This window comes from Phymastichus coffea, unplaced genomic scaffold (genome assembly GCF_024137745.1).
Source record: "Phymastichus coffea isolate CEN01 unplaced genomic scaffold, Cenicafe_Pcof_1.1 PCOF00061, whole genome shotgun sequence".
Classification (NCBI taxonomy): domain Eukaryota; kingdom Metazoa; phylum Arthropoda; class Insecta; order Hymenoptera; family Eulophidae; genus Phymastichus; species Phymastichus coffea.
This window is the reverse complement of record NW_026706872.1, coordinates 617,346-737,362: the sequence shown is the minus strand read 5'-3', so window position 1 is coordinate 737,362 and position 120,017 is coordinate 617,346. Positions and strand designations below refer to the sequence as shown.

The following is a 120,017-nucleotide window of genomic DNA, read 5'->3' as shown; positions in this document are numbered from 1 at the left end:
ATGGCGACGGAATCCTCGCGCTGCTCTCTGCCTCGCAATTAGCCGAGTCGTGTGTCATGTTCGAGAGTCACGAGGACAAGTATCTGCGAGCGTGTGTACGGGTATGCGGCTAAGAGCAGAGCAGAGCAGAATGTGTAACCTTTAATAGTCAACCTGCTTCGTAGCCGCGCAGAGTTGCGTGAAATTTGGTCTGACGAGCAAGCAACTTCACTCGCTGTGCAGCTGCAGATGAGAGAGCCGTGTATCCATACGGACTGTATTGTTTCTCGCGATTTTATTACTTAGCAAAGTCTGAGCTTGCCTATCTTTGATGGCACTAGCTTTGGGAAACAATGTCTTCAGATTAGTCATCGGACATCATTGATACTTTTTATTGCTAATTAAACAACAGTCTGAATACATTCGAATCTAGTCATGATCTGAATCCTAATACATGATCTAGTCAAAATAATGTTATAAAATCGTTCAATAAACCCTACACTAGTACAGGCGGAAAAACTTGATTGGAAAAATTACTGTGACAGACGGTAATGCAGAGACATGGTGACCAGCAGTTAATCTTTATTACATTTAAAACTTACCTCAATTTGACGACGATGAATCCGTAATATTTAGAGCACTGAAAATTTACAAAAAAAACTTGTAAACATTCTGGAGATCCGTTGTCATTTTTATTATACCATCACCGTAAATTTCACCGTAACCTCACTTTTCGCTGTCGAAAAAAATCTTAAAAAACTAGCATGATGTCGAGTTCCAGCTAGGTGAAAAAATTTGATATCAGGGGTCCTTCTCGACTTGCATTCTCCATGTCTACCTGCAATGTCGATTTTGTTAGCAAAGAAGTGATTTTTATAAAAATTAGTTCATAATAGCACAGTCCGACATTCAAAAAAAATCCAAAAACGCGATAGTATATTTCTGAAGGTACTCGATAAGCTAAATCCGAATTTGGCTTCAAAATTGATCCTTCACCTAAGGTTCTCAAGATATCCTAACCGAAAAGTACAAAAATCACGATTATTTGCTGTTTGAGATTATATAACACTGAATAATTTTTTTTTAATACCAGTAAAACCATTACAAAGTAGAACTCTTGCCTTTTAAACCTCATTTTTGTATTAGAGATATCTTTCTTTTATATCGAGATATCATTGCTGAAATGATAAGTATTTCAACAGTTTCGCAACGACATTAAAATCGCAGGTTACAGATGTCGGACGTTAAGGCAATTATGGGGTTCAAAAACTAAAGTACTTAACTTAAATGAAAAAAAAAGTCACTCTAATTCGAAAAATGGATTTTAATAGGCACGAGTGTTGCTTTGTCATGACTCTACTTGTTTTTAGAAAAAAAATTCATTCACGGTGGTTTAGGTTAGAATATCTCGAGAATCTTAGGTGACGGATCAATTCGGAAGCCAGATTCCGATTCAGCGCTTTGAAAATTTACAGATATATACTATCGCGTTTTTGGGTGTTTTTCATTTTGAAATTTTGCCTTTCTGAGTAGTCGTAAGTATTTGGAATCTTCCGAAATATATTCCGAAGTTGGATTTCTTTTTAGAGAATGTTTTGAACATGTTATACTTTTTATTATAATTGTAATACATTAATTTATTTGCCAGATTTGAATCTCAAGTATCGTAAAAGTTTTTACTGAAGAGATTCAAATTTGAAACATATTTCGGAAGATTTCAAATACTTACGACTATGATTAATTATTTCGATTACTTATGCAGAACTAAAAAAATCCCTTCTTTGCCGACAAAATCGACATTGCAGATGAGCAAGAAAAATGTAAGTCGAGAAGGACCCGCGATGTCAAATTTTTGTACCATTTATGCACTTAGCCGGAACTCGACGCCGTGACAATTTTTAAAAAGATTCTACAATATCCAACTTACGTGTACCTAAACTTTGACAGACTCATCACCGTAATTTTTACTATGGCCATCTCTGCAATATTTACGGGATAATATTCTCCGTGTACTTCTTCTACTGTAAAAATAAAAATGATGACTAAAGCGATCTTTAAAAAACTAAAATATCCGGTCCACTTACTCAATAGAAAATCGGAAAATCGGTCTAATGAAGCTTTCAAGCTGATCCAAATTTTTTCCAGCCCCGTAAATCATAAAACGTGGAAACGAAGATAAAAAACAAAGAGAGCAAGATAGTGACGTCGATGTCGATTTTTAAAGTTACCGTGGTGGCCGTTAGGTCGGAACGTGCGGCAACGGTCACAACGCTGCCCCCCGCCCCTCTCCCTTGCACATACTCTGTTTCACTGCAGCAAGAGAATGAGAAGCTTTACCTGCTTGCCAGAAGGTGGGATTTCCACTGCGATCGATCTCAACGTTGCAAGCCATATAGCTGACCCTCTCTCTCTTCTCAGCGAACGAGAGCCGAATGGGATTATATTGATGACGAGCAATAAAAGCTGAAACGTCTTTTATTTATTTACTATTTCATTTTTTTAATATTTGACGTTTTACTTGATAAGAACGCTAATTATTTTTTTAATTGTTCGTTTCAACGAGTGATTTGGGTAAGCATGTATTAAAATATAACGCCGCAGCAATTATGGCTAATTTGCTTTATCTAAATGTACCAAATAGTAATGCGTAACAGACATTATTACTATTTCATATAAAAGCCACAATTTTAATCAAACTTTCGCTAGTAGTTAACTGTATAACGATTCTGCTTATCCTAGCATAATTGCCTGAAGCATTTAATTTTCGTAGCTCAAGCTCATCACAAAGTCAGATAGCAACGCTTCAGCACGATAAACGAGTGATGCAAACAAACCATAAAGCGCAGCCTCGTTGAAACAAGGAGGCTGCTTTTGCAACAAACAGGCACACACCATAGTCGGCCAATAACCCACAAGCAGGCAGGTATGACAGGCGTGCACATTAACGTGTATATTGTCTACACACATGACGCCATGCATAATACACTCGCGAGACGGCCGTGGGCGTCTAAAAAAAACTTTGGACGCGCGTGAAATTAGTTTGCTGGTTGCAAATCTCGTGCGGCCAAAAACTTTGTTTCGCGATATCAGTACCATACAGACGGATCTGCTCTTTGTCGCCGCGCCTTCGCTTCACCTTTTAGCTCGCGTGTGACCCGACGGTGCGGAACTAGGCAAGAGAGAGAGAGAGAGAGAGAGAGAGAGAGAGAGAAGCTTTGAAAACGGTACGTGACGGTTTTTCCGAGCGACCCAACTGAGCGCCAACCTTATTGCTCGCTCAATTTTTTGTCTCTTGATGACCACTGTGCTACGACAATCTTGGGGGTTTTGATTTAACTTCAGAGCGCCTTGCTTTGCTTTATCAAAGATTAGTCTTGAAGCGTTCAAAGTAAGCAAAGAGAGAAAGAAGAGGTGAAAAAATAAACTACCGGTGGTCATTAGCATAAACCAACAAAAAGAAAAGTCTACAAAAATTAAGTAGCTGTCTCGTACATTTTTTAGTAGGACCAGTCAGCATGGAAAACTGTTCTCGCTCGTGGCATGCCGCGTTCGTAGGTGACGAGTTTGCCGCGTGCGCAATTATGTGCAACGAAGAAGACTCGCTAATGATTCGCTAACGAGGTGTGCCCGCATATAAAGCTCGTGAAAGCTTAACGTTTGCTCGATGGACTTGAAAAGCGAAACGGGTCACGTTTCTCTCCACCGTATGAATCATTTAAACAAATTAATGGCGCGAGACGATGAGAAAAGAAAAAAGTCTGCCTTATTTTCGCGTTCTCTCGGGGAAAAAATCAGTACGGCTTCTCGTGAAAATCCCGAGCACGCAAACTATCCATTCTCTTGATTGCCATTTTAGCGGCTGTAAGAGGAGTGCGAGTTGTGCCTCCGAGCCGCGTTGATAAAAGGGAACAATGCCGTGCTTAATTGGCTTTTGCGACGATGATGAAGACTGGCTATATGAACGAAGCGTCGTTTTTCTCTAAAGTACAAATAGCACAGATAAGTCACGGAATAGATTAGCTTAGAGAGTTTGTTCGTATCAGTATTGGGCACTGATGTCGTTAAGATTTACTCGGTACGTAAAACGTTATTTCATTCTTCCAATTTTTTGGAATCACCCAACAGTCAAGTTTCAACAATAATTGAGCATGGTTGAAATTTAGCGCACACATTGAGTCGCAATATCTTTCACTTGAATTCGCTTAATATTCAGCTGCATGAGCGTCTAGTTCGCCGAAACTCATTTCTCCACCAGCTAGTTATGTAGATTCCGCGTGCGTTCTCGAGTGTTTGATGTCTAATCAGTGAACTAACGATACTCTGCTTTGCGTGAAAATTATAAGTAATTTCTGTGCCGTTTGAATATGCTTTGTCTCGTTCATCGAAGTCATAATTACATAGCCAAGTTTTACGGCAATACTTTAGTTCCACAGTTAAATCGAATTGCTGAATAAAAGAAAAAACTTGAAAAAAGATTTTACGAGAGGAACATCATTATTAGATTATTTTCAAAACTTTATAAATGGTCATCATTGGTAATTTATCATTATTACAGAAAAGAAATTGCTAAAAACACGTTTGGACGAACAAAATTAGATGGAGAAAAGTCATGACAAATGTTATAAGCGGAATAACATTCAGGCACTGTTTTGTGAGCTTAATTTTAAACGCAACCCTAAGTCCAGGCTGATCGTTCGGTTCAGCGCGAGAACCAGTGCAATGCTTTTCATTTGCCCAGCTGACAGGCGTTAAAAAAGGCGCTCGTCAAACAAAGGTGATCCATCAATTTGAACAATGCCTCGGCGCGGGTCGCCCTATTAGGCTCGGCAGCGAGTCGTTTTCGCACTTGCGCGGTCAACTTTTCAACAAAATAAAAAGCACAGATAGCCGCAGCCTGAGATATCGCGCGCAGCTTAGAAAGCTGGACAGCGAGCGTTGCACGACGAGGGCAAGAATTTGCTAGTGGACAAGAGGGCGTTCATCCTGCTTCGCACACGCGCAACGTTCTCGGTAAAACAGTCCAGCGCTGGTCGGTTTACAAACGGACAAAAGCGCCCCGGCCGCGAAGCGGCGTCGGCGCTGACGCCCGGCTCCGCGCCCTCGAGGCACCTTGAATATTTCATCGGCATCGGCTTGCGCGCGCAAACCGCGCACTTGACTCCCATTCCTCCAGTCGCAGGCGCCTGGTCGCGACGAGTGTTACTTGCCACTGCGCCTAGCCCAGGCGTAGACGGGAAAACGCCAGCGGGGCCAAGAGCAGACGATATATGGATCGTTTCACCTCGGATATGCTGCATGAATTATTCCATGCCAGTACACTTTTCTCTTTGCTCGTGGTTTATTTGCACTCCTCCCCACGATTGACTTTCCAATTTTCGCAAGCCATTTGAGTCGCTGCAGTTCCTCAGCTCATCGTCCTTCTTCGTTCAATCGAGACAGAGTGGGCTATTTGGTTTTGGCTTTCGGCACAACCTCCGCGTTCCTTGCTTTGCTCAGATAAGTCATTGCGAGCCGAAGCTGCAATCGCACAGGATTTCATAAAAAAACTTTGCTCGAGAGTTTAACGCAAAACAACGAGCAAACTTTTTTCGACCACATGATCGAAAAAAGAGCGAAGCAACGTTGCGTAGCATCAATAGCCTTAAGTCTACTTAAACGTTTTCAGAACAGAGGCAGAGAGAGAGAGAGAGAGAGAGAGAGAGAGAGCGAAGCACCCCCCCCCCCTCCTCCTCCATACGTCCGTGCAGTACGCTGTTAGAGAATTTGCAATTTCCAGTCGGTATAAACGGTCCGAGTCCTGACTGCACCGACGCCCACCGAATTTATCAAATATTCATCAAATGTCACACGCGCGAACGCGTGCTCGCGTACGGCGTCGCGAAGAGGGCGCAGCATAAATTTTACGCCAATATATTGCACAGTCGTCGTTTACAAAGAGAAGAGTTGCGAACTTGCAGTCAGCCAAGATCATTTTAATGAGATTCAGCCGCAAAAGGAGAGCTTCTAACGAGGAGCAATAAGAAGGGGAGATAAGTCGAATAAGTCAAATAAGACGAGGTATTAGGCTTTTCTCTTCGCGACGACGACATGACGACGAGCGAATTCACGATAACGAGGGTTCAACTTTACCGGTGACGTTCTCCGCGAGGGTGAGAGGGCGAAAAGTTCGAAAAAAATTACGAGCTGAAACAAAATAGAAAAAAACCGAAAAAGTCGGCTTTGCTGATATGCGGCCATTCCGAAAGCAGGTTAACGACTGCTATACGTATACGCATCGGACCGCAACGATATATAGCAAACATTTGTGCACGTGTTGTGTGAGGATGTATGCGCGCACGGGATATTAACGACTTCTCAAAGACACTTCGTGATGTATGGACTGGAATTCTCATCTCCGCGATGACCTTAATAATAACCTACTACTCGTTCTTCTCTCTTTCTTTTTATCCCACCCGGTTGGATTTCTTGACAAAATGTACGCTACGTTCGTCGACAACGCTCTGTACTTATTCATTTTCGTTGGAAGTATTTCGTTACTTCGTTGGAGGTAATCACTATTGATGTATTTTCATCAATTTTTGACGATTTTTGAAGGCTTCGTAGGCTAATTATGAAAACATTTAATAAATATTATCAATAAATTGACAATTCTCACTGAGCTTTGTAGTTTATCAGTGCGAGGCTATGTAAACGCATCCATATTATAACAGTTTAATTTGAATAAAAAACTTGCATTTAAAAAATTGTTTAAATCCTAAAGCAATTGTGTAGAATTGCCATACAGTTTTCTTCTTTTTTCGCCCAATATTTGATCACATTTAAGCTTGAGTTATCTACTTGTCCGTTCCATTTATTGTATTTGAAATGTTCATAATTTAAAAATGTAAAAAAATGAAAGCGAGCAAGATCGTATTTGAAAGCAATCTTCTTGGATTCAACCCAAGTAACTCATGGTAATATTAAAATGTCATTGTCGTTTACGGATATTCCTTGTTTATCGTGCAAGCTGCAATACGAACTCGTTAGGTTTTCACCAAATTTTCGCTGTTTTCGTTGATTTGGTGCAGTATTGCGCGTAAGAGGCATAATTTTTGCATCGCTCTCTAGAGCAAAGAGGCAAGCATGCACAGGAGGCCAGGAGACGAGAAGAGAAGTCCAAGTCCACGAGCTCTGGTCTGTCTTGTGAAGAATTCATGGCGAGGCCGCGATATTGCTATCCTCACGGGCGATATCTAATGCGGGCATAGCTTGGCAATGGTAAACTCGAGAGCGCGCGCAAGGATATGAAAAATTAAGGAGAAAGCAGGCGGCGGGAAAAGGGCGTTAACTGACAACTGCACACGCAGCCGACGCTGCTGCGTAAATTATTCAAAGCGCCGCTATGATCTATGGCAGTCGGCCTTATATATACCATATAGCCAGCTGCAAGGGCAATCCATCCCTCGGAGCTAACATTCAGTCCCTCGGGAAGCGTCTTTTTTCTCGATCTGAATGCTCGAGGCTTCTTTCTCCTTTCTTTTAGAAAAAGGGAGCTGTGTCGCGCGCTCCTCAGTTTGCTAATGGCCCGCAATAAAATATCCTTAAAACGAGCCCTTTTTTATGGGCCAGTCGTTTTGCCATGATCCGCGCGTGCCACAGTGCTTACTTTTCTCGCCGACGCGCCGGCTTTTCTCGGGGCTTTTATTTTTGAATAAAGCGGCGAAATATCGCACGCATCATTTCCCAATGCAATGATACTTTCGGTCAACCCGCGTTGTTGCCAATCTCGCGGTTCCGGCTCTTTAAAATCGTCTCATTGTTAACGGCAACAGTTTTTGTTTCCCATACTTGGATGTCAATATCTATGGATGCACAGGAATTTCTTAGTCAGTTATTTGCAATTCCAGCCGAGTTTGGCATTGACTTCTTTTTGGAATTCCGCACGAGTACTAACAGGGAGTTGAATATTTGACAACGTGCATGTAACGTCGTCACCAGAGGGCGTCTCATCTCGGGTGAATTTAGCCCCCCACCGTTTTTAAGGTATCAAGTGAGTGTGAGCGCTCTCATCGTCTAAAACGATTAGATAATTGTGTCATTCGCCTGTCATCGTCAAGAAAATAAAATAAACTCGACACTGTAATAGTGTTGTGCATCACTTTAACCTAACACCAGTTTACTCCACCAGATCGCCGATTAAATTTTCACTGCGGAAAACATCCGAGATAGCTACTTTGTGAATACTCGCCAAATTGTCATTATGCAGCTGGCGAGCGCCGGATTATTTGTCGAGAACGAGCTTTGCGTGTCTTACATAGCAATTTGCTGGCTCGAACACTCATACTTGTCCTAGCTCTTACTGAACCGAAGAGCAATCAAAATAACAAATGGCAAACGGATTCGTTACTTGATAAACCTGAGAAAGCCCCTCTTCGAATTTCTTAAAGAAAAAATGAGCAGCCACAAGAATCGTCAAATTAGCAGTAACAGGAGTCCAGATTGGTAACAGCAACGAGGCCGGGCGCACTACCGCAGGCTAAAGTATCCGATGGGTGATAAAGTGCAAGCTCCCTCTCGCTAGACTCGGAACTAATGAACAAAAACAGGCATTAGCCGAAACTAGTTAGGTGCAACAATGCTGCCTGTACAGAGTCGAGCAACAATGACATTCCACTTTGGCTTTTGAGTCGCTTCGATATATCGCCTATCCACGCCAATTACAGATTACTCTGTGCTTTTTATCTCTCACGCGTGTTCACCTTCATCCACTTCGATTGTAAGTATATAGATTCCTTCGTGCGCAGACTAACTTATGAGATACATGCTTCCATGCTGACGTGCGCGAGCGATAGTCGCGTTATATACGTGCATTCAACTTCTTCCGTGTGGAGTTATTTCTTCTGATAAATAATAGCTGTCGGAGTACTTCGTATCATTATCTACAGTTTCCTTCTTAGATTTATCCGCAAGCGTTATTTTTTTCTTTTCGGTGAGCGAACGCGCCGATTATTTTCAATTCATCATCCCATCTTCAATATGCGGATGTGTTCATCTACCTAATCAAGACCTATTTGAATTACTCTCCAAAAGTGTAAAAGGCATTCTTAAACTAGTGCGCTTCGACGTAGCTCTACCAACCCTATCATATCGTGTTGTTGTAAAAAGGAAAAAATCTGAGTTATAACAAGTTCTCGCAAATTGTTCAATGAGACCGCAGTTCAAACTTTTCCATCCTCTCGCAGTCGTATCGCGAAGAAAGCCCACGCGCAATGAAACTTGAAAAAAGAGAATCACCAACCCTCGAGACTCGTAAAAAAAGCAGTGGCGTTAGGTTGGGTTGGGCTGCTCTTATCTAAATGCGGAAACTTGGTGGTGAGCGCTGTTGAACACCTGTAAATTAACATTTTCCGAAAAGAAAAAGAGGCACCAGCTTTTCGTTCGAAATTTCGCATTTTCATTTGCATTTTATACGGCTTCATTAAACTTTTCGAATGCGCGCGTTCCAATTTCTGCGGGGTATAAATTCTTTATCGCGTGCTTTACGGTTGCACTCCAATTTTACGATAGATCTACCCCCGAAACTTTTTCATAATTGTATCGGCCAAGTTTCTGAACAACCCATTACAGGGAATTAGCTTTTATGCTAAACACAAGAGCCTCGCGATCAAAATTCGTCGTATTATCAAAGTTTTTCCGGGTAAAGCGAACCTTTCAAATAATCTTCTACTTTTATGGCTACAGAGGTACATTTGTCCATGTGCTCACTAATAACGCTACCTAAACATTTCTTTCGTTAAAAGAAATTTTTTAATGATACATTACAAAAATATAGTATACAACAAGGAATCGAAGTTCATAAAAGAATATTCGTTAAAAAAAAAGTGAAAAATAGCTTATAAAATAGATACCAGAAGAGAGGAGTATATATTTTCATATGAAAAATATATTTGGACGAGGATAACAATTTATGAATTGGGAGATCAATTTTTAAAGGAAATAGATTCTCCGCAATAAAAAATCACATCTCAAAAGGCAGAAATAAACACTTTGGACAAAATGTAAGACGAATTACTTGAAAATAATCTAACCAATGCCCAACGGGGCTTCAAACAATTAACAGAGAAAATTGCGATTGAAAAATGTTCTAATTCAAGGATAGCAATGTTTTAAAAAATTCACATACTTTGAAATAATAGATGAAAAAAAATGGAAGTACTTAGATTATTTATGGATAAGGTGTGTGCAGAGCGGCACCGTACAATCTTATAAAATAGTGATATAGATATCACGTTGAAGTATTTTATTCGTGATCTGATTGATTGAGATTGAATTGAGATTTTAATAATCAAAATTCAATTTATCATAATTGATACAAGTCATTTTAAAAACAATGAAAGTAAATAAATAAGACTCATTTTATGAAATTAGCTACAAATTAAAGTAAATCGTTTCATAAAAACAATATTTCGTAAAAACGATTGTTCTAATTATTTTTTATTACTAATACTCTGATTTGATAAGCTGATTGTTACATTAATGTATAAGATTGAAGTACATTTTGTAATATTGCCATTTTCATTCGAATATATAAGCGTGTAATAATAATGATTTGACTCGCATAGTTAAAAAGAATTAAATGATTTTTTATTGCAGTTTTCGATGTGATAAATTAGAAATTAGAAAACGTGAAACTGTTTTTACTAATACGCATTTTTTCAGTATTATTGTATTTTATAAGATAAATATATATTTTATAAAATAAAGTGAAAAATTCATCTTTGAAAATAATAATTTAACAATTATATGCGTAATAATGGCATTAAACGTATCCACTTTAGAATTTTCTAACTTTGTTGCTTGCTTTGATGACAATTTTATTCATAATCAGTGCAGATCTTAACCAATGTAAATTTAGTCCTTAGAAGCTTTCATAAGTATTTTACTGGTTTTTACATTTTCTTTTGAATAAATATCATTTAGTTGTATTAGAAATAAATGTATCTAGACTAGTACATGAGAGTTGACAATAACTTTAGAATTTCACAGCTTTGTTGCTCATTCCCTTGACAGCTTTTTTTCATAATGCTGCAAGTCAACACTGTCTTCGAAGCTAATTCCTTAATTGTCTAATTATTGTCTAAAAATTGATAATTCTTAGACAATAAGTAAAAATAAAATGTTAACCGCGTGATAGTAGTTACGTCAGCTAGCATGTACGCTATTATGAGTCGTTCTTTAGGGTTGCTGGGTCTTGAGTGAAGCTTGTTTTGCATTTAATCGCCAACTGTAGACTTTATAAAACTACCCGATTGATTTGTTAGCTATGGGTAGGAAAATGATACAACAAGAAAATACCAATCCTAACGATATTGGCTGGTTAAAATTATGTTAGGGGTGGTTTTCAGGATTCCAATATGTATATTTCCTTTATTTCATCATATATTGTAACAAATGGCTGCTCAGATAGAAAAAATTCAGTTATTTTGATGAAATAAAAATGTCAATGTAATCGTTCATTTTAAACGATTCGAATTTGTACGTCATAAGAACTGGCAGTAACTATAATTGTCGTAATTAAAATATTCGTCTGCATATCCGAATGAATAACATTCGGAAAGAGCGTGCAATCTCTACTGATGCGCGTACCTCGTAGAACGTGAAAATGGATATGTAATTCGTAAAGAAAGATGCATGAAAGCGCCTGCACGAATGGCAAGCGTGACTGCGCTCTCACCACATAAGAGAGCCTCCTCGGTCAGGTGGGAGAGTCGGTCTGCCGAGCAACCAGCGGAACAACGCCCGAGAGTGACGTTGATGTAGTTGCGACTATAGCATATACGCGCGATCAGTCGTTGTTCGCCAGCAACGAAGATGCCGGACTCGCGACGTGCTTCCATTCTAATCCTCGCGGTACTTACCGCCCTCGTCACAGGTCTGATCCATTCAAATAATCTTGTTTATCGCTTCTTTGTCGACCGACTGTGTTTGCTTTTGTCATGATTACCTGTGCGCATCAAGTCGCGTGTGGTGTAGGTGTACCGCCATGTTGGATACGCGCGCGGAAGAACGAGAATACTAAGTGTTTTCAGTTGGAAAACATTGTTTAATTTGGTGAAACCGTGCGAGCGTCCTCGTTCGGCTGATTGCCGATGAGCGCTCGATTACGATATCGATGCAAATTAAACATGCGAGTGAAAGCTAATATGCAGATGAAAGACGATAATAGAAAGTTGTTGTTGTTGCTTTTCAGGCGGTTCCGCGATAAAATGCTACCAGTGCAGCAGTGATACTGATCCTGAGGGTCAAGATGTTTGCGGTGCTTACACGTCGTTCGATAAGGAGAGAAACATTCCTGTCGAGTGCAACAGCGATGAGTCAAAAATGCCTGGCACCTTCTGCGTCAAGCTTACTCAGCAGAGCCCACGCGGATTTATTTGTGAGTGCGCTTTGACTTTTCGTTTGGTTACTTGTTATAAGTACCATACCCGTCTGTCTTGTAACGAGCATGAGAACTTATGTTTATTTTTAAAAAATCGCTTTCGGACTTCTCAATATAACCTTACTGTCGAGCATAGCATCAACCCCCGTTAACTCGTTTGTCCAAAATGATCGACAGTAAGACACTTTCGTTCGAATTGAAGCGATAATTTTCCTCTGAACAATGACAATCGTATTAACTGCGAGCGAAATTGTCGTCACTTCACTGAGACCACTAACCACGCTGGCCACGCCTAATTCTTCAATGGAAGCGTATACGAGTTCACTTTTGTTGAATCGCTACTAAACCTAACCAATAAAAATAAACAAACCAACAAATACAAAGTGTTATTAAACAAATGTGAAATCTGTTTAGGGGACGGCAGGTGGAGGCAGGTGATACGAAGGTGCGCCTCAGTGGCGAGCACAGGTGTGACAGGCGTCTGCAATTGGGGCGTCTACGAAAATGGTGTGTACTGGCAGGAATGCTCGTGTTCCGAGGATGCCTGCAATTCGTCAAACAACGTTCACGTCAACATTGTCGCAATGCTTACCAGCTTGACTGCCATCCTATTGCCTTTCTGCACTAGTATTTTACATTAAGCTTCGTAGATTTTTTTGAGTGTCTTTCCAAAGAGGATGACGTACACTACTTTGGGAGGTGCTTAAAAACAGAGATTACCACTCATCGTTCACAGGTATCGTCGGCAGGGCGTTATCTCAACGTAGATGTACGCACCACGTTTACGGACTTACAAGGAAGCCACAGATCTGTAAATAATTCTCTAATTTATACATATATACACTATGTTGATCTCGAGTATATCGTTTAGTGTTTACGAGCGACGAAGTATGTTTGTTTTTATACTTATATTACAAATAAAAAAAAAGAGGAAAATAACGACAAAAAAGAATAGCAAGAAATTTCACCCTCTATCTCTCACCCTCTTTCTCTTTCTTCAATTTCTAGTCAAAGAAGAGAATCCATTAGACACGTTATTCCGCATTTTCACGATCAACGACAATCGTGAGACAACGACAACAGTGCTTAAAAAAGCTTCTGCTGCTGCCACGCCGTCTTTATCTTCGGTCTTCGGAAGTAAAGGGCTACGAGCGTCCTCTTCTCTCTCTCTCTCTCTCTCTCTCTCTCTTTCTCTCTCGACTTTTCCGCTATTTTACCAAGAGGACTATTTCTGATTACAAATTAGGATAAAAACTATATTTTTCTCTTCGTTTGAAGGCTGTGCAGTGAAGAAAGTCTAGAACATTTTGACCTACTTTCGCTGAACAACGCATTTAACAGAGAGTATTTTCAAGTGAACGAATATAAAGATAATCTGGAGCTAGCGTTAATCGTTTGATTGTCAGAGTAAGCGTAAAGCACTGGGAATTCCATGAAAGCGTTCCAACACTTGATCGCATACTGCATCAAATCGCTAAAGTGTGTTTTGACAATTTTTTAAACTAGCCAATGCATTTGCTTCCGCACGCAATGCAGTTGTCATGTGCGTGCAGTAGATTGCTGAAAAATATTTCTACAAAATCGTACGATGCAGTGTTGGTGTGATCGAATATTCAGAACCAAACGATACATTGTCCAACACCTACAATTGCAAATCAGCTATTTGAAGGTTGTAAGTAGTGTGGCGTTGGGGGCGGGGGGGGGGGGGGGGGGGGGGTCACACGCTCTCGACGCTTCCAGCGCAAAGCACGTTGAAGCGTTGAAGCATGCAAGGCGTAAGTTTTTATTGCGCTCTCACTTTGCGGAGCGTCATGTTAATTCAACAGCCACAGGTTAATTACGTCAAGCGAGAGCTGGTGCTGCTGCGGCTCTACGACGACTAATGCTTTACTCTAAAAGCGCCAGACTAAAGAGACAATGCAGCGCCAAGAGTGCAAGATTATTCGGTGTCGTAGCCTGGTGAGCCTTGCTACAGCAGCCAAAGCCCTCCGAGTATAATTAAGACAAGAAACGCCACATGCCACGCGCCATTTGCACCGAGCAGAGGCTCGGACAGCTTCTTGCATAGACCTTGCGGCTCTGCTTCGCTTGCACACTCTCTTTCGCACGTCGAGCAACTTTGTTCGGCGGAACAAGACTTTCAGAGCTAGAGTCGAGGGCTCGCGCGCTTTTGTGTCTCGAATACGAGGGACGATAAGATGCGTTAGCGCCGCCAACGAGAAGCCAATATGCGAGGAGGACAGGAATCGCGAAGCCAGCCATTACTGGCTGGCGCCAAGGACCGTCCCTTTCGGCAAGCTTCATTTCTCTTCTCGGATAAGAGTATTTAGTCGTTGTAAGCTCCCGCGCGTGTTTCGGCTGCTGCTCGTTATTACTTGGCCATCGCGAGCGAGCTTAATTAACCAGCAGCGCGGAAATTTGAAAAAGCCCGCAAGCCCGCAAGCCCGCAAGCCCGGGTCCGACCATTATCGCCAATTACACTCCTTTGCCCACGAGACGCCGTCCTACATTCTCGCTCAACGCGCTAATTCTCCATTTTGTCGTCGTGCATTACCTCCCTCGATCCCCCCGAGCATGTATGACAATACCGCGCGATCTACGCGCCTTATCGCTCCAGTTTTTCTTTATTTCTTGTTTGCGGCTTTTCACATTCACGCGTACAGCTTTCCCATCTTACGTCAGTTAGGTATCGGTCGACTTTACATATTCCTGTGAAAATCAACTTCGAAACGAGCAAACAAACAAACCGATTCTTACGATAAAGGAAAGGCTCATTAGCCGTCTCCAGGAAAGAAAATCCGACGGCGTCCATCGCAACGTAAAAAGAAGGAAAGAGAGCAGAATTTTCACCAGCAGCAATATCCGTGGAAGGCGTCTCCTCTCATAAATATTTAGCGCCTTGCACGGTCGTCCGTCTAGGATTAAATAAAGCAACGCCTTTTCGTGACGCTGAGGCAAGGCTTCCTTAATATGATATTACTCTCCATTATGCGCCATTACTTTTTATGAATACAAAAGCAGAGGGAGTGTGTGTGTGTGTGTTGAAGCGGAGGACGAGACGAAACCTGTAAGCTAAACAAAAGTCAAAAAAGAGAAGCGCAACGATGAAAGGAAAATGACGGGTCAATTAATGCTGCGAAATAAGGAGCTTGCGAGCGCGACCTGATTTCCTCTCTGACTAGATTCAGAGATGTTGTAAAAGCACGCTTGCAAACGAGCAATAGTAATATTACGCTTGAAGCAAGTGCTGGCAGATGTCTCAGATTGCGATGAATAAATAATGGATGGAACGCTGCGAAAGGTTGCCGCGAATTCGTTCGTGCAGTTGACAGTTCTGAACAAAACTCATCGTTCCTAAAGCACTCTGCTTACAACTTGCCAGCCACGCGAACGACAACGGCGTTCGAATCAACGGGACGATCCGTTGATCAAAGCGACGTAATCAAGTTGGCAAATCTCAGCCGAAAACGATGCTTTGCAATAAACGCGCAAAGACAGCTTGATTTCCGCGCTGAAATTCAGATGCCAAAGCCTGCTTACAGACTTCCGTTTTCCATAGCAAGTTTCATTATAGAAACGATTTCCTTGCAGCTCGACTTTCTCTCGTTGCCACTCTCAAATACAAGCGACTCGGCTAAGAACATTCCTCACCGCGCGTTAAAATACTTTAATACCACTTTACCCATCTTTTTAACTTTCGGATAGAGTCTCCACCTCAAAGTAATTCTTTGCTCGCGAAAAGAAGAAAAGAAAGAGAGGAAACTGGCGAACAGAATGAAAAAAGCTCTCAAGCTCCTTATTACTGAAACAACGTGCAAAGAAAAAGCAAAAAGCAATGGCCATTCCATAATAGGATTTTTATGCAGATCATCTTATTAGGTGAGTGCGGGGAGCAGGAGAGTTGCTAGTTTTCGAGCGACTAGAAGCAACGGGAAGACAAGGAAAAGTGCGTGCACCACGGCAAACATTGCTAGCGGTGCTCCGAAGTGAAATTTTTCGAGCACCCAAAAGAGATGCGTTTTTCGCTCTCTTTCAACATAACAGCCACTTTGTTGAGAGAGAGAGAGAGAGAGAGAGAGAGAGAGAGAGAGAGAGAGAGAGAGAGAGAGAGAGAGAGAGAGAGAGAGAGAGAGAGAGAGAGCTTTTTTTCAGAGTTTTTTTCCTTTTTGAATAGAGGATTAAGTACTCTCGCCGTTTTTTCTTAAGGCAATGTATCATGCTTCGCGAGTCGGAGTGCATATCTTGCGGAAAGAAGCTTGTGCGAACGTTCAAGTTTTCATGCTCAAGAGACAACAGAGTTGTTTTTGTGTCTTCTCGACATCTGCTCAGATCACCAATTCTATTACAGGCTTCTTTACACTCATCTTTTTTATCATTTTTGCTTGCGATAGTTTCAACGAATACGCAATCGATATTTGGCGCAAGCTGAACAATATCGAAAAACCGCGATTGGTGCACGTAAATTCACGTTGTAAATCTTGGAGCAGCTGACGGAAATCGAAGCAAAAACTCCGTAAGTCTTTGATTTATTTGCGCTAAGTGTTAAGCGCAGCGCCAAACGACAAGAATTTCGAATTTATTCGAAACTTTATTCGTTATCAAAGTCCGATCTAGCCGTAACAAATAGTTTCAACTTTCCAATAAGCGCGCAAGTCGTGACCTAATTTTTTTCTTGTTGCACGAAATTAGTGGATAAATTACTTTTGCGTCCAACACATGCCAGTATTCTTGTTTCCAGAAGGAAATATATAACTCCTAACTTTACTTTCCGTATTTGCAGGCTTGCTAACAAACAAAAGATTTTCAAAATTGTAGCTAAATTTCGTTTGAATTTTGCTTTTTCTGTAAGCTTTTAACAGCTCCATTCAGTTTGTAACTTTTTATGATGAATATGCTGAAAAATGAGGCATTTTTTGCTATTAAGAGAATAGTTACTTAACGTGTCGCTCTGTATATCTCTACAGATATTATCGCAATGACAGAGGTGAGCGGGAGAGATCGACTTATGTTTATGCTATTGAGCGTGTTCAATAAAGCCTAGTAAATGTAAAGCAAAGTATCAATCGTTAAGTTGGGGATAATCGAAACCATGCCTAATTCATCCCCATTCGGTAAAATGTAAAGATCCCGAACATTTATCCAGCGTTCCTTGAGAAATTCCTCGATTTTTTTGTTGACAGATGCAAATACCTCAATTAAAATTTTTATTAGTTTTTAACGCCAACTCTTATTATCTATATCACTTATTTGTATAAAAGTAATCACAAATATAGACAAATTTTGACAACCTTTCAAACATTAAAAATATTATTTTAGCGAATAAAATTTCCTGTATTGACCTGTTGAAATCTAGCCAACGCGACCGTTAGTTATTTTGCACAATGGCTCACAGTCCATTGGAAACGCGTGTAAATCACGAAAGTCAATTACACTATCGGATTCAAATTAAGTTCCACATAATTAACCACAGACTCTTAACACTCAATTTTATTAACCTTTCAAAATATTCTTTCTACACATAACGACCATCAACACATTTATATAAGTTTGTACTCGTCTATCTCATCTCGCGCTACGATTTGTCAACAGCCGACAATGTGAAACTCGCTACGAATTTTAAAAGATGAAAAAACTATCGATATATCTCGTTTGCGCAGACGCAACTCATTTCATCACATTTGTTTTGTCTTCCTTTCTGGTTTCTACAGTAGCCCCAGAAGACACACTAACACCATCGAACAAAGTGACGCGTCCGAGGCCGAGCCTTAAATATACATATATATCTATCGTGGATTCAAGTGCGTGGTGCTTTCAACGCCGAATGCAGCAGCAGAGAACGAAAAGAAGGAGACGAGGAAGAAGATTGTGTATCAGCAGCATCTCTCGATTCACGATGATGTGCAGTTAATTAGTTGTGGCAAGCACACGTTAGTAAGTGATTGTTAAAGCAACAACCATCAATTGGCGTACTCGTAAAAGAGAAAACAGTCGCCAGGATGAACGTGGCCGATGGGCCGGGGTTTACGCGCTACGAGGTGCTCATGCTTCTCGCAAGATTGTCCTTCGTGACGGCGATCGGATTTTTCAGTATGCGATGGATCATGAATCAACTTGATCCTAATAACAAGCAGAAGAGGAAGGCTAAGAAGAAGGTAAACCTAAATCACGTTTTGTACTATTGCGTCAGTCCCTTCTTCCGGTCGTTCGCGGCTCGCTCTTGTACATAACCTATTTTTTTTTTTTTTTGTTATCGTTCACGCAAACTTCCAACCTGATTTTTCCGATGACTGACTGGTCATTATTCCAGGCAGAAGAACAGTTGCGAAAACTAGCGACTACGGATGTGGTCAGTTTGACGAGATCCATTGACCTCGAGCAACTGACTGATTATGAAATGATGATTGCTAGTCATCTCGTTGACCCCAAGGATATCAAAGTCTCGTGGAATAACATCGCCGGCTTGGAACACGTTATTCAGGAACTCCAGGAGACCGTCATCTTACCTATCCAGAGGAAAGAGTTATTTGAGGACTCGCAGTTAACTCAAGCACCTAAAGTATGTTTGAAAATGACCCTTTCATTCGAGTTCTCAACATTTTGCTAACCTGTGTTATATCAATACATTTTTTAAATACTAGGGTGTCCTTCTACATGGACCACCAGGTTGTGGAAAGACCATGATTGCCAAAGCTACGGCCAAAGAAGCTAAAACTTGTTTTATAAATTTAGATCTCAGTATATTAACTGATAAGTGGTATGGAGAAAGTCAAAAGCTTACTGCTGCAGTATTTTCTTTAGCAGTCAAACTCCAACCATGTATTATATTCATTGATGAAATTGGTAAGCTCACATCAATCATTTTAATCTAATATAATTTGTTGATCAGTCTATAGCACTTGATAAAATTTTTCAAATTATTTGAAAATAGACTCATTTTTGAGAGTGCGTAACTCTCAAGATCACGAAGCTACAGCAATGATGAAAGCGCAATTTATGTCTTTGTGGGATGGTTTGATCACTGATCCATCTTGTACCGTTATTGTTATGGGAGCGACTAATAGGCCTCATGATTTGGACAGAGCGATTCTCAGAAGAATGCCGGCAACTTTCCATGTGGGCCTACCTGTAAGTTTTTCAATTGTTAATGAATATTTTATGGAGGAAAATGATCCAAGTAACATTTTTTTAACTTGAATATTTTAGAATGAAATGCAAAGAACACAAATTCTCAATCTGATATTAGAAAATGAGCCGATTTCAGATGACATCAGTATTTTTCATCTGTCAAGAATGACTGATGGCTTCTCTGGGTCAGACTTGCAAGAACTTTGTAGAAATGCATCTGTGTATCGTGTTCGAGACTATATCAGAAATTCTCAGTAAGTATTATTTTCAAATCATATTAATTTTTATTTAAATGATCAATTATGTAACTTGAAATGGAATTTTTTATTATCATTAGTGCGACGCGTGGAAATGATGATGAAGTGTTTCACGATGCTGTGCGACCCATAACAATGAACGATTTGGTGACTTCTTTAAAGAAAATGAAAACTTCAAAAGTGCAAACAGGTAGCTTAGGTATGGCTAAACTGGATTTGGACTAAAGAAATTACAAATCGGAACTGTAAAAAAAGTGTGATTTTATAGTTTTTCGCCTTACCTATATATGCCGATAGTTAAAGTCGAGGAAACATCCTTTTCTTGACTGATATCTTCTATATGCGTCTCTCGTAAAATCAAATGGGTTTCATTTTTCAATAGAAGGACTTTTATAAGAAATAGATCTTTTTAATTTTATCTATTGCATTATTTTTGATCAATATGTTAATTCACGAGTGCTTAAATTATGTTTATATCGATCGAGAACATAATTTTCTATTTTAGCTATACAATAGGCATTAACTTTTATTATTACCTTTTCAAATATTTTCATAATATTTAATCAGTTGAAACGCAAAGAAAGAAACTTTGCAGTTAAATTTATTTGAATAAATATTTTTTGTTTATAACTCAAAGTACATCATTGACTTGAACGAAAAGTTTGAATATGATGTGCAATATACTTGATAACAGAGTATAATAGTGTACAAATAATTATCTCCGACTTTCATGGAGAAGAAAAATAAATTAGCTATAACATAATCATGTTTTTGTTTAATAAACACTGTACATGAGATACAATTGAAAAATTAATTTTGAACTTGTAAATATCTTTACGATTGCGACATAGTCATAAATGTACTGTCAATTTGGTTTTTCCAATCGTGTATATTTCTAAATGGTTACATCCCTGTGAGATTTCGAACAAAGAAAACTCACTGGCAAATAAAATAGCGACTGAAAATAACAGGCAAGTGTTTATAATTTATAACTTGCATTAGGGAATTATTTTTAAGCAACTTATGCATTTTTTTATTCACGGATAAATATAAAGTTCCCTGCGGTTTAACCGACACAAAAAAGAGCCTCGATCGTCAACAAAGAACGAAAAAGTTGATGTAATTTCGATTGAATGTAGTGGTATGATATAACTTGAGATGCCGCTCTGTTGGTATGAATGCTCTTTTACCAGTACCGTAGCAAGAAAATAAGATATGATATATTATACAGGATGAACAAAAAGTCATGTGAATAAAATACGCTAGACGGAAAATGATTTTGAAAGAAAAAAAACTTTGTGAATCCTTCACAACTCTTGTGAACTAATTGCCGAACAATATGTCAAGTTTACGCTAATATACTTATGTATGATACGTTAAAGATGAAGATTTGAAGCTCAAGATTACGAACAAATTTCGGTGATATTGAGTGATCTAAAAATTATTTTTTCGTTTTACTAATTATGTCTTACGTACTGTATAAATGAAGTAAAGGGTAAAATGCTACAATTTAATGAAATTTCAAAATGTATCTAGCGATGTTTGATGTTTTTTTCCTAGGAAAACAGAAATATAAAATAAAGTGTTGTAACTTACAGATATACAAATATCATATAGTTTGTATGACTACATAACAAATATAGCGTTTCTTTGCATTATACCATCATAATTTTCAATCTTCGTTCGTGCGAAAATTCTCTATACTTTATATACATTTCAAAAGACTTGCTTATTGGGCAGTTATTTCGTACGTTTTCTAAGTATATTGTAATATAAATGGACACAGTTACGTAAAAATTGATTTATTGGTAAAAATATGTTGTAAAAATGTTTTTTCTTGATTGGTGTTACGTTAATTTAATATAGTGATATAAGTAAACTTGAAGTTCTTTTTTTTATAAGTCACCTACTTTAGGTCTAAGTGACCTACTGTAATTTTGACAATGTAGTCTTGTTTTTCTATAATAAACTGTTGTTACTTTAATAATATTGTTATTCGTTTTCAAACTGTGCAGGGTATGAAAATAAAAATTGTATAAATACAGATATAATTTCGAAATAGCCTTAGCGAGTTTTTTAGAAAACAAAAGATGATTTATAGATTACTTAATCGTACTAACGTATAATTTTCTTGACATTTGCGGTTTGTTTGATAAGTAATAATTTTATCTTGAAACGTAATTTAAAATATTACTGCTTGATTAAAGCGTTTAATACCGCGATTCCTAGATCGAAGCTTAAAAAGGAATTGGAAAAACTTCTCATTGTCTCGCGTGACGAGTCGTCAAATATTTGAAAAGCAATTTTTTTAAATAATTGAAGAAGCTTCAGAGGAGCACGTAGTATTACGTTAGAAATTAATCGCAAAAATACCACCAAAAACAGCTGAAAGGGGGTACCAGTGGGCGAATGTCCGTACCTGCGCACTCCATCGCTAAGTGCAACGCGCGGACGCGCGCGCACACACACGCACCTATACAATCGTGCTACCATCGGATGTGTGTAGGTATACAGCGAATTCGCGCATGTAAGCGCGAGTGTGCAGCAAAGAGAGCGGATTGGAGCGGAGCAGCAGTAGCAGGCAGGCAGACAGGCAGGTCGCTCCGAAGCGGTGGCGGCGACGAACAGCAACGCAGCCATAGCCCGAACAGAGCTTCGCTAAACTCGAGTCGAGAAGTGAGTACACGGTCGCAAGAAAGGGAGAAAAGCGTCGACGGCAGTGTATACGTGCTGTAAGTTTGAGAGTGCTGCAATTGTGTGAAATTCGCCGCCTCGGACAGTAGAACTTCGACAGAAGAGCTTCTGCCGCTGGACGGCGGACACAAAGAAGAGAGAAAGACCTAGAGAGCGAACCCGAATCGAAGATAATGCCTCATGGTTAATGCTGAACGGTGGGTATACTGTCAATTGCTGAGTAAAACAAGCAAACGATCAAGAGACTGCGTTGAAATTGGTGCCGGCAACACCTGCAGCCACGGTGCCGCTTACCCCGGTGCATCGCTGCATTCTCTCGTCGAGCGAACGAGCGAGCGGTGAACTCGCCGAACGATCTGCGCGTGCGCCTCTCTCTCTCTCTCTTTCGCTCTCTTCTCTTATCTAGCTATCTCTTTCGCGCCGCCGTCGCCGCCGCCACAGCTTTATCGCGAAAAAAGAGAGCTGCACGCGACCAGTCCGCGAGAAAGAGGTTGACCCTTTTACGCTCTCGCCCTACGAACGATTTGACGCTTTTTTTGAGCTCTAAGTTCCATTCGTTTTCGGAGTTCCGGAACCTATTTTTTCTTAATTTCGGGAAGAGGTCGAGGGTGGGTCTCGGCAAATTCCACAACAAAACCCCATGTCAGAGTACTTCATCTTTTTATATATAAGTGATTGTTATTCGGGATTACAAGTTAACTGGTCAAAATTAATCGAAATTGGTGTTTTCAATTACAATTGTTTATTTTAATTGTCCGCCTACAACGAATTCGACTTCTATACATTATTAAACGTTACAAAAATTATTGAATAAAGATCGCGTAATTCTTATTTTGTCTATGTAATTTTGAGGAAATCAATTTCGAACAGTAATACGATTAATAAAACTGATGCAAAAACTCGTTTTCATTGCATCTGATAGCTACACATATACGCGAAGAAACCGTTTCAAACTTCAAATCAGTCTTAAAAAAAAATCCGCTTGACAATTATTTGTTCAAATAAAAACAGCCTAGATATGTCAATCCGCTGGAGAGCCGGCGGCGCAGACTGCACTAAGAGAAGTATGACATCAGCCAAATATAAAAATTGATATAGGTCACTTAACTCGAGTTTGTATTTGAAAGTGATCGATCACGTCTCGATCATCATCATTATCTTCAAGATCATCATCTTCATAACTTCATAACCGTGGATATATATATACTCCTTCCTCGCGATACCGATTCGGCCTTAAACACGTGCGATTGCGGCCATGAGAGAGAGAGAGAGTGTTAGTGCTACATGGTATTTGCACACTGGCTCTCTATACATATATCGTATCGCGCGCGCGACAAAAGAACAAAGCGGAACGGCCCCGACGAATTGTGTGTGCGTGCATGTGGACGAGACACCTGCGGGAGGCGGACCAGTGCTCTTATAGGAGTGCCCGAGATTTTTTTTCTAATCGAGTCCGGACTCTGGAGTTGATTGTCCAGTGTTTATGTGTGTGTGTGTGTGCGCGCGCGCGCATGCGTATGTGCATGTGTGTGTGAGTGTGGAGGATCGATGGCTACGGGAATCGCGAACGACCAGAGATGTACTTAACCTAGAACGAGAAATCGTAGCTCGATAGCCTCGAAAAATCAATAATGCTTCGGTAAGAATTGGGACTCTCTATAGCTTTCTAGGCGCGTTTCGGGACTGCATTTATCTGCTACTATCATCCCTAGTCATTAAACATTTTAATATACTTTATACATTCTCAAATTGATATGTAACCCCACGATATATCTTCAATTATTTGCATTTGTTGTCTTGAGTATCTTTGCTCTCTTTATAATACTTATCACTAACTTTAACTCAACTAAATCTTTTTTCTTTTTTCTCTACTTAGGATTGCAGTATGTATGCGCCGTGGTGCGTGTAAATGTTGACCCAAGACATACACAATACTCCAGTCTGATGCATGGATTTAACGTAATAGGCTAGGTATTTAAATGAACTGTAATATTCAAGTGCGCTTGCCAATGGATGTGACAAGCGTGTGATATTTAGATTTTTAAAGATTAAAAAAGAAGAAATGCTCATTCGCAAAGCGATTGTTGTGTTGACTGAATTAATAGTGCGCTCTACTTCTGGTATTACAATGTCTGTGATCCTTGCTACACTGAAATTTGATTATATCGCAGACAAATTCCACCATGATAAGATTGTTTGCCTCAAATAAGATATAACAAATCTGATAGAGAAAATCCAAGACAATTGTGCTACGAATGGGAGTAAGATATATATAGCTATATGCACATCATCATTGCATTACTGTGCTTCCACAAAAAGTTAAATCATGCAGTCACCATGAACCTTCTTTTAACTTGAACTTTTGCTGTGCTGTGCAATGTGCTTGTGTTGATTATTTGTGTACATGGGAGTCTGTTGCACAAATCTATTGAAGGACAATTTTAGATACAAAGTGGTAGTTTGACATTCAATAAAATGGGGTGTGCTTGAGAGGCTGTAAGCCTGTCCAATATATTTTAGATTACATAGGATGGACAAAAGAGAGAACCTATGTTCTGCGAATTGATGGGTATATGCTTTTCCTGTAGGAGATCCACTAGTAACCGAATAAACAACAAGATCTCTGAGCATATTTCAGCATCTGTAACTCCTCTCCATGTTCGTCTTGAAGAACCAAGAAGACCAGAGTTGGGCTTGTGCGATACCACAGCTCTTAGATTACAGGTAATAATTGACTATGACAGATTTTATTATAAACTGATATAATTGTATAATTGTACTTTATGTAAAATAGAGTGAAGGTGCATACAGTAGCAGGGGAATTGGTGAAGAGCCTGGTGAGGAGGAGATTGGAACTGAGCTGCTGTCTGGAACAAGTGAGCTGAAACAGAATCCAGCAGGAATGGCCAATACCATAAGTAACATGAAAATGACAAACCCTATTAAGGGCTTGGTCAGTAAACGCCGAAAGCGGTTTACCAAGGATGGGTTTGATCTAGATCTTACATGTATCCTTTATCTATTTTATAATTATTTATCCTTATATTGCCATTTATTTCGAAATCAGCATGAGAATGTTTCCTTAATAGATAATTATAGATATAACCAGGAAATTAATAGCAATGGGTTTCCCAGCAGAAAAGCTGGAAGGGGTGTACAGAAATCATATTGACGACGTGGTAAAATTGTTAGAATCTAAACACAAAGACCACTACAAAATATACAATCTGTAAGTATTAACTGATTTTTAAATTTACCAAATATATACGAGTAATCGATTTTTTACTCACGCTTGCAGCTGTTCGGAAAGATCTTACGATTGCAACAAATTCAAACAGAGGGTGGCAATTTATGCATTTGACGATCATAATCCACCCAAAATGGAATTGATCAAACCTTTCTGCGAAGACGTACACTCGTGGCTTACAGAAAATGAGAACAACGTCGCAGCAGTTCACTGCAAGGCTGGAAAAGGACGGACAGGTGTCATGGTATGCTGCTACCTTCTCCATAGTAGACAGTGCGAAACGGGCACAGAAGCCCTTAATCTTTACGGAGAAAAAAGAACGACTGATAGGTAATGTCATGCAAAAAACTGTTAACAATCACTTTATTAGATTTTCGAACTAAATGTTGCGTATTTTATAGGAAAGGAGTAACGATACCGTCTCAGAGGAGGTATGTTAATTACTACGCTACGCTTGTCCAAGAAAATCTTAACTATCAACCCGTAACTTTAACATTGCGGGAAATCAAACTGGATCCGGTACCTGTTCTCAACGGATGCCAGAGTTGTGGGTATCTTAAAATATTTCGGCACATCTTAAAAAACAATGTTAATAATTGCAATCTATTGTTTACTTTTAGACCATTTTGTGATATCTGAAGCTAATAACAAAATATTTAGTTCAGAAACCTATGAAGTGCGCAAAGGCATCTCCTCACTTTCTATCCCCCTTCAACAGAACGTTCAAATTAAGGGAGACATAAGGGTAGATTTTTATCATGTACCCAAAGTAAAACGAAAAGTAAGTTTATCGTCAACCTCTAAAACCTGACTTTGGTAGGTTTCATTATTTAAAAATTGTAATAATTGTTAGCAGGAAAAGTTGTTTCACTTTTGGTTCAACACATTTTTTGTACGCGAGTATGTAAATTCTGAAAGCGACAACGGAGGACCAATTGAAAGGACGACTCGAGCGTTAAGCTGTGACGGAACTGCTATGGAGTTACCGATGGTTCACACAAAACCGAGAACAGGGTCGCTTGCAAGTTTAGGTCCTATGCCTCCAACACTTCTATTGGTCATTGACAAGTTGGGTTTGGATGGAGCTCACAAAGACAAAAACCACAAAATCTACCATGCGGACTTCAAGGTAGTCTATTTAATCGGGCTTTGATTATTCATGATGAAGGATTTAAATCGTAATAGATTAGTGGACTCCAATCCGAAAATAAAAAAATTGATATACAGGTCAGTTTGTATATGCAACGAGCGGGCAGCAGCATAGCGCTACCAGCGGTCTCACCACCACCCGTTGGACGACCCGGCGAGGGCATACAATTGGGTATAGGTGGCCAAGAGACGCCGAGCGAGTCGAGCGAGGCCGATAGCAGTGAGTGCGATACCACGGGCGACGAGGACGGTTGGGAATCGGGTGAGTCCTCATCTGCATCTCTGGTGGTTAAACGCCAATCCTTTTCATACACCACATCATACGACTGTCCAATGAACGCACATAACAAAAGTGGTGTTGCCACCACTAATCGCGACGGGAATAACAGCAGCAAAGCTCATTCCCCCGGTGGCATTGAACGTTACTCCGGTTTCTTCAGGCCTTTCTTCCGGGACACGTGACATATAGTTCAATCTTGGCAAGCAGACTTCTCTGTCATCGGTCAAATTTACACAATTTTTACGCCCTCGTTAGTGCATTTGTCTCGATATGAAAGACACACTCTCGACGTTGAAGTATTATAATTACGGTGATGATTTCTTGCTTAAAAGTTTCTTGACAATGTTAAATAGACAATTTGTTTCGCAGTGAATGTGCATTTTTCTCTTTAAGGGCATTGAATGTGATTATCGGAAATTAATTTTCGTACAATGATCTGACGCGTAAATAAACTCTTAGTATTGTCGTAGTTATGTAAATAGTTTTAAAGGAGATAAAGAAAGTGATAATTAAGTAAAAAAAAATCATATTTTTAATGTACCGGGCAATCTGAAAATCGAAAGAATTTTAGAAAAGACTTTTAATATTTAATTGAATTAAGATTATTGTTAAGTTTAGAACATGTATTATATTTTTTTTAATAAATTACAAAAAACTAAGCATCGCTAAGTGTTGATACTAATTTCGTTTTCACTCGCATCTTTATTAATTTTTAAACATTTGTACCAGTTAGTTTAAAAAATGACTGTTTAATAGAAAAAACGTCTATTTAGTTGAAATGAAAAAATAAATATTAAATAGTAGCAAAGTTTACTGCAGTAGATGCGCGTCGAATATGAATTTTTTTTCAATTAATCGCTTATCGAGTGTTAGCCTTAATTGTTTTATAAATTTGATAATTAGACGAGATGTCATTGTTGTATATCGTATAATAGAGTTGATTGTTACATTAGCATTATAATTTGGCATGTACATTAATTGAATTGCAAAAGAGTCGTCGTTGAAGCATTATAGCATGAAATTACCTGAAGGTTAAAAAAATAGATCACAAAAAGAATAAAAGATTAAAAAAAGACTGATTTAATATTATCTCATCGAGCCATTAGAATGCAAAAAATATTATTAATGCAGCATTCTCATATAACTTGCACGTATAGTAAATGAAAATTATACATAAATTAAAAGTATGCGAACGGCCTTGCCATTAATCTCTCTCGAAATAAATAGTGATCAATCTCGTGAAATCCTCTGTGGATGTTTCGTTAGTGTTCATCGGCAATAACGTAGCTTTCGAGCGGTTAATAATTGGATAGGGGTGATCGTTCAGGTGCTACCGTGTGGAATTCCGCTCCTGCCCTCCCCGTCCGCAAGGCAACACTCTCTATATATCTATCTCTCTCTTCTCTTTGACACTAAATACAGAATCACTAAAAAGGAAAGCATGGACGTGTAGCGGCCGAGAGTTTTTATCACTTGGCACTTATTATTATTACTATTATCATCATCATCACCATCATCATCACCATTATTATTATTTTTGTCATCTGATAAATTGAATGCATTAGTTGATTTTTTTGCGTAGTTATATATTCCTGTAATGTTTAACTTTTCTTTGTGATATTATATATTGTACATTTCACTCTATTGTTATTGTTATTATCTTGATTATTATTATTATTTTATCATTATTATTATTATTATTATTATTATTATTATTATTATTATTATTATTATTATTATTATTATTATTACTACATGTATATCATCACATCTCTGTTAATTTTGCTACGTTTTATTAGAAACAGATACACACATACGCACACACATCACCGCAGCCACTGCTATCATTATTAATATTATTATAATTATTACTATTATTTTTCATGATTGTGTTGTATATCTATTATCGCTAGAACGATTCCAATATGTAATGATCCATTGTTATAATACCTTGTACTTGTGTAATTATTTTTAATGACGACATTATATGCATTATTTGACCAGAACATTGTCGTATTTCACGTCTCTTACAATGCCTCGTCAATAACGATTTTCCTAACTTCAAATATTTTTTATTTGGCCTTCTCTAAAGTAGCGCTGCTCTAAAGCACATCGATATATTCTCTTTCAGTATTATTTCACTGAAACTGTTCAAAGCAGCGAGTGCGCTTATGTTGTATCCTCATATATTGCCAAAAACATGTTGCAATTTTCTATACTCATAGAAATTATTTAAGCGCATGAATCTTGTTATTTTCAAAATAAAAAAAAATACATCCTGTATGAATAAAAGTACGTATATCACTGCACTACTTTTTCATCTGCCCAGGCACGTGAACCAAAAGTGATTTGAAGTATTGACACATTGCCAAAACAAAAAAACAATAAATACCGAATGTGATCAATCGCACAAGACGCATAATCCAAATTCATCAAGTACATTATGTGTTTTTTCAAGTAACCACATTTTCAAGTGTGAATTTATTGCATGATGCGTGATTTGTTTTTGTCTTGCGAGTTTGAAAGATTGTTTTTGAATTCACGATTGACTACGCTAGAGGTACTTGTACGTTTGTTAGCATATTCATTCGAGGATAAAATAACTCTGAAATTTGTTATCAACAAAAGTACAGGAACACCTAGCGCGTAATGTATCTCTGTAAAGCCCACAGTAAGAAGCTACAACCGAGCAAACTTATCCTTTTGTTTCATTTCTTGTAAGCACTATTAGTTTGAGCGTACAAAAGTGTGTGCATATCAGTATTTACTTGGTATATTCCCATTGTTTTTTCCTTGTGTTTTCTTATTGTTGTGAGTTTTTAAATTAACTGACAAAAACAAAATATGTCTGTTGGCATCCTGACAGTGGACTTGGATAGTGGACGCGTGGGACGTTATCGCCTCCTGTCGGATGGAGGCATGATAGACGTATTGTGAGCTCGCCCATCATCCTCATTCATCTTGGAACGAGCGAATCATTTAAAAAATAGAAAGCAATGCAACTTATGTATCGCGCTCTGCGATGTGTTTTTGGATGTTCATCTCATACATCATTTTCACATACATGCGTTATATGTACTTACACTTCCACACGTATACATCCGTAAAATTTTATCTCGCGTGAACAGCCACACGGCACAAGTGTCCAGCGTTTTCATTTGAAGCATTTTCAAAAAAGCTGAGAATGTTACGTTAATCGATGATTTTCACATTTTTGTTCTCTTGTCTCTGTCGCTCCAAATTTGATAAAATGTCCTTTGTATACCACAAGTTTTTTCTGATATGTACATTAAGAGGATTGCTTATCACCAATTCGTACTTACTGATAAAATTGTATTACAATGAAGTTGAGATTGTAGATAAGCACTTCTCTCAATGATCGTATACCAGAAAACTGGATTGCTTTCGAAACAACGAGCCGTTCGTATAATTCATGATTTCTCACCTCATTTCGATGTACAGTGATGTTGTCATGCGTTTAGAAAAGAAAAGAAAAGAAACAAAATTGTAAAATACACTGGTATCATGGTAATCCACCGGATCAGTTCTGTACAAGCTTTTTTAGCGCATCTAGTTGCATGCCAGCGTGTTGTGAACACAATTATTTCGCAACGGCACTTGGTTACAACATTTTCCAGTCTCTCGCTCGACCTAAAATCTAGCAGACGTGGATCAAGACAATCTGTAGAAGAGACTAGAAAAGCAGCCAAAATAGATTATGTAGATAGACTTGAAGGCGTTGTTCAGCACGTGAAACATATACGTACACATACACACTATTTTCGACGCTTCCTGCGATTCCGTTACAATTAATTATCTCGAAATGGCTCCACGCAATACTTGTGTGACAATGCAATTAAGCGAGCAATTTTGAATATTGCAATATTATGTAAAAGGATACTCTCGCGCATGTGACGCCGAATCGCAGCGATCGGCGTCGAAAAGCCGAACAAACCAAAGCATACAAACAACCATAACAACAAAACATCCCTTTCTCTATTTTTTAAAGCCTTTGTTCGATTCGGGATCGTAGGCAAACTAAAGCGAGTCCACAAACGAATCAGACATCAACGAGGAGACGACAAGCCGAAACTCATGGTTAAGCGTTGAGAGTATAAAAGAAGAGGAGTCGCGATATTTGGCGCGACGCTTTTTTATCTTGTAACGTGTGTAAAGTATGCCAGAAAGGCAAAGAGCGGAGAAATAAATTATGAATGTAAAGCGATCGCAAGAAAAAGAGAAATAGGAGGAGGAAGCGCGAGAAAGAGAATACAAACTATTTTCATAAGAGAGAAATTGTAAAAGTCAATATTATACTTAGGTATAGGAGCGAAGACAAGAGCTAGGCGATTAAACAAAAGAGTCGGTATGGAGATTATTGAAAAGCTGATCAGCGTCGGACGTTTCAACGTGATTTATATATTATATGCGTCAACTCATCCCGCACATCTCTGCCGAAAGACGGCGGAATCTCTAATTAGCATCCGAGCTCGTGCTACAAGTCCAAGAAAATAATCAGTGGCTAAGAAAAAATGTTGAACTGATAAAACAAATAATTAGCAAAATTTTCTACTTAATGATTGTTGGATAAGCCGTTTCTTCGAGCAAAAACACCGATGGTTGTTCGGAAGAAAGAAAAGTATGCGTAATGATATTCATTGTCAATCGTACGTTCGAAAAAAACAAATTGTCGCTGTGTTACGATGCTCACATATACTTTAGCTTACTCCGCGCGGAGTACAAATACAAACTTTTTTCTCTGTCACTGTTCTCTCAGAACCAGATGCCACATTTTGTTCAAACGCTTTTATTTCTTTCCATTTCGATAGGTGTACTTGTACAATTCTAAACTTGAGCATCATAACTCTCACAATTTCCACTAAACTAAACTAAAAGAAAAAAATACAAAAATAGATTAAAAAACTAAAAAGCTCATTCACGGTGTATATCAATCAATTAGAAAAAATAAATAAAATACTCGATGTGATAGGGCAATTTTTAACGATCAGCTGACCACTTAATCTAATCTATGAACATATATAGCAAGAAAAACGTAAGACAATTTTCAATGTGCTGGGATGCGCGACTTTTAATCATAACGAAAGAAACGAATACAGGAGCTAATAATGGGAAGTAACGAGCGGCTTAACACACTATAACGTTAAATCAAAGATTTATTTGCATTAGGTTTGTTTGAAGCGAAGGAATCTCTTTTATACAGAGTAATGAAGAAGACGGCGACGAAACAGAATTAAAAGAAATAAATGTTTAATACGATTTGTAGAGAAAAATCGTATTAATATATCAATGCAACAAAAAACAAAAAAAAATACAAAAAACATAAATACAAGATTCTATCTCTCGTATTTTGTCAAGTGCATGCGGGCGAGCTTGCGTGCGTGCGTGCGTGCGTGCGTGCGTGCGTGCGTGCGTGCGTGCGTGCGTGCGTGCGTGCGTGCGTGCGTGCGTGCGTGCGTGCGTGCGTGCGTGCGTGCGTGCATGTAAATGTGTGTGTGTTGAATCAAAAAGATGAGGTTTTGCTTGTCTTTGGGCAAAACAATGACAGCGAGGGAAATAATGAGAATGAGAGAAAGCGTCTAGACGAGCATTTGCGCCGGAAATTATCTGAAAAAGTTTGCACGCCTTTTTTGTACTTGACAACTCGAAATAACCACACAAACACATCTACATGTGATGTATCATTTTTTGGATGTCGTATACGGTTAGAAAAACAAATAACAAAATAAATAAGCAAAACGTGATGTTTTCTATTGTGTCCCTCAATGTGTACATAATGTTTAAATGACTCGACTATATCACTAATGTGTAAACTGTAAGGTTTAATGTGCAATACAAATGTTCCTTAAAGCTCATCTCGAAAGAATAACAAAAGTGAAGAAAATCATGCCGTTCGCTGACAAAAGTACAAAAAAATAAAAGCAACTTTTTCATATAATTGTCGTCGCAACTTATCTATAGCTATACGTGGTCGGCGTATGTCGTTATGACTTTTCCTCGGAGATGAAGGGCGGTCCTTAGTATCATCTCTGAAGATTTGCCAGTATACGTCAGGTCGCAAGTGTGCGGAACACAAGTTTTGTTTTGTATTGACGAGGACGATATCTCCGTTGTAAGAAAGAAAGACAGAAAAGAGTTTGACTTTTTTTTTCACGCAGTCACGTGAAAGGCCAGCATTACTGTCCGGAAGAAAGAATTTATCAGCGAGAAAGCTTTTTATTTCACTAACTTATTATAATAAGGAACGATCAACATTCGATTACCATGTTGTTCCATGTAATCTATTTTAATAAGAAATAAAGCGCATCACCATGTTGGCTAACAATGTGCTATCTTATTATTTATTTGTTTTCGTTTTTTTTTCAGTTTTTTTACGTTTTTGCAACATGACAATCAACTAAAACTGCAATTTTTGCAATCTTGCACAGATCTAAATTGATATATATCCATTACTGAAATGATTATAATTTCTTGTTTCAATGATGGAATCATTTATCATTTTTTCAATCACTGTGAACTGCAAACAAAATAATGTTTTAAAAAATTAACACTCAAACGTTGATAGAATTGAACTAATTTGTAATGATGATTTGCAACGATTAATAAATACTTAAGTAAGTTCATTTGCCTATATATCAATATTAAGGTTTAAGGTATCACAAAAATTTTAAATTTTGATGATTATCAATATTGGAATATTGTTTACAAGTCCTTCCAAACTGTTTAAAAGTTGATAAACGTACATTGTATTGACCTGAAAGGATAAGAAATCATAAAGTAATAATAGTAATAATAATAATAATGATGAAAATAGTAAGCTGCAGCAAAACAATAAATAATAACAATAACAATAGCAACTGGAATATTTGGCGTTGATTCCGTATTACCATGCCAATTTATTGAAATAATTATTAACTGTAATGATTTGTGTGACTGCCAAATAGGAAGTTGCATGAAATTAATACTCTAAGACTAAAAAAAAATTCATGTAACACAATAGAACAGACTTTGATACATATATTAAATACGGGAGCATATTAGCAAAAGTTGACTGGCTGGGTTTGCTTTTACAGGGGAATCGACGTACTTGTGACTTGTAGGCGCGTATGCATAGAGCTATATCTAGATACTGACTGAGAATGTGGTCCGCGTGCGGAGAGATGGCATTGAATCAATGGTTCCGCAAGGCTAAAAGACTGCACTCCCGCTCCGAATGACGCTCCTTCTAACAGAAATAGATGTATAACGAAAAGATATATCTGCACGCCTTGCGATGTGCTTCATTCGCTCTCGATATCAATGTCGCTGTTGCTGCCGTTGCCCACAACCAACTTCGCCAATGCCGCTGCTGCCACTGCCTGCTACTGCCGAGCTACCTTTGTTTACTTTAACAAGCATGCATTTTTCTCCACTTTCCAATTTATATATACTATTTTTTTCATCATTCCCTCTCTCTTCCCCTCTCCCTCCCCCCTCTCGTTTCTATAAAGACGCGTCTAACGAGGCATCTGATATATTACAATATATTCGCTCGCTTGTTCGTGATTAACAGTATGGACCATTTATTTGTACAGTGGATTGTCTTGTGTGATTAGCCGTAGCTCTGCAATTAATTATATATTTGCGATTAATTAATTATCTTGTGATTTCGAAAAATAACCCTACGATAAACGTTCGGCATAATTGATGACGTTGAGCATCGTTGCTTTTTTTTGCTTTCTTTTTGCAGGCTACACACGGAGAATGCCTGCGACCTAAATTCTCTCTACCGACAATGTTCCTCGTTCGGACACATAAACATAAATATTAGAAATATATTGTTTTATTTTTTTCTCTCTCGTATACGATCTGTTTTCGCCTAATAAAAGTCAATGTAAAGAAGAAAAGTCAAAAGGAAAAAAAAGAGCGACAAAACTACACGCAAACTTACACGTAGGAGAGCCGCAACTCAAGCTGGCCCGAATTACACTATTAATTTAGTGATTATAACTAGCGATTATTATTATACGTCCCGACAGGTCTTCTTAGGTGATTGTTATGCGGAGAAAGTATTAGGATAATTCTTGGCTATTTCAATCAGCCCAAAACATCAATCACCGAATTTTTTTCAAAAATAGTATACTTCTTATCTACATAGAGATCAACATGTATGCACTGTTTTAAATCGAAATGTTTGTTATTTGTCGAGTTTTCAATTATTCAAAAAATTTGACAATTTTTTTAATTCAATATCTTACTGCCTATTAAAAATATCGGGATGATCTTTTTTCAAAATACACGGAAACACCTGTATTTTTAAGATATCAATAGCACCAATTAAATTGTTTATTTATCTCCAAATTATAAATAATTTTTTTGAAAAATCGTATTTACTCAAAAAAGGGCTTTTTTAATTTTGAAAATTTTGTGCATCATTAAATTCTTCATCATTTTTTACATACAAATTCGTACATAAAAATCAAGTGCCCACTTCTAGGATCGACGTAGCCATCGTTCAAGGCGAACGCTACCCTACCACCGAGCGCGCACCTATACGAGGCGAGTCACTTGGCCAGCCGCTTCGGTATTGTTGACTTCGTAGTACAAAGATATGATTATGCTCTATTTGTTAATGCTGTACAACTATTTACTGAAACAATTTAACAATCAATTAGTTATATTAGTCCAAATTGAATTTAATAAAATACTTTGATTTTTCATTTACATTGAGTTATATTCAGGAATGAAAGATGGTAGAAGTGTGAAAATTGACGGCAAACGAGAAAATCATAGAAAACGTATGTTATTTTTCGACACCTGGAAAACCGTACTTTCCACGCGTTGTATCGAAAAATACGGTACGACACATGTTCAGGAGAGAGTTTCTCGTCTCGTGTATTTTTTTACCTTCATTACCCTCGTGCGTAAATAACACACGAGACGAGACTTTACTTTCCCGCACTTGTATCGTAATGTACTAATTCGCACACTTATATCATAATCTACTATTACACTTTTAAAGAAGCATATGAATTTTTTCAAAGCGGTTTCCGGACAATAAGATTAGACACATATTATCAAAATAATAAATGAATGTTAGATGGTACGAAAAAAGTTGTTAAAAAATGATGATTATATTCCACTAAAGCAAGGGAAAATTTTTGAACATATGTAAACATACAACTGAGGCAAGTCGCTACAGTGCGTGTTTTGTATGTTCTGGCTTTAATGGTTTAGCTAATAAATAACTAAATTATTTTATAAATAATTCGACTATTAACATTAAATTTAAACAGTGAGTAATAAAAATAACAGATGTCAATTAGTTGATGTCGAATTACTTAGAAAACAGACATTACAGTGTTCAACAAATACATGTGCAATTTGTTACTATTTTGGCGTATACAATTATATAGCAACTAGTCGAAACGATTTTATGAAGAAGATGGAGGAAGATGACATTTTAGTAATGATGGACTTTACCAAGAATTATATGTGCTAATTTCACGATGCAATTCAATCTGCGTTGTATAACAAAGATCAAGTTACTCTCTCTCTGTGTGTGTGTGTGTGTGTGTGTGTGTGTGTGTGTGTGTGTGTGTGTGTGTGTGTGTGTGTGTGTGCGTGCGTGCGTGCGTGCGTGCGTGCGTGCGTGCGTGCGTGCGTGCGTGCGTGCGTGCGTGCGTGCGTGCGTGCGTGCGTGCGTGTGTGTGTGTGTGCGTGCGTGTACGTGCGCGTGTGCGCGTGTGCGCGCGTGTGTGTGTGCACGTGTGTGTGTGTGTGCGCGCGCATGCATGCGTGCGTATATCCTTTTTCTGTTTACAAAAAAATCAATGATATAATTATAATACAAGAAAATTTTACTATTTCAAAGAAATAGTAAAATTTTCAATTAAGCCCGTTATTATAAAATTTATTGTGTCAAAAAAGGTGATATTTTTAATGGGTTGCTATGTAAAAGTCCGTGTGATAGAATTGGAGGAGCTATAAAAAGAATGGCTAGGCCAAATGATATACGTAGTAAAGTAATTAGTATCTCTATGGTATTTTCCAATTGGGTAGAAAAATCTAAATGCCTAATATATATTTATATATGGTGGTAAACAAGAATATGAAAATTTCGAAATTAATGTGCACAGAATTGAAAGATGCTGCTGTTATACAAGGGATACGGTCTTCACATGCACTTATTCCAGTAAGCGATGGCAATATAATATATTTATCGCCATCAAAATTGTCATGGAAATTATTGGAATCTAGGTATTACTTTTATTTTATTCTTATTTTTATAATTTAGTTATGTAGAAGTTTATATTTCTTTTTGTTTTATTATTTAAAAAAAATGAACTTATGTTAAGTCAGAGATAAATTTTTAGTCTCAAATTTTCTGATTGGTAATAGTGTGTTGATGATCGAACCATGGACATTGCCACATCATGTGGTCAATGTCCTCTCGTTCAGCTCCATGTGACATTTAGGATCGTTAACAATGTTAACTCTATGTAGGAAGAGTGCTAGATTGTTATGATATTCCAGTAAGCGATGGCAATATAATATAATTTAAAGTAGAGAAAACTCTACAGTCAACTGAATTTGAAATAAGGTATGTTATTTAAATTAACCTATTAACGTTCACAGGACGATTTTTCGAGAACTGAGTTCGAATTATTATTTTATTTTTGAGAGTGCTCTTTATAATAGTGTTGGTTGACAATTCCGACGCAATGTTTTATCATTAAAAAATCAATAATAATCAAATAAGCTTAATTTTTCGATGAAATTGTTTATAAATACTTTTCGTTTCCTTAATATTTGTTTCTTAAGGGATTCTTATTTAAATTCTTAAGGGATACTTAACGTGAATTTTTTGCATGAAAACTATATATTCTAATACAAATTTTCTAAGAATAAAAATTTTTTAGAATTAGAGAATCCTACAGTTATTTCAGAATTTTTCGATATAATTTTCGACCTCATGACTTTTTTAAAACTTTTCTTAGATCACTCTAAAAAATGTTGAGGGTATTCGTTATTCAATTTTAAGATAATTTTGTATGTAAGAAATTTTGTTACGTGGTAATAATTCGAGCTCAGTTCTTGAAAAACTGTCCTTTGAGCGTTAATCGGTTAACTAGCGAAATTTTTTTGTACTGATCATCTACAGCATATAAAATATATATAATTGTTAATATATATTAAGTGGTATGAAATAAATATAAGTAAAAAGAAAAATTCAAAAATACATTTTTAATGCGACCGCAAAATCTATGACGTCGATTTCGAGTCTGATCAAACGTAGCTAGAAAATGTTTTATTAAATCCAATTCGAACTAATATAAATATGTACGTTAATAGTTAACTATTACATTGTTGAAGTAATTAGTTACACATTATTGAAAAATGGATCATATCGTATGTTAGCACTGTTAAGTCATCAATAGCATAACGGACGGCCAGGCGACCCGACTTCATATAGCTTAATGAGCGTTCAGCGGTGGAATAGTATTCGCTTTCAACATCTACACCGATTGTAATAACAGGCACTTAATTTTTACAACGGTTTGTTATGTATAAACTGATGAGGAATCCAATGGTGCATAAAATTTTTAAATTGAAAGATCCGTTTTTGAGTAAATATGATTTGTCGATAAAATTATTTACAATTTTAGGATAAATAAACGATTTAATTTTTGTTATTAATGTATTGAAAATACTGATGTTTTCGCAAATTTTGAAAAACAATAATCTCAATATCTTTAATAAACACTAAGGTATTGAATTTAAAAAAATTTAGATGTTCTGATATAGAGATGATGTGGAAATAGCCAAGAATTACCTATTACTACTGACTTTTCTTCGTCTTCTTTTTTTAGACTATTTTTATTTATTTATTGTCACGCGTTCAAGCGATGTTTTCATCTTTCGGAGAGTAGATTAAGTTGCAAATAGTAAATTTTTTCTATTGCCAAGTTGTCCTCCCTATCTCTCGATCCTTCTTTTTTATGTATACAACTTGTAATTTTTACCGTAGTATCAGCCCTTGTCCATCTATTTTCGTTTTTTAATTATTTTTATTATCATCACATTATTATTATTCCTACTATTACTATTATTACTGCTATTCTGATAATCGAAGGGAGAAATATCGGCCTCTGTAAAAATGAAAGTACAAATCCTTATTTATGAGTAATGATAATTGTCGTTTGTCGCTATACGATTGTAAAGATAAATAGTTGAAAGAACAAAATATACAAGGACGAGCCTCTAATGATCGACTGTATTTTTATTATATTAATCATCGTACTATTTTATATATAAGCGTTTATTTCCGACTCCTCTTTCTTATTCGCTCCTATTAACTCAATATATGTGTACAATGTAGAATAGTGATTTGAAAAGAAAAGTACAATGTTTTGCAACAAAAAATAGCGCTGAGCATAAAACAAGAAGCTTTTTTTGTCGCTGTACAGTGAATTTCGCAAAATTTAGTTATATATACACACACGTATGCGCGCGTTTCGATTAAAATTTGTTATTTATTGAGCATTGAATTTATGGTGATATATTGAGGAAATGAAAAAAAGAAGATAAATTTGTGAAAATAACCAATTTTTTTTGTCATACTCTTGATGACGTCGAGTATACGCATTTATAGATTTTTAAGCAATATACTCGTGACTATAATTACGTGTTGATAATTTGTTGATTTGGTCACTGTAGCGTCTCTCACTTATTTAATTTATTTTTTACTTTTGGACAATTACGAGGAACGAGTGCAATATAGATGAAATTTCGTCGATCATTATTAAAAAAAATGAATGACACTTTTGTTATCTCGGATCGCAAAACTGATGTTATGTATAATTAATTAATAAACATTTTGAGTTCAACTAATGCGCTCAAAACTCTCGACGAGTTTAAATTCGTCAAATATACTCTTTTTTCAATTATTCAAAAAATTCCAATTAAAAAAGTATACTGATGCATTTGTCAATGTTTGCAAAGTTATTGATTATTTATTTGTAATTTAATCTATAGTCTTTGTTATCATTGACGCTATTTACGATCAGTGAAGACAAAGAAAATAGTAAACTTTTGATGTTTTGTTAGGAGATTTGTTAATATCCTCAAAACCAAAAATTAATAAATAAACAGCCAACAATACTCTGATCAGAAGAATGACGAGACACGTTGTCGACTATTTGTAGAGCCTTTTGTTCTGACCACTACATTGTTGGCTGTTTATTTTTTACAAGGTTAACAAATCTGTTAATGAAACTTTAAAATGTTTTTCTTTCTTTCTTTGTCTACACTCATCAAAAACAGCGTAAATGAAAACAAAAAATGGTAAGCGAAAACAACATTCAAACAGAAGCATTGTTTTTATCTTTGTTCTAAGATATTTAAACACGTGACAACTTTTCCTCCAAAAAAGTAAATTATATTCAATAACTTGATTGTCTAATTCTAAACAAAGCAACAAACAAAAACATCTTGTGAAAATGTTTATACATAAAACCAGTTTAATTTTTTTTATTAAATTTACCAAAAGGTAAAATGAGTTTATACCTGCATTTTTTATTTAATCATTATTCCCTTGCCCTAGTCCTTTACCACATATGAAAAATTTTACAGGTCAGATTAATAATTTTTTTCTGTGAGGCAAATTTTAAAAAATACAAAATTTATTTCACTTTCCAATCTTCGAATTTCCAGTTTACAATTTACACTTTTTCAAATACATTCACAATAAAAGTATTTTCTTTGAAAAGAATAATAAAAAGAAGAATAATAACTAAACATAAATGAAATGCAAATTGTCACGACAGTTGACGGAACGTGTGCCGCGATCATAAATTAATATCATGCAGTTCAACAATGCAAAAACAATCTATTCTTCATTATTCTCTCAAACTATCTTCGAGATGGCAAGTTTTTAGTGTGTTAAATTTACTATAGCTTTATAAAATATTTATAAATAACAAATATTTATGGAATTATACACTTGTTTCTACATCATTTCACCGACCTCTTCCACGTCCACGATTAAAACCACCTCTACCTCTACTGGAGGATTTGCCTTTCGGTGGAGGGGACTTGGGTCTGAGAGCTTCGATCCGTTCTGTACAACCAGTCGTGATTTGATTAGTTGGAAAGTAACTATTATAGATATCTGCATTGAAATTGGTGTTAGTTAATTCTGGACCAACAGTCAGCCAACCTGGCCTAATTGTGCTATCTCGACCAAATAAGTGTAACCTAAGTAATTTATGAAAATTATTAATATAATTGTAACATGATTTTGATTTGTTGGTAATAAACAAAAATTTGATTTGTTTTACCTTCTTCTACCAAGGCAAAAGTGTTCTATAATGTGAAATATTTCTACAGGCTTTTCAATAGAACCATACTCTGGTTCTTCTGATATAATCAAGTCAATGTCAACATTAGCATGAATAAAATCACCATCAGTTGATCTTCGCACAGTTCCTTTGATACCCATCAAACAATGTTCTTTAGTCCTTTGAAGCACTGCTTTACTATCTAAATTCTTACTGTGGCCAGGATTGTTCATATTAGTTCTTATCCAACAAATATCTTCACACCGCCTGAAACCCCATTTTCTTAAACACAATCTCCCCATGTCAAGCCCATCACTACTACCACACCACAAAAACACAAAACTCCTGTTAGCTGCCACTTCACCTATATCCAATTCCATTATCTACAAATTAATAAGTCTGTATGATAATTGGGCTCAAATTGAACATGAAAGGTAATTTATGTAACAAACCTGATCCCAGTTCCAAAGTTGTACATTTGTAGCACCACAAGTTCTTTGATACTCTTCTAGTGGAGGTTCTATAAGTATCACATCAAACTTACAAGTAAATTCTTTTAAGTTATGAGTTAACAGATCAGTTTTCAGATACATTGGTGGAGTTGCTGTTTCAGCAATGAGGTCATCTTTTAATTTAATTAATTCTCTAAGTTTTGGATATTCTTCAAACCTGTCAGCAAGTCCAACATCTCTGATAAAATTTTGTGGACGTTGCCCTGTATCTATAAAGTGCTGGCAATAATCATTATGTGGATTTGAAGACTGAGTTCCTTTTGAAATGGTAGACGAGTCTTTGTAGACAATCTCATCGGTTATTGCACTGTTATTTTGCCTTTCTTAGACTTCATTGTCATGTTTATGGGCAGTCATTTTCACTTTTTTCTTTTGCGATTAATCAACTTCAGTTCCTAAAATTTGCCGTAACTCGTCAACACTCGATACACCAAGCTGAAAATTTTTGAAAATATTGGTTTGATTCAATTGAGTATTTACATAAATATAACCCTAAAATTAAGCCATCTTTATGATTGTTTCTTCTTGACAGTTGATTTTAAACCTTGAGTATTTTCAACTCACCGTTTGAGCTAACAACTTTTTACGTTTTTTTGAACGCTCTCGCAAAGATTGAACCACTAAATGAACTTGTGCGATTTAAGAAATAAACTACCAGTTGTGCAGTTCGTCTTATTGGTTTTGAATCTGCTAATTTGTTGATCAATTGTGTATTATTAGTTAAAAAATCAAGCAACATTTTTAAAACCATTGTAGTTAATGAAATTTCCTTATTAATTGTCTTTTAAATTGATTAATTCTTCGGTACATCAAACGAGCACATAGTGCGATACTTTAGAAGAAGTTCTCTCTTTAATTTTAATTGCTTTCGGAGAATTTCTAATTTTTGAAGCTGTTCTTCTTTACTATATTCAATGCCAGAGAGCCTTTTAATCTGTAAAAAATAATAAAGGAATGTAATTTAATTAAAAATGAATTAAAAACTGAATGTGAAAAAAGTAATAATATATACTTGAGCCCTAGCTGAGTCCAATTTCTTTTGCAATTCTAATATTTTTTGACTTGTATCTTGTGATTCTTTTGCTTTTTGGGAAGAGTCGTGGGGATCTTTTTCTACGCTAAAAACATAATTTTTTCTTTAAACACATACGTAAAAAACAATATTTTAAGTAGCTAATTCAACATAATTTATAAGTTAAACAAGATAGAAACTCATTAGCAAGTATACATGATGGGCTAATAAGTTGGCGAGTATGTATGCATACGCGTACGTGTGAAATAATAATCGTGAACCTTCGAATGATTTCATATATAATGGGCAGAATTTCAATATCCAAGTCAGCAACTGTAAATTGATGATTAATAGGTATTTCTTCTGATAATTCCACTACGTCCATTTTGATTTCAGTTTTAAGGAACTATTAAAGCATCATTCTTTTCTTTAACAAAAAAATTTTTCACTTTGGCGTGTGTATATCTGTACTTTACAAGTTTTTTATTTAATAATATTAACAATACTTTTATAAACTTAATTTGCAACTGTGATGCTAATTACCAAACAAGACTTTCTGATACATAATATATATATATATATATATATATATATATATATATTAGTTGCATTCAACCAACCAATCCGAAGTTGATCAAAGGTCTGCGCTGATATCTGACTTACCAGAAATTTAAAATATATTCATACTGTCACATAAAGAATGTACTAATAAATTATTTTAGGTCTGAAACTTCATAGATTAGCTATATAATGTATGACTATTAATTTAAAGTTATATTATTATATAACATTAAAAATTCACACTTTGCGTTTATCTCGTCACTCTCGTCTATAGATATGCGGCAGCGTAGGGCCCAAGTAAAGAAAAGTGACCAACGGTGCACTTCAGTTTATACATTCGCTAACACGGGAAATATTAAATTGGCCATGAATGTACAGACTGAAGTGTTCCACTGGTCACTTTTTTTTAACTCGATCCACCGCGGAATACAAACATACAAGGTTTTCAACATATCGATAATCGACACCAATGCATGAACACTTCACTGGGCATGTGATAGTTCAGTTGAACAGTAGACCATCTCATATACACATCTAACCCATGCTCGTTCTTTCGGACTTTTAACACGAGTCGGTACGTATGTTAGAAATTAGTCTAAATAATTCCAAGCCATCCTTAGTATAAATTAATGTTCGAGTCATCAGATACAATCATTTCAGCATAAGCAGTCGATATGAATAAATATTATTTTATTTATAATTAAGGAAATTTTTAATTATTTTAGGTTAAAATGGGACGCCGACCTGCGAGATGGTGAGTAATTTTCTGAATAATATCTCTTATTTCCATATAATTTTTTCAATTAGTTAAATATTTGCTTCATAAATCGATAATTTCCATGTGTAAATTAATTCTGGCGTTAAATCGTGATAATAAATGTGTTCAGTAAATTAAAACAATGATCTTTTGGTTTTTAGTTATCGCTACTGCAAAAACAAACCATACCCGAAGTCTCGTTTTTGCAGAGGTGTGCCAGATCCAAAAATTAGAATTTTTGATCTGGGAAAAAAGAAGGCTTCAGTTGAAGACTTTCCTTTGTGTGTACACTTGGTATCTGATGAGTATGAACAACTGAGCTCAGAAGCATTAGAGGCTGGCCGTATTTGTGCTAACAAATATATGGTGAAAAATGCTGGTAAAGATCAATTCCATATTCGAATGAGGCTTCATCCTTTCCATGTTATTCGCATCAACAAAATGTTGTCATGTGCTGGAGCTGATAGGTAATTTGAATTAAATAACAGGTCCAAAAAATCTTTATTTTTCATAATATTCTTAGTAAATATTTATATTCTTTAAGGCTCCAAACTGGAATGCGTGGTGCTTTTGGAAAGCCACAGGGAACAGTGGCCCGTGTTCATATTGGTCAACCCATTATGAGCATACGCTCTTCTGATCGTCACAAGGCAGCAGTAATTGAAGCCCTTCGTCGTGCTAAGTTCAAGTTTCCAGGACGTCAAAAAATTTATGTATCAAAGAAATGGGGTTTCACAAAATACGATCGTGCTGTTTATGAAGAACTTAAAGTAGCTGGGCGACTTGCACCTGACGGTTGTAATGTTAAATATTTGCCAGAGCATGGACCTCTTAATCAGTGGAAGAAATTTAGAGAAATTTTAGCTAATGCTTGAAAATAAATGCATTCTGTAATAAAGTATTAAAATTTTATTAAATTTACCAAAAGGTAAAATGAGTTTATACCTGCATTTTTTATTTAATCATTATTCCCTTGCCCTAGTCCTTTACCACATATGAAAAATTTTACAGGTCAGATTAATAATTTTTTTCTGTGAGGCAAATTTTAAAAAATACAAAATTTATTTCACTTTCCAATCTTCGAATTTCCAGTTTACAATTTACACTTTTTCAAATACATTCAAAATAAAAGTATTTTCTTTGAAAAGAATAATAAAAAGAAGAATAATAACTAAATATAAATGAAATGCAAATTGTTACGACAGTTGACGGAACATGTGCCGCGATCATAAATTAATATCATGCAGTTCAACAATGCAAAAACAATCTATTCTTCATTATTCTCTCAAACTATCTTCGAGATGGCAAGTTTTTAGTGTGTTAAATTTACTATAGCTTTATAAAATATTTATAAATAACAAATATTTATGGAATTATACACTTGTTTCTACATCATTTCACCGACCTCTTCCACGTCCACGATTAAAACCACCTCTACCTCTACTGGAGGATTTGCCTTTCGGTGGAGGGGACTTGGGTCTGAGAGCTTCGATCCGTTCTGTACAACCAGTCGTGATTTGATTAGTTGGAAAGTAACTATTATAGATATCTGCATTGAAATTGGTGTTAGTTAATTCTGGACCAACAGTCAGCCAACCTGGCCTAATTGTGCTATCTCGACCAAATAAGTGTAACCTAAGTAATTTATGAAAATTATTAATATAATTGTAACATGATTTTGATTTGTTGGTAATAAACAAAAATTTGATTTGTTTTACCTTCTTCTACCAAGGCAAAAGTGTTCTATAATGTGAAATATTTCTACAGGCTTTTCAATAGAACCATACTCTGGTTCTTCTGATATAATCAAGTCAATGTCAACATTAGCATGAATAAAATCACCATCAGTTGATCTTCGCACAGTTCCTTTGATACCCATCAAACAATGTTCTTTAGTCCTTTGAAGCACTGCTTTACTATCTAAATTCTTACTGTGGCCAGGATTGTTCATATTAGTTCTTATCCAACAAATATCTTCACACCGCCTGAAACCCCATTTTCTTAAACACAATCTCCCCATGTCAAGCCCATCACTACTACCACACCACAAAAACACAAAACTCCTGTTAGCTGCCACTTCACCTATATCCAATTCCATTATCTACAAATTAATAAGTCTGTATGATAATTGGGCTCAAATTGAACATGAAAGGTAATTTATTTAACAAACCTGATCCCAGTTCCAAAGTTGTACATTTGTAGCACCACAAGTTCTTTGATACTCTTCTAGTGGAGGTTCTATAAGTATCACATCAAACTTACAATTAAATTCTTTTAAGTTATGAGTTAACAGATCAGTTTTCAGATACATTGGTGGAGTTGCTGTTTCAGCAATGAGGTCATCTTTTAATTTAATTAATTCTCTAAGTTTTGGATATTCTTCAAACCTGTCAGCAAGTCCAACATCTCTGATAAAATTTTGTGGACGTTGCCCTGTATCTATAAAGTGCTGGCAATAATCATTATGTGGATTTGAAGACTGAGTTCCTTTTAAAAAGGTAGACGAGTCTTTGTAGACAATCTCATCGGTTATTGCACTGTTATTTTGCCTTTCTTTGACTTCATTGTCATGTTTATGAGCAGTCATTTTCACTTTTTTCTTTTGCGATTCATCAACTTCAGTTCCTAAAATTTGCCGTAACTCGTCAACACTCGATACACCAAGCTGAAAATTTTTGAAAATATTGGTTTGATTCAATTGAGTATTTACATAAATATAACCCTAAAATTAAGCCATCTTTATGATTGTTTCTTCTTGACAGTTGATTTTAAACCTTGAGTATTTTCAACTCACCGTTTGAGCTAACAACTTTTTACGTTTTTTTGAACGCTCTCGCAAAGATTGTAACATTATTGAAAACTAGATTTTATGTAATGTAAACGATGTTTTGACAAATACATGTATAGAATAACATTTTCACTTCTCAGTTGTGACTATGAAGTGTGAGTGTGATTCTGAACAAACCGAAAACTGAACGTTTATAGAAGGCCAGTCCTGTAAATAAGCCTGGGGCATGGAGAGTGTAAGGGTCTGTCTCCATAGGGCCTGCCTGAGTCCGTCCGAGCCGGCCGAGATTTTTTATGGGCACGCCATCTCTATAATTTCGTGTTCATGCGTTTCTCGTATTGGCTGCGTCCGATCGGGCTCGTTTATGTAAACGCAGCCATTCACTATGAAACTCGCCATTGGATACGAAATTATAGAGATGGCGTGCCCATAAAAAATCTCGGCCGGCTCGGACGGACTCAGGCAGGCCCTATGGAGACAGACCCTAAGTCACTGGTTTAAACCAGCAGTGCGATAAGAATCCGAACACTCCAACATGGAACGAAATTTCTATGTTGTGGCATTTAGGGTCTGTCTCCATAGGGCCTGCCTGAGTCCGTCCGAGCCGGCCGAGATTTTTTATGGGCACGCCATCTCTATAATTTCGTGTTCATGCGTTTCTCGTATTGGCTGCGTCCGATCGGGCTCGTTTATGTAAACGCAGCCATTCACAATGAAACTCGCCATTGGATACGAAATTATAGAGATGGCGTGCCCATAAAAAATCTCGGCCGGCTCGGACGGACTCAGGCAGGCCCTATGGAGACAGACCCTTATAAATCGATTTTATAACTATGAATGTCGTTTCATACTACTGTTCTGATTCCATGTACCTCTAGGTGTCTACTATAATAAAAAGTTGTAAAATACGTTTAAATTAATTTTATGAATGAAAATAAAAATAAGATTGAAAAAGAAGAAAACTTTACACTAATATTAAATCAAGTAGGAATTATTATTATTATAGAAACAGAAAATTGCATAATTTATTAATAATTTTATTCACCAGTAATAACTCTATTACATATATATAAATGTACAAGTTGTTGTATTTATAACAATATCACTATATGTTATAAAACTGTTTAATCTACAGAAAATAAATAAATAGCGTTATTATTAGTATAGGTTATCTTCTCCATATTATCGAATCAAAATAATTTATTATTATAAATTACTCCACATACTACCATTGGGTACAGTGAAAATAACTAAGAAATTGATGCGCTACTTTTTTCATTAATACTATTTAATATTTTCGATCAACGCAGGAAATTTCTAAATTGCTTTTAAACATCGCAATTCATTTGCACCATATCTTCGATCAATATTATAGTTTTGAATCAACAGATTGTATAGTCAATTTATTTCTTCAAACATTTTTTATACATTTTGCTTGACTCCATTGCGGAATAATACTGTGCGGGGTTACATTTGGTGGTATTATATTTGAAAATAATCTATACACGAAGCTACATATATAGTATCTATAATGAGTCAGTTTTCATATTGTAATTGTAAATTAAACAGTTGTTTAAATTATAATTACATTGTTACATAAATACAATAATTTTTATATTAATAAATAGTAGAGTTGTTGATAAATAAAATTATCAATAAATAATGTAATTTTCTATTATCATTCAGGAATTTGCTAGGTTTTTTAAGTGTTAATTATTTTATTGATACAGTAAAATTATCATTGTTTAAAATAAATATAATTTAATAATAATAATTCCTACTCGATCTAATATTTGTATTAATTTTATATATTTTTTCACGTTTATTTTGATTTTCATTCATAAAATTAAATTAAACATATTATAAAACTTTTTATTGTAGTAGAGACCTAGAAGAACATGCGAATCAGAATAGCAGTATCGAACGACAGCCATAGTTATGAAAAAGATGTAGAAATGGATTTCCTGGGTTTCGTTTCGGCTTGACTAGTAGTTTATGAAAATCTGTTAGATGACGCGCGATTACAACGACCTACAGCATTGACGACTTGTGACGTCACTTGCTACTATGCGTAAATAAAATTTGAATGTCCATTTTAGTTAGGTTTTCCTATTGCTAATAACAATTTAAATGGTTTTTAATTACTTATTTATAAACACACCAAATCGAATTTAGTATCATATCATAAGCTATATTAAGCTTCACTTCGCTTCAATACAAACATAACTTTTTAATTATTCATTAGTCAATCATAGGATGTCCTATCGCGTGTAATAAATATTTAATTTTATTAGAATATATATTAAATTATGCTCTTGTAATATATAATAACCCTGATATCCAGTACATATTGATGCTTCAATTACTTAAAATTATTAATTTATTCAGCGACTTACATTTCAAATAAATATTATAAATATTTTTCGATACTCCCTGTGTAATGTGCGTCTTTCCCGCACGCTTGGTAGAAAACGTGCGTTGAAAATCACACTTTCCACCCGTCGTATCAAAAGATACGGTACGGCCCATGTTCGAGAAAGTTTCTCGTCTCGTGTACCTTTCCACCCTCGCTTCGTTCGGATGTAAATGCCACACGAGACAAGAATCTACTTATCTGCACTTGTATCGTAATGTACTATTTTGGTTTACCCCATCAGTATATTTTCGCAAATGAGACATAATTTTAATATATAATTTATTAAAATAATAAAAAGTAATGATCATAGTTTTGTTAGAAAGCAAATTATAAGTTTTGAACTTTATGAAATTTGAAAAATTTTGATGAATCTGATGCATGGAATAAATATGAATAATTAAAAAATAATTAAACTATAAATTAAATTAATGAAACATAACTTTATACTCATCAATATTTTCATTTTACACAAATAACACAATTCAAACATCAATTTAACTAAGTATTTGTAAATTGCAAGGTAATTTGAAAAATTCATGATTATTAATATTTTTAATTATTTAGTCGAAAAGTCAAGTAGTGACAAAATAGACAGATGAGATCACATCTACAAAATCAATAATTTTATTCAGCAGTTAGTGATTCTGTAACTTTATGAAAATCTTATGAGAAATAAAGTCTTGTATTTTTTATCTATGTTTTGCAAAAATTGATTTTGATGTATTTATAAATACGGTGAATTGCTAGGTGACTGAAAATATTGCATTTTAATATATTACTGTTTATATTGTATTCACAATATAACTTTGCTTTATGATATTCAAAATTTACATTCCTCTGCTATCTCAATAAAATATAATTTATTATTAATTTACATTTGTAATTTGATCAATAAATCTTTGTAGTTTATTTCGATTGTTTTTTTTTTGCATTATCTTGTGTTTGTTTTAACTCATTTTTAAAATCTAATGTAAGTTTCTTTACAGCTTTGAATATTTGATAGCTAAACTCTTTTGTGTTTGTTGGTAAATGATGAGAACCACTAAATGAACTTGTGCGATTTAAGAAATAAACTACCAGTTGTGCAGTTCGTCTTATTGGTTTTGAATCTGCTAATTTGTTGATCAATTGTGTATTATTAGTTAAAAAATCAAGCAACATTTTTAAAACCATTGTAGTTAATGAAATTTCCTTATTAATTGTCTTTTAAATTGATTAATTCTTCGGTACATCAAACGAGCACATAGTGCGATACTTTAGAAGAAGTTCTCTCTTTAATTTTAATTGCTTTCGGAGAATTTCTAATTTTTGAAGCTGTTCTTCTTTACTATATTTAATGCCAGAGAGCCTTTTAATCTGTAAAAAATAATAAAGGAATGTAATTTAATTAAAAATGAATTAAAAACTGAATGTGAAAAAAGTAATAATATATACTTGAGCCCTAGCTGAGTCCAATTTCTTTTGCAATTCTAATATTTTTTGACTTGTATCTTGTGATTCTTTTGCTTTTTGGGAAGAGTCGTGGGGATCTTTTTCTACGCTAAAAACATAATTTTTTCTTTAAACACATACGTAAAAAACAATATTTTAAGTAGCTAATTCAACATAATTTATAAGTTAAACAAGATAGAAACTCATTAGCAAGTATACATGATGGGCTAATAAGTTGGCGAGTATGTATGCATACGCGTACGTGTGAAATAATAATCGTGAACCTTCGAATGATTTCATATATAATGGGCAGAATTTCAATATCCAAGTCAGCAACTGTAAATTGATGATTAATAGGTATTTCTTCTGATAATTCCACTACGTCCATTTTGATTTCAGTTTTAAGGAACTATTAAAGCATCATTCTTTTCTTTAACAAAAAAATTTTTCACTTTGGCGTGTGTATATCTGTACTTTACAAGTTTTTTATTTAATAATATTAACAATACTTTTATAAACTTAATTTGCAACTGTGATGCTAATTACCAAGCAAGACTTTCTGATACATAATATATATATATATATATATATATATATATATTAGCATTCAACCAACCAATCCGAAGTTGATCAAAGGTCTGCGCTGATATCTGACTTACCAGAAATTTAAAATATATTCATACTGTCACATAAAGAATGTACTAATAAATTATTTTAGGTCTGAAACTTCATAGATTAGCTATATAATGTATGACTATTAATTTAAAGTTATATTATTATATAACATTAAAAATTCACACTTTGCGTTTATCTCGTCACTCTCGTCTATAGATATGCGGCAGCGTAGGGCCCAAGTAAAGAAAAGTGACCAACGGTGCACTTCAGTTTATACATTCGCTAACACGGGAAATATTAAATTGGCCATGAATGTACAGACTGAAGTGTTCCACTGGTCACTTTTTTTTAACTCGATCCACCGCGGAATACAAACATACAAGGTTTTCAACATATCGATAATCGACACCAATGCATGAACACTTCACTGGGGGCCTATTCTGAAAAAAAATTTTGTGGTGAATCAGTTTGTCACTTCAGTTTACCACAGAATTAATCACTTTAGATGTGATAAATGCTTATGACATGTGCTAAAATTTTTTTTCAGAATAGGCCCCCTGGGCATGTGATAGTTCAGTTGAACAGTAGACTATCTCATACACACATCTAACCCATGCTCGTTCTTTCGGACTTTTAAGGGTCTGTCTCCATAGGGCCTGCCTGAGTCCGTCCGAGCCGGCCGAGATTTTTTATGGGCACGCCATCTCTATAATTTCGTGTTCATGCGTTTCTCGTATTGGCTGCGTCCGATCGGGCTCGTTTATGTAAACGCAGCCATTCACTATGAAACTCGCCATTGGATACGAAATTATAGAGATGGCGTGCCCATAAAAAATCTCGGCCGGCTCGGACGGACTCAGGCAGGCCCTATGGAGACAGACCCTAACACGAGTCGGTACGTATGTTAGAAATTAGTCTAAGTAATTCCAAGCCATCCTTAGTATAAATTAATGTTCGAGTCATCAGATACAATCATTTCAGCATAAGCAGTCGATATGAATAAATATTATTTTATTTATAATTAAGGAAATTTTTAATTATTTTAGGTTAAAATGGGACGCCGACCTGCGAGATGGTGAGTAATTTTCTGAATAATATCTCTTATTTCCATATAATTTTTTCAATTAGTTAAATATTTGCTTCATAAATCGATAATTTCCATGTGTAAATTAATTCTGGCGTTAAATCGTGATAATAAATGTGTTCAGTAAATTAAAACAATGATCTTTTGGTTTTTAGTTATCGCTACTGCAAAAACAAACCATACCCGAAGTCTCGTTTTTGCAGAGGTGTGCCAGATCCAAAAATTAGAATTTTTGATCTGGGAAAAAAGAAGGCTTCAGTTGAAGACTTTCCTTTGTGTGTACACTTGGTATCTGATGAGTATGAACAACTGAGCTCAGAAGCATTAGAGGCTGGCCGTATTTGTGCTAACAAATATATGGTGAAAAATGCTGGTAAAGATCAATTCCATATTCGAATGAGGCTTCATCCTTTCCATGTTATTCGCATCAACAAAATGTTGTCATGTGCTGGAGCTGATAGGTAATTTGAATTAAATAACAGGTCCAAAAAATCTTTATTTTTCATAATATTCTTAGTAAATATTTATATTCTTTAAGGCTCCAAACTGGAATGCGTGGTGCTTTTGGAAAGCCACAGGGAACAGTGGCCCGTGTTCATATTGGTCAACCCATTATGAGCATACGCTCTTCTGATCGTCACAAGGCAGCAGTAATTGAAGCCCTTCGTCGTGCTAAGTTCAAGTTTCCAGGACGTCAAAAAATTTATGTATCAAAGAAATGGGGTTTCACAAAATACGATCGTGCTGTTTATGAAGAACTTAAAGTAGCTGGGCGACTTGCACCTGACGGTTGTAATGTTAAATATTTGCCAGAGCATGGACCTCTTAATCAGTGGAAGAAATTTAGAGAAATTTTAGCTAATGCTTGAAAATAAATGCATTCTGTAATTTTTTTTTTTTTAATGAAGCTTTATTAACTCTTAATGCAAGGTTATTTAGCTATATACAAAAGGTTACATATTTATATAGTATTGGATAAATATAATGATATTTAGAAGAAAAAAAATAAAAAAACGCATAAGTACATAAGTCTAATGGAACTCTAAGTACACATTGTGGGATTTAAACTTTGATATTACATTTTTTAAAAAACTTACAGACTAACTGCATTACATTTATGTCGGGCTTGCTAAGGAAACATTTTATATCGAGTCGTAGGAACTGTTTATTTTTGGCTAAAGCCATTACTAGCCATTTTCTTTGAGTATCGTACTTTGGGCATTGCCATATAACATGATTGAGATCCTGAACCTCGGATAGGCACTCACATCTTGGATCATCAATTACCTTAATCTTAGCTAAGGATTCATTCAAACTAATATGGTTGCTCCTGCATCTACAAATTGTAACGATATGATTTCGATTGAGAGTACTTTTAATGAACCAAGGCTTAGTAGATAGATGATAGTATCGCTGAAAATAATATTGTCCTTTATTCAATCCTTGATTCTTAATAGTTTTAACGGTATGATTGGTTGTGAGCTTTTTGAACAGAGCTTTGAAATCAGTATATGGAACAGTTAAAGTCGTTGGAAGCAGCTCTGTGGCTAATTTAGCATGTTTATCAGCAATTTCATTCCCTGTAATACCTACATGTGCAGGTATCCAAAAAATCTTAATATTAACGTTGCTTTTTCTGTTTTCCAAGAATTTACAATATTTATTACGGATTTCTAGAATGTATGTATTACAATCGACTTGGTTTTTAGGGTGAGTCAGTGCTAAAACAGCACTAAGAGAATCTGTAAAAATATATATGTCTTTATTCATGTTGTTCAAAGCAATGTCCACTGCATCTGATATAGCCATACATTCGGCTGTATAAATAGAAGCTATACGTATTATACTCCTACTTAGCAGTAAATTAAGCTCTGGGCATACACAAGCGCTACCAACAGATAGACCCGAGTCACTTTTACTTCCGTCGGTGAAGATATTTAAAGCCTCTGTAGAATTGAATAGCTGGTTGAACATGGCGTTAGGGTTAGTGCATTTTTGCATCTCTTTTCCAAAATCAAAATCTGTCGCAATTGGAGTCTTTAATATATTATGTTCATAGTTATACAGAGTAGGAAGTATGTCCTGATCAATTAAATGTTCAACGCTAATTACTCGCAAGATACAATCATTTAGTATTGTAGTTTTTTTTCTTCTATCGTCGATTATGTTAGGCAAATACTTTTTAATCGTTTCGTTAACAAGTGATTCCTTAACACTAGAAGCTTTTAGTAAAAAATTAATACATAGCATCTTTGCTCGGTGTTCTAACATGGTCAGTTTAGATTCACCCAGAAGTACGTTGGTAGGGGTGCTAATTCTTAATCCGAGTGCCAAGCGTATAGCAGAGAACTGTATACGTTCTAACTTTTCTTTCCTTAGCTTTTGTACAGGATAGTAAATGAATGACCCGTAGTCAATAGAAGCTCGAACAAAACTTTTGTAAAAGGTGATAAGTGTAGCAGGATCAGCTCCCCACCACGTACCTCTAAGGAATTTGACTATGTTGAGGGCTCTGTTAGCTTTCTCGTGTACGTACCGCAAGTGTCTATCAAAAGTTAATTTATAATCAAAGTATATACCTAAGAACTTAACTGATTCAACCGATTCTATAGCTAAATCGGCTATAGTCATCGCAGATTCACCCGGTAGAATACCTTCAGTATTGAAATGCATATAGTTAGTTTTTCCTGCGGAAACATCTAAACCAATTGATCTCAACCTTCCAATGACTTCCATTAAGGCATCCTCTAATATTTTATTAGCTTCATCAGGATCGTCCGTTTCTATATACAGTACTACATCGTCAGCAAATTGCAAATTCTTAATAACTAAGTTAAGGCCTTGAAATATCCCACAAACATACAGAATGTAAAATAAGGGACTCAGTACTCCCCCCTGAGGAACACCTTTGTAGATATGTTTCGGAAGCTCGAGATTAATTTCTGAGAAAATTCGTCTGTGGTAGGTAATAAATTTAACAAATCTTAACACTTTAGATGAGCGGCCTAAATCTGCCAAAACCTGAAGCAGTATTTGGCTATGCACGTCATTAAAGGCATTACTAACGTCGAGGAAAACTGCAAGGACGTGTCTTTTATTGTTAAGGGCATTTTCTACATCTAGTTTAAATGTAGTAAGGTTGTCTGCACATGACAAACCTTTGCGAAACCCTGTTTGACTTATCGGTATGCTATTGTTATGTTCAACCCACCAACGCATTCTGTAAGAAAGCATAAGCTCAAAAACTTTACATATACAAGAAGTAAGAGCTAAAGGACGCACGCCATTACCGTTAGGCTTTTCTACAAAATGAATGTATGTATTTGTCCAACTATCTGGATACGTATCATTGGCTAGCATTTCGTTGAAAATGTCAAGTAAGATTAAATGGTATTTTATAGGTAAGTTATGCAGTGCTTCGTAGTTTATACCGTCCATTCTCGGTGCCGATTTGTTGCCACGTGATTTAAGTGCCGTTTTGAATTCGGTGAAACTAAAAGGTTCGTCAAATACAGGATTGTCAGTAGATTCCGGTAAACTATCTGGGTCGGCAGGAACCCATTCAGGGCAAAGTTCGTTATGGGCGGACTCAATCTTATTATTTTTTTGCAAGTATTCCTCGCGGCTAGTCGGATTAACCTTTATCCATTTGTTTTTGAAAATTTTTGATGTATTCCACGTATATGTGTTGCTAGTTCTAATATTAAGAGTCTCCACGAATCTACGATAGCTCCCTTTCTTTTTAAGCTTAAAGGTTTTTTTCGCAATAGCCTTATACTTCTTATACTCAATCCAATCACTCAGTTCGTTTGAATATTCCCATTTTTTGAAAGCAGCTTGTCTTAAACGTTTAATTCTATCGCAGTCAGAATCCCACCAAGCTACCGGATTTCGATGTTTTTTTTTATTAAACTTTCTTCTTTTGGGGGTATGTTTGACTATTGATTCTTTTATTATTTCCATGAAAAAGTCATATTTTTGCAAAGAGGTGAGACAGTCATAGTCTTTATTTATAAATTTAGCATATTCATCATTAAGCTGATTAGTAACTTGTTCCCAGTTAGTCCGTTGTGATTGAATTTTAAAGGATATTTTATTATATATAATTTTTTCAATGTCATATAAAATTTTGATTGGAAAGTGATCAGATCCGCGAGGATCATCAGAGACTTCAACCATCAAAAGGTGCGCAATGTTAATCGTTGAGAAGATGAGATCAATGTTGGATTTTTTGTTGGTGGCAGAATCAAAGCGAGAGAAAGTATTCGTGTTATGTAAAAATAAATTAAGTTTTTCCGATTGTTCAAGTAGTAATTTGCCATCATTGTCCTTTTCAGTACAGTTCCAAGCGATATTGTGTGAATTAAAATCACCAAGAAAAATACACCGTTGTCTTATATTAGTGTTACTTACAATTGTGTCCCATTCATTATCACTTAGTTTCAATTGGGGAGGTTTATAACATGCTATTATTGCAACTGATTCTTTTAAATTGGTGATTTCAATTCCACATAATTCCAGAGAAGGATTATCGTTAGTCAAGTTTTTAATTTCTACGTAATTGTAATTTTTTCGAATTAGAAATACAATTCCACCGCCTCCAGAGTTTATTCTATCTTTGCGAAATGTGTTAAATCCAGCAAATTGGAAGTAGTGATCTTCCTTGAGCCAAGACTCTACGCAGATCAATATGTCAAGCTCTTGTATAATTTTTTTAATTTCTTCAAGTTTATTACATACGCTTCTTGGATTCCAATACATTATTCGCAATTGAGTAGAAAAAACTTTGTCATCATAGTTATATTGGTTGTCTGAATCCATAATTTAAGTGATATTATTATTATTATTATTATTATTATACGGCTGGTTACATTATAAATATTTAGAAACACTCAAGGGATTCACTCAATTCACTTAGATCAGCTATTGCCTTAATCAATCAAGAGAATAATTCAGACAGCCCTCTCTTAAATAGATTCTTCAGGGGTGTTTTTAGAACCAGGCCAACTGCACCAAAGTATTGTTGCACATGAGATGTGGAGGTTGTTCTTAATATGTTAGAAACTTGGAACCCACTGTCAGCGTTAAGCCTTCAGAATCTTACTTTTAAGTTAGTATTATTATTAGCTTTAGGATCAGCATTCAGAGTACAATCTATTGCTCTAATTAAGATAGAGAACATCAGGTTTTTGAGTAATGGAGTAGAGATCAGAATTTCAGATCTTATCAAAACCTCAAGGCCAGGATCAAAGGATCCTATAGTGTTTTTTCCTTATTTTCCTCACAGAGAAACACTTTGTATTGCAAGAACTTTAATATTTTATATTGAGAAGACTAGAGATTTACGAGGCAATACAGACGAATTATTTATTTCTTTTATAAAACCTTTTAAAAAAGTAACTTCCCAGATGATAAGCAGATGGATTAGAACAGTTATGAGACAAGCAGGTATCGATGAGTTCTTCACTGCCCATAGTACAAGGCATGCATCTACATCAAGAGCTCCAAGGGAAGGATTAGACATTGGTACCATACGGAATGCAGCCAGCTGGTCTGAGAACTCAAAGGTTTTTGCTAGATTTTATAACAGACCTATTGTTAAGAGTACAGATAGGAATTTCGCAGCAGCAGTTATTGCATAACTTAAAGAAAGTGTTTATAATGTTCATTCTTTTAATATAAAGTCTTTTATTTCTGTAACGTAATTTTAAATATGTTCACATATATTATAATAAATACATTTAACAGAGAGGAACAGCTAATTTCACTCTAAACATCTACATATGGAATATCTTTGAACAAGCTAGGCGAAATATAATTGATGATCAAACGAACACAGTGAAGTTCGATCATAATTATATGAGTAGGCTTGTTCGAAGATATTCCATCCCCCCCCCCCCCCCCCCCCAAAAAAAAAAAAACAACAAAAACAAGAAATATATGTTAATGGTAATTTTCCCAACCCTAGAATCACCTCGCTTTTCTCTAAATCAAATGAAGTAGGAGAGGCGGGAAGAGAGATAGGACCTAGGAAGGGGAAAAAAGTGCCTCTTTTCCTTCGGTTCTATCTCTAAATAGTGGCGTCACCTGGCAACGAGTTGCGGTACTACATATGGAATATCTTCGAACAAGCCTACTCATATAATTATGATCGAACTTCACTGTGTTCGTTTGATCATCAATAAATATATAAATCAACTCATTTTAAAGGGTCATGTAGTAAATAGTTTTGAAAACATTTAATGCGTTATTATCAAGTTTATTTCAATTGTTAATTCTACACTGAATTATATTAAATAAAACACTAAAATGGGTGGAGGAGATTTGGTAAACAATAACTTAACCTACTAAAAATATTACTCTAATAATTTGTAACAAGTTGATTAATAAATATAATTATAACATTAGTAGAACTATAACTATAACATTGGATTAATTATAATTTGTAGAATTTAAAAAAATCCTGGCATCCATCCACAATGAAAAACATGGAAAGAGTTTGGAAAGCAGAGCAGCAAGACAATGAGGAAAAAAAACGTATTGCTGAGTTAAAAAAAGAAATAGCTATGGAAAAAGACAAAGAAGAGTTGCAATCGTTAGCAATGGAGAAGAAAGATAATCACAAATTGGACTGGATGTATAAGGAACACAATACCGTTGATCGAGAACAATATTTACTTGGACGATCTGTTGACAAACAATTTGAAGATATGGCTCAAGCTGAAAAAGCTGCAGAACAAAATAAGATAGGGAAAAATCATGTAGAGCATGGTATGTTATATTTTTTTCTATAATACTTATTTGTTGTCAAAGCTTCTTACATTGCATAAACACATTACATTACAACACTTATACTTATTATCAATAAAACACTGCAGAGTGCATACCACCATCAATTAGAAACTTTCAAGGGGATGAACAAGTTGATTTAGCAAGAAAGTTGCAAGAAGATCCTCTTTACGCTATCAAAAAAAAAGAAACTGAATCACGTGCACAACTTTTAAAAAATCCAGTCAAATTGAAGCAGTTGCGCCAATTGGTATATTTTTATTAATACTTTATTGTTGTAAACCATGAAATATATTTAAAATTGTAATTTTCACCTTAGTTGGAGCAAGAAAAAAGGGAAGCAAAAGAGAGCAAAATGTCTAAAAAACGAAAATCATCAGATCAGGATCTGGATCATTTGTTAGCTGCAAAGTTTAAAAAATTGAAACATAAAATAAGTGAAGAAGACCTTATCAAGTCTATAAAAAAACACAAAAAACAAAAAAAACAGAAGAAAAAGATAAATAAAAACAGTAGCGATGATAGTAATTCCAGCAGCGAATCAGATGAACCTAGAAAGAAAATATCAAAAAAACATGAAAGAAAGTCACGTCATTGTGATTTAAACAATGAATCAAATGAGCCTAGAACAAAATCATTCAATAAATATGAGAGCAAGTTACATAATCATAATTCAAGCAGTGAATCTGATGATCATAGAAAGCATAAAGAACGATGGTATGAAAAAATAGATACAAAGAGACATAGTGATGAATATGTAAGGCAACATATGCAAGAATTTAGACTAACGTTAACAATACAATATTTATAATATTGAAAAATATGTTGATTTTATTGCTTATTATTTATTAATAATTTGTTTTATTTCAGAAATCAGGTGGAATGAAATTTTCATTAAATAGAGATTCATTACCATGTATAAATAATAAAACTCAAGTAAAAGAAATAAATAAAAAGCAGAAATGGATCCCACCTAAAAGAACGAAACTTTCTGAAACAGAAAAAGAAAGGCGAAGACAAGAAATGTTATCTAATGCCAGTGAACGTGACAAACAACGTAAAATAAATGTCAAAAAGTATGAAGAAGAAGAAAGAAAAGAAGCAGTTAATCAGGAAGTATTCGATAAAGCTTTTATACAGTGCGTTAGAAGTTAAAAATCTTGATATATTGTGCGCTAATTGACGAACTGTGAAAATAAATTTTCATTTTCTTTTTCAGAAAACATCTGGCTAAAGCTGCCAATAAAGAAACTGTTTCATCTAGGATTAAATCAAATATAAATCACATACAACGGTCTAATTATTCAATGGATAAGAATTTTGCTAGAAGATAGCATTAAAGGATATACGGATAATCATGCGTGATATAACTAATATACTATATATGTGATAACACTAGTGTATTCTTTCAAATATTTGTTAACAATTTATTTTTTCTATATATTTAAAATAAAGTATAACAATTAAAAAAGTATTTGACACAATATAAACAGATAGTGACATTAATAATAGCATTTTTCTTTTAAATGATTTTTGGTTCAAGCAATTTTACACATTTCATTTGTTTCTAAAGCATCGTGTGTTTCTGCAATATTTGTGACGCAATCTCCTGTGAGAACATTGTTTACAACAGCTCTTGCTAAGAAACTTGTTGTAAGAGAATAGTTCGCCGAGAAGAAAGGTGTCATGTCGGTCTTTCTATCCACATTATGATCCTTTGTAAATAAATATATTTATGAAAACTTGAATTAATATTTTTTTGTTTAAATTCGGTTTCAGCGTTTCTTACCTTGCAAAATATGATAAAAGCATCATCGACCAATTTGTTTAAATTTAATTGCCTCTGAAAAGTCAGTTCTGGATTTCGCAATAAAATTGTTGAAACAATATTTAATAGCTACGAAAAAACAATAAATGTATTAAAAGTACAAGATCTGTCTAAATAAATAAATAAATATATATATATATATATATATATATATATATATACCTCAACAACAATCTGTCGATATTCTGGGATGGTAATATGATGAAGAATGGATTCAACAAGAAGAGCAAAGGTTAATTCCGATCGAGTTAAATTAGACAAAGTAGGTTGCTGCGGTACTTCTCGGCCATTAACACAGATACCTCCAGGGCATCTCTCAAGTACTTCCCAAACTTGATTATAAAAATGTAAGGGTACTCTACACAGACTCCCTTCGATCTTCCGTCTTCCGAGAATCGATAAGCTTTTCGGAAAGTTACAAAATTTTAATTTGAGCAATATTTATGATGTAGTGAAAAAATCATTTTTACTCACTCTTCGTCTGCGGCCCACTCTTTGACTGTCAAAACTTTGATTAAAAGTTGACGAACCTCGTAGGGACTATAATTTTCGATTGGCTTTGAATCTTTTCCGATTATTTGTAAATATAATTTCATGGCTTCTAAAACCCACCTGTAGAATAATCATTTTATAAGATACAAAACGAGATCAATCACAATTTAAAAAACAATTTCATACCCAATTCTAATTTTGAGGATACCCTTAAACATTTCCGGATTTGTTCCAATGAGACGTCCACAGTATAATAATATTTCTTGCTGTAATACAGCATGAATAACATTATGAGGCTGAATAGTGGAATACATTACTGATTGAATTTCGGCAGGTGTCATGGGTTTATCAAAAACAGTTTCTTGGTGTCCAATAACTCCAACAGTAATCTAAAAGTACTATATTATAGAATTGTGTGGTTCCATTTTCGATAAAAATATTTTATCGTAAAATAAGCGACATACCTGTTTGCCTTTGACAAGAACTCCTGTTATAAAAGGACTAATACTATCGACAGTGTGATTCAATATACTACTGCAATAGCGTACTGCCATCCAATATCGAAGACTTCCGGCTTTTTGGTACAAAGATGTAAAAATATCACTCACTAAAATCCAAAAATTATTTACTTAATATTGATCTGTATGGTGTTATTTTTTATTTAAATACAAATAAATTTACATTTAGAGCCATTTATTTCATAATTCGGGCCCTCTCGCTGTATAAGTATTCCGTATAATTGACATTTAGCATATAAATCGTTGACACTTCGAATAGCATTTATAATGTTTGCAGTTGATTCACTTTTAAAGTTCTAAAAAAATAATCATTGAACTTTAATTATTGAGGAAGTAAGTTATAAGAAAAAATTTTGATTTACAGATAAGTCTTTGATGTCTTCGTTGTATGACAGAGCTTTTGGCACATCAGTCAAGCTTTGGTATCCAATGTAATCGTGCTCCAATTGTTTGAATTGCGTCAATTCCAAATCAGTATCGATGGAATTGATGAAATCCAAATGTTCTGTTGTAAAAGTTGAATTGAATTGAAAACTTGTTACAGTAAACGAAAGTTCTGATTACATTGTACATATAAGCAATTCTTGAGAACTCGATTCTTACCTATACAAGACGAAGATATCAAATTTTGCAGACGACCAATACGAACTTTAGTCCCATCACAATATCCTTTCTTGAGCATTGCAAAAAGATCTAACATTTCTTTAAACTGCGGATCTCTGTAAATAATTAGAACATGAATTATTTGAGCATATATTCGGTGTGGATCATGTAAACATCAATTTTTTTACCTCATGTGTTCTTCTCGGATTAAAAGACATACTGTAGGCCTTCCTGACAGTCTCCAGTATCGTCCTACAAATTGAAGCTCAGTTTTGATGTCATCAATAAGTAAGGCCATATCACGGTATAAGTAAAATTCAGAAACCTCAAAAATTAAAGGATAGCAGAGTACAGTCATTCCACACACTCGATAAATCTAAAATTAAAAAAATGATTTCAGAGCACTCTATCGCGCAGAAGCTTCAGCCTTAACTTTTTTATTCACCTTACTAGTTCCTAATGAACCAACTGGTCGAGCAGGTCGCCCTTCAAGTCCTAATTTTTCATTTATTCCAAGGCATTGATAGACTTTGACTAGTTGAGTGGAAGACAAAATTTGGACAGGTTCAACTTCGTGAGGTGTTTGAGTTTGTATTCCATAAGTTGCCATCATAGCTTGCAATCTCATTGACTCGGCAATTAAAACAATTTGTACTACCAAATCAGTATGCGTACCCTAAATGAACATTTAAATGAGTGGGTGACATTTATACAAATACTTAGTAAACATGCTTTTATTTATTGTCATTCTTTAGTGTGAAGCTTCGTGTAGTTTTATTACAATTAATACAACAAATTATTCAAGTTGTACAAAAGAAAAGAAAAAAAGCACGTTATAATATACTTATATAGAAAGCATACATAAAAAGAAGCACCGCAAAAAATAAAGAAATGATAAAAAGTGGATAGACTTCCTATTGTAATTAATATAGAGATACAGATTACAGTTAACGTAAAAATAGACGAAAGTTCGAAAAAATGAACATTTTGAAAGCTATTGAAAAAGAACGAAATAAACATTCAGGTGCAGATTTATAAAAAAAGAGAAATATTTTTTAAATTTTGCAAAAAAAACACAGAAATATTAAGCATCCAATGTAACTATTTGAAAATGATATAGACATGCCTACTCTTTTTGGTTTGGAAAGTAAATATTTCTTTTTGTACATATAATCAATAGTACATTTATTTTAGCAGGTAATATACTGATTGAATGCTACGTATAGTACTTGATTTCGCCTGTATAAAACGCAAGAAAAAAATGAAGTTTAAAAATAGGTTTTATAATAAATTTGGAAAATGTAGGAAAAAAAATTCAGTTAGAGAGTAAAAAATCCTATATCCGAACATCTAAGCACTTTTCTATATAAAAAAATCACGAATGTAAGTTAATCGTTACCTGAAATGCCGAATAACGTCCTGCTTTTCTTGGCCTATTGTATGACGGCAAATAGCGACGAATTGGATCTAATTCGTTGATGTGTAACAAACTGGCAGTTAAAAGTTGAGCTATAACAAACATTGCTTGATTCCATAAATATATTGGAGCAGCATCATCTCCTCCTTTGTGGCCTCTGCCAATATCACTAGGAACTTTGATTGTACTTCCCGGTTCATTTTTTTCACCTTCTATACTATCCTCTGGAACGTAGTAGTACATTGGTACAACAGGATCTGAAAAGTAAATAAAACTTAGTTATTATCAATAACGCCATTGAGACAATTTTTTATTCACTAATGGTTGTATAATATAAACCTCCATGCACATCCTTTGATAATCTTGCTTTCAGTAAAGTTTGATATTCTTCTATTTGATCCGGCAAGCTATTGAAGACTCCATCAATTATCATAAAAATATAAAATAATGGCCATTCACATTCTATGTTATCAAATTCCTGAAAATAGACAATGTTAGTTTAGCGAAAAGCCCAACAATGAAAAAGGATTTTATGCTTACTTTTATTTCTCCAGATTTATAATATCGCTTATCAGGATCCTCCAGTACAGTTTTATAACCATCTCTGCCAAACCGTTTGAAACCGTAATTTCCTTTTAACCTTCTTATTACATTAGCTTTTGTTTCAGTATATAAAACTTCTTCATGTGTAGAAAACGCAGGAAATGAAATTGTTGGCAACAAAGCAGCATCCACACTCTATAATAATCAGTGAAATGAATATTTTGTATGCTTATGTTAAATATTGAAATTAAATTTGCACACCTTAGAACTAGATTCTCTTGGAAGCATAGTTTCAAAAATGCTTCTATTACGATTGTGAGCATCTATATCAACATAAATGACAGACCAAGATGCACCCTTTTCTCCAAATAGATTACAACCATTGATGGCTTCAAGTGCACTTTTGGCCATGCCAATAGAACTGGCATGAATTTCTGGTGTACCATCATTGTAACGACTACCTCTTTCCCACATTCCATAGTCAGGTGTTCTATATGCTCTTTCAACATAGTAAACCAGATTTTGTATAAAGGCAACTTCATCTTGAGTATAAATTATTTGCAGTCCAGATGATATCATTTGTACCAAAAAAATCAAATACAGAGATACAACATCAATCTGCAAAATTATATGGATTTAATAAAATAACAATAAAATATTCAAAAAATAAAATTTTATACGTTATCTATATTTTGATATTACTTGCAAATGATTGTAGTCTTCATCTTTGAAAATTACATCTCCAGTGTCTAAATGGAACTTGCAGTGTAGAGCAAATCGGTTGCATTGATTTCTTTTGAATAGCTCTACTCGTGAAGATTGTTTCATCCAACATTCTAAGATACCTCTCATACATTTTATTGCAGATTGACCTAATTCATATGATTTACCTCGATCATCATCTATACGTCTAGAATGACAGTTCAATTCATGATTAATTTAGTAATAAATTAATCATTTGTTTCAAAATATACCTATAAGCTTGATGTAAACTCCAAACAGCAGCAGCACAATATACACTTTCTCTGACACTGGCTATTTTTTTGTCAGTTGAAATCTTTGGAAAAAGACCTGTTATACAACTTTGATAGTGTAGAATTTGCCGCTTAACTGAAGATAAAACAGTTGCACTTTCAGAAATCTTCATTCATATGAAACTAAAGACACAGGAGAGATCTTACCAATTCCATAATAAATATCAAGTTGTCGTATAGTATCCTCATAGTTAGAAATTTTTAAAAACATATCAATATCAAAATCAATAACGCTACCTTGCCTGACATTTCTAAATTGTGGTTGAGTTCTGAAACAACAAAAATATATTATAAATTAAAAAATATTGATTATTGCAATAAAATATTTATCTAGGATAGATAAGCTAAAGTTTTATTAAAAACTATACAGACCTTGGCACTCCGTTAGGAGTAGTAACAGCTACTGCAGCCATGATATACTTTACTATTACTTAATACTTGATGTGGTTATTGTAACATGAAATTATTTCAACTAATTATCTAAAATCATTCGTTAATATAGTTCTGAATAAAATTTGTTTTTTTCACTACACTCCTAAATTCAGTAGCTTCACTAGTAAAAATTAAATGATTTTACTGCTATACCTAGCTAGAGGTGACATTTGCAATTGCTATACTGTGACATATATATACATGTAGTAATTTATTTTTATTTATATCAATACACAGTAGTGTCAAACTAATAAATCTCGTTGTCGACGGACGTTGTATGTACACGTCGATAAAAGTTTAGCTAATATTGCAACACTGCTTTCGCTGCGGGAAAATATGAAACTAAGGAAGAAAGTCACAATTATAACATGAAGTATTAAAATTTTTTAAAATTCATATAAAAATGATATGCCAATTCTTCAAACTGATTTGATTCAAAGTTAATCCAAACTGTTAATCCAAAGATATACAAAATATACTTTAATATGTAAAAACAAGTTTATACTTACATCGACATGGACGTAGTTGAATTATTTTTGTAGAGATTTAATTTCTAAATTAGTAATATGTAAGTGTAAAGTAAGATTTAATGTGTAAAGTAAAAGGGAGATTTTTAAGCGTATCATCACACTGATACATGACTATTGTCTATTGTGTCGAAATTAAAAGCATGCATGTGTGCGAGGAACAATTTACTATCGCGCATATAGCACGGGTAAATTGGTGAAGTGGCACTTGCAGGCATGCAGATATTATAAACGTGTAACATAACCTCATTTCCGCTGTCAAACATCGGATATTTTTATAAAACATAATGTAAATAAACATTGCTCTGTATCGGATGTTGAATAAGTTTCAGCGAACAGCTTTCCGAATAAAAAAACATCAAAAATGAATAAAGAGAGACTTCTGGCTGCCAGAAAAAAAGTACAGTATTGTTGCATATTTATAAGCTGAGAGTAGTTAAAACGTTGTTTTATTGTCATTCGACTATTGTATATTGCGTAAAAGTTGCAATCTATTTGATCTTTTATATTTTACAGCTCAAAGAATTCCAACAGCATAAACATGAAATGCTTGGAGATACACAAAATCATAATGACCTAGAAAAACACAACAATGATTATGTACAGTATTTCCTTATTTTATAATTGATACAAACAATTTTCCTAATAATAATATTTTTAATAACTTATAATTTAGATTTCACGAAAGCATACACCTATAAACTCGTCACCAACTCCACAGCAAAGCCTTGCTCAGCATTTTGAACCTGATTTAGAAGTAAAAGAAAATCATTCTAATGAGATAATTGGTATGAAGAATGTCAACCAATATCCTCATTGTATAAGTTATGAAAGTCAGAAAAATTATTTTACATTAACTAAAGAACAGGAAAAGAAAACAAATCAAGATAGTTTTATAGCACACGAGTCAACCCATAAAGATGCATCAGTGTCTTCATACAATAATTTTGTACCTCATCATAGTAGAAATGGAAGTAGCTCAACAACTTCTTCTCAAATAATTCATGAAAATAATGATCAAGATATTGTTTCTCAACATTCATCAACTCAACCTATGGAACATTTCAATTTCAATTCCAATACATGTACCAATGCTTCTAGTTCTTTGCAAAAAGAACATTTATTACAAATGGCAAATGCAGTGGCTAATGTTTTAGAACACGAGCAGAATTTAGATGAATCCACATTAAATAACAGTGACCTGGAGCAAAGAAATCAATTTCTCACTTGCTGTCTTGAAGAACAGAAAAAGCTGGTAAGCCAGTTACATATTCAAGTTAGTCAATCGGTAAGAGTTGAACTTTTTATGGTTATAAAAAGTAAATATCACAGTTTTGTAATAAAATGAATGAAACATTTTTTTGTTTAACTTTAGAATAATAAAATTGCTGAATTAGAAGCAAAATTGAGTACTAAAAGTGCAGACTATGAAAGTAGGCTCATTCAAGAACTAAATCCCTTGAGAGAGCAAATACAATTAGATGCACAAACAATTGGTATTCTTGTTGGAGAGAAAGCTGAATTAACTGCTGCAAATACCCAGTTGCAAACAACAATTAGACAAAAAACAGGTACACTTTAATTCAATTAATTTAGGTTTACTCAAAAAAAAACTGATCATTTGCTATACAATATTTATGACCTGATTTTGCAGAGGATATTACGGAATTATTCGGAAATTTTAAAAGCTCACAGCATAAAATGGTTGATTTAGAAAGAGAATTGACAACTATTAAAAACAATATGGAAGATCTGTCAAATGCTTATCAAGAATTACGAAAAAAATACGATGAAGCATTAGAAACATCAGCAAATGCAAAGTAAATAAATCATTGGAAATATCGATTTCTTGTGAAACAATTCTCTTTGAACGATATATTTTATTTGCTTGCAGAAAACAAAATGAAGAACACGAATTGGAAATTTCCGAGATGCGTCAAAAACTCAACTATAAAAATACTGAACTAACAAATTTGCAGCAAGAATTCCAAGAGAAAGTGGCACTGTTATCTTTAAGCGAATTAAGAATACAACAGGTGAGAAACAAATTTCATAAAAATATACTGTTTTACTTATTTGCATAATTATAGCTTTCAAATGGCCCACAAGAAATAAACGCACTTGAAAATCAACACCACGCGACCAAAGTACTTCAACAACAATTGTCGCGAATGAAAGAAGCGTTTGAAAGTGTAAGTGGTGAAAAGGATGAAGTAAATAAGAAATACCAAAGTTATTTACAACAACTAGATGAACGACACTCGAAACTACTAACAGATGTAAGCTTTAGCCTAAAATTCAATTTAATTCGAATCAATCGTGTTCACATCGTTATTCTTTATTTTTTAAAGCTTGAAAGTGCAAAAAGGAAAATTGAAGAATCCGAAATTCGCGAGCAGAGTTACATACAGAGATTATCTGAATTAGAACAGCAATTGCAAAGAGAAAAGTCCAAAACTGTGCCGCCAGTGGAAGATCAATCCGAAAAAATTGCAATTTTGACTAAAAGTATGGATAATTTAGTGTTGGAGCACGAAAACTTGCAGTCGATGTTAAATGAAAAGGTAGATATAAAAAATATTTGATGATTGAAACATTTGTATCAGAGGTAAATCAATGCTATTTAATTCCAGGAGAATGAAATCGAAAATTTGAAAAAAGATTTGAAGGAGCTTCAAGACATCAAAGAGCAAAGTGCCGAAGCAAGTAAACTGGCGCAAGCTCTACAAAGTGAGCAGCTTGGAGCTTCGCGTGCAGTATCCCAGAATCACCAATTAAAAATACAACTTGATGAGATGCACGATGCTTTTATAGCTTTAGTAAGTGGCTAGTATGAAATTAAAGTGAAACACTGTAACTGATAAATAAAAATGTAAAATTAATTTTCAGAGCAACACAAAATTAGATTTAACAGAGCAACTGCAAGCTGAGCGCACTATTGGTAAAAAGTTGAACGCCCAGCTGAATGAGGTGGAAAACCAAATGGAACAATTAAAGGAAGAGTTGTCCCAAAAAGAAGCAGCATTACTTGAACTTGAAAAAGAAAGATTGCTCGCAGCGCAAATTGAGGATCAAATTCAGCATTACCAAGCACAATCTCATAATGCAGTTCCATTGCAGCAGGAACTTCAAAAAGCTTTGGTACGTCATTTAGCAGCCTTATGAAGCAAGATAAATACCAATAAATAATACATTGCATGATTTCAGGTAACAATTGAAACTTTGAAGAAAGAGAATCAGTTGCTTATTTCAAAGTCCCAAGCCATAGAAACGACTACTGTAACCGCAGAAATACATCAAGAAAATAGAGAAACTATGCCGGATATCACTGTCACTACTGGCACTAACGTGGACGAAATTGCGGATTCGACAACGATAAGCAGTTTCTTTACAAATGTAAATGTAAGTTCTGATTCTCTCGAAGCTGGAGCTCGAAATCCCTCGGAAAAACTTGAAGATGATGCTGTAGACACTAGTATTTCGAAAACGCAGTTTGTGATACCAGAAGCTAGTGTTATTCCAAGCGTGTCTGAACCAATGAAAAAACTCGAAATAAGATTCAAAGAAACTATGGAAAAAGTAGCCGAGCTCACGGATGAAAAGCAGCGACTGGAACATCTTGTTTTACAATTACAAGGCGAAACAGAAACTATAGGTAAATAAATGAATTTTCAGTGTTTTGTTTTTCTCCGTGATAATTAATACAGTTCGATTTTACTGAAGGCGAGTATGTAACACTTTACCAAAAGCAACGTGCAATCCTTCAAGAAAAAGCGAAAGAAAAAGAAAATACTTTTCGGCAATTATTGGAACAACGTAATCAACAGCAAGAGCAATTGCACAAATTGAAAGTGCTTGTGGCAGACCTACTGAAAGCCAAAAATACCATTCCCAATATCACGACCGCTACAGCAGCTGAAGAAAATATGCATACTTCGGAGAATCCAGGTATAATACATACCTACTTCCAAACCTTTTTTAAATATTATTTGCGTCTACTTATTGTGTAAATATTTTTACAGCAGATAGTGAGACTAATAATATTGAAATTATTCAAGGGCATGTAAATAAAATTGACGAGGCAATGAATCAAACAGATAAAACAACTTCCCAAATTTTGGATCTTTTGACGGAAATTAAAGACTGCAATAATTCCTGTATTATGAAACCAAATTTCCATCCTTGTCCATGTTGCTCTGGTAAACTGATAACAGTCTAGCGGTTATCAGAACGCAACTACTATTTGAATATTTATAAGAAATTTGTTATGAAGTGTATTATACAGATTTTGCGTGAAAATGCAATGAGTATTGTAATAATTGTATATAGGTGCAGAGACTTTCTAAATTTGATTATGTATTACAAATTTGTTATCTACACTAATTCATTTGTGCAATGTCATAAATCTCTACAGTCAAGGATAGTTATAATTTAATGGCTAAAGCATATTTTGAGAGAAATTTTAGTAATATAATTCTAGTTAAACATTTCTATGTAAAGGCATTTTTTAATTATTATTTCTGAGAAAAAAAATGTAAAACTGACTTGATGGATAAAACTTTATATGAATTATCATTGTCAACAAGATATTGTAATATATATTTTATTCATCGCAAACTACGTTCTTGTTATTTAAAACTTTTATGAAACAGTCTTTCAATCCAGCGTTCAATAAAAAATAAAATTTATTAGATAAAACGTAATATAATTACACTAATGGTTGAACTCTGTTATTTCATCTTACCATAGTTGTTTGACTTTGCTAAAATCAGAATCATTTTCATATACAACAGATAGTTCATGAATTGTAAAGTCAATATCCTATCTATAAAGTAATAATTTAATAAAAATTTATTGAAAAAGCACAGCAAATAATTAAACATATCGAACTGGTATGTGATTTTTTTCTGAGTAGCAAAGAATTTCTCAACAATAAAGATAGAATAATATTTGGTATGTTGCAGAGAGTGACATTAAAATAGTTAATTCACTGGAAAATTTTGCAAAAAAAATAGCTTAAAATTTTAACAAATTATTTAAGAAATTATCTATTTTCTAAATATAAAATAACAGATTTACATCGGTCACGTGGAAACTATTACTTGCGTGATCAATATTGTTCTCCGATTTCGATTCCATTAAAATTTCCTTTGTCAACAAATCAATCATCTTACGATACAATACGACTCAAATCGACTACGATAGTAGTCGTTTTAATATGTGTTACTCATATCATTTGAAAAACTACTTTACAATATGCTCAAACTTAGTTGAGACTCATCTGTTGTTGAGTGACTAGTTGTCCGTTTATAATCTAACTGCCCCAACTCGTTACAAATAGTATCTTGATTTGATAAATTCAAATTGAATTCACAAAGAAGTCTCTTTTACACTTTATCAAGTTTCAGAAAAAATCAACGGCTTCACAGCAATCCTCAGTTATACTGTTACCGTCATAATCAGAACGTCGTCTCGAGAATGTCGAGAAAAATACTGCATTCACCTGTTGCTCCAAACGCTAAATTTCTTGTGTCAATTCTAACAATGTAGATGCCGAACGTTTTATGGATTTCAAATGACGCGCTTTCAAATTATATTTATTTGGATTATCTCTTGTCGATGCGTATTGTTGACAAACTTTTACAAAACAGCTGTATATCTTTTCATAACTCTTTGATTTACGGTTCCTTATTTTTTGTTTTTATCGCAACACCATTATTTTGTACGTAAACAATGTTTCTCCTTTTTCCTTGATTTGTTTTCTCACTAGATTGCTTATCAGGAACTTCAATCTACTGAAGATGATGCAACGATTGACAAATCCTTTTTGTTTAAAAAGAGTAACTTACCTTGTCAACCGCTGTCGACCACCACTCTTTTGCGTTTCTTGATTTTCTCAATTTGAAAATCTGCCAAAGATATATCAATCGAGATGATTAATTACTTATATTGCTTGGAAGAGAGCGCAATCACAACAAAGATCAATTAGAAGGATATACAGAGCAAACTTAAACTCTCGCACATCACAGAGTAACAAAGTAACGCAGTGTCAGTTAGGCTATTCTTATTGAAATTGCGATGTATGAAATTTCGGTATTGGGGAAAGGAATAGTACAGAGATAACCATTTGCGCTTTGATTCTGCACGCTCATGTTTGTATCTATGAAATCGCCAAGCGTGCTTAAAGTGCTGCTTGCATGCCATTCCAAATTATTTGTTGATGCGGATGATCTGCCCTTGAAGAGTGATAAGTATAGATTTATCAGTAGCCTTGGTATTACTTGTTCTTTATTATTTAGCTCCCGAAACTTGCTAAAGCGTATCAATAAGCTCATCAGCCAAATTACAGCATGTCAAGTGCGATGCCTACGCTCTTTCTTGAACTAGCCAATGGCAATTGTTAAAGATTCTTTGCTGTCGATATCTATACTGTACGAACATTAAAAAGCCTTATTGTTAATCGATAAAAAGAGCATTTGTTCAATATGTAGAGCAAGACTCAATAAATAACTTTGTTTTCTCGATTTTTAAAAGTATCAAATAGGATAAAAATTATTATCATCCAGAATTAGTGAAAAACTTCGTTTTCAATCTTCGAAAATTTATACTTAACTATATTAAGCTATGCACTTAACTAAAAATTTAAAAAGAACTGTTCGTCATTAAATTTATTACATTATCTGAAAAAAATTTCAGATTGAAAATAACTATTTTTTCATATGCTTTGCAAACAATTGTATTCCAAACAAATTTTTAAGCAAAATACAGAAATCATATAAAATAGAGTATTTCTAGCCTGGAAACTTTGAATTGCCTACGAGAAGATACAAGTGAATAGCGACCTCGTCCGATTTCCAGTACTCAGTGCACCTTTTCGCGACACTGGCTATTCCTTCAAAGGCGCACTCTAAATTGTTCTGTGACTGATGAGAAAAGCAGATCGAGTTACTAGTCATAGTCTATGGTTTGAACAACATTTACAGTCATCAAGCTACCTCGCAAGTCGCGGAACAATAATCTGTATATAAATTTATATATTACAAATAATTATAATTATTTATAAATTTGGTTATAATAGTGAGAATAAAAATAGTTACCATGTTATTACAATCAACGTGTCTTTTTCCTCCTGGCTTATTCATGATCACCTCATATGTTCATTGGAGTTGAGCCTATTCTATGTACTACGTACTCTATACTTCCTCAAAAATTTCTCTAGTGTAACTCAGCTCGAATTCGAGCACAAGATTTTACTTAATTTTTCTAAGTATCAACTATTACTACTATTTCACACGTATTTTCGATACTGGTACTCTCATTACAACCTTTGAGTGACAGTAAATACCTCCAAGAAAATACAGTTATGAATTCATCTTTTAATTTTTAATGTTGAATTCCTGCATAAAGTTCAATAATGTAAAATTTGAGCGTTTCTCAATTTTAGGACCATTACGTTCAAATGCTCATCAACGTTTCACTTATATTTATTCATTTCTTCTCTTGCTTCATGTTTTTATTCTAGAAATATCCATTCACATTTATTATCATACCAGATCAATTAATTGTATATATTACGTCTACTTTTTTCTATATGAAGTTCGATTGAAGATATCCTATTCTTTTTTAGGTTTTTCGTATACGTGGATTATTAATAATTGTTTACTTTGCCGCGAGAAAAGCATATCGCATCTACGCAGAGTGCGTAAGTGTAAATATTTGTATATATACAACTTATAAAACTACTACAATCACCCACCATATAAAACCATGTATTGATAATTTGAGAGGTAAAAATTATAGGAAGAAATTTTTACAGCTAACTTAAAAAATTTATTCACGACAATAATTTTTCTTTAAATTCACTATACTTGCAACAATTATTTGTACAATTTTATGATTTGTATGTAATAGAAAAGCCTAACAATAAGTCTTAAAAATAATCCTCTGGTCGATGAAAAAAATATCAATTAACAAACGTTTATAAGAAGCGTATCAAAATTGAGCTAATAATAGAATACAAATGACTCTATCGTGTATTAAGACTGCGATTTTTAATTTTTGACAAATTGACAACCGACTTCTTTTGTGAACACATGTCAATTACTGCGTTTATTCTACTCATAGTAATAAATGATATGTAATAAGTTTACAAAATAAAAATAAAAATATACTAATAAAAGTTATTAAGATGACTTTGTAATAAATCTAATATAATAAAATGTAAGGATCAACCACTTACAATTTTTGCAATTTAAAATAAACAGTATTGTATAAGTAAATAGGTAAATAGAACCATATCTATAATAACATTTACTAAATTTTTCTTCAAGCACATATCATTTAAACGATATATTCGGAATACTATGTTCCGCGCTTTGATCATGTTCAACCTGTATCGCATCCGAAGAAAGGCTATCAAGAGTGGATATGGTACCACTGGAATTGGTCTCCGAGTTTTCTTCTAGCAATCTATTTGGGGTCGACGTTCTACCCTTGACAAGCACAGATTTATCAGTGCTTTTGTTTGCATGCTTTATTGATATCGAAGACACATCGCTGACCTCCGGAAAAACGTGCATAGTGCTCTCGTGGTGAGACGACTTTTTCAAGGGTGAAACGAGTCTTGCTGCAACAGTATTTATGGGCGTGACATCGGAACTAGATGAAGAACCTAAAGCGCTAGCTTCGCGAGTTTTCTTCAACGTTGCAAGTGCCCAATTTAGACCAAGTTTTTTCAAGCCCTTCTCCAAATCTTCCGGCGAGGTTGGACGTTTCAACATGTTCAAATCCGACGAAGGAGTGGTCGAGATTTCAGAAACACCTGAAACGTTGGATAAACTTCTCGAGCTTACCGACGACAATTGACTTTTGCCACTATTTTTACAGTCGTTTGGACTATCTTTTTGCACCGGTGATACAGACTTGGACTTGACTTCTTCGTAAATTTCACTAATCATCAGGTCATCTATCTCTTCATCGGGTATCGAGGGCAATTCCGAAATTTGACTAACTCTTAAATAGTTACCGTCGCCATTATCCTGGCTCTGCTGTAGTTCTTCGATATGAACATCCGGCAACGTATGTAACGAGTCAGAGGATTCGCCCTTTTTTGGTCCACTCGTTGATAGCCTTATCTTCTCGAGCGATGTTTCTATTGACTTGTACGGTGATTTTTCTACACTTTTCGATGCCGATTTGTTGGAAGTATTGAGGGATTGAGGTGAACGATGTGGAGGTAGTGGGGCTACGTGTACAGACGGTTTATTTTTGCTTAATTTCACTTCTACTCTCTTTGTTGACGAGGGTGATCCAGAGGTGATTGCTTCATCGGTTGATAACCTTTTACGACATTTAATTGCAGAACTTCTCGTGCTTACCTGACTTTTGTTTACTGTATCTGGGGTATCGAACTCGACAATCGTAGATAATTCGTGCACTGGAGACACTATTTCTGACCTGAAAAGGATATGATTGAAATGCGTGATAATTGATAATTAAAAATAAATATTAACTGTATTTCGTGAATCGTACCTGTATGGTCCACTAATTAATGTGACAGGTGGTCGTGCTCTGCCTCCGTTATTCGATGAATTTTTCCGCGACATTTTCGGTATTCCAGCAAGTAAAGGTACGTACTCTGGATTGCTCATCTGTAGAAGAGATTTACTTTAATTACGAAGTTTTTTCCTCTAATTTAAATAATCAATAAGTGCAATGTTAAAAATTATGCATGCCTCTAAACTGTCAAATCGATTATCGTCATGATTATCCGTAGAAGCCGCAACAGCAGTAGGAGCATTCTTAGTCGTTTCATCGTCGTGCTTCACCGGCGCTTGACTTGATTTCAAAAGATCATCATCAGAATCTTTTGATTTATCAACTGGTAGTACAGATTTATTAATGCTTTTACTTTGCTCAAGGATTTCCTTGGATAACTGCTCAACCATCTGGTCCTCGTTCTGTTGATGTTCAGCAGTTACCTCGGTGCTCGTACTCTTAGTATCCTGCGACATTCGGAATCGATCGATTCTGAAGTTCACTTGCTCACTGTTCAAAATTTTTGGTTTGCTCTTTTCGATTGGCGACTGCTGTTGCGGTAGCTGCTGAGTGGCCGCCGTGGCAGAACTTTTTGTTTTTTCCGTGCTTACCTCGAGACTATCGTTCGTCAAAGTATCCTTCGACCAGTCGAGCGACGGTGATTTCTCTCTGGCAGCAACGGTAACTGCGAGAGGTGGTGATTTTGAAGAATCGAAAATTTTCTGCGAAATTATTTTTTGAGATTCTACGAGAGTTTGTTTTAATTGTGCGTGTATCGACTCGATGCTCTTCACCACTTGATTGATGTTTATACTTGTTGCTGTGGACGGACCGCTAGGAATCGTTTGAGTTCGAGCCATCGTATTGGAATCGCCGGTGGAGGTTTCGATGGATAAATCCACGCCTGAAAAAATCGATTATTGTAAATGGTATCGATTTAAGAATATATTGGACAGAAAAGAAACAACGATTAAAATCTTAGACTCTAAATGAATGAGGAAATCAATCAAACAAAATTCAAAAATAGCCAACCTCTCTGCTCATTCCGTACTTTTTCGATCAAATCAGTAAGCGAAGCAATTCTTTGAGTGCAATCCTGTTGCAAGCTCTCATACTTCCTTAGAATTTGCGGGCAATGCTTGAGCGTGTACTGATTAACATCTTCAAATTTATCGTGAAAAAGTCTGCAGCCAGGATCTCGACAATTGCATGTTCTAGGCCTTTCCATCGTTGATTTTCTAGCAGTCGTCTGCGTGGTACCTTTAATCTGCGTTTGTGTAGTATTCGATTTCGTCTGCGTTTGCTTAGCACCCGATTTTGTCTGTTTTTTTGTATCAGTCTGTGCGTGAATCAGAGACATAAACTTCGTCAAGTTTTTATTAACTTTATTATTTCTAACTTTCATATTAGAAGGTATTATCATAGTACGATGTGAGGGGGTCTCTGGTGATGAGACCGGACTCACTTCTTGTGCCCTTCGTCTCAATTCCGCTGGATCTAGCTCAAACAGTTCGAGGATCATAGCTCTCGTGTCATTGACATCATCGATAAAGGCTCCAGGAGTCGTAGTCGGCGGACTGATGTAAGTTGTTGATGCGTCCGAGGTGTCCTGCAACTTCGTGACGATACGTTGTGACGTCATATACCTGCTGTAGAACGAATGATTGGCTATGGTTGAACTCGACGACGAATTAATCGAGGTACTTGAGTCTATTGACACTTGTGTGAATTGTTCGCGATACCTGTGCTCCTCGAAAGATTTTGCCTGGCGGGAGGATAGTTGAGGTTTCTTTGGACTCGAGTGGTGAGATGGTGGGGCTGACTTAGACAATTTTTTGGATGGAGAAGTTATACGACTACCAGGTAAAGAACGCGTTGTTTGGCCAGAAATTATAGGAGATTCTCGCTTGGATGGTACTGCTAGAAGCTGTTTTTTTTTCTTAGGTAATACGGTGATTTCTTTCTTTTCCGGATCGATTGCAACCTCGATGGCAGCACCTTCCTTCTGCTCAAAAGTTATTTTCACCGGCGTCTTGGTAGACGCGTGACGAACGTTTTTAGTAGATTTCGCAGACATCATGGAACTGCTTTTCGAGAGCTTTACATTGCTTTTCTTCTGTTTAGAAACTAGCGTAACTTCCTTCTTAGTGACGTCTATCACCACATCCGTGGAGACAGAAGAGTTGCTGCTGCACATGCTTGTACTGCTATCAACGTTTGCTTGCGTGACGATTTTCACCAACGGATCTATGGGATGAGGTGTTTTTTCTTTCTGTTTCTCCTTCTCCATTTCTACCTGTATCTCTTGATCACGAGTAGTCGTAGTCATCGTGCTACTAGATGTTTTAGGAGTAGGTTTAGGGAGTGGTGGCCTGCTTATAAATTTCTTACACTGCGAAGCTACAATTTTATTCGCGAATTTGATGTTTTCATCGCTAGACATATTAATTACTTGAATTTCTGGTGGTGCTGGCGGATTTAATTTCGGTGTTACATGGGAAACTCTGTTGTGACTCGTTGACGTCGTCAATTGATTAGCGTTGTTGTTAAATAAAGATCGTAGGCTAGCATTAAATACATCGTCAGGTAAATTTGGCCCATATTCTTGTAATAACTGTCGCTTCAACTGTTCGATCTTGATTAAGAGTTCAGAAATTTTTCGCTTGCGTATGTACTCGTCATCTTCTTCGGAGCAACTAACTTCATACTCTTGCTCATCTATGCATGGAGGCTCTCGCCACTCATTCGCTGAGGTTGATTTACAATGCATGTAATTTCGAGGTGTAATGGTTATAGGCCTTTCTATTAGAGTTTCATTCGTGGCTGGATCTCGTGAATTTCTTAGTATGCTTTCGAATACTCGATCCATCTTTTTCTGTCGCCTCGTGAGGTTTTCACTGTTTTTAGATGGAGCCGTCATCTGTCGATTCTGAAAAATGTAAAACCTCAAATTAATAAAATATAGATAAATTTTTTTCCTTTTTTGATTTTAGTTGTTTACCGAGGCTACTTGATTTACTTTTAAGGTTCTTTCCTCTTTAGACAGCAAATCAAGATTTTTTACAAGTGCTTGATAATCTCTTTTAACTTTTTCTCTGAGGATAGCATCATGAGTTTGTTTTTTCGATTGCTCTTTCTGACTTGCCATCAATGATGATTCTTTATTTTCCAATTCGATAACTTCTTGCGCTAAATCTTGAGCATTTGGCTATTACGGAATAAATATAAGATTATTATACAAAAACAATCAGTAAGCGTTTAAAAACATAATTCATTCGTTCTTACCACGTTCTTAACGTTAATTCTTTCAACTAATCCAGGGGGCCTCTCATATTCTTTTCTCTGTCGGGTTTTATGATCATACATACTGATTTTACTTGAAGCTGGAGATGTAGGATGTCTTGGAGTTTTCTTCACTGATTTAGCGTTATCGGAAAAATATGACGAATCATCGCTGATAGTTGAAGAAGATGTAGAAGTGCTAGATAAATCAGAAAAGCTTTTTTGGTAACGCTTCGCGCTATGCTTTTCTATATTTTCTGATTTCTTAGGAACAGAACTTGTAACAGGAACTGTTTTACGAGGTTCATTTTCATCAGATTCGAACATACTTCCTTTATGTACTTGCTCATATGTATCTAAAACGTTTTTAGAATCATTAAACGGTTTAACAGGACTACATATTTTACTGGGATTTGTACAGGCATTTTCTTCAGTTAGTGTTCTATCTAAATCATCATGATTATTGTCATCATTGTTTTCTTCAACAGATGCTGATACGTGAGGTATTTTTGTTTGAGTTGAACAAACCTGTTATGTTTATAATTATAATGTTTATAACTTGCAAGGTTTCAATAAATTTAATCATGAAATATCTACCTTAACAAGTTTTGGAGTTTTCATAATAGGTGACTTTTTTGAAACAACAGACTTTACTTTTTTTCTTGTGGATATGGATGGTTGTTTACTATCTGCCAACTCAAATGGTTTGATATTTGTTGTACATGACTTATTAGGAATATGGGATACTAAACAAGAACGCTCATTTTCAAACTCTCTAACTTTCCGTAACCTATCTTGCTGTTTACTATGTGAACTTACAACCTGCAAAAGATATTATTAATTTGAAAAGTATTTGTTTAGCAACTAAAATTAATAATTGAAATATACCTTTTTAGATTCCTCTAGCCTTTGCATTGCATGTGTACCCCTTGCTTTAGCTAATACTCTATTCCGTTTCTGTTCTTCCAATCTAATAGTTTCTATATCAGGTTGTATAGCAGCATTTTTATGAGCTAATCCTATGTTTTCTATGTCTTGGTATCTACGATGAAATTCCATCATTCTTTTGTCATGTGCTTTTCTCATTTCTGTATTTTCATCTCGCTCCAAACGATCAAGTTGGTCTTTTTTTGCCTGTCTAGCACGTTCCAAAACTGTTTTGGAAATAGCTCTCGACTGTTCTTGAACCTTATTTTAGAAATAATTGAAGTTTATTACAGAACACATAAGCTAAATAATTAAATTTATGACATTTGATCTCGAATCAGATTAGGTCATATAAATTATGATTATTATAAAATCCAAATATTGTGAAATGGCAAAATATACGAGACATCAAAAATTTATACAGATTATGGGATAATTTTACGTATCCTCTACTAAATAAAAGAAAAAGAAGAAATGTTTATACTAACTTGTTCCAGCCGTAACCTCTTTCGGTGCTCTCTCTCACATTTCTTAAGATTTTCAAGATCCGATAAAACCATCTTGCCCCTACGTATACTAATTGGATTACCATTAACCGTAACATTAATTGACATTGCAGCTATGCAAAACAAACTATAAAGCTAATAAAAAAGCTCATTTGGAAGATAAGCAACAAGATGTAAACATTCAACTCGAATTCAAGAGAGTCAACGGCCATTGGAAATGTCGGCCAATCAGTTTCGCGGCCTCTGCCGCAGCCATTTTTCAAAATAATAAATCGGGTATTGGTCAGTCAGCATCACGTGATCGATCGTGGGAAACGCGCGCGCTCTGTGACTGTGATTACGTGATATGCGCTCCAATTTAAAATGTTTTGAAGATCTAATAATCGATGAGCTTCACTAATTGCTGTTGTAGTAATCAATGATAGATGAAACTTGCTTTAAAAAACCATGCTGACTGAAACGATCATTTTAATTAAAATTAAACGGTATAGATGCCAGATACAATGGGAAATAGATATAGTTCCATTATGTCCGACCTTGTCGTTTCATGACTGTAATGACTCTTCAGTTTGAAAAGCAATATATCACACTTTTTCGAGTACACGCAAATATGCATATATTGTATTCACCCATGATAATGTTTCGGCATTATATTTAATAATGTATTAAAATTTGAGCGTCATTTGACTTCTTTTGTACTTCGTACGAGCAGCAGCGCTTAGCATTTTTTCCGTACGTGTTTCCATACTTTTTTTCTTATAAATGTTTTAATCTCATTATCCAGCATTTATCCATCATCGTTCAAAAACAAACGAAAACCAACGATGAAACGATGATGTTTGTTAAACGATGGTATAAGGTCTTTTACATTAAGATTCTTAAAACGAATTTTTTCAAATATGCATGAATCTTTAACTAACTATGAAGAAATATAGCTGATTTTAAAGATACAAAAATAACAAACATTTTCCGAATTTTTGGACGGAAGCTTAGCATATAAACCACTTTCTGAAAGTCATAAATAACTGAAACTGTTCTGCATACTTGTCAACTTGTTGGGGGTCCGCTAATAAGCAGATCTAAAGTAATACTGCACAAGAACGGAAATGACCGCTAAATACAGAAACACAACGGACTTTGCGGATGCGATCTATTTCGGGTGATTTTTGCAGAATAATAATAATTCGGAGGCACCGTATGTAAGTGAATGTGGGCGTTCTCGATGTGTGGAGAGGCGGCGTCTGGCCAAGTGAAACGGCCGTTCATTAACAAAGCAGCATCGCCGTCGTGTGCAAAACTGCGCGTATGACTCATCGCAATATTTCCGATGAGCTTTTATCGAGCGTGCAACAATGATTACGAAAATCCTCTCGGCTTGCTAACAGCCCCTAAAGAACCGTTAGACATTTATTATTCCCTTAAAGATGATTAACGAGCGCAGAAAACCTGAGCGATTATCTGGATTTATGAATCTGCGCGGCTTAACAAACCTCCTGCCACGTGCTAGTATATGCATTATTTGTCATTTGTTCGTAGTCGCTGCGCAACTCGTGAATCTTAATTAGCTGCAACTTCAGGCTGAATTTTCTTTTTTCCTTCGCTTTTCTTTCCAATAGCTGTATTTTTAGACGAGTATAGTTCGTAATAACGGCATGAACGAACTTGCACGAGTGAAAATAACTTTCCCGCCTAGAATGCTGTGCGAGAAATTTCCCAACGTCGTTTGCACTACTAATGATTAGTACGGATTTGTAGCAATGCTCATTTCCAATAAATTTCCTTAATAAATGTCAACATTTATTTGCGGACGGTAACATGCGACAACTAGGATAAATAAATCATCGGAATTTATATATAGCTGTATGTATGTACATTTGGTGCGCTTAATGGGTCCAGTAATAGAGATATCATTTCGAGCTTCATTTTGCTCAATTGATCAGATTTATTGACCGAACGTGTAAATTCCTTGCTATCCGCCGTATATGATGCACTTTATTGCTGTCAAGAGTCATCCAACGTTCTAACATAGTTGAGCGTGAAATCTGAACATAAATTAACCGACTTGCAGACTAACGTAAATTTGTATCTGAACATCAATGAACATGAACGTACTTAATAAATATCGAAAAAATCAGCTATTTATCAATGTGCAACGCGAATAATTGGTAACGAGTGGGAAATTTTAGACAAAGGCTATTTTGAAGAGCGAGTTAATTGGGCGAAAATAGAGTAAGTGGATAACGTCTTTGTGAAAATGAGATCGGTAAGACATATCTGCGACAAACGCGTGCCATGGCGCAGATCTCTTCAGTTTCTTTTGCCATGCGCTAAGTCGGCCAAACTATAACGTTTCATCAAAAAAGCCTGTCCGTATTTTAAAACAAACATACTATAGTTTTCGACTATACGCGTATAATAAGCATTTTCATTCAATTTTAATGTCATATTTAGCGCTTAGAATATTGCAATTTTGACGTCTTTCTTTCAGAGACATCCTGTTGGCCATGAGTGAATTTTATAATAGTACGTAATTTTTAAGTGAACTTAATTATTAATTTGGTTGTTTTGTCTTTGTAAATGTACTGATGACATGTAATTAAAATGCATCAATCCATCTTGCATTAAATTAAATATTCGCGCTCGGCGTTTCTGATATGGTTTTCATTACTCATCAATTAATACTTGGCCGCATAACTATTTTGACATTATTCAGGCATAATAATAGTTCATTCTAAAAATACCCAATTGGAAATGGACAATTTCTGTCATCAAAGATTGCCAGTATGCGCCTTAAATTATTGATTTACAAGTCAATAGAAATTTGATAGAAAACTATCGTAATTCAATATTTATCATGCAATGAATGCATACGCAGAAATTGTTGGTCAAAGTGAAAAAATTAAGTTTTCTTAAAATAAATCTGGCGAAGAAATGAAAAGTTACGTAGCGAGCTATAAAATTTATCGTCACAGCAAAAGAAGAACCATATTATTATTTTATGATTGAGGTCAGAGTCTATTTGCTATGTTCAATATTTTAATCTTTTAACGTATTTTAAATAGCAAAATTTACCCACAAATTTTTCCTTTGATTAATAATATTAGTACTACGATCAAAATGATTCTAAATCGCTCAATGTTAAATTTAAAAACAGAGAACAGCTTAACGCAGCGTGCGCTACACTGTTCTCGTCTCCGACTTCCAAGTTTGAGGAAATTAATAAGATTTAACAATGATCCTGGAAAGAGGAATTGAACGCTGACTAGACCCATGTTTTTTGATTTTTTCATATAAATGGCCAAAAGATCCACCATATCTGCGCGAGACAAGCGCAAATTACCTGGAGAAAGCTCTGAAAAGACAAGAGGAAGTCTCTCGGCTCTTTGAAAAAAGCACTGTCTGTAGTTGGCATGCCCATTACAGAGCTCATCGAAACGACGCGATCGCCGCTTTCAGAGAGATTCGTCATTTTATAAAAGTCGAAAACCACTATAATAAAAGGGGAAATAAGAGTCGCGCGTGGGACGGTGGGAGGGGGGGAGGGCAGTGGGGTGGCAGTAACGAGTCGTGCCTCAGCGGCCACCACTTGGCACGCATTCTCGTCTGGCGTATTCTGGCGAGCGTGGCTTTTTTCCGACGGAACACGCGCGGCAGCGGCGTCGCATCCAGCCGCCCGTGAAATAACCGCACGTATCTTTGTTTGTCGCGCGCGAAGGATGAGCGCCGATCACTTATTTTCGGTCGCAGCGCGCGTTCGCAGACATTGTCGTCGAATCGGCAATTATCAGAGCGACGAGCAAGGCCCAAAAGCGCAGTCGGCCTTGGGTGTATCTCTCGCCAAGCCCGCGAATATCCTGTTTTCGCTCGCGCGCACTTGATCAATTTGGCAGCTAGCCGCTGCACACCACCGTCGCCTGACTCTAAACGTTTTCATTATTTTCGATGTCTCGCGCTTTTGACGCGGTTAATGCGACTGTTACTGATTGTCGCGGGCTATATGCGTTTTGCTTGTAATTTATCTTACGCTACGCGGCTTATTCCTCGCGAGCCTCGCTGCGCAAACCTATTTTTGCCGATAGACATGTGAGTGACACAAATAGTTTTTGTAGTTGTGGATATTATGTATTTTGAAGGAGCCTTGAAACGCATCCGCGCTGCCTGTCTGTCACCGCCGTAAATGATCCGTCGGAAAAATGCTTATAATCGCTTGCTGTAACCCAGAAGATTCCACAAGTCCTTTTCCTTGTGGGCCATTTTAATGTTGTGATTTTGAAGAATCGCGTCGGTGACGGCGAGGATCGGGCTCCGTTACGAAAAATCTTGGATGTACGAATAGAGGATGCAACGGAACGAATCGCCCACTAAATACAGCTAAATAAGAAGGGGCGGCAACGTGAGCTTGGTTGGCAGAGCAGCCTGTCGGCCAATCCTGCGGGCAGCCACGAGGAAAGGAAGTGCTCCAGCAAGCGCTGCCTGCGACAATGTGATTTCGGCGTATCGTCGGGCTCTCGCTGCACCGGTGTCGGCTATAAGTACGGACCAAACGAACGAGGCCAGTTATCGAGTGGACGATAACGTTGATGAATCTTGGCTTGGCGCACCAGCGCGAGCTTTTGCCGCGAGCGAGGGCGTGTATCACTTTTCCGCGCGCCTGTGCCGCGCACAGGAGAGGGAGGTAGTTCAAAACTAACTATTTTTGCCGAGTTTGCGCCGCAATTTCTAGCTGGTTTTGCAAACAGCGCACGCAGTACGACCGCTCCGCCGTATCTTTTTATACGGGGCCGAACAGCCACGAAGCTCCTCAGGTGTCCGCTGCTCGTCGTCGCGCCGATTACTATCATTCAGAATGGTGAGCGAAACTGTTAACGCTGCCTGCTTCTCATTTATCTCCTCTCTTTATCTCTTCTTTTCTTTGTGCCTCGGTACCTTCCAACTACTTCGCCAGGCTTCGTGTCTTTTCATATTTCGTCTGAGCGCTTCAATTGCCTACTGACACGTACACTGCTGAGCATCACATTCTCTTCATCAACGTTTGACATTTGTTGCCTACTAATTAATCCAAAGAGACACTCGCCTAATCGCCGCAAATAACAGATTAACGAAACAGTCGAACGAACCGAACAAAGAGGAAGCTCAGTGTGGAACGTTGCAATCGATAGGGAAACATTTAACAAGTGATGAGTGGCCATTGTTGCTGCTCTACCTTGTGGCACGCGAGACGCCATCCAAGAGCATGATCCTACTGACAATCATGATCTTGTTCATAATCTACACGCTGCTGTATTACACCTGAACAAAAAGCACACAACTCCGAGCATTTGAAAGTGACAAAAAAGACAAAAAGCGAATAATGCTGATAACCAGGAGGAAGACGAGCAGAAGATGGCGGTGATGCGCAAGGCATTCCAAATGTTTGACACGACCAAGTCGGGCTTCATTGACACCCTCAAGATCTCCACAATCTTGAATACGATGGGTCAATTGTTCGACGATGCCGAGCTCAACAGCATAATCGAGGAAAATGACCCGGAAGGCACTGGCAAGGTGAATTTCGACGGTTTCTGCCGAATCGCCGGCAGATTCCTCGAGGAAGAAGACTCCGAAGCCATGCAGGAGGAGCTGAAGGAAGCTTTCAGATTGTACGATCGCGAGGGCAACGGCTACATCACCACTGCCACCCTCAAGGAAATTCTCGCTGCCCTCGATGACAAATTGACCAATACCGACCTCGACGGCATCATTGCTGAGATTGATACAGACGGTTCTGGCACCGTGGATTTTGACGGTTGGTATTTTTCGTGCACCAGTGAGAAAGCATACGAAGGCTCCGTGAAATACTTGACGAGATCGTAAGTCATCCGTGAAAATAACTGCCACAGGCATTTTCGAGAGCCGCACCGCGGCCTTTTGACCTCGAACTAGTCTCTTTCTCGCGAGTATTATTTTTGTCGATGGCTTTTTTCAAGATACTCCTCAGAACGTAACTTATTTTACAAAAATAAATACGTTATGTAATGTCTCTGTGTGTTTCTGTGGCTTACGAGTTACGTATTTTACTTTTAGTCTGTCATGCACCAATTTAACTGTCGTGGCACATTTCTGTTGATTTTGCTTCGCGTCTCTTTCATCGTTCATTGTGCAATGGCTACACTCGGGTTTCGGTAGTTTTCTCTAGATTTTCACTTCACTTTTATTCGATTACGTTTTGTCAACGCTAATAGTTATTATTATTTTTAGACTTGCCGTTTTTATCGATTACTGTCACTGCGATACAGTTATTTGTCATAAATTGTTTTAAGGAATGGATATAGACTTGAAGGGTATAACTCTTCAAACGATTTGCAAGTCTGAGGCAAAATCTTCAAAAGTTCAGCACAAATTCATAGAATTTATGTGTACGCAATGAACTCCAAAAATTGAGACAATACAAAAACTCAAATTAATCCTGAGCGTTGAGTCAAGCCCAATCGATACTAAATTCAAAACTATATTATTTTGATAAAACATTTGTAAAATAACGTACTAATTTTGCTTAACTCGGAAACTTTTCCAACGGACTTGCATAAATAAATATCAAAAATGTATTCGTATGATTTGCAGAGTTCATGGAGATGATGACTGGTGAATAGAAGATCTTGAGAACATCAATGAAAAAATGTATGTTCGTCAACTGAAAATCGAAGCGAATATCTGCGATACTTCTTTTGTGACTCAAAAATAAGTATCTAAATGTTACCACGCAAGGAACAAAATTATTTTTCTATCGTCAATCGTATAGACAGTTTTAAAAAATCTGTTTTTTTTTTAACATCTCTATAAAAAATAACCGTATTACCTTAGTAATAAAGAAAAGAAAAGCAATTTTTTCAATAAAAATAAGTATTATAATGATATATAAATAAAATCCCCGGCTGATATTCATCATAAATGAAGTACGTGTAGGACGTGTATGTGTAAATATATTTAACACCGAAATTGTACGCTCAAACGAATTTATTTGATTTTGCTTAAACAACGTCGACACGTTATCGTTGACGTAGAAAAACAACAGGCGTAATAACGATGCATTCAGTCGCAAACGCAATCAAGAGTCGCAGTCAGTCGTCTCCCAAGCGTTTCACAAATAAAAAAGAGAAAAACGAAACATTAGAAAACATGAAGAAAGATACGATTTATAAGATCTTATGGCTAATTAGTACTCTGGAATGTACTCTTCCTGATGGTAGACAACTACATCCTTGACGTATATGTTCTTAACGTAGAAGGCACTGTCGGCGATAGGCCTGTCGAGAGGGAAGCCGAGTGGCTTATTGTCAAGAGAAACAACACCGCCGACTACGTCACCGATAGGCTTGTTCTCGTAGTATTGGTGGAGGTATTCGTCGTGTCCCTTCCATGTTGGGTACATGCCGGTTGGGTAAGTGCTGTGGTACTCGGTCACTCCCGGGTAATGTCCACTTCCTGAATACCCGTGTCCTTGGTACATGCCTTGTTTGTACATGGTTTGGTAGTACATGCCACCTTCTGGTTGCTGAAGCTTCTGTTGGTAAACGTATGGCTTCTTCATTTTGTACTCCTCACCGTAAACATGGTGTTCTGGGTGTTCTGGGTAGTGTTGACCAACGCCTTGTTGTCCTTGGTAGTGTTGACCTACAATCTGATGTTCAGGTACGTGGTGCTCTTGGTAATGGTGTTCTGGCACGTGGTGTTCAGACACGTGGTGTTCTCCTACATGATGTTCTGGGTAATGCTGGTCACCATGATGTTTCATGTAATGGGTTTGTTGCCAATGTGGGTAGTAATAGCTTCCAGGGTACTTCTTGTACAGGTAGCCCCAGTGGAAGTTACCTGAAAGTCAAAGAAAAAACAACATTTATATCATTGAACATTTTTCCTAATTTGACTAATAATTTAGTGGACTTTTCGAAAACGTACCTTCAGTAATGATTTGAGCATCGTACTCAGGGATGACGTCTACCATTTGGTAGTTACGATGGATCTTGTCGATTGGTTGTCTGGTGAATTGTTCGTAATCTTCATGGTCTATAACTTGGTAGTGTTGAGGTTGATACGTCTGCCACATTTCCTCGGTAACTGGTCCGTAGTGCTCAGGTTGATGATGAACTCCGGCAGTGATGACAACGAAGATTTGAAGTGGGAATCCATCCTTGGTTCCCTTGGGGAGAGCTAACCTAGCTGGCATACCGTACAATTGTTGAGGCTACAAATAAATAACAGAGTATTTATTTAATGAAAAATATTTAACGAATTTTCTCATAAAATAAACAATATTTTTTACCCAAACCATGTTGTATGGATGTTGTGAGTGAATAGCAGCATCTACGTGGTTTTTGATTTGGAGGATTGATGGCCAGTCATAGCTCTGTCCAGTAGCCTGGTGAGAATTCCTGACGATGACATTGCGCCCCTCGTTGACTAACGAGATACAATATCATTACAATACATTCAATAAATATACATATATTCTCTTAAAATATCTTACGGTCGTAAACAAATTGGTCAAGTTCGTAGAAATAGTGTCTGTGTTCGCTGAGATCAATTGGCAAACCGTCGTAGTTATATTTAGGTCCTACATAGACGCGAACAACGGCGCCTGGAATAACCTTCGCGGAATTTACGTGGATAATGTATTCATAAGGTTTGTGGTCAAGCCTCTTCAGGTGAGCTTTGACATGTGGGTAGGGCTGTTTCTCCTGGTGATATGTAACAGGTTGAGGGACAGCATTGTCAAGAAGAACTTCGTAGTCACTGAAATAGGTGACAAGGTCCCCAACGTCGACTTTCTCAATTTGCACACCCGGTACAACGAGGTCGTTGTATTGGTAAGCTGGTAGAGCTTGCTGGTAATATTGGAAAAATTGGAGGATTTTGGAGTAGAGTTGGTAGAAGATCGGGTCACGAAGGCAAGTGTAGCCGAGCTCAAGAGCCGATGGCTGGTACTCCCAGATGTTATTGAATTCGGGCACGTTGCCGTAGAGTTGCTTGGCAACAGCGGCAAAGTGGCCATAGAACCTTGGGTTGATGCTGTGACCAGTACCCTCGATCAATTCACCGAGAATATTGAGACCTTCTGGTTGGTACAGGGATAAGAATGTACCCTGAGGTGTGACCACATGTCCAAGATCGATGGCGTCGATAATTCTACGCTCCAAGGTGCGGATGATCTTGACGAGCTCATAGTTATGATGATGTGGAGTGATGTAAATATGCTCATCACGGCCCGGTAGGTTGACACTGTTCAAATAGCGAAGGTTGGGTTTGTATGGAGTTTCAATGTGCTCGTAGTAGTAGTCGAGTTCTTTGATGGGTTGGAGACCCTGTCCAAGACGCTCAAGGTTGTAACGGGCCATCAACTGCTGGTGTATGTAGTAGTAGTGGTGACCGTGACCGATCTTGTGGTGATGGCCTTCCTCTTCATGAACGTGAGAGTTCTTTTGAAAAAAAAATAATCGGTAAATCGAAATGAAAAAGTCTATACATACGAAGATACTTACCATGGGGAGAATGTAGCTAGCTAACATCACGTAGGAGTAGTAAGCGTTGAGACCGATATCTTCGGTGAAATAAGCAATTTGATTTTCACCGAAAGGTAAATATGAAGTGTAGTTAACGTGGATGTGATAGTAAGGCTCGTGTTCGATCTTTTGGTAGTCGTATCCAGAACGATGAATCATGTCGTACACTTTTTGAATTATCCTGGTATCGAAGAAGTAGTGCGGAAAGATCTCGTAAACAGGTGGCAGAACGACACCGTGCATGTCATGACGTTGGATAACAGCACTGACAAAAGCCTGTGGACCAGTCAATTCAAAGTAAGATCAAGTCGTTCGATAAAAGGAAACAAAGTTTACCTTGACGAATTGGTCCTGATTAACATGAACGCGAGCCCAGGCAGCGGTATGCAGGAAAGTTTCATAGTCCTTGGCACCGAGGAGGATCTGAACCAAGAGAGCAACTTCCTTGCGAAGTTGACTCACCGACAGTGAGAATGGAGTTCCCTGTGGTTGTACGTGACCGGTCTTGACAAGACCGACATAGTACTTGACAACAGTTGGGTTCTCATAGTGGTCCAGATGGGCTGAGAATTCATAGTTCATTCCAACTTCGTAGAGGTGCTCATGCGGTAGTTGTCCTGCGATGTTCTCCAGCAGGTGAAGCACATCTTGCTGTTTCTTTAGGATAACCTGGTCAGCTGTGAATTGAGCGAGAAGCAGCGATTAGGCCTAAGTTTTAACTAAAGTTCATAACTATTTCTTCGAGAATTATTGTTGTTATTGGTAATAATTAATACTTACCAGCATGGAGTTGTGGAGTTGTGGGTATAGCCGTCGCAACGGCGAATAGCGCCAAGAACACGATGCTTAACCGCATTGTGAGGCAAGTCAAGTGCATACCAACCAATGTTCATCAGAGGCCTTTTATACCAAATTCCTATCACTATCGTTAAGAGACAGCGCATGACCTTTCGATCCGATACGCAACGTATATTTCGACTTTGTAGCATAGCATCACATTGGACTTTTGCGTGTGGAAGATTACTGCAGGTTGATAAACTTTATCTACCTATTGCATCGCTATAATATTCGGACTATTTTCAGAGAAAATATTGATTTTTATAATATTATCTACTTTTTTAAATGTGCAATATAAAAAGTGTTTGATATAGTGCTGATTTTATAGATTCATTGAAGAATTTGATAATAGGGTCTCTCTTATTCGACATCTGAAATTGTATATTGTTGCAACATTAAAAATTTCTTATAATAATTTAATATTATAAACAGTTTTCATTGACAATATCGTATAAGTTCAACTTTTCGTCGCATACTCCGGAGTGATATAAATTTTTCCCGTTATAAAACATGTGGCTCAAAAAAATAATGTTTTCTAGAAATTACACAATTTAATAACGTTTCTTCTAGAAATATTTAATTAACTTACGATAAAATTATTTTTATGATTTAAAATTTTAATTATAAATTTGTGAATAATACTTTTTATTTATTTCTATCGACTTAAGTCTAATATATTATTGTGTATTTGTATGTAATTTATTATTGTGTAAGTGCTATTTTAAGTTATTTTTCATACATAATCTCAAATCCGTTTCACTTCTCCTTCCTTAAAGCCGCACCCTAATCAAATTTTTTTTCGCAAGAAAGAGATAATTTTGATATGGGCTTTCAGACTGCAGGTGATTATAATGCACAGACGGGTTATCATAATGCTGTTTGTTTCACAATATTATTCGTTTATACGCATTTTTATTGTTCAACATTTACTGTTCACTTTCTGACCAAACACTTTTAGCATATATAATTGCCAGAAAAAATCATTATATTTATTTAGCATGTTTTTATGCGCCTTAATATATATAGTAATAATTTTTATTCGGTGCTAAAGATACAAAATTTCGCACATGATAATGATAAAATAATTCCCTTTCAGTTTGTGTATGCAAAATTGTTGTTAATCTTAGTAGTGAATTGTCTTGAATGGTTGCATAGTGTTTAGAACAACTTGAAATATATATTGTATCGTAGTTCAATTTATTCGATCTTTCGAAAATTAATAGATCGCAAAACATAAAAGCTAAAAGCATTTCGTAATAGTTGAGAAAACAATATCATAATATTGGCATCTTAATAACATTCTTCCTTTGATTGTTATTTGTGTTATTTGTGTGTCACTTGCATTCGTTTTGAAGAATGATAAAAGGTTATTCGTAAAATGAGAAATACAGTAAAAGTATTATTTAAATTTATCATTTATAGTAATTATGGTAAGGAACTTGATATAAAACTAAATCAGTTTATACATATTGTATTTCATGCACTTATAGTGGCGGAGGAACAAGTTTTTTATCGAATTTGGTATGATATGTACCATGTTTGATTAATTGAGAAAAAATGGATTAATGTGCAAAATCTCAATTATTTCAAACTCATAAATTTGGTGAATAAGCTGTTATTTTGATGTATACTGTGATCAGTTCATTTTTATCAGAAACCCGCTACTTAGTATATATTATTAAAAAGCTCATATCTGCAAAATATAAAACATCCATATACGATATGTATAAATTGAAACGTTGATATAAGTGCTTTTTTCAGTATAGAACAGAGCGGGACACTTTCACCTTAGCACTAACTGGTCAATTTATTAGTTTAAGTAACGCATACTTCAAAATCAGTTTGCAAAATGCTATTCATGGTTTTATTAGAGCCCTTTTATAGGCACACACATTCAACTTCAACTACAGCTGATAGAAAATTTTTTGACACATGCTCATTTCTGATCTATGATATTGCAAAGATTGAGCCATTAATGTAATTTTTTCGCAGGGAAATACGGAATTCCATAAAAGGAAAAAATTACTCAACTAGCTTTGGAATACTGTGACAGGGATTTGGATCAGTTGACGGACGCTTTGAAGGAGACCGAGAGTTATGGTGCTAGGCAATAATAAGTAAACATTTATATATGTATATATATATATATATATAACTATTTTACTACATTTATTTAATATATATTCAATATTGTGTTTTTCTTTTTTACTCCTCTTCATAAATTTCTTAAGTTTGATAAAAATGTTATGACCACCAAATAACTGTAAACAGTAAAATTTAGTACAATTTGTTATAATGATATTGATTATTGTATTCGAATCTGTTACTATTCTCGTGTGTTACATAGCCAATTTCAGACTTAAGTTAACTTGAGTTCACAAAGTCTGTTCTCATTACTATAATAAAATACACACAATTATTGCTCCTCGCGAGTGTTGTCGTTTGCGTCACGCGTGTGCGGGCCTGGCCCTGCTAATAACATAAAAAAGTTCAACAACACGTACTTGCAATTTGTTTCGACATAAACAAAGCTTACAACTTACTCTGGCGCCGCAGAATTCTTCAAATCTGATTAAAGCTAAAAATCGAAGGACACATGTTTCACTTCATCCAAAATCTCTTAACTAACAGAACCATCAGAGTGCGCTTTCTCAACTTATTGTCGAAAGCGGTTTCAATCGAAAATGGGGTCCCACAAGGGTCAGTGATCAGCATGACTCTGTTTCTTATCGCGTTAAATGATATCTTCAAACTCATCCAAGCTCCGATTAAATGCTCAGCATTAGCAAACGATATAATATTACTTTTACAAGGAAAGAATATCAAAACTAGTGCCAAACTCGTGAAAAATGTACCAAAAAAATTAAATGGTTTCTCGAACACTACCAGATTCAAATTTTCATCATGAAAATGCCAAGCGATGCTGTTTCAGAACTACGGCAATCACAACCAAGACATCCAACTATTTATCGGCAATCAACCCATTCAAGTTGTAAATGAAGTCAAAATTCTAGGCATCATTTTAACAAACGATTATCATCCGATTGGGATCCACACATCAATGTACAGGACGAATAAATACATTAAAGTATCTATCCACAAGAAACTAGGGACTATATACAAAGCTCTGATTGAATCGAAACTAGATTACGGTTGCGTAGTATACGAATCAGTCAACCAAACCACATTCAACAAACTAAATGTCATTCTACACGAAACATGAGAATCGCATAGAGAATGAGCCTAACAAACAGCATCCTCACTGAAAGTAACATGATGGCACTGTACCCAAGGCAAAAATAGCTAGTTCTCAACTACGCAATCAAAATCTTTCACTCGCCAACCAATCAAGCACATTACCTTCTCTCAAAAAATCTCAACTTTTACGATGAAAAAAAACCAAGATAAAGAAAACCCTTCCACTATCGAGCAAGAAAATATCTTAGACTATCAATTAAACTTTAACGATTTTCTTCCGTATGTAACCACGCTCAACGATCAAACTACCAAGAAGAGAGAAGCCGAGCTAACCATATCACAACCATGTAACTCCAATAAAAATATCACCTCAAAGAAACCCCATTCCACATTTAAACAGATCACCCTATTGATGAACAATATCGGAGCTGCTACGATCTTACCTTCACAAGAAAAAATATTGCTAAGATTACCAAAATATTATAGATCTCAATTTTCATATGAAATATTAATTCTATACACCCTATGCAACGCCGTCTTCACAGATAGAACAATAATTCACATGGGCTCCGAATATTTAATCAATCAATTGCATCAAGAACACTCACAGAATATAACTATTCAACACATTCAGTATAAATTGAAATCACTCAAAGGATTAGTTGAAATAAATTGAACTAAGTCTAATGATAATAAAATCACTCATGAAATAACTCGATAGCTAAGCTATCCCAATGAGTGTAAAATAAATAAAAATATAGGCCTTAAAATAATTAATTACGAAATAAACAGAGAATTAAACAACACATGATTAAGTAATCCAAACTTTGCTCGTTACGAAAAATCAAAAACCACGTATTTCAATCCAACGCAGCTACCAAGTTCAAAAGAAGAGATCAAATTATCGTCACCAGACTCAAGATTGAACACACTTTTCTGACTCATGAGCATCTGTTAAACAAAGAAAAATCACCGAAATGCGAAAAATGTCAAACTATATTGAATATTAGACACGTACTTTTACACTGTCTAGAATCACAAAACGAACGACTAAATTTTAAGTTAGCAAGCGAAATAAAAACTCTATACTCAATATTGTTCATAAGTGCCAAAGGGTAACTGAATTTCTAAAAAAAATTGAAAATTTCGAACATTATTTAGTATATTTAAATACGTATTATAACTTTATATTCAACTTTTTTTGTAAATAACCTATGTATGAATGTTTTTATTTTTTTTATATCTTGGTACCACTGTCGCTAATACGCTCCCTGGGAGATGTGACAATAAATAAATAAATTTAATAAAATACATACTTAATCAGGAGTAGAATAAAAATAAAAAAACAAACAACGATATGGCTGCATCGCAAGAAACGACGGGTACATCTGAAAGAACTGTCGCTAATGAGCTGAAGTTAGCAATTTCCAACATCGTTACGCAACTTTCAAATGGACCAAATGAAAACGCCGCTGCGTTTTCATTTCCATTTACATTCCAAGAATTTCATTCTTCTGACGGTACATCGGTCGAAGATTTTTTCTAGAGATTCGATTGGGCACTAACGGAAGGGCTTCATAAGGTGCTTAAAAGCTTAAACATCTGATGTTACCTGGCACACCAGAAAGCCATATTTACGAACAAATAAAAACTATTTTTGCTCAACATTTCGATTTTAATAAAAATAAATATGCAAAGAACAATACTTTTCGTCCTATTGTACAAAGTGATATTTTTCTCGACAGATTGCTCATTGAACAATTTCTTCGCTGTCTCAGTGATCGCGATGTGTGCGATGTGGTTATATTTCAAAAATCTCTGAAATATTTAAGCCTACATATGAAGTTATTCATGCACTTAAAACGACGAGACATTCTGCCACACTATTGAATACTATATATGTCTTTTCAGAAAAAAAAACTAATGCTTTTCTATCTACTTATTTACAAGTAAAACCGAATAGGAATTATCAAAGAAGAAAATTTTCACTTTCTTGAAACCGTTACTTTGTAGAGCAGCGGAGCTTTCAATAAAGTGCTTTCAAATTTTCCTATGTCGCAGGACGAAACAAGGAACAATCTGCAAAAGCTATCGTCCTGTTTGAGCTGGGTGGTAACCATAACTGAATCACACGCCGATTTAGGAATTTTGAATGCCGCATTTGACTATAACTTCCTTACAAGCTCTCTCAATTAAACAAGACACAACTACAACTGCTTCTTAAAAAAATTCAAAGTCCTTGACAGATTTATGTATTAATGACGAATAACTAAACATATCGAGCATATTTAGCATATTTCAATTTTAAGTTACAATTCAAAACTACGAAAGCTAACATAAATGCCGACGATTGTTCACGAGCTTCTTTACTAACTACGATTAATATTATCTCGAAAATAACAAAGGTTGAAATGGAAGAAATTGACAACCGAATATCGACTAACTCAAGAAAAGACATAGGCAAAGTTATACAACTGCTTGAAGATGGAAAAATTCTCTCTAACTACGGATACAAAGCTGCGAAAGCGAATATATCTTTCTTTAGGTTGCTCGATTTTCGAGTATCGCGTTATCATTCTACTTACTTTATATTAAATATTGTATTTGAATATATTACTGTTCTCATTTGTTATATCACTGATTTCAGACTTCTAATTTATTTTATTTCTCTCTTTTTTTCAGTCAATATTTTTAGTTATGTTTTAGTTATATTTTAATCATAGAATGATATATGATCAGAGCCGGATTTCGCTGGGGGGGGGGGGGGGGGGGTCTATAGCCTCGAGCTCCGAGTCTTATCATAATTTGTGCATTGTATGTACATATCTATGCATTATTTTATTTAGTTTGTTGAACACTTTCGATTGAGTTATTTTACTATTAAAAATAAAAGTTATTTTTTCAATAATGTTCAATGATTTATTACAAAAATATATGATCAAAATTAATCTTCTAAACTATGTAATAATTTAACTATCACCCGAGTTTTTCCAGGATTTCAAATTCCTTAAGTAAGCCCCATTGTCTTTAGTCTCGGGCCTTGAGAATAATTAAATTCGACTCTGCATATGATTGAATTGTATACTTTAATCTGCCATCGAAAATATTATAATTATTAAGATAATCATCTGCCTTATGTGGATACGAAATGATTAATTATGTAATTGATTTTTATTACGCAAATTTCAGAATGAAAATTTCTATAAACTAACATTTCTGGAACAAATTATGGAATTACTAATAGTTCTCAAGCAAATTCAGATTATTCAAAACAATTACATCTTCTATAACCTAACTTTTGAAAAGATTGTTGAATCTTAGATATTAAATAAAATGATGTTTACGTCCAAATTTGAGAGTTGGTCCTTAATTAAATAATTAAAAACCCTAATATATAAATTTTTTCTGGATTACGTTTCGTTGGATAGTTTGCCAAACTCACTCCAACTGTGAGTTTGACTAAACCTCTTAACACTGGCACTAACTATTGTACATAGTTATTAAAAATGAAAAGAAAAAAGTGGACTCTGTATAATTGTGAAAATTTTGCTTAACATTGATACTTATATCATTTAATTATTTTTATTGAAAGATCTGAAGAAGTTGACAAACCGTCTAAAGAAACGTTATTCAGAAAAAATGTATGTGTTGGAATTTTTAATATTATTTAATTAGAAACCAGCTCTCAAATTTGGATGTAAACATCATTTAATTTCGAAAAAATTGTCAAACCATCAAGCGTCCAAAAATTGTTGATGAGTTCAGTTAGTGAAAATTTACGAAAACATATTATTGATGATGAATTTCATGTGGTAATCCAATGATGTTAACGTTTAGAAAAGCATGTTAAGTTATCACCGAAAACATCATCAATCAATAGAAAATGACAATTCCTCGAACGCTATTCTGCGATACGATAACGGTGATTACGAAGATATGGCGTTTTTAAAGCCGTAATTTAAATTAACAGTGACAAAGTATATGAAGAAATGAAAAGTAATATATGGTAAAAAATTATACTATATGGTTTCTTTTCTATGTATAAAATTAGAATAAAAGTTATTTTGTATTAAATGTACATGCAAGATTCACTGAAAATAGGATTACACAATAATTTTTCATGATTCAAAATAAAAATGTATACGACTACTAATAATTATATCACAACTGTTTAATTTCCCTATAAGTATATACGCAATGCGCTTCTACTTCAACGCTAAAGCTCAAACGGATGCAGTTAACTCTATAAATAAAAGCCTCGACCTACATGGAACGACTACTAAACTGAGAAAAATAAAACTATATCGACAACAAAATAGGAGTGTAGATAGACAACCTATAATTGTAATTTCTTATTTAAAAGAAACTTGAGCTGATGTAACTTGATGTAGACCTACGAAGAATCACAAGCCTCGCAAAAAAAAACAAATATTCTTGCAACTCTATTTTTTGAATAAGCGCTCCAGAGGTCCATAGCACGAGAGCGCATGTGCACATCTGCTGTGTATGAAGATGCGGTGCGGGACGCGAGTGCGGCGCGCAATCTTGCGGATAGATTCTCTCCCCGGCGAAGTGAACGTTCGTTGAATATCATCAAAACGGGTGCAACGAAGATAGAGCTAGGCAAGGGACCGACGCGAAGCCTAATACATCAACTCTCTCTTTTTATCCCTCGCGTAGTATATGTGTGTGTGAGAAAGGAGGAACGAAAGTAATAACCTTGAAAAGCCCACCCTCGAAGCATCGTCAGAGGGAGCCTCACGTTGCGGTTGAGAGAGAAATTCGTCCACTCCGCAAGCCAGTCAACGGCGCTTCATCGATGGTATAGAAAGAGAACGAAACAGAATAGGCGATATCACGTTTTGTACTTCTCTGTCATTGTTTACGTAAAGATTTTTTTTTGGAATTCCGAATGCGGAGAACCGAAAGAAAGGATGACAATGACGAAGGTTAGGTCGTCGTCGGGATGTTGAGTATTGTGTTCTTTCATTAGTGTCACATTTCAAAGAGTGTTACGAGTACTTGCTTGAGGTGCTTGGAGCATGAAAAATAAGGATGTGTAGCAGCAAGTGAATTTAAGCAGAGAGAGAAAAATGGTTGTGACTGGTAATTTGGCTCATCGCACCCAAAATTCCGCTAGAAAAAATGTCAGGATTTTACTCGTGGGTGATCGAGGAGTCGGCAAAACATCTTTGATATTGTCACTAGTGAGTGACGAGTACGCTGAAGATGTTCCCAGTAAGGCAGAGGAAATCACCATACCTGCCGATGTCACTCCTGAGCAAGTGCCCACAAGGATTGTTGACTATTCCGGTATGTTTAAAACAATTGAAAATCACCCGTCAGTATGACAGCATCTTGATTTTATTAACGTTTTTATCACTTAGCTGTGGATCAAACAGAGGATCAACTTTGTGATGAGATCATGAAGGCACATGTCATCTGTGTTGTCTATTCAGTACCAGACAGGGAAACATTGGATAATGCAAAATCTTACTGGTTACCACTGATCAGAAAAAACACCTCAAGCAGTCGCTGTCCTGTTGTACTTGTGGGCAATAAAATTGATGTTATAGACTATTCAACAATTGAAGAAGTCTATCCAATCATGAAAGAGTTTTCAGAAATTGAAAGTTGTATTGAGGTTAGACATTATTTTGTTTTATAGCTTGAAAGTTATACTATGCTGCCTAATGAATGATATAAATAGGTTACTACATGCAAATTAACATCAAACTGTAAATTAGTAGCAAGCTTTACTTTTTACTTAATTCATTCATTTACATTAGCTTATAACTATTCTAATTAAATATTTTTTCAGTGCTCTGCCAAAACATTGCAGAATATTTCAGAAATGTTTTATTACGCACAAAAAGCTGTTTTACATCCAACAACTCCATTGTATAATTACGATTCTCAGGAGGTAAGTGAATTATCAGTTAGAATATAATATAATTAGTTACTATGTAGTAATTATAAACAAAAACTATCTTTTACAGTTGACTGAAGAGTGTAAGATAGCTTTACAGAGGATATTTAGGGTAAATATTTTTTTATAAAAAGGTGTAACTTGAAAATAAAATTATATTTATTAAATTTTTACTTATAGATTTGTGATGTTGACAACGATGGTCTATTGAGTGATGCTGAACTAAATGCATTTCAACAATGGTGCTTTAATACTCCTTTACAACCTCAGGTGCTAGAAGACGTGAAAGCTGTCCTGTCTAAAAATATTGAAGATGGAGTTTTCAATGGTTTTGTTACAATGAAAGGCTTCATGTTTTTGCAATGTTTATTTATTCAAAGAGGAAGAAATGAAACTACATGGGCTGTTTTAAGAAAGTTTGGCTATGATAATGATCTTCAAATGTCAAAAGACTACATTCATCCTCTGTAAATTCATAATAATACTGTTACTTATAAAAATGTGTGAAGTAGTTGATACAATAATTAATCAAGTGACGTTTTACAGTCTGAAAGTTCCTTCTGGTTGCACAACGGAACTATCCCACAAAGGTCAAGAATTTTTGACCCAACTTTTTATGCTTCATGATCGAGATAGGGATAATGCGTTATCTCCTCCTGAGTTAGATTCTTTATTTTCTAAGTGTCCTGTACCACCATGGAGAGATGAATACAAATATATAGTTGCAACTAATGAACAGGTCAGATATAAATGAAAATATAACTTTTATTTTGTAGAGTTCTTGTATTATTTACAAGTGATTTTATAAATCATGAAAAATTTTAGGGATGGATCACTTATCAGGGGTATATGTGTCAGTGGACTTTGATGACATACATGAATGTCAAAAAAACATTAGAATATATGGCTTACCTAGGGTATAATTTGTACAATAATGAATGCCAAACATCAGCAATTACTGTAACGCGAGAAAAGAAGCTCGATCTTGCTAAAAAACAGTCGAGTCGTAATGTTTATTGCTGTCATGTCATTGGACCAAGAAGTTGCGGGAAAACTACATTGTGTAGAACGTTCGTTGATCCTAAACTTGAGGTAAATAAATCAAATGAAACTGGTAAGAATGTACTTAAATATATTCGACAAAATGAATAAAATGTCTATTGACTTTTTTTACAGACACTAAACAATGACAATGTATCAAGCAACTCACATGTCACTGTAAATACAGTCCATGTTTATGGGCAAGAGAAAACTATAATTTTAAGAGATATAAATATTTTAAATGTTCAGGATGCTCTCACACCAGCTCAGATTCAGTGTGATGCTACTGCTCTCGTTTATGATGCTAGTAATCCAAAATCTTTTGAATACATAGCCAGGATTTATATAGTAATTCACAATTTCATAAATCCAATCACCGCATTATACAAATTGTAACGGTAATTATTTCTTTACAGAAATATTTTGCTGAGAGTAAGATTCCTGTGTTAATAATAGCGAATAAGAGTGACCTTCCAGAAGCAAAGCAGGAATACCTATTACAACCGGCGAGCTTCTGCAGCAAGTACAAATTAATGCCACCACAGCCTTATAGCATTTCGCGAACTGTGCGTCGCGAAATCTTTGTAAAACTGGCTACAATGGCAGCCTTTCCGTAAGTATACATTTATTTTTGTACTTTTATTTATTTTACAAACAAAAGTACAACTATCGTGAGAAAGTATGAAAAAAATTTTATATTCTCTCTCTAAAATACAAATATGTAAATTACAAGCACATAGAATAAACTGAATATATTTAAATTTTTAAATCGAACTCGCCGTGAAATGCATCTTACATATTCATATATATATATATAATTATATATACTTGAATGAACCTTTGCACAGTTAAGAGTGACACGATAAAGAATTTTAATCAAACAATAGTTAGGGTGATTAAAATGCATACTCTCTTTTTTTATTATTTTTTTAGTTACACTAATATAAGTTAAGCGATCTAATAAATGAAAAATTTCATGTTTAGCCGCTTTCAAGCAGCGTGGGTATTGTTTTACAAACACAGGTTGGTCTTTTATTAAAAATTACACAAATAAATGTTATTATAAAAACATCATTGTAGTCAGTGAGCACTGTTTCAAACATAATCATTTACACTATGCTATACACGTGATAAACACAAATTTTTCTTTTTCTCCTATATCACGGTTTCAATTCGAATTGGCCAACAGAGCTTTTTCGGTCATGATAAATCATGGTTGTTGGATCTCTCTTTTTTCAGCCCATTGAGGCGAATGGTGCATATGTTGCTTCTGAAACCATTACCCAGTCAGTGGTGGAGCTCTGTTGCAAGGTTCTGTTGCGTTTCTTCATGTTTGAAATTTCTGTGATACTCACTTATTCAATGTGTTTTTCTTTCTTTAGCTCGCCCGCAGCTATACATATCTGAATGTTTTATAATTTGCCGTTCTTAACAGAAAAAAAATTTTAAAGAAAAGAGTGTGCTACATATATAATAACAGTGCGGCTGCATGCGCATGAAAAGCTTGCAATTTTTTCCATAAATACCAATTATTAATCGTTACCGTTATTATTACTTAATTGCTTTTTATGTTTTTGGTGAGCGATTAGAAATCGAAATTTTATTAAAAAAAAAAGTAATGCCTTTCGTTAGTTAAATATATCACTTATGAATTTTATTTTTACAGACACATGAAACAATTTGGATTGATGCAAGGAGACTCAATCGTCTGGTGGAAAGCTGGAATTGGAATAGCTGTGGCAACTATTGCGGGTTTCGTGGTCATGCGAATTTTCAACACTGATAAAAGATAGTCTACCATTCCCTCTTTAACTTTTATGGCACCTGTTTTAACCCAATAAACGTTCGTTTAAAAAAACGCGATAATTAAAAAAAGTCTGTTATTTGCTGACATGTATTTAGCCGCTTGTAAGAAATCCCAATTTAAAAGTATTCCAAAGTAAGAAAAATTAGAACGAGTAATATTATGTGTAAAAAATCATTGACTTTATTACAGATATTTTCGACAATTGTTTCTTCGGTGGAACTATCTGCGTCATCATTTTGTACTCATTTCAGATCTGCAATAAAGTCAAATTACATAATATTATCAAAAATAACACTTTATTGCATGATTTGGAATTGAAATCTCAAATCAAAAAGGATGCTTGGATCTTCGAATTCGTACTAGTTATTTGTGATCAGATGAATGCCTGTTTAAATATAAATAATTTTATCTTTTATACACCATGATATTTTTATTTGTACATAATCTTATTTAAAAATGGAATATGTATATGATTAAGTATGTTTATTTACGCATTTTTATGAAAAATTAATTTCGAAAAATTTGATTAATCTATATATTGAATATATATATGTGGAAAAAATTGAACTGTACACGAAAAAAAAATTACACTCTATTTTTAATTTACTAAAATTATCAATTTCTCAACACGAGTGAAATATTAGTTTATAAATAAAAGAAACTGTTGTTGATATTTCATATGAAATTCAAGCCATTACATTGTTAGTAATGTTATCTGATGCACAAATTCTTCAAATACTTCAATTGTATAAATGTAATTAAGTTGAATTGATTGAAAGGCATCATTGTGTTCATACATGTATAATAGAACCTTATATATTTATTACAATCATTGAGAATGTATTTTTAATTGTTACTCATTTGGCATTGATAATCATGAATGCTAAATGATTTATAATTGAAAGCTTTCTTACTGCCAGACTATAAAATGGATCCAGCTACCCTTACTGATTTGAAGATAAAATTCAATCCATAAATATAACATACTGTATTTCTGTTTGCAATTAATCCATGCTCGTCTGAGAGATTCACAAATGAGTAATTCGGTCTCATTTTGAGCACATCCTAAAAGCTGCTGCTCTTCGTACTGGCAAGGCCCAACTGGTACTTCACCATCGTTAGGTACTGAACTAGACTCGCTTCTTCCTGTTATTTTGTCACCAATAACTGTACCCTAAGATATAAATTTTAGCAATACTTATGACTAAATAATGACAATGTCGAAATTAAATGTCAGTAAAACGTACCGCAGCGACACCAGCTGCTGTTCCCGCAAATGTACCAAGAGCACCAGGTTGTCGAGGCTGAATAATGATTACATCGCCCCTATATTATTTCAAAATCTATGTTACTAGATTGAACTTTTAAACTCAATAAAGTCAACGTTTTTGTAAAAACTACATATAAATATTCATTTTATAAAATGTGTATCATTAATGATCATCTCAAACTGCACTTATTTTAATAATTATAAAGATAAAATGTTTCATGTTTTTACCATGTATAATTTTATCCAAATATAACTTTTTAAAAAGATATTTCCCTTAAATCAATTTTCGCCGACTTCAAAATGAAAAAAGCTCGACTGTACAGTCGACCTGCACTTTTATTATATGTTTATGCTTATTTCAGGAATGGTTTAACCAATTTTCATACAGGTGGTTGGGGTAGGTTTATTTGAAAGTGTAAATTTCTAGAATCATTCCATTTTATTAACAACCTGATTAAAGTTGGCTATTTTTTTCAAATTAATCTTGTAGCTTATACAAATAATGAATCCAACAAACTGAATTGTAAATTAAATTATAACAGCTTGTCTTAGTTATAAATAAAAATAAAATTATTTGGTCTTACGAGCTCATGCCAGGAATTTCAACAAGAATTTAATCATTGAATTTCAAATTATTTAAAGATTTTTTCAATTAATATACATATACACACAAATATTTGTATAAATAGATGCAGAACAAAGAAAGTTTCTTGGATAAAAATTGAGCTTTTAAATATTTATTGAATGAAGACTTATCAGTCATTGCACCAATGAATACATAGGCATTCTTATCTACTTTACAATGATAAATAAGCTTTGATTTTCTAAGGTGGCAATAGCAACTTCATGCAGTAAATCTGTAAATATATTAAGCATCAAACTTAGATTACATATCATATGTAAGCTATACTTAATATAATTTTCCTACAATAACTACCAACAAAATATCCATTATTTATGTTTATGAATTATACTAATAAGATTTCTCTTATTATAGATTATGCATAAATAAAACGCATGTTCAGGATTATAACAATTAATTTTATTTCACTTTTTCACATGTAATGGAAAATCTTATTTGCTGTAGGATTTGAATAAACGCAAGCATAAATAAAAGTACAATAATATTTATACAAAATTATAAACCAAACAATGATCAACATTTCTTTTACTTTGAAAGAATTTCCAATTAATTACTTCACTAACTAGAGTTCGTCTTCATTACAATGCTAAACCTGTAACACAACAAAATATTCCTTAAACTTCAATACTTAATTGAACAACTTTTCTCATAATTTTTTATTTTATATGAGATACTCACCATTAGCTGCTTTGCATTGACGAATGGCTTCATTAAATCCTTCACATAGTGTGAGATCAGTTTGGTTTTGAGCACACTCCAAGAATTGTTTGATCTCCCAAGCACAGACTCCAGTTGGTTGAGTAGCACTCGGAGCAGCAGCTGCTGGTGCAACTGCAGCTGGGGCTGGTGCTGCTGCCTCACTGGAACCACCGCTGAACATTCCAGTCATAGCATGACCAATGGTGTGACCTACTGCTGAGCCAATGGCAACTCCACCAGCCGTAGCAGCCATCTGGCCCATCAGTGATGGGCCTTGTTGTGTGGGTTGAGCCATCATAGGTGTTGCCGCTGATGCTGGTGCTGGTGGATGGGCTGCTGGTGGTGCTGCATGGCGTGCTGGAGCTGCTGCAGGTCTGACACTGAAAAACCATGTTGTGAAATAGTTATTTTTTTAGATATGACATGTGGTACAAAATAACAATTTAATCCAGTAATAATTTGTTCACTGACATACTAATTAGCTACATGTCTGTATTGATTAGTCATCGATATTACCTATCGTTGTTTATCATAGAAATAACATTTTTTTGTTCTGAATATTTTAGAATTATTCTAGAAGTTTCTTTTTTCACTTTCAAAGAGGTTAACTATGAAGGACAACCACGCTCAAGGCCGCAGGCGTCGACCTCAAGAGGCGCCATAACTTTGTATTACTCCGATTTATCATTAGCACGAGATATCACAATTAGCAAGAAAATTGCCCTTTGGACTCGATAACGTCAATCGCGATCTTTCTAGAGTATGAGAACGTGACGTAACGTTCTCATACTCTAACGTTATAGCAACATTTTGCACGATCAAACGAGACAATCCGGAAAACTTGTAAAATTCAATAAAGGATTGTTCTACTTACGTCCTAGGTGGAGGTCCAGATGCTCGTCCACGTCGTGGCATATTTATACGATTGTTTAATCAACAAGAAAAAGTTGCTCTATTGAGGTTTAGAAATTTATTAAAGACACGTTATCACTCACAGAGATTCAACTTGCGACTGATTTCGTAGCCGTGTGATGCGCAGTGCGCACAACTTTTACGCTTCTGGCGCGTCGATCGGCGATTACGTAATAACGAGAGTAAGAGTAGGGAAATATAATGATTGGACCGTTCAAGGGATGACCAGAAATGACGTGAGATTCTCGACATACTTCACGCTACATACTGTCTTATGCATATATATATGTATATGTAAGATACAACACATGAATGTATTATGCATGCATGCATGTACATATATACGCGTAATTAGTTGTATACACATGTCTACACGCGCGCAACAGACGGAAACATCGCAGACTTTCCAACGCAATTTCACGTAATTATTGCAGCGACTAACGTAAAAAGTCGTATTGAAAAGTTCAGGCATTAATCAACAATACAAGATAGTTAAAGCAATATTAATATACTTGTAAGGGCATTGTTCCAAATTTGCTTTTAACGAATTTGCAAGATTTCGCAAATAGTGCTGCGTTTATTACGACTAAAACATAGAATTGCATTTTCTTCGTCCGTCTTATCATTTAATATTATCCTCCGGATATTAAATAATCTTGCCTGAAGCTTGGGAGCTTTTCAAAATTGCCAGCATTTTCTCGAATAAGTGGTACTAAGTTCAAAGATATCATGTTTCGAAAAGCTTGCCTACCCTTTTTTCCGTATCGTCGGCGAACCTGCAGCTTTTGACTTTGACGGTGTCGTTGACATTGATCTTCTTGACTGCCCCATGCCACCTTTGCGAGACATTATTGATTTTTACGTGATTTCTGTATTCTGTGTACGTGATATCTACTATTAAATTTAGAATCCAAAGTATATGATATTATATAGTTTTTTGAATCTCAAATGACAAGTTGCAAAAAAGGTTAAGATCGAGTTGGTTTTTTGTTTTTTCAATGTGTTTATTGATTTGACGTTACTTCATTTTCTACTCAAAATAAACAGAGAATTGAAGGGCCAGGTAGAATAACGACTTGAGCTCGTGAGTTTATCACACTAGCCCCTGAGAGTAGGCAATCGCCGCCATTCAAGGAACAAAAGTTTCCGATTAAAAATCGTTAACAAATATTATTCTGGCAACAAACTTCCAGCGAGAAAATTGTTCATAACGGTTACAAATATATATCTATAAATTTTTAAAAGTCTATATATAATATTTTCGAAGATATCGAGAGTTATATTAACGTATCTGTTTGATTCGACTACCCCGTGTGTGTTCTAGTAACGCAGTATTGTCAGAAAAACGATAAAATATCTTTTATGCTTTGAATCAAACTTTTCAATATAGCAAATATCTATTTTCTGATTATTAATTAATCGCCAATAAGTACATCTTATTTTGATTGTCGACATACTTTTAAATATTATTTTATAAACTAGAAGTAAAGTTTTATTATTTTCATCTCTATAAAAATATTCATTGATATTCGCCGTGATTAGTACATGTAAATTATCTTCTAAAATATCGTATGTAGACTTTTACAATTTTTTAGACATATATACCCGAATAATAATTGTTAATATTTTTTTAAACTGAAACTAAGTCCGCGCACAGTGAAGTGCAGTTAATGGTTGCGAAAAAAACGGATCACAAGGAGAAAATAGAAAAAATTAGTTCTTAAAATTACTACATAATTATTGTATCGGATGTTTGATTTTTTTAAAGCGTACCTGTTTACTTGTCTTTACCTGTGTATTTACCTGTTGGCAATTAATCGATAAGAAAATAGATTTTTGCTTTATTGAAAAGTTTTATTGTAATTATAATTTTCTACTTTTTAAAGATCAATTATCAATAAATAAAAAAAAATTATACTTACTATTTTGAAGAGTTTCATTTCAATGGTAAAAAAAAGAAAATTCGATTTCTTTAAAGTTTCATAAGTTTTACCTGTTTGCAATTAATAACTAATAAGTAAATTGATACTATATTGAAGAGCTTTATTCAAAGCATGAAAGATATTTTATCGTTTTTCTGACAATATTGCGTTACTAGTGAAAAATATTATATTAATTATTATATAGACTGGCAATAACTTTCTTGCTGGAAGTTTCTTGCCAGAATAATATTTGTTAATGTTTTTATAATCGGAAACTTTTGTTCCGCGCATAGCGGTGATTGCCTACTCTCAGGGGCCAATTTGATAGGCTCGCACGCTCAACTCGTTATTTTATCCGGCCCTTCAATTACACGTTTTTACACTTGATCTTCTAAACAGTTACTTTATACGATTATCGCTAACTTTTCACTGATTCATTTGCATATGCTTAATACACACCGATTGACTGATAACTTTTTAAACATAAATAAAGCGGTGGATTCTTCGTCAATTCCTAAATCTATTCATTAGTCAACCTTAATTAGTTAACCTTAACTAAAGACCTTGTATCGATTAAAAAAAAATTTGTAGCTGTTTAAACAATTAAGTAGTCCTATGTTACAGGTTTTTCTTAGTTATCTATCATATCTTATTTTCTAATGAATATATTTTCTAAATCTGAAAGCAATGCTTTATATATCACGAAACATGAACAAATTAGATGCTATTTACTCGTGTTATAGATCAGGAAGTTGATAAAGTTTTGATTAATATCAATTATTCAAGTTCATTCATTTGTACAATTATTATTAATAAAATATTGAATTATTCCTATCAAATGAAAATAACTCAAGAAAAACTTTAATTTTTAACAATTTTACTGTAATAAATTGGTTAGAAAATTTAAAATTAAAAAAAAATTTTTTTATAAAAAATAATTCAAGTAATTAGTCACGCATGGTTATAATAAAAAACTAATTTACCATTCGCAACCATCAGTGTAGATTAACAGTTTGATTGTGGTAACTATGTGCAGCACAATTATTTTTGAGTGACTGTTTATTTATATATTTTCTAATTTAACTATTAGTTTAAATGATTCAAACGGTTGCGAATAGTCAATTGTTTTTTTGTTATGACCATGCGTGACTAATTACTTAAATTAGTTGTTTAAAGAAAAAATTTTTTTCAATGCATTTTTAACTTAGTTGACAATTTTCATCGTCTGATGAGGGGATCATACATAAACACTTGGAAACCTCGTAATTATCTCAATGTAATTTTTACTCGTAGTGAGTGTTAATTTGAATTACCAAATAAAATACTATTTTTTGTAATATATTTTATTAATTAACAACGTACAAAACTCCATGCAATTTTCATAACGTAATTTAGCAATACAATTCCGATTATATAATCAGTAATGTCATTACCGAAATTTTTACTTTATACTAATAGAATAAAGGTGATTAAAGCTTTTTCACACAAGTGTGGGAAGTTCAAGTGTAGTAGGCTTATGTGAGCAGGAAGAGAAGGAAAGGAAGTTTCGGTTGGTGCCCTCCCTCATTCGTAAAAAAAATGAAAAACTTTTAAATTATTAGTTACGAAATGAATAATTATTTCTTGAGAAATATTTCTTTGAGAAACCCTATAGATTTTCCCGCATTTCATCCCCATGCTAATTGCATTTTCTAAGGCTTCGTGCGGAAAATAATAGTGCTCAAATTGGGGAAACCCATACTCGTCCCGTCTTTTATGACAGGCCATTACGCGTCAGTACATGCAGTATAGATCTGCATGTACCTTTACCTACTTTTACTTTTCGACACTCCGTGCGGAAAGTGTTTTTCCCGCACGCTCGGCATAGTACATTACGATACAAGTGCGGGAAAGTAGATTATAGTCTCGTGTAACGATTACGCCCGAGCGAAGCGAGGGTAGAATAGTACACGAGACGAGAAACTCTTTCCCGAACATGTGCCGTATCGTATTTTTTTATACGACGTGTGGAAAGTGCGATTTTCAACGTACGTTTTTTGCCGAGCGTGCGGGAAGAACGTACTTTCCGCATGGAGTGTCGAAATATAGTGTACGTAACTTGTGCGGGAAGTAGATGATTCCTGCCCGGGCGAAGTTTTTTTCTTTTTGTTTTCCTGCGACAACGCCCGTGCGACGATCACATTTTACGCGTTACGTAATGTACTATTACCTAGTCCTGTTAACGAACTATACCGATTGAAATCTTTTGTAAATAGAACATAATTTTGTAATAATAAGACAAAAATTAATCAAAAAGTTTTCATTTCAAGCCTAGCAAAAAAGTAGCCTGAAATCTTGTTCAAATTCCGTTATAAGTGCCGCGTTAAGTAAATAAATCGATGTAAATTGACGTTGATGTGAGATAAATTAACGATTATGCTGATTGGAGGTAACAAGTGTGGTAATTTCCTTTTGTTAATCGTTAACTGAAACATATGAATATTTGGTGACTCTGACAATAATTCAATTTTTTTCGAGATAGAAAGACGTAAGAAACGACAATGAAATATCATACAATTGTATATAGCGTGTCATTGATCTTTCTTTTTGTCTCATATATATATCACGTCAGCCTCTGCACGCTCATAAACTACGCAGAGAGAGGTCTTCAGAAATACTTTTTTAACTTTAAAATGCGTCGCTTTGTATAAAGATGCAAACAAGAAAAAACAAAAAAACTTGTCAAAACAACGTTCACGCGTAAAAGACCTTGCGGAAGTATATAACTTGCATCTGCCCGTTTGACAAAGTAATAATAACAATATTTGCTCGTTCGTCCTCGCGATGCACGGAAAAATGTCAAGTTAGCCAAAAAGAAAGTGAGTACGAGAAATCTTTTGTCCGCAAGGTAGTTATCATCGCCGCTGAAATAGATGCCAGTAATATACTTTCTTGAATGAGACAGAAGAGAGAGGGAGAAAGACTATGTTGAAACTGTTATATATTTACAACAGTGCAATCCAATAAAGATGGAGAGAGAAAGAGAAAGAGAAGCCATGAACCAGAGATTGTTTGCCAAAGATTCGACAGATAGCGGCGATAATTTATACAACTGGTCGACGACTCTTGTCTGCATGACAAAAAGATGAATTCCAATGGCAGCGGAATTTTTCTTCTTTTTTTTCTTTCATTATAATATACTCTTCGTTGACAAAGATATGCGAGCGAGTTGTTCAAGATAAGCTCAAGTTTTGCAATGCCGATTTTACTAGGTATACATTCTTTCCATAAGCAATCGCTTAAACGATTTACATGGCAACACGTTTCCTTTATATAACATCGCAATACTTTCGTCTTAGCTTTAACAATCGTTAGCGATATCACGTTCAACTTGACACACATAAAATGATAATAAATGGTCCATCCATAATGATCAAGATAATGAGCATTTAAAATAAAGAAAAAACCACATCGCTAAGAGAGAGAGAGAGAGAGAGAGAGAGAGAGAGAGAGAGGAGAAAAACATTCAAATTTATCTTATTAATCTGCATGTTAATTCTAGAGATTTTTATTTCACGATGGAAATTTCTTAGTTATGTAGATTGGCAAACTTTGGTCGATTCGAAATTACAACATAATATAATAACAATCGCCATAGTGATAAAATAATGTACGGAAACTTCGTGTTAAATATTATTTCATTCAATGTTTGACTTCTTGTTATTGAAAATATTTTAAAGTACACAAAAATTCTATTTCTAAAGATTTTACAAACCAACTAGAAATCAGCTGTTTATCACCTTCTGGAAATTAATGAACAAATTTTGTACACAATTCCTACATATGTACCCGTAGATAAAAAAAAAGAACAGAATAAAATTTAAAAAAATACGTTTTATTTCCGCAAAATTATAAGAGATGTACGGGCAGCAGAAACTTAATAGAATGTTGAATCTATAATACTCGAATTATGAAAGTAAAGTAGTATACGTAAAAGTGTTTTCTTGAAAATTAATTTGAAATAGAAAAATGGTAATATTTTGATGGAAAAAATCGTAATGGGTTGCAGGGGTGCTTGAAGTTGATGAATATGTTATCGGACGAGAGTCGCAGGTGGATTGAGCGATATTTCCGTTGAGTTTTTCTCTATTGATTAGCTACAATGGCTCTTTTTCCAAAAAGTGCATGTACCAAGAAACACTAAGAGCCTAGTGGTTCGGAACATATGGCGTCCTCTAGTTATCTGGGGTGGGGGTAATGTCAGAAACTGCTCTGGAACGCGATAGCCCGATGTTTCTCGGGGGTTCGAGGGTGAAGTACAGAACAAAAAGAGGAAAAACGCGAATAGGAGAAATCCTCGCAGACTATGGTGGTGAGGCATCCCAGAAGCTCGGTATTCGAAAAGGGTATGGGGAGGACAAAAAGTAATTACGATAACGATATTACGGGAGATAGATCGAGGTAGGGCGGAACGTAAAAAAAATGAAAGACACGCTATCTGCATGTGGCCTGCTTGTCTCGTAGCCGTAGACCCTATGCCTTCGGTGCTCGGTGCAGTGCCCTTGCACAGGTCAGCCTTTCAGATGAACCGGCCGATCGCGAGTTCCAACAGTGCGAGTAACAAATAGCGAGAGTACCACTGCCTGGCTATCTTTTTTCGGGCGTGCGTCGTAACGATACCTAATTATTGCGAACGAAAGGTGAGTGCGACGAACCGCCCACACTTATTCCTCACTCTTTCTTTTCAATTTGACAGCTCGCCAGCACGTTGCGCGTGCAAGTTGCCGTGTGGCGCTTTATTAGCTTACAACCAAAAAGATTTGGTTGTCTCAATGTCGATTCATCGCCTATCGCTTTTCACCATCCCTTGCGAGTAGCGATATAAGCGAGCGTACTTCTGGGATTAGATGCACGTTTAACAACATAGGTCATTTCGTCATTGGCAGCGTCTCGCGTGCAAAGACTAAACGCGACGCGATATCACGGCCGGAATTGAAGCCAAGCGCGCGCGTATACAGCCATGGCGCCTGGGCGAAGCCGAGCGATTGGATTGATCGAAAGAGCGCGTTGTGCTTTCAAAGAAGGAGACTTCATTGCCGATGCGCCGACGACGATAAGCACGATAATCGATGCAGCGATCATTTGGAGCAAAGAAGAGGTCAGGTCGGCACTGCCGCCGTTGCCGCCGCCTGCTTTCCAAATGCGTCGCACATGTATATAATGTGCATGCACGGAAAAAAAAGTAAGCATAGAGCAAGTGCGTAATTTCGCATCCAACGGCAAGCACAGAAGCCTAGACCTCAGATAGGTAAAGGTTCGACTAATTGCTAGTCGGCACCCACTGTACTGTCGTTAGCTGCAGAACTATAGTATGGGCAGGTCACTATGCGGACGCAGGCCAACTCGAGCGCGCTAGACTTAAATTTGCTCCAGTACGGACTTGGCAAGACCCATGGCTGATACGCTTAGTATGGTCTAAAGTAGCCCGATTTTTACGATTCGAAAACGGAAATGTTTATTTTTTTATATAGAAGCTAACGTTTTATATTTAATTAAGAATAAATGATTCATTGCGGCCACTCGGCCGGGCTCCCTGCTGTGTAGGACCCGGCCAGCGGTCGGGCGTTTTTGACCTGCTCTCCAAAAAGGTCAATCAAGAAATATCGAAATAATTGACTACTTCAATGAATCATTTATTCTTAATTAAATATAAAACGTTAGCTTCTATATAAAAAAATAAACATTTCCGTTTTCGAATCGTAAAAATCGGGCTACTTTAGACCATACTAAGCGTATCAGCCATGGGTCTTGCCAAGTCCGTACTGGAGCAAATTTAAGTCTAGCGCGCTCGAGTTGGCCTGCGTCCGCATAGTGACCTGCCCATACTATAGTTCTGCAGCTAACGACAGTACAGTGGGTGCCGACTAGCAATTAGTCGAACCTTTACCTATCTGAGGTCTAGGCTTCTGTGCTTGCCGTTGGATGCGAAATTACGCACTTGCTCTATGCTTACTTTTTTTCCGTGTGTTGTTAAACGCATAGCCTTATAAGGCAACAGATCTCTGGAAGCGAGCGAGCACGTCAAAGTCGCTGAACAGCATAGATGTTCTTCCAATCGTCATTCAGCATTTTCGGCAGCTTTCTCTCCTCTTATCAAAATTCTCTACAATGCTTGTTTACGTGAACCGACGTCTTGCTCTCTTTACTATCGCGTCAAAGGCAGAGAAGCAACTGCGTGCATCTGGCGCGCTACTGGGTACTTTCATGACTCTCTCTCTCTGTTCCGAATAAGAAGCTCGCGGCTCAAAATGTGCCGCCGATACATTAATTTAGCGGAGAACTTGCAAAATTTGACAAACTGTGCTCGTAAAGTCGTTCTCTTATCTTCTATTAGCTATAATTTGTTTTCTTGCTACTATTTTATTCTCTACAATCGAGAATACAGCCGAGTGCATTTATGAGCCTTTGTATTGCAAATTCGATTGTATTTTCCAATCGATTGAATTTGGAATAAGTTATAGTGAAAGCAATAAAAAAGCTTATATCGCAAGATCGACTTGCTTTCACTCTCACAGATCCAACTTGAACGTTTCTTTTCTAATTGGATAATTGCTCGCATTTTCAGTCGAATGTCACTCGAATACCTCGTGAGAAAAACGAATGTAGAACAATAGTCATTTCATGATTCATTGGTATAACCTATTATTATTGAAAATCATGGTCTCTTGCTTTTCCCGTATGTATAAAAATGAGTTAATTTAAAAGAGCGCGATCGCACGATAACAACACGTACCGCGCGCGCACGTCAAGAAAATTCAATTGAAACGATAAGTTTCGAGGACAGTCGCAGCTAACGCAAGCCAGGGACAAATGAAACGGCGCCAACTGCGCACAGATAAGGCAACAGATCTTGGCCGATAAGTTAAAAACAATGGCGGCCGATAAGCTCCAACTGAAGAATAAAGAGCGACGCTAATAATAATTTAACGTATGTGCTCTTGGAAAACAGGGTGAATAACATCGCACGTGAGAGCAGCGCTCTAAAAATAATTGCTTACCCCTAATCCGTGCGTAGAGCTAGAATATTGGCATTCGGTCAAAAATTGAGTCAGCTTTATGCTCGGCATACCTTTCTCTCGCTCTCGAAATATAAGTCAGCGTTGAAAATGCTCACCGGCGTCACGTATATTAGGCCTATTGATTCCAACGCGGACCGTTTCGTCTTAACGAGAGCGTAACGTCTCCTATGCCTCCGTCATTTTGTTTTCAAGTGTTGTGAGAAAATTTGCCGTTGCCGCGTGCGTATGTACGTAAGCTATAGTGTGACGCCGGGAAAAACATGATCGCAGTGCATTGCAAATCAGCATGCAAATCATTCCAATTTTCCTTCTTATATTTAATAAAATTCAAAATTATTATAATAATAAAGTTTAATGCGTCGTTATCATTATCATATTTGTTTTATAAATTTAGATTTGCCAACTATTTGAGCCAAACCCAAAAAAATTTATAAATAATATGTACAAGACCATTATAATTAGACTTAAAAAGCGCGTCGAAGCCTTGGAATCTGAAAATGCGGAAATTCTTTTTTAGCTGATTGCTATTTGTATAGACATTAAAAATAAACTATCTAATTATGCGCTCAATTAACATAGAAAGCTTAAAAGGTACTTACGTGTTCTTTTTTGGAAAATTATAAAGTAAAGATGAATATATAAAGAGCTAAACTGAGACTCATATCGCCTATGTATAACAGTTAACGAAAAAACTAACGAATTGATTTTACTTCCTACGAGACAACGATTTGTAGTTTTTTCAATAGCGATGCGAAGTTACTTTTCAGCAACTACATCGATTATATACTTAACTAATTAGAATTTACGAGACAAGACAAACCAAATATGCCGAGTCCTTTGCTCGCGCGTATACGAGCTGATATTGCGATGAAAAAACAAATAGAAAGGGGAATATTGCGAGCAAGCGAGCGCTTACCGCGTGAACTTGAATTGGTTCGTTGGCCCTCTTGAAACTTGAACAAATAGCCCGATAAAGTGTTAAAAAAAAAATAGCTTTTATCAAGCAACAGAGGAAATTAAGGCAGTCGACGAATTGGAATTGAAAAAGCCTTCGTTTCTTCCCGACAATTCACGCACGATTTTGTTTTCCATAAGAAGAATAAGAGTTCAAGGTCATGACGCCCATAAGATGGATTGGACGAGTCGTACGATACGTATAATTTAATCGTGTGCGTGTTGGGCTTCAACCTATAGTAGTGGATCTTATTTATAAAAGCCTAGGCACTTTGGGGGCAAGGTCGAGGATACGCAACATTTGCTTTCTCCGCACAAACTGCGTCTCAAACGCGAATGCGCGCTTATCTATATTATTCGTTTTATCAACGAGGAGAGAAGAGAACAGTCACGTTTATATTTCGTCTGGCCGTGCCTTGTCTTTTTGTCTCGAGCATTATATGAATTTAGTTTTATACCTCCTCCTCGCTTTCCCTTTGCAACATATATTTTTTCTTCTGTTTATTGTTATAATTTTATCTACGTTTTAGCTGTCTACCTATAGCGTCGAATTTGGTATCAATATGGGAGCAGAGTACTTGCGGTAGCAGTGACGCTTCTCATTTCTAGTTGATGCGTCAACGAGAAAAATTCGTTGAAAATATATTATCGAATGTAATCCTGAGTGCTCCTAATCTTCCCTACTTTATATTAGAAATTAACTTTAGACTTCTTTTCATTACTAATATCCTTTATTTCTCCTTTATTTATATTAAATTATTCTGTTGCGTACGCAAGGGGGGTCGATATGTTTATTACCTACAAATATACTAAAAGAAAGTGGAAACTAAAACTAATTTTTTCCCTTTTGCTAGGAGGATTTAAAACTATTAAAAATTTCCCAGCGAGAACCATTATCGTCTCTTCTTCTCCTGCCACCGGAATCGATATTTGATCAACCAAATCATAGATGCTGAGTATGATCCTGTTAGTTAAAGTAGGGTTGCGGCTCCCATTTAATTGCTCCTTTGGAGTCAAGTACTTACCGAACGACAGTACTTCAACCAAGTTACGTATGTTCATGGTATTTCAATGCATAAAAATACCAGACAACTAAAGCTTCGAGCCTACTCTATTTATTTTTACGGAAATTCGCAGAGGGATCCAAAAACTTGAGTGACTAATATACGTAAATACGTAAATAGTACGTAAAATACTTCATTTAGTTTCCTTATCGTTGATGTTTCCCTTCATAAACACTTTAACGTGCAGAACCATCCTGTTTATTTTTTATGGAACTTCACAGATGGACTTAAAAATTGCCGCCGGGTGGCGAATGCATAATGATGACAACAATCTTTATATTTACAACTTCATTTCGTTTTCTTATCGTTGATGTTTTGCTTTCAGAAGGTCATAAAACTCGCGAATCATTTGAAAATCAAATAAAATTACTTGCTCACGAAGTTCAGTTTTAATTATACGAAGTCCGTGTGGCGTTTACGCTCAAGCAGAGCGAGAATCTACTTTCCCCCACTTGTATCGTAATGTACTATTGTTTCTCGTATGGCGTTTACGCCCAAGCGAAGCGAGGGAGGAAATGTACACGAGACGAGAAATTCTTTCCCAAATATGTGCCATACCGTATTTTTTTATACGACGTGTGGAAATTGCGATTTTCAACGCACGTTTTCTGTCGAACGTGCAGGAAAAACGCACTTTGCGCACGGAGTAAAATTTTAAGTACTGATCGGAGGAAATTTGTTTTATCAACGTTTTAATCATGAGATCTTTGTTGGAGTACATTATTTCTTCCCCGTGGGGATATCCACGATCATCTCTTCCTAGCTAATGAACTGTATTTAAGGGCTTCAATACTCCGGTAATGGGAGTCCGGGGCCAGGTAGAAAATAATAAATGGTTTGTCTTCGAAAACTTTGAAGATTTGTGCTGCCATGGCAGACAAGAAGGTAACTACACTATGTAAAATATAAACGAGTGAGGACTTCGTTTAATTAAAACTGATCTTCGTGGACAAGTAATTTTGTTTGATTTTCAAATGCACTCGCAAGTTATCACTGATATCGTTATGATTGTGGCGAGTAAACAAGTATATGTTGAAAAGTCGCGCACCTGTTGGATTCGTCAAAGATAGGCGAAAGAGCCTTGGACTGTGTTTGAGAAAAAGCGTGCACGTAAAATGGAAATAGATAAGTATACGTAGCAACTCGCGTGAAATACTAGCTTATGTTTATTGCTATATATTTTTCTTTTAAGTGACACACGATTCCCCGGAAACTCTCGCGGCTTCCTTATACGTGGTCGTGCAGATAATCGCAACGTCATCGATCGAAGATGAGCCTCCTGAACGTCATGTATAGATAGACGCTGATGCAAAATTAAGTAGTGTGTCGCGTTCATTTCTTTTTTTTTTTATGTATACCCACACATTTATAGCCACCTTGTTTATTGCGAGAGGTGTGCGTTAAATTCTCATGAATCACATTCACAACGATTTGAAATAGCGTAAGATGTCCTTTTAGTTAAGCTCACTTTATTGCTCGCATTCTATCAACTTTAACAAGTATATCCAGATCGTCGTCGTCGAATGAATTCTTCAACAATGAGATTGCTCAATAGTGTATATATATAGACTCCTTGCAAATGACATGAAATATTATTGAATATTTGATAATGCGCCTTTTCTTTTTCATTAGCATGACGACGTACTGAGTTGCGCGTGTGTCAATAGATGACACACGTAAGTGACATGTATGACATTGCTTAGAAAATAATGATGAAAAGTGAGAAAATGAGTCATCATTGATATTGTTTCATAAGCTTTTCTCTCTAATCGGGCATTTTATTGCGTTGATAAACTGCGTGGCAGAAATTGTTAATCATAAACATAATATAGCTAATATATCATGCAAGTAAAACGACTCGCAGTATGGAGCGAGGAATCATAATTACGAACAAAATAGAGCGTACTTTATAAAATAAAAAGTTGCACGAAGGTTTAATTAACTGTTTTCAATCATTTTTAACTGTTTTATACTGTGCTAGATAAATCTCAAACAAAAATTTGATAAATTTCCTATTTTTTAATTTAGACTCTATCATTCTCATTATT

General features: G+C 35.4%; 18 protein-coding genes across 36 annotated transcripts; 9 read left to right on the top strand and 9 right to left on the bottom strand.

Annotated features, from left to right (window-relative positions):
* Nucleotides 1-11,753: 11,753 nt before the first annotated feature.
* On the top strand, nt 11,754-13,335 carry LOC131666828 (protein quiver). The gene is made up of 3 exons (XM_058939790.1): nt 11,754-11,890; nt 12,209-12,394; nt 12,812-13,335. The coding sequence occupies exons 1-3, from the start codon at nt 11,830-11,832 to the stop codon at nt 13,036-13,038; spliced, it is 474 nt and encodes a 157-aa protein (XP_058795773.1). The 5' UTR covers nt 11,754-11,829; the 3' UTR covers nt 13,039-13,335.
* Nucleotides 13,336-18,129: 4,794 nt separating this feature from the next.
* On the top strand, nt 18,130-20,747 carry LOC131666800 (outer mitochondrial transmembrane helix translocase). Its single transcript, XM_058939730.1, has 6 exons — nt 18,130-18,549; nt 18,705-18,953; nt 19,036-19,237; nt 19,326-19,522; nt 19,601-19,776; nt 19,860-20,747. Exons 1-6 carry the CDS (start codon nt 18,394-18,396, stop codon nt 20,002-20,004), a joined length of 1,125 nt encoding a protein of 374 aa, XP_058795713.1. The 5' UTR covers nt 18,130-18,393; the 3' UTR covers nt 20,005-20,747.
* Nucleotides 20,748-22,371: 1,624 nt separating this feature from the next.
* On the top strand, nt 22,372-44,593 carry LOC131666853 (phosphatidylinositol 3,4,5-trisphosphate 3-phosphatase and dual-specificity protein phosphatase PTEN). 9 transcript variants are annotated; one of them, XM_058939852.1, is made up of 11 exons: nt 22,372-22,670; nt 24,350-25,197; nt 25,268-25,481; nt 25,573-25,702; nt 25,772-26,050; nt 26,122-26,267; nt 26,341-26,501; nt 26,574-26,849; nt 26,948-27,131; nt 44,299-44,327; nt 44,492-44,593. In XM_058939852.1, the coding sequence occupies exons 2-10, from the start codon at nt 25,024-25,026 to the stop codon at nt 44,301-44,303; spliced, it is 1,569 nt and encodes a 522-aa protein (XP_058795835.1). In that variant the 5' UTR covers nt 22,372-22,670; nt 24,350-25,023; the 3' UTR covers nt 44,304-44,327; nt 44,492-44,593. The 9 variants fall into 9 exon arrangements, with proteins under 9 accessions (XP_058795835.1, XP_058795834.1, XP_058795832.1 ...); XM_058939851.1 differs by lacking the exons at nt 44,299-44,327; nt 44,492-44,593 and adding an exon at nt 35,644-36,661; XM_058939849.1 differs by lacking the exons at nt 44,299-44,327; nt 44,492-44,593 and adding an exon at nt 34,897-35,612.
* LOC131666854 (N6-adenosine-methyltransferase non-catalytic subunit-like) lies at nt 36,833-42,430 on the bottom strand. Its single transcript, XM_058939853.1, has 3 exons — nt 41,941-42,430; nt 41,489-41,871; nt 36,833-41,405 (listed from the first exon to the last, which is right to left on the bottom strand). The coding sequence occupies exons 1-3, from the start codon at nt 42,079-42,081 to the stop codon at nt 41,168-41,170; spliced, it is 762 nt and encodes a 253-aa protein (XP_058795836.1). The 5' UTR covers nt 42,082-42,430; the 3' UTR covers nt 36,833-41,167.
* Nucleotides 42,642-43,555, bottom strand: LOC131666855 (mediator of RNA polymerase II transcription subunit 9-like). 2 transcript variants are annotated; one of them, XM_058939855.1, is made up of 3 exons: nt 43,272-43,555; nt 43,013-43,118; nt 42,642-42,934 (listed from the first exon to the last, which is right to left on the bottom strand). In XM_058939855.1, exons 1-3 carry the CDS (start codon nt 43,307-43,309, stop codon nt 42,794-42,796), a joined length of 285 nt encoding a protein of 94 aa, XP_058795838.1. In that variant the 5' UTR covers nt 43,310-43,555; the 3' UTR covers nt 42,642-42,793. The 2 variants fall into 2 exon arrangements, with proteins under 2 accessions (XP_058795838.1, XP_058795837.1); XM_058939854.1 differs by having other exon boundaries at nt 43,294-43,555.
* On the top strand, nt 44,305-45,205 carry LOC131666768 (large ribosomal subunit protein uL16). Its single transcript, XM_058939664.1, has 3 exons — nt 44,305-44,327; nt 44,492-44,797; nt 44,875-45,205. Exons 1-3 carry the CDS (start codon nt 44,305-44,307, stop codon nt 45,203-45,205), a joined length of 660 nt encoding a protein of 219 aa, XP_058795647.1.
* A 224-nt stretch (nt 45,206-45,429) lies between these two features.
* On the bottom strand, nt 45,430-47,261 carry LOC131666808 (N6-adenosine-methyltransferase non-catalytic subunit). The gene is made up of 4 exons (XM_058939746.1): nt 47,125-47,261; nt 46,501-46,995; nt 46,049-46,431; nt 45,430-45,965 (listed from the first exon to the last, which is right to left on the bottom strand). Exons 1-4 carry the CDS (start codon nt 47,179-47,181, stop codon nt 45,728-45,730), a joined length of 1,173 nt encoding a protein of 390 aa, XP_058795729.1. The 5' UTR covers nt 47,182-47,261; the 3' UTR covers nt 45,430-45,727.
* A 3,356-nt stretch (nt 47,262-50,617) lies between these two features.
* On the bottom strand, nt 50,618-51,521 carry LOC131666824 (mediator of RNA polymerase II transcription subunit 9-like). 2 transcript variants are annotated; one of them, XM_058939784.1, is made up of 3 exons: nt 51,228-51,521; nt 50,969-51,074; nt 50,618-50,890 (listed from the first exon to the last, which is right to left on the bottom strand). In XM_058939784.1, the coding sequence occupies exons 1-3, from the start codon at nt 51,263-51,265 to the stop codon at nt 50,750-50,752; spliced, it is 285 nt and encodes a 94-aa protein (XP_058795767.1). In that variant the 5' UTR covers nt 51,266-51,521; the 3' UTR covers nt 50,618-50,749. The 2 variants fall into 2 exon arrangements, with proteins under 2 accessions (XP_058795767.1, XP_058795766.1); XM_058939783.1 differs by having other exon boundaries at nt 51,250-51,521.
* Nucleotides 51,522-52,385: 864 nt separating this feature from the next.
* Nucleotides 52,386-53,685, top strand: LOC131666777 (large ribosomal subunit protein uL16). Its single transcript, XM_058939675.1, has 4 exons — nt 52,386-52,475; nt 52,627-52,655; nt 52,820-53,125; nt 53,203-53,685. Exons 2-4 carry the CDS (start codon nt 52,633-52,635, stop codon nt 53,531-53,533), a joined length of 660 nt encoding a protein of 219 aa, XP_058795658.1. The 5' UTR covers nt 52,386-52,475; nt 52,627-52,632; the 3' UTR covers nt 53,534-53,685.
* Nucleotides 53,686-58,806: 5,121 nt separating this feature from the next.
* LOC131666765 (pre-mRNA-splicing factor CWC25 homolog) lies at nt 58,807-60,812 on the top strand. 2 transcript variants are annotated; one of them, XM_058939660.1, is made up of 6 exons: nt 58,807-58,991; nt 59,114-59,435; nt 59,543-59,703; nt 59,773-60,210; nt 60,324-60,592; nt 60,673-60,812. In XM_058939660.1, the coding sequence occupies exons 1-6, from the start codon at nt 58,974-58,976 to the stop codon at nt 60,785-60,787; spliced, it is 1,323 nt and encodes a 440-aa protein (XP_058795643.1). In that variant the 5' UTR covers nt 58,807-58,973; the 3' UTR covers nt 60,788-60,812. The 2 variants fall into 2 exon arrangements, with proteins under 2 accessions (XP_058795643.1, XP_058795644.1); XM_058939661.1 differs by having other exon boundaries at nt 60,324-60,569; nt 60,673-60,811.
* Nucleotides 60,813-60,991: 179 nt separating this feature from the next.
* LOC131666764 (probable phosphorylase b kinase regulatory subunit beta) lies at nt 60,992-66,628 on the bottom strand. Its single transcript, XM_058939659.1, has 19 exons — nt 66,261-66,628; nt 66,036-66,157; nt 65,829-65,964; nt 65,557-65,764; nt 65,116-65,472; nt 64,852-65,049; nt 64,651-64,789; nt 64,294-64,568; nt 63,340-63,570; nt 63,083-63,270; nt 62,895-63,010; nt 62,654-62,796; nt 62,455-62,587; nt 62,238-62,380; nt 61,960-62,162; nt 61,756-61,893; nt 61,444-61,684; nt 61,243-61,350; nt 60,992-61,168 (listed from the first exon to the last, which is right to left on the bottom strand). The coding sequence occupies exons 1-19, from the start codon at nt 66,299-66,301 to the stop codon at nt 60,992-60,994; spliced, it is 3,297 nt and encodes a 1,098-aa protein (XP_058795642.1). The 5' UTR covers nt 66,302-66,628.
* A 426-nt stretch (nt 66,629-67,054) lies between these two features.
* On the top strand, nt 67,055-71,498 carry LOC131666803 (golgin subfamily A member 2). 3 transcript variants are annotated; one of them, XM_058939736.1, is made up of 13 exons: nt 67,055-67,247; nt 67,364-67,447; nt 67,524-68,135; nt 68,223-68,418; nt 68,502-68,667; nt 68,742-68,883; nt 68,938-69,126; nt 69,199-69,411; nt 69,481-69,666; nt 69,737-69,988; nt 70,055-70,502; nt 70,571-70,795; nt 70,906-71,498. In XM_058939736.1, the coding sequence occupies exons 1-13, from the start codon at nt 67,212-67,214 to the stop codon at nt 71,064-71,066; spliced, it is 2,910 nt and encodes a 969-aa protein (XP_058795719.1). In that variant the 5' UTR covers nt 67,055-67,211; the 3' UTR covers nt 71,067-71,498. The 3 variants fall into 3 exon arrangements, with proteins under 3 accessions (XP_058795719.1, XP_058795718.1, XP_058795717.1); XM_058939735.1 differs by having other exon boundaries at nt 70,873-71,498; XM_058939734.1 differs by having other exon boundaries at nt 70,870-71,498.
* A 3,171-nt stretch (nt 71,499-74,669) lies between these two features.
* Nucleotides 74,670-81,271, bottom strand: LOC131666786 (uncharacterized). Of its 3 annotated transcripts, none has more exons than XM_058939699.1 (10): nt 81,082-81,271; nt 80,555-80,854; nt 80,264-80,488; nt 79,670-80,194; nt 79,386-79,592; nt 77,417-79,313; nt 76,996-77,288; nt 76,582-76,851; nt 76,379-76,497; nt 74,670-76,303 (listed from the first exon to the last, which is right to left on the bottom strand). In XM_058939699.1, the coding sequence occupies exons 1-10, from the start codon at nt 81,205-81,207 to the stop codon at nt 75,184-75,186; spliced, it is 5,082 nt and encodes a 1,693-aa protein (XP_058795682.1). In that variant the 5' UTR covers nt 81,208-81,271; the 3' UTR covers nt 74,670-75,183. The 3 variants fall into 3 exon arrangements, with proteins under 3 accessions (XP_058795682.1, XP_058795681.1, XP_058795680.1); XM_058939698.1 differs by having other exon boundaries at nt 76,582-77,288; nt 77,417-78,033; nt 78,127-79,313; XM_058939697.1 differs by having other exon boundaries at nt 76,582-77,288.
* Nucleotides 81,272-85,755: 4,484 nt separating this feature from the next.
* On the top strand, nt 85,756-88,003 carry LOC131666868 (troponin C). Its single transcript, XM_058939876.1, has 4 exons — nt 85,756-85,774; nt 85,839-85,948; nt 86,464-86,884; nt 87,700-88,003. Exons 2-4 carry the CDS (start codon nt 85,946-85,948, stop codon nt 87,726-87,728), a joined length of 453 nt encoding a protein of 150 aa, XP_058795859.1. The 5' UTR covers nt 85,756-85,774; nt 85,839-85,945; the 3' UTR covers nt 87,729-88,003.
* Nucleotides 88,004-88,212: 209 nt separating this feature from the next.
* LOC131666867 (hexamerin-like) lies at nt 88,213-91,777 on the bottom strand. The gene is made up of 7 exons (XM_058939875.1): nt 91,416-91,777; nt 90,972-91,312; nt 90,615-90,911; nt 89,603-90,551; nt 89,399-89,535; nt 89,035-89,320; nt 88,213-88,947 (listed from the first exon to the last, which is right to left on the bottom strand). Exons 1-7 carry the CDS (start codon nt 91,510-91,512, stop codon nt 88,292-88,294), a joined length of 2,763 nt encoding a protein of 920 aa, XP_058795858.1. The 5' UTR covers nt 91,513-91,777; the 3' UTR covers nt 88,213-88,291.
* Nucleotides 91,778-99,196: 7,419 nt separating this feature from the next.
* On the top strand, nt 99,197-103,447 carry LOC131666778 (mitochondrial Rho GTPase). 4 transcript variants are annotated; one of them, XM_058939676.1, is made up of 12 exons: nt 99,197-99,983; nt 100,058-100,314; nt 100,492-100,593; nt 100,670-100,711; nt 100,780-101,066; nt 101,146-101,338; nt 101,425-101,691; nt 101,776-101,988; nt 102,057-102,253; nt 102,625-102,663; nt 102,880-102,951; nt 103,307-103,447. In XM_058939676.1, the coding sequence occupies exons 1-12, from the start codon at nt 99,764-99,766 to the stop codon at nt 103,431-103,433; spliced, it is 2,016 nt and encodes a 671-aa protein (XP_058795659.1). In that variant the 5' UTR covers nt 99,197-99,763; the 3' UTR covers nt 103,434-103,447. The 4 variants fall into 4 exon arrangements, with proteins under 4 accessions (XP_058795659.1, XP_058795660.1, XP_058795661.1 ...); XM_058939677.1 differs by lacking the exon at nt 102,625-102,663; XM_058939678.1 differs by lacking the exon at nt 102,880-102,951.
* Nucleotides 103,448-104,357: 910 nt separating this feature from the next.
* On the bottom strand, nt 104,358-105,309 carry LOC131666767 (hemiasterlin resistant protein 1-like). Its single transcript, XM_058939662.1, has 3 exons — nt 105,302-105,309; nt 104,695-104,773; nt 104,358-104,621 (listed from the first exon to the last, which is right to left on the bottom strand). The coding sequence occupies exons 1-3, from the start codon at nt 105,307-105,309 to the stop codon at nt 104,358-104,360; spliced, it is 351 nt and encodes a 116-aa protein (XP_058795645.1).
* Nucleotides 105,310-105,737: 428 nt separating this feature from the next.
* Nucleotides 105,738-107,094, bottom strand: LOC131666806 (coiled-coil-helix-coiled-coil-helix domain-containing protein 10, mitochondrial). Its single transcript, XM_058939743.1, has 3 exons — nt 106,934-107,094; nt 106,039-106,439; nt 105,738-105,952 (listed from the first exon to the last, which is right to left on the bottom strand). The coding sequence occupies exons 1-3, from the start codon at nt 106,972-106,974 to the stop codon at nt 105,939-105,941; spliced, it is 456 nt and encodes a 151-aa protein (XP_058795726.1). The 5' UTR covers nt 106,975-107,094; the 3' UTR covers nt 105,738-105,938.
* Between the last annotated feature and the right edge of the window lie 12,923 nt (nt 107,095-120,017).

Coding starts and splice junctions, on each gene's coding strand:
- LOC131666868 (XM_058939876.1), top strand. Junction 86,885..87,699: donor TGGCACCGTGGATTTTGACG/GTTGGTATTTTT, acceptor TATGATTTGCAG/AGTTCATGGAGATGATGACT.
- LOC131666854 (XM_058939853.1), bottom strand. CDS start 42,081: ATGTATCTGAAAACTGATCTGTTAACTCATAACTTAAAAGAATTTACT. Junction 41,872..41,940: donor AACTTTGGAACTGGGATCAG/GTTTGTTACATA, acceptor ATTAATTTGTAG/ATAATGGAATTGGATATAGG. Junction 41,406..41,488: donor TTTTGCCTTGGTAGAAGAAG/GTAAAACAAATC, acceptor TAAATTACTTAG/GTTACACTTATTTGGTCGAG.
- LOC131666808 (XM_058939746.1), bottom strand. CDS start 47,181: ATGTTACAATCTTTGCGAGAGCGTTCAAAAAAACGTAAAAAGTTGTTA. Junction 46,996..47,124: donor AAAAGTTGTTAGCTCAAACG/GTGAGTTGAAAA, acceptor AAAAATTTTCAG/CTTGGTGTATCGAGTGTTGA. Junction 46,432..46,500: donor AACTTTGGAACTGGGATCAG/GTTTGTTAAATA, acceptor ATTAATTTGTAG/ATAATGGAATTGGATATAGG.
- LOC131666778 (XM_058939676.1), top strand. CDS start 99,764: ATGGTTGTGACTGGTAATTTGGCTCATCGCACCCAAAATTCCGCTAGA. Junction 101,989..102,056: donor ACATAGCCAGGATTTATATA/GTAATTCACAAT, acceptor ATTTCTTTACAG/AAATATTTTGCTGAGAGTAA. Junction 102,664..102,879: donor GTATTGTTTTACAAACACAG/GTTGGTCTTTTA, acceptor CTCTTTTTTCAG/CCCATTGAGGCGAATGGTGC.
- LOC131666765 (XM_058939660.1), top strand. Junction 59,704..59,772: donor TGAAGCAGTTGCGCCAATTG/GTATATTTTTAT, acceptor TTTTCACCTTAG/TTGGAGCAAGAAAAAAGGGA. Junction 60,211..60,323: donor AGAGACATAGTGATGAATAT/GTAAGGCAACAT, acceptor GTTTTATTTCAG/AAATCAGGTGGAATGAAATT.
- LOC131666767 (XM_058939662.1), bottom strand. Junction 104,622..104,694: donor CAGCAGCTGGTGTCGCTGCG/GTACGTTTTACT, acceptor TTTATATCTTAG/GGTACAGTTATTGGTGACAA.
- LOC131666867 (XM_058939875.1), bottom strand. CDS start 91,512: ATGCACTTGACTTGCCTCACAATGCGGTTAAGCATCGTGTTCTTGGCG. Junction 90,552..90,614: donor CTAGCTACATTCTCCCCATG/GTAAGTATCTTC, acceptor TTTTTTCAAAAG/AACTCTCACGTTCATGAAGA. Junction 89,321..89,398: donor ATCCATACAACATGGTTTGG/GTAAAAAATATT, acceptor ATTTATTTGTAG/CCTCAACAATTGTACGGTAT.
- LOC131666803 (XM_058939734.1), top strand. CDS start 67,212: ATGAATAAAGAGAGACTTCTGGCTGCCAGAAAAAAA. Junction 68,668..68,741: donor GAAACATCAGCAAATGCAAA/GTAAATAAATCA, acceptor ATTTGCTTGCAG/AAAACAAAATGAAGAACACG. Junction 69,412..69,480: donor AGTCGATGTTAAATGAAAAG/GTAGATATAAAA, acceptor ATTTAATTCCAG/GAGAATGAAATCGAAAATTT.
- LOC131666806 (XM_058939743.1), bottom strand. CDS start 106,974: ATGCCACGACGTGGACGAGCATCTGGACCTCCACCTAGGAC. Junction 106,440..106,933: donor TCTGGACCTCCACCTAGGAC/GTAAGTAGAACA, acceptor ATGGTTTTTCAG/TGTCAGACCTGCAGCAGCTC.
- LOC131666764 (XM_058939659.1), bottom strand. CDS start 66,301: ATGGCTGCAGTAGCTGTTACTACTCCTAACGGAGTGCCAAG. Junction 62,797..62,894: donor GATATCTTCGTCTTGTATAG/GTAAGAATCGAG, acceptor CTTTTACAACAG/AACATTTGGATTTCATCAAT. Junction 62,163..62,237: donor TTCTTGTCAAAGGCAAACAG/GTATGTCGCTTA, acceptor TAGTACTTTTAG/ATTACTGTTGGAGTTATTGG.
- LOC131666786 (XM_058939697.1), bottom strand. CDS start 81,207: ATGTCAATTAATGTTACGGTTAATGGTAATCCAATTAGTATACGTAGG. Junction 80,195..80,263: donor AAACTCCAAAACTTGTTAAG/GTAGATATTTCA, acceptor TAAACATAACAG/GTTTGTTCAACTCAAACAAA. Junction 76,304..76,378: donor TTAATTAGTGGACCATACAG/GTACGATTCACG, acceptor TATCCTTTTCAG/GTCAGAAATAGTGTCTCCAG.
- LOC131666853 (XM_058939844.1), top strand. CDS start 25,024: ATGTTCTGCGAATTGATGGGTATATGCTTTTCCTGTAGGAGATCCACT. Junction 25,482..25,572: donor GTTTGATCTAGATCTTACAT/GTATCCTTTATC, acceptor AGATAATTATAG/ATATAACCAGGAAATTAATA. Junction 25,703..25,771: donor CACTACAAAATATACAATCT/GTAAGTATTAAC, acceptor TCACGCTTGCAG/CTGTTCGGAAAGATCTTACG.
- LOC131666828 (XM_058939790.1), top strand. CDS start 11,830: ATGCCGGACTCGCGACGTGCTTCCATTCTAATCCTCGCGGTACTTACC. Junction 11,891..12,208: donor ACTTACCGCCCTCGTCACAG/GTCTGATCCATT, acceptor GTTGCTTTTCAG/GCGGTTCCGCGATAAAATGC. Junction 12,395..12,811: donor GAGCCCACGCGGATTTATTT/GTGAGTGCGCTT, acceptor AAATCTGTTTAG/GGGACGGCAGGTGGAGGCAG.
- LOC131666824 (XM_058939783.1), bottom strand. CDS start 51,353: ATGGACGTAGTGGAATTATCAGAAGAAATACCTATTAATCATCAATTT. Junction 51,075..51,249: donor ATATATGAAATCATTCGAAG/GTTCACGATTAT, acceptor TTATGTTTTTAG/CGTAGAAAAAGATCCCCACG. Junction 50,891..50,968: donor TGGACTCAGCTAGGGCTCAA/GTATATATTATT, acceptor TATTTTTTACAG/ATTAAAAGGCTCTCTGGCAT.
- LOC131666855 (XM_058939854.1), bottom strand. CDS start 43,397: ATGGACGTAGTGGAATTATCAGAAGAAATACCTATTAATCATCAATTT. Junction 43,119..43,293: donor ATATATGAAATCATTCGAAG/GTTCACGATTAT, acceptor TTATGTTTTTAG/CGTAGAAAAAGATCCCCACG. Junction 42,935..43,012: donor TGGACTCAGCTAGGGCTCAA/GTATATATTATT, acceptor TATTTTTTACAG/ATTAAAAGGCTCTCTGGCAT.
- LOC131666768 (XM_058939664.1), top strand. CDS start 44,305: ATGGGACGCCGACCTGCGAGATG. Junction 44,328..44,491: donor GGACGCCGACCTGCGAGATG/GTGAGTAATTTT, acceptor TTTGGTTTTTAG/TTATCGCTACTGCAAAAACA. Junction 44,798..44,874: donor TCATGTGCTGGAGCTGATAG/GTAATTTGAATT, acceptor ATATTCTTTAAG/GCTCCAAACTGGAATGCGTG.
- LOC131666800 (XM_058939730.1), top strand. CDS start 18,394: ATGAACGTGGCCGATGGGCCGGGGTTTACGCGCTACGAGGTGCTCATG. Junction 18,550..18,704: donor AGAGGAAGGCTAAGAAGAAG/GTAAACCTAAAT, acceptor TCATTATTCCAG/GCAGAAGAACAGTTGCGAAA. Junction 18,954..19,035: donor AGTTAACTCAAGCACCTAAA/GTATGTTTGAAA, acceptor TTTAAATACTAG/GGTGTCCTTCTACATGGACC.
- LOC131666777 (XM_058939675.1), top strand. CDS start 52,633: ATGGGACGCCGACCTGCGAGATG. Junction 52,656..52,819: donor GGACGCCGACCTGCGAGATG/GTGAGTAATTTT, acceptor TTTGGTTTTTAG/TTATCGCTACTGCAAAAACA. Junction 53,126..53,202: donor TCATGTGCTGGAGCTGATAG/GTAATTTGAATT, acceptor ATATTCTTTAAG/GCTCCAAACTGGAATGCGTG.